Source organism: Ranitomeya imitator, chromosome 4, assembly GCF_032444005.1.
Source record: "Ranitomeya imitator isolate aRanImi1 chromosome 4, aRanImi1.pri, whole genome shotgun sequence".
Classification (NCBI taxonomy): Eukaryota; Metazoa; Chordata; class Amphibia; order Anura; family Dendrobatidae; genus Ranitomeya; species Ranitomeya imitator.
The window spans coordinates 430,928,081-431,072,259 of NC_091285.1; the positions used below are offsets into that span (position 1 = coordinate 430,928,081).

At 44.3% G+C, this 144,179-nt stretch overlaps 1 protein-coding gene across 2 annotated transcripts; it reads right to left on the reverse strand.

Moving 5' to 3' along the window:
• Positions 1-7,786: 7,786 nt before the first annotated feature.
• On the reverse strand, positions 7,787-100,192 carry KTI12 (KTI12 chromatin associated homolog). Of its 2 annotated transcripts, none has more exons than XM_069765546.1 (10): positions 100,116-100,192; positions 83,728-83,888; positions 62,503-62,554; positions 61,640-61,692; positions 24,503-24,558; positions 22,298-22,377; positions 20,552-20,711; positions 14,332-14,394; positions 13,417-13,487; positions 7,787-8,084 (listed from the first exon to the last, which is right to left on the reverse strand). In XM_069765546.1, the coding sequence occupies exons 2-10, from the start codon at positions 83,873-83,875 to the stop codon at positions 7,943-7,945; spliced, it is 825 nt and encodes a 274-aa protein (XP_069621647.1). In that variant the 5' UTR covers positions 83,876-83,888; positions 100,116-100,192; the 3' UTR covers positions 7,787-7,942. The 2 variants fall into 2 exon arrangements, with proteins under 2 accessions (XP_069621647.1, XP_069621646.1); XM_069765545.1 differs by having other exon boundaries at positions 83,728-83,891; positions 100,116-100,182.
• Positions 100,193-144,179: the final 43,987 nt, after the last annotated feature.

Consider the following 144,179-nt stretch of genomic DNA (forward strand, 5'->3'; position numbering starts at 1 on the left):
GTTCATATACGCTACAGTCACTTTGTTGTCCGAAAAAATTCGGACATGATGTTCCTGAATGTAGGTTAGGAAAGATAGAAGAGCATGATGTACCGCCCAAAGTTCTTTTTGGTTTGAGGATGCTGATAGTTTCTGAACTGACCAATTTCCCTGAGCCACTTTGTCCCCCATGTGGGGCCCCCACCCTCTGGCACTCGTATCGGTTGTTATTACCCGAGATATTTTTGGCATCCAAGGGACTCCCTTTGACAGGTTTTGGTCCTTTCCCCACCAAAGAAGGGAATGAATAACTGATGAATTTAGCATGACCCGGCTTTCCAAATTGTTTTTTAGTAATAACTGCCATTCTAATATGTGCAACTGAAGTTCCCTTGTGTGGAATTGTGCGAAGGGCATTGCTGGTAGGCATGAGGATAGAGAGCCTAGTAGCGACATTGCTCTCTTTAGATTCATGGAGGGATTGTGTAACGTTCTTGCTATCATGGTTAATATGTTGTCTTTTTTGGGACCTGGGAGTCGGCATTCTTGGACCCGGGAGTCTAACGTCAGTCCTAGGAACTCCTGTACTTGACAGGGTTCCATCTTTGATTTTTTGTATATTTATGAGCCACCCCAAGTCCGTCAGAATGGTCATTACTTGGTCTCTCTTTTCCCTGCAACTTTGAGCCGAGTTGCTTGCGATAAGAAAATCGTCCAGGTAAGGGACTATTAATATATTTTGTTCCCTTATGTGGGCCATCATTTCTGTTATTATTTTCGTAAATATTCGTGGAGCTATTGAGATCCCAAACGGGAGAGCCTTGTATTGGAAAAACCTTATTTATCCCTTTATGGAGACTGCCATTCTGAGAAATTTTTGAGATTGATCGTGGATGGGCACATGGTAGTATGCGTCGGTTAGGTCTATCACGACCATGTAGCAATTCGGGAAAAGGATTTTTATAGTGGACTTTATTGTTTCCATTTTGAATTTGTGATTTACTACGTATCTGTTTAAGTTTTTTAGATTTATAATTGTCCGAAAGGACCCGTCGGGTTTCGGTACTAAAAATAGAGGGGAGAAAAAACCTTCCCCCATTTCTTGAGGGGAGATTTCCCGAATTACAGATTTTTGCAGTAGGGAAATAATTTCTTTCTCTAATGCTGCTTGTTCTGCTGCCGAAGATCTTGTTTTTGTTACTATGTAATTCTGGGGGAGAAAAGAAACAAAATCTATTTTTAGACCGAACTGTATGATATTTAAAATCCAGATGTTGTTGGATATTTTCTTCCAGGCGGGAAGGAATGATGTGAGCCTTCCCCCCACCGTAGGGAAAATGTCATTTGGAAGGCTTTTTATCACGGGAGGTGTTGCCAAAGAGGTAACCCCTATCCCTTCATCTCCCGTCTTCCCACATATTCTGCTCCCTGGGGGGTCTACGACGGAAAAATCTGCGGTTCCGAAAGGACTGTCTAAATGGAGCTGGACCCAGATTTGGAAACCCCTTCTTTGCGTCTCCTGCTTTCTGGAGGATATCATCCAGGGTCTCTCCAAACAAAAAATTCCCTTCACATGGGATAGAACATAGTTTTAACTTTGTTTGGAGATCTCCTGGCCAGCTCTTGAGCCACAAGGTTCTTCTGGCTACGTTGGAGAGAGCGGCGGCCTTAGATGTTAGGCATACGGAGTCTGCTGAGGAGTCCGCCAGGAACGCTGCTGCTGCTCTAATTGCAGGGATTGAATCCAGCAACTTATTTCTGGGTAACCCGTCTTTAATTTGACTTTCCAGCTGGTCAATCCACACCATTAGAGATCTGGAGGTGCAGGCCGCTGCAACTGCAGGTCTCAAGCTACCTCCAGCCAATTCCCATGCCCCTTTAAGAAATGTGTCCGCTTTTTTATCTAAAGGGTCTTTGAGGGTACCCATAACCTCGAACGGGAGCGCGAATTTTTTCGAGGCTTTGGCCACCGCTACATCCAGTTTTGGTGCCTTGTCCCAGGAAGAGGAAGCCTCATCTTCGAAGGGATACTTTCTTTTAAGCGAGGGCACCGAGGAATTTCTCCTATCCGGTTTTTCCCACTCTTTTTTAATTAGTGTCTGGACATTGGGATTTAGAGGAAAAGTTCTCCGCTTTTTTTGTCCCAGACCTCCGAGCATTACATCTTGGGCCGTTTTATCGGGTCTGGGTTCCTCAACCCCCATAGTAGCCCTAACAGCTCTCACTAAAGTATCCACTTCTTCCAGTGGGAAGCAATGCCGGCCCGAATCTTCCTCAGAGGAGGACAAGGAGGAATCTGAATCGTCCGAATCTGCATCTTCAGATGAGGATCGGACTGAGTGATAATGTACCGACTCCTTCACTTTCTCTTTCCCTTTTTTGGTAGAAGGGCATTCTGAACCTCGGACCTGATTATATTTTTAAGTTCAGATGCAAAGTTGGGGTTCTCCTCACATAGCAAACGCTGGATGCATGATTTGCAAAGCTTTTGTCCCAGGTTACCGGTAAAGCTTTGTCACAGGTGGGGCAGGATTTATTATTCTTTTTCTCCAACCTCTTCTTTCCCTATTAAGGGAGAAGAGGGAGCCCCATTATAAAATATGTACATTCACGGAGATCACTCACCATTCGGATGTGGAGGCAGGTACCGATTCTGGAGGAGGGCCCAGGTCTGGTAGGGAAAGACCTTGAGGAGGAGTATTCGTCTTTGCAGATCTGCTGCGCTGTGTGGAACGGCTGCTAGACCCACTCCTGGTACTCTTTGGGTCTGATTTTCTGCAGCGCTGCTGCCCTGGCTGCAGCTCCTCTCCTGTGGATTGCTGTCTTCCATGATTACAGGGAGATAGTGCACACATGGTTGTCGCACTATCTCCCTATTTGAATCCGGCGCCACCCCCGGCGTTCACCGCACTTCCAGTTTTCTGCACACATCCCCCAGGGAGAAGCTACCGCGCATGCGCACAGCGATGACCCGGAAGTCCTGCCGCATTTCCGGAGCGGCGGCCATCTTTATACACCCGGAGCATGCGCTTGTCAGCACAGGACCTCCGGGAGATCCAGCGCCCCTTCCTCATGTCAGATTCGGCGGCGTTCTGCCTCCGCTCACCCTGAAGAACCCCTCAGTTCCAGCGGTGGCAGCTTCGGGAGCCGGACAAGCCGCGGCAGGAGCCTCCTCGCTGCCGGAACCCGACCGCCCAGTCCCGGTCCATCGGTCCTCATACAGGTACCACCGAAGAGAGGTTCCTTGTCAGGGACAGGAAACCAACTGAAGGGAGGGAGAGGTACCGCCCTTTTATCTGTAGGTTTCCGGTCCCTGAAGGGCGGATCCCCTCTCTCCGTAGTGCTGTCGTGGGAGACCGAGAAAAAGGTTAGATTATACTCACCCAGGGGCGGTCCCAGTTCTGTTCTGGTCCGATGGGCGTCGCGGTCCGGTTCGGGGCCTCCCATCTTCTTAAGATGACGTCCTCTTCTTGTCTTCACGCTGCGGCTCCGGGCAGAGCAAAGTACTGCAGTGCGCAGGCGCCGGGAAACGTCAGAGAGGCCCAGCGCCTGTGCACTGCAGTGCGCCGGAGCCTGAAGACAAGAGGACGTCATCGTAAGAAGATGGGAGGCCCTGGACCGGACCGCGATGCCCATCAGACCAGAACAGAATTGGGACCGCACCTGGGTGAGTATAATCTAACCTCCTTTTCTCATCTTTCAGGATACATCGGGGGCTTATCTACAGCATTACAGTCTGCTGTAGATAAGCCCCTGATGCTGGTGGGCTTAGCTCACCTTCGATTTTGGGGGTGACAGATTCCCTTTAAATTTTTCACTTTGTTTCATTGCAGCCATTTGATAAATTCAAAAAAAGTTCCTTTATTCTCATTAATGTACTCTGCACCCCATCTTGACTAAAAAAAACAAAAAACTAATGCAGTAATTTTTGCAACTTTATTAAAAGAGGAAAACTGAAATATCACATGGTCATAAGTATTCAGACCCTTTGCTCAGTATGGAGTAGAAGCACCCTTTTGAGCTAGTACAGCCATGAGCCTTCTTGGGAATGATGCAACAAGTTTTTCAAACCTGGATTTGGGGATCCTCTGCCATTCCTTGCAGATCATCTCCAGTTCCGTCAGGTTGAATGGTGAACCTTAGTGGACAGCCATTTTTTGGTCTCTCTAGAGAAGCTCAATTTAGTTTAGGACAGGGCTCTGGCTGGGCCAGTCAAGAATGGTCACAAAGTTGTTGTGAAGCCATTCCTTTGTTATTTTAGGCTGGTTTCACATTTGCGTTTTTTGGCGCTGCGTTTTAGTGCAAAAAAACGCATGTTTTTTCCCTATATTCAACATTAAAAACGCATGCGTTTTTTTTGTATGCGTTTTGCCGCGTTTGCCGACGCATGCGTCGTTTCTCTGCTTGCGTTTGGTTGCAGAAATGCAACATGTAGTAATTTCTAGAGGCTTTTTTTGCCGCAAAAAAACATATTGCTGTCTATGTAAACGCATGCGTTTATAGCATTTGTGTTTGGATGCGTTTTAAATGCATGCATTTCCATAGAAAAAAACAAGTCTACACACTGATAAGCCACCCCCCACCATCAATGTGATAAAGGGATCCAAACCCTAACCCTAGGGATCCAAACCCTAACCCCCCACCATCAAGGTGATAAAGGGATCCTAACGCTAACCCTAGGGATCCAAACCCAAACCCTAGTCCTAACCCCCCACCATCAAGGTGATAAAGGTATCCTAACCCTAACCCCCCACCATCAAGGTGATAAAGTGATCCTAACCCTAACCCCCCACCATCAAGGTGATAAAGGGATCCTAACCCTAGGGATCCAAACCCAAACCCCCCACCATCAAGGTGATAAAGGGATCCTAACCCTAACTCCCCACCATCAAGGTGATAAAGGGATCCTAACCCTGACCCTAACCCCCCACCATCAAGGTGATAAAGTGATCCTAACCCTAACCCTAGGGATCCAAACCCTAACTATTTCTAGTGGGTTTTCTAGTTGATTTTGATGATTGGCAGCTGTCACACACTTCTCATCATGCGTTTCAAAAACGCTAACGCAGGAAAAAACGCATGTAAACGTGTCAAAACGCCGCTTTTTTTACCGCATACGAAAACGCATGTGTCAAAAAAACGCATTTGCACGCGTTTCTTCACCACTTGCGATTGCGTTTTTAACGCTGCGTTTTTAAACGCAAATTTGAAACCAGCCTTAGCTGTGTGCTTAGGGTCATTGTTTTGTTGGAAGATGAGCCTTCGGCCAAGTCTGAGGTCCAGAGCACTCTGGAAGAGGTTTTCATCCAGGATATCTCTGTACTTGGCCACAATTCATGTTTCCTTCAATGGCAACCAGTCATCCTGGTCCCTGCAGCTGAAAAACACACCCATAGCATGATACTACCACCACGTTTCACTGTTGGGATTGTATTTGGCAGGTGATGAGCAGTGCCTGGTTTTCTCTACACATACTGCTTAGAATTATCACCAAAAAGGTCTATCTTCGTCTCATTAGACCACAGAATCTTTTTTCTCATAGTCTGGCAGTCCTTTGTGTGTTTTCTAGCAAACTCTATGCGGGCTTTCATATGTCTTGCACTGAGGAGAGGCTTCTGTTGGGCCACTCTGCCATACAGGCCTGACTGGTGGAGGGCTGCAGTGATAGTTGACTTTGTGGAACTTTCTCCCATCTCCCTACTGCATCTCTGGAACTCAGCCACAGTGATCTTGCAGTTCTTATTTACCTCTCGCACCAAGGCTCTTCTCCCACAATTGCTCAGTTTGGCTGGACGGCCAGGTCTAGGAAGACTTCTGGTGGTCACACACTTCTTCCATTTAAGGATTATGGAGGCCACTGTGCTCTTATTAACCTTGAGTACTGCAGAATTTCTGTTGTAACCTTGGCCAGATCTCTGAGCTCCTTGGCCAGTTCCTTTGACCTCATGATTTTCATTTGGTCTGACATGCACTGTGATGTCTCATATAGACAGGTGTGCCTTTACAAAACAGGTTTTTTTAAACACAGCTGGCCTCCAAAGAAGGAGAACCATCTCAAGGAGGATCACAAGGAAATGGAGAGCATGTGACTTAAAAATGAGTGACTGAGCAAAAAGTCTGAATACTTATGACCATGTGATATTTCACTTTTTCTTTTTTTATTAAATTTGCAAAAAATTCTACATTTCTGTTTTTTTCCCACTCTGGGGTGCAGAGTGTACATCAATATGAAAAAATGAACTTTTCTGAATTTACCAAATGGCTGCAATGAAACAAATATTGAAAAATTTAAAGGGGTATGAATACTTTCCTTACCCACTGTATACATACATACAGTACTTCATTTTTCAAAAAGTACTTCCCTTCCATGACGTACATATACACTTCAAATGTCAGGAAGGGGTAAGGGAGCTGCGGTGTTCCTGCAGTGTTCGTGAACTTCCGTTAACTGCTTATTAGTGGGAGTTCAGGATGTATGCTATGGATCTGGCTATCAATAAAAATGTAGTGTCCAACCTCTTTAGCAGATTTATGATTATCTCAGGGTTTTTCTACATATGTTCTTAAAGGGAACCTGTCACCCCCAAAATTGAAGGTTAGCTAAGCCCACCGGCATCAGGGGCTTATCTACAGCATTCTGTAATGCTGTAGATAAGCCCACGATGTATCCTGAAAGATGAGAAAAAGAGGTTAGATTATTCTCATCCAGGGTCGGTCCCGATGCGGTCCGGTCCGACGGGCGTCGCGGTCCGGGGCCTTCCATCTTCTTCCAATGACGTCCTCTTCTTGTATTCACCTTGCGTCTCCTGCGCAGGCGTATTTTGTCTGCCCTGTTGAGGGAAGAGCAAAGTACTGCAGTGCGCAGGCGCCGGGAAAGGTCAGAGAGGCCCGGCGCCTGTGCACTGCAGTACTTTGCTCTGTCTTCAACACGGCAGACAAAGTACTCCGGAGCCGCAGCGTGAAGACAAGAAGAGGACGTCATCATATGAAGATCGGAGGCCCCGGACCGGACCAACAGAGGGAACGCCCCTGGGTGAGTATAATCTAACCTCTTTTTCTCATCTTTCAGGATACATCAGGGGCTTATCTACAGCATTACAGAATGCTGTAGATAAGCTCCTGATGTCGGTGGGCTTAGCTCACCTTCGATTTTGGGGGTGGCAGGTTCCCTTTAAGTGAAAATGTTTGTACACTTCTCAATGCATTGCAGTAGACTATAAACCTCAGAGAAGAAAAATTGGCAATGGAAAGGCAGCAAAACTTTGTAATTCTTATTCGGGCTGGAATCTGGGTTTAGTCACAAAGTGTGTCTAAAATCAAACTACGCATCGAAGACACTTATTATGCCAAATTGTTCTTCAAAAATACATTCTTGTGTGCTGCAACATTTATCACAAGAACTAATTTATATTTACAGGTTTAAGGGTATGTGCACACGTATTCTTGTCCACTGCGGATTTCTCCGCAGCAGATTTGATAAATATGCAGGGCAAAAACGCTGCGTTTTTGCTGCAGATGTATTGCGGATTTACCGCGGTATTTCTGCGGTTTTCACTGCAGTTTTACAACTGCGGTTTTCCATAGGAGCAGCTGTAAAACCGCTGTGGAATCCGCAGAAAGAAGTGACATGCTGTGGAATGTAAACCGCTGCGTTTCCTCGCGTTTTTTTTCTGCAGCATGTGCACAGCGTTTTTGGTTTCCCATAGGTTTACATTGAACTGTAAACTCATGGGAAACTGCTGTGGAGCCGCAGCGTTTTCCGCATCGTGTGCACTTACCCTAAGAAACATTCAACCACACAGTTAAATAAAAGCTGGCTTTTATGTTGTGAAAACAGATTTATTGCTAAAATCATGAAAATAAGAAAACTCCTCTTTGCCAATTACACTGTCCTTTTAAAATCTTGAATAACTGAAAATAGCAGCAGATCCTGTAACACGAGCAGCTCCTGCAGGACGCCTCTTCAGCGGAGACTTTGGTTCAGGTATTGCACAAACATATTTGCAAGCTGTGATATGTTCTCATTGGGATGAAGTTTGGTGTAGCTGATGAATTGCTGGCGAAGCCTCCGCAGCTCTGACATATTTAGGATACGTGGCAGCTGAATGTGGGAGCATTAAAGAAAATACTGCAGAATATTACAACCGTAGTGGTATAGCATGGAAAAATCTACACAGATAAGGGAAAGTGAAATGATTCACATACTGCTATCATTGGGTCCATGATAATTATTTGCAGCAAATGTTAAAGGGAACCTGTCAGAATCTTTAACCCCTCCACCCTCAAATATAATTTATATGACTGTGTAGCCCTTTAAAAGATCACTCAGTTTTTGTATTTATGACTCCAAAGTGATGTTCCAGCAGAGAGAAATCACATTTTTAAGCTGTGTCTGAAAGTACATTTGGGTACAATACACTTCTAGCTTCTCAGGCTCAAGTCTCAGTGGACAAACCTGTCAATCAGCCAGGAGAGGGTGCTGCTAGGTAGGAAATACAGAGTGAGGCTGAGAAGCTAGAACTGCATCATCACAACTCAATGCAATTTCTACTGGAGCCTTGCTTTGGGAGTCATAAAGGGATTGTCTGGAATATATTTTTTAAGGGCTAGACAATCATATTAAATGTTTGAGAAGCTAAACATTTATGACATATTCCCTTTAAGAATTGTAGTCACTTCATTATTAGGGGAAATTAACTATATATGTGCTTACTTTTCAAGCACATATATAGTTAATTTCCCCTAATAACTGATAACACCATAACCATCAAACCTACATAGTTCACAATAGTTACAAATGCGTATGAATATCACTGGCTGGTAGTCACAACACTTAACCCCTCTCACACCAGCTGCAATATTGTCCCTGTTCCCACCTCTGCCTCACTAACAGCAACAATGTTCTCCTTTGCATCCCTCTCCTACTAGCAGCAGTACTGTCCCCTTCCTACTACTCCCCCAGTAACAGCAGCATTGTCCTTCTTCCCACCCCTCTCCTACTTGCAGAAATGTTGTCCCCTTCTTACCTCTCCCCCAGTAACAGCTGCCTTGCCCTCTCTCCCACCACTCTACTACTTGCAGTAATGTTGTCCCCTTCTTCCTCTCCCCCAGTAACAGCTGCCTTGTCCTTCTTCCCACCCTTCTCCTACTAGCAGCAATGTTGTCCACTTTTTACCTCTTCCCCAGTAATAGCTGCCTTGCTCTCTCTCCCACCCCTCTCCTACTTGCAGCAATGTTGTCCCCTTCTTACCTCTCCCCCAGTAACAGCTGCCTTGCCCTCTCACCCACCCCTCTCCTACTTGCAGCAATGTTGTCCCCTTCTTACCTCTCCCCCAGTAACAGCTGCCTTGTCCTCCTTCCCACCCTTCTCCTACTAGCAGCAATGCTGTCCACTTTACCACTCCCCAGTAAGAGCAGCTTTGTCCGTCTTCCCACTCCTGTCCTACTTGAAAGCAATACTTTCCACTTCTTACCTCTCGTTCAGTAACAGCTGACTTGTCCATCTTCCCATCATTCTTCTACTAGCAGCAATGTTGTCCCCTTCTTACCTCTCCCCAGTAATAGCTGACTTGTCCTCTCTCCCGTCACTCTCCTACTTGCAGCAATGTTGTCCCCTTTTTACCTCTCCCCCAGAAACAGCTGCCTTGTCCTTCTTCCCATCCTTCTCCTACTAGCAGCAATGCTGTCCACTTTTTTACCACTCCCCCAGTAACAGCAGCCTCGTCCTTCTTTTTCCCACTACTGTCCTACGTGCAGCAAAGCGGTCACCTTCCTACCCACTGCCCCAGCAACAGCAGCCTTGTTCTCCTTTCCACCCATCTCCTACTTGCAGCAATGTTGCCCCTTTTTACCTCTCCCCCAGTAACAGCTGCCTTGTCCTTCTTCCCACCCTTCTCCTTCTAGCCGCAACTTTGTCTCCTCCTTACCTCTCTTCCAGTAACAGCAGCCTTTGCCTTTCTTTCCAAGACTTCCCCACTACCATATGTTGCTTAAAGAATAACCATGGTTTTAATTTAATAAATTGTACACATGGAAAATAAGCAACTTTATATGTCTTATCAGAGAAATCTGCTTCTTTCTCCTCCTTGATTGATCTTTAATTCTCAATTCTGTCTCTAGTGAATACAGGTTCTCCCATAAGTGAAATAGGAGATGACAGTTGATGCTCATGAAGTTCTATGGATGGGGGGCTAGAGAAAGACACGCACATTCTGCTACAAGTTCTCCTAAAAACAACAGTTATACTAAAAAAAAAAATTCTAATTGTCGTTTCAGGAGAACTTGCAACGACTGCCATCTCCTTTCTTAAAAATGGGACAATCTGTCTGCACTGAATAAACAGATTTTGTTTTTTTTTTTACAGAACAACTGATCAGATATGGAAGAGAAAGCAGTGGATATCTCCTATAAGATATTTTTAAAAAAAGTTCTTATTTTCTCCTTTACTATTGATTTATGAAAGAAAATTTAAAACGACGGTTACTCTTTAAGGAACATAAGCAAAAGTGGTATTTACAAAGAAAAAACAACTGATCTTTTTGTAATGTTGATTTTTTTTGTTCACTTTCCAGTCAATGCTGTTGAAACTATGCAGTTTTCACTTTGGACACTAGATGTCAGAAAATAAAGATAATTTTCTAAAAAGGGGAAAAAAATATCCTAACATAAGTAGGTAGAAAGAAAGTTCATGGCAAAACATCTGGTGAATGAGGGAAGATTGCAGATAACTGCACACATCAGTGGCCAGTATATAATATCAATGATAATTATCTACCGTTAAAGCCTCCATACACATTAGAAAATGTCAATGGCTGTGTTCTCCCTCAAGGTAAACCGCTGTCAGGAGAAAGGCAGGGACTCAAAACTCTGAGCTGACAATTTCTATGTATGGGCAATTTTAGTGTTGTGGTGTAGAACCATTGATTGTCCTTTATTATTCACGGTGAAATTTGACTCTTATTCACATGAAGCTTTATTTTTAAATCAGAAAAGATAGCATTTGGCTGAACCATCGTTTTTCTTACAGCTATATAATTTGTATGGGACGTTTTCTAAACCTTTTCTACTCGGGCCTGGCCAATCAATTCATGAGGATATTGGGGTCTCATCAGCAAACAAATACTAGTGCGCAGCCCCTGTGTTACCTTTCCATATGATACCATGAGCAGCATCAAATACTTCACAGTGCAACAGATCACCCCCATGAAGCTACAAATACCCCACTGCAGTGTAAAATACCTCCCAGCACTTCCACAGCAACTCCAGTGTAGCATGAAATGCCGCTCCAATACCACCAAATAGCAGCGTTTAACAAATACCTCCCCTACAATCCTGAATACACAAAATAATGCCCCAAATAAATACAGCACTGCAGTATATACCTCCCCTACAATCCTGAATACACAAAATAATGCCCCAAATAAATACAGCACTGCAGTATATACCTCCCCTACAATCCTGAATACACAAAATAATGCCCCAAATAAATACAGCACTGCAGTATATACCTCCCCTACAATCCTGAATACACAAAATAATGCCCCAAATAAATACAGCACTGCAGTATATACCTCCCCTACAATCCTGAACACAAAAATAATGCCCTAGATGCCCCAAATAAATACAGCACTGCAGTATATACCTCCCCTACAATCCTGAACACAAAAATAATGACCTAGATCACCCCAAATAAATACAGCACTGCAGTATATACCTCCCAAGCACCGACAAACAGAAGTGTAGCAGAAATACCTGCTCAACAATGCCCAATACACAAAATATTGCGCAGATGTACCAAATACCACAGTGCTGCAAAAAATACCTCTTTAAACGAGCTAAACATACACCACAGCTTAGCACAGTTGCTGCATAATCCCTAACAGCAGCATTAGGCTATGTGCACACGTAGAATGGTCCACTGCGGAGTTTTCCGCAGGGCAATAACACCGCGTTTTTCCTGTGGATTTATAGCGGATTTACCGCAGTTTTTGTGCGAATTCCACTGCGGTTTTACACCTGCGGTTTTCTATTATGGAGCAGGTGTAAAACCGCTGTGGATTCCGCAAAAAGAATTGACATGCTGCGAAATGTAAACTGCTGCGTTTCCGCGTGTTTTTTCCGCAGCATGTGCACAGCGTTTTTGGTTTCCCATAGGTTTACATTGTACTGTAAACTCATGGGAAAATGCTGCAGACCCGCAGCGGCCAATCCGCTGCAAAATCCGCATCGTGTGCACAGAGCCTTACCCTTCCCACATCTCCCTCACGGATTGCAACATTTTTCCTATTTCCACTGACAACAAAATTGTCCTCCATCCCACCCCATCCCTACTAAGGCTACTTTCACACATCAGTTTTTTTGCATCAGGCACAATCCGGCGAATGTTGGAAAAAACGGATCTTGCGCAGATTGTGAAAAACTGATGCGACGGAGCTGTATTTTTGACGGATCCGGCTAGCATATCTAGATTATTGGATAAAAAATTTTTTTGGTGCATGCTCAGATTAAAAAAAAACAGAATCTGGCGACGGAATCCGTCATTTTTCGGATCCGGCACCTTCCGGCTCCCATTCTAGCATCCGGCGCTTCCAGCTTTTTCGCCGGAGACAAAAAACTGTGCTATGGACGTGTTTTTTTTCCAAAAACCGGAAACGGCAGATTTGCCACATCCGGCAAAAAACGGATGAAACGCAATGTCATCCGGCACTAATACAAGTCTATGGGAAAAAAACGGATCCGGCGGCAACATTTGCCGGATCCGTTGTTTTTAAATTTAGCCGGATTGAGCCTGACAGCGAAAACCTGATGTGTGAAAGTAGCCTAACAGCTGCACTATTCCCATTTCTATTCCTTCCCCACTGACAATAGCATTGTTTCTTTTCCCACCCCTCCCTTATACATTATCCCCCTTCCCATCCTTCACTCGCTGACAGCAGCATTGCCCTTCACAGCTCTGCCCCACTAACAGTAAAACGGTCCCTCTTCCCACCCCTTCCCTTTTGGCAGCAGAATGTCCTCTCTTCCTAACCCTGCCCCCACAAGCAGCAGCATCGTCCACCCTTCCCTGATCCCCACCAGCAGCATGAGCTTTCTATCCATGACTCCCCCTATGGTAGCAGCATTCTCCACACCAGAGGAGACTCGACCATAGAGGGACCTGCACCTCACCAGCCAACGAGTCACCCGTCCCCAGTGGACTCCACATCACTGTTAGAAAATGCTCTGCAATGAGGAGTGGAGCAGAATTAGGGAAAAAATAATATATTGTAATACTAAAATCACTTTAAAATTGATATCTTGTTCACATCATGATATTCCCCTCACCACACAGTTTTGATCTCTCCACTAGCTTGTGCAAAAAAAAAAAAAATTTACAAACTGCGCAGTGTGAACCGTGCTACAGCCTGTAAAAGTCATGTCCATTTTTTCCAAAAGGATATTTTCTCCGTGGCTCCTGGCACCATAATAATATCTCCAGGAACACTGGTTTTCTGAGCACTTAGAACAGCCTGCGAAAACACATAAAAAGGTTACAATAAAAGCAATGTGCATCAATCTGCAGAAAGGCAAGGCATTACTTTTTTCCCCATTACAAAATACTTTGTTTCTACATTGAAGCATTTTAAGACCCACAAACTTTTAAATGTTCCACTTTAGCTTCAGGAGGGTTTTTTTCTGGATGATAAATATGTTTTGCGTCGGGGCAAAATGTAGCATATTGAACTTTTTTCAGGTGTTTTTCTTTATAGACAAATAAAACACTTAAAAGAAAAAACAAAACAGAAATCTTGCAATCTTCACATTGGTCACTAAGCCTAACGCTAAACTCATAGTTCCGTAAGTCATGTGTGTGGATCTTGCTGCAGAATTCCCTTCCATGTTGGCAGCAGGAAAAAAAACCCCAAAACATTTGCTAGCGATTTCTGTGGTACCAGCAGGGCTACTATCCCAGTCCTAGTGCATGTCGTTTGATCATTACAGCCTCGGATTGCATCCATTGTCACCTGAGATGCGGCAGAACTGGCATAAAAACCGTGGCGGGACCACAGTAATCACCAACAGAGGTGAGTCATTATTTTTTTCCAAACTTTACTTGTGGGTTTCACTAGCAGCTTGTCCTGCAATAATTTTCGCAGTATTCTGTTGGCAAATTTGACATTCTAAAACACTGCAAAACAAGTCAATTTCCTTCTTGAAAATAAAAGCAAAGCTTGGATGATACTACCAAAATTTCATCCACTGCAGATTGTCAGAAAATCACAAATTATCCATAGGGTCTGAACAAACCCTGCAGTTGTGAACAAAGCCATTTTCATCTTTGCACAGATACTTTCAGTAGTAGACTTCACTTACAGTCACCACATCTTGTGTCACCTTGTCCAATTCATGCAGAAAATTTGTGGAGGACAAAGGTTGCTGTTTGGAGAAAAAAAACGACAATGGTTGTTAGAATGCAAAGCTTGTACAAATCGTAATCGCTGAAATAAAAGAACAAACAAAAGCCCAACACATGATGGTTTACAAATTAGAGATTATCATCTCTTCCCCACTGCACACACTTTATGTTTTTGACCTTTCATTTTCTTTTTCCCTTGGAAGACTTGGAGAAAGAAAAAGTCTTGTTTTCTGGCCGAGATGTAGCACTGAATGTCATCAATCACTTTCTCCCCAAAAAACCAACAGAAAGAAAGGAGAAGAAAAAAAGGAATTCAACTATAGCTGCTTTGGGGTCATTTTTACAGTATTTACTATACAGTACAAATGACCTTGTAACTTTATTCTGTAAGTCATTACAGTTAGGCTACATCCACAGATCTGTGTGACGTGTCCTAGTGCTGTCCGTTTCTTTTTTTCTCGGAAAGCAAATGGATCGATATCGATATACACATCAGTTTGAAAAACAGACAATGTTTCTGGTCCATAAGCATTTCCCATTCTCAAAAGTTCTGTGTTCAGACTTGGCCATTAAAGTCTATGAGGATTAATGGAAACACTGAAGCTATAAGGCCCGATTCATCAAGATTGGTGCTGTTCACACCGGCCTTGATATAGTAACATAATAACATAGTTAGTAAGGCCGAAAAAAGACATTTGTCCATCCAGTTCAGCCTATATTCCATCATAATAAATCCCCAGATCTACGTCCTTCTACAGAACCTAATAATTGATGAGGAGATGGGCTGAAGTCAGTCGGCTTATGCCTCTTCATGAATCAGGAGTGTCGGGATGAGTGGTGTGCACATGTGCTTACGCCTCACCACAAATCCTACTCCCATCAGTACCAATGTAAGGTTTGTGGCATAGCGAATGCTGCAACTCGTCATTAATTTGATGAGTGGTGGTCATCACCCCCACCCACTTTGTCGGAGCTGGGTGAAAATGACGTGAGAACACAAAAATGTTAGAGCAGCCTCGAGTTGGGCCAAACTTTTGAGACATTTCAAATTCTTTTTATACCACAATACTGGCATAATAGATTTGATGAATCGCGCCAATAATTTGTACTTTAGAATTCCATCCTAGCATCCTACATTTTTAACTGATACATCACAGTGTCAATGGATGAAAAAAAGCTCATAATGTCTACCTTCTACAAATATAAAAAAGAATGCAACAAGCATGATACTTAGGGGGAAAAAAAAATCATAGGGCAACTCACAGAGGTGTGAATGTAGCCTAATGGCAATACCAACTTTTTATTTAGAAAATCACCAGTCTGAGGCTGCCCACTTTTTTAATACATAAAGAGAGGAGCCCCAGACTGGTGATACGCGCTCCAAGAGAGTTCCCTCCCTCTACAAGAAGCATATACCAATACCCTACAACGGATCATGCCTTCACAGACCAGGCCAGCAGCTTTATCTCATCCTCACCATGTAAACTGACAGAACAACCAAATTTTATTCCAGGTTACCTAGTGGTTAACTTTTTTTTTTTTTTATATAATCCAAAATAACAGTCTAAAGAGAAATAACCAACACATAATAAAGTGTAATGAGTACAAAGTAGCAGAATTCCTAGGAAAATATGTAATAGCAGAGAATGTGAATATACAGCCAGTCTGCTCACAGGCACAAATGTGAATGACAGATGGATATAAAAGATAGGTCTCCAAGCACTGCTTGACCCAGAAACTGTTAGTACTTGATATCTATTTATATAATTGCCTTAAATTGTCTGTCATCCACTTCCGTCTGGACATCCTGGAATCCCACAATCCACCGCGCCGCAACGGAAGTTCTCCGACTGCCATATTGGAATACCCAAGTGATGGGTATTCCAATATGGCACCCAATGGTGGTACCAGGCCCTTTCACAGTACCACCAGCGGGTCATCACCGGACCCCCCGCTGCGGCAGGGCTGCAGAGGGAGAGAGCTGGATGGCGGGTGGAGAGCGGGGCTGTTAAGGGAGAGAGCAGGAGGTGGGTGGAGAGCTTGGCTGCTGAGGTAGAGAGAAGGATGGTCAGTGGACACAGGGGCTGCGGAGGGACAGAGCGAGATGGCGAGTGGAGAGCGCGACGGCAGGTAGAGAAAGGCTGCAGAGGGAGAGCACCGGACAGCCAGTGGAGAGCGGGGCTGCGGAGGGAAAGAGCGGGACGGCCAGTGGAGAGCAGGGCTGAGGGGGAAAACGAGGCTGTGGAGGGAGAATGCGGGACGGCGATTGTAGAGTGGGGCTGCAGAAGGAGAGAGCGAGATGGTGGATGGACAGCTGGGCAGCGGAGGAAGACAGCGGGCTGCTGATGTAGAAAGCAGGATGGCCAGTTGACACAAGGTATGTGAAAGAACACAGCGGGACTGTGGATGGACAGCGGGGCTGCTGAGAGAGAATGCGAGCCGGTGGGCGGAGAGCTGGGCTTTGGAGGGACAAAGCGGGACGGTGAGTGGAGAGTGGGGCTGCGCACATGGGAGCAGAGATTCTCAATGCTGCAAAGCCTGGCCCCATCGCAACATTACCGCCCTCCCGATGCGATAGCATCGGGCCTCCATCTAGTCTCATTAGATCCATGGCTTTGCAATCAGATGCCTCTTATAATGTGACTAGATGGAGGCCCGATGCTATCGCATCGGGAGGGCTGTAATGTTGCGATGGGGCAGGCTTTGCAGCGCTGAGAATCTCTGCTCCCATGTGCGCAGCCCCGCTCTCCACTCGCCGTCCCGCTTTGTCCCTCCAAAGCCCAGATCTCGCATTCTCTCTCAGCAGCCCCGCTGTCCATCCACCGTCCCGCTGTCTTCTTTCACATACGTTGTGTCCACTGGCCATCCTGCTTTCTCCCTAAGCAGCTCTGCAGCCCAACTGTCCATCGACCGTCACGCTCTCTCCTTCTGCAGCCCCACTCTACTGCGCAAGGGCCTGGTACCACCAGCGGGTACCATATTGGAATACCCATCACTTGGGTATTCCAATATGGTGGTCGTCGAACTTCCGAAGCGGCGCAGTGGATTGTGGGATTCGAAGATGTCCAGACGGAAGTGGATGACAGACTATTTAAGGCAATTATATAAATAGATACTGGAACTACTCGAGGACCATGTATACTGGCTGATAATTGGGAGAAAGAGATCCTAGAGGAAGAGCTTCTAGTTTTAAACTTGCTGGCATTCACCTGACAAATGAGCTAGATGCTCATTATTTGGATGAAATAATTTTTAAAGGTTGCTTAAAAATGATCGGTCACTGTGAAAAAAGGACAAGTGCTGGGAACAACAATGATATCCTACAAAACGATCATGTCACGGATCCCACCGTGCTGCCACCAATTGTCACGTATCCACTTCTCAGCACGCGACTTGGGGTTGCGCCTGTAAGGGTTAATCCATCTCCCCTCTCTCAGTCCAGCATTCAACCTCTGTTGTAATGGGAGCATAAATCACACACCGACCCAGGCCACACACCCGCTCATACACGCTGCCACCACTCACTGAACACACAGGCAATGAGTCCAGGAAATATTACTACTTCTGTCTGCCAATCATAAGGATCAAACACTTTAAGGCTATGGATTCTTTAGAACATACAAGGTTCAACTTGTTAAAATTTTATGCTTTAATACAAAAAGGTACAGTGCTTACAATAAAGAAAAAGGTATAAAAATATGGTAATAAAAAGACATGCAAATATGCAAAACAGTTATAAAATAAACAGGAGAAAACTTACAGAAATAGCTAACTTTGTAGTCTGCTTTCTGCTCCCTGAGGGGGTGAATATGGACTGGAACACATCAGCTCGGCTGCCCCTCAATCTGTGAACACGATTCTTTGTATACAGGCCAGATTTAAAGAGTCACCCTGGAGGTCAGATTTCTAGACCAGCCTCTCAGGTTGATATTATAATTGCTTGTTTTTTTCATTGGCCCATGGCCACTCCACCAATGAATATATTATTTTCCTCTGAACACTCCTTGTCTAAAGTTTCTCACAGATAGATAGTGTCAGGCTGTAATTGACATCTCTCTTCAAAAGAGCTAAAGGTGTGAAAGGTTTCCCCTTCTTCCTGGTTCCCACATGACCCCCTGCCGAGATTGGAGACAGTAGACTGCCATATCAAGATACATATGTTATGACCTTTGTGAGACCTGCAGTTTCAGGGCAGATGTTAAACTACTGCTAGTTACACATATAAACCTATACATATTTCACTACACACATATATACCTATATATATTCCACTACAGATCATATTAATAGTTGCTCTGTTTGCATTGGAGCTGCCGGCGGCTTGTCTACACAGGCTTCGAAACGACTGCTGTCAAACGATATTAATCTGCAGATATGGTGTTAACATGCAGGTTTAATAGCGATCCAATTCTGTCCTGCCACAATACTGAAAATTAGGTTATGGGGAGGAGATAAAATGTATTCCTCCCAGGAGCGGACAAAGAAAGAAACATAATGTAGCAATAGAGACCCTGATTCCCGTGATGTGACACTTACTGTAGTTTTGATAAAATCACTCTCAGGAGATTATTAAATTACTAGATGGCAGCCCGATTCTAAAGAATCGGGAGTCTAGAATCCATATATACTTTATTTATTCAAATGTAAGAATAATACAATTAATAAATAATAGTAAGAAAGAACAAAAATAATAGGCAGTATATGGAGAAAACACCAAACAAAAGTTCAAAATTGGTGTGAAAATGTCACTGAACCACTTCACAACTAAATATATATAGTTTTGGTAAATGGTATTATCATTTTTTTTGACGAAATTCGGCAGGAGCTTGAAGAGCAACGTCACTGGGCCCGCCTCCACGCAGTAGAAACTTGCTGTGAGGTAAAAATTCAAAAATCACACCAAAATGGCGGGCGGAGTGTGTCACAGTACGGCACGTTTCTGATTGGTCGCTCGCAGCAGGCGGCAACCAATCAGACACTGGACACTGTTGACGTCACTTATCTCCGGACATTAGCTCCGGACATTAGCTCCGGACATTAGCTCCGGACAGGAAGTTGGCACAAATTGCAGGAAGTAGTATTCTAGGCAATTATATATTAGACTAGAGGACTAGTAATCCAGCCATCATGTAGTCGTCATTCATGATCAATGTATTACCTGCACTGATTGGCAGCTTTCTGCCTATGCACAATGTACAACTTGGGGGAGATGTATCAAGCTATATTCAACAAAATGATGGCCTAAATTGTAAGAAAAAAAAACAGTCTCATTATGTGTAGTGTATTTATGCCTTCCAGACACTCCTGCCCCTTGTCCAACAAAAGTGGTGTGGTTTGCCAGGAAGAGACATATCCCAATGTACAGCATACAGAAAACTTGCCTAAATTTTGGCACAAATTTCTATCGCAAAGATTAACAATAGGTGGTGGAAACGTCGACAAACAGGCTAAACATGTGCCAAATTTATCGAATAGCATTGTCAATTATGATCAATCTGTCGGTAATCGCTTAATGGCCTCTTAATACGACTGTCCAGATTACTACGAACAAAGAACAACCATTATTCTAGAATCTGTTCATTCATAATATTGCTTTGATATAAACAGAGTAGCACAAGTTAATACACTTGTTCTGTAATGATAGAATATCAGCAGCAGATCTCCTGTTTAGATAGGACAATGTGCTGCTGAAAATGATGATTGTACTGCCGGCATAAGCAATCTATTCACCTGACAACAGAGTGTTTTGCACGCTTGCTGCATGAGTGGCAACATTTTTACACAAGCTGATCTTTTGAGAAGATGTTTTCTATCAGCTAGTCTAAATAAGCCTTTAGATGCAATGATTAGAAATTAGAGAGATAGGACTGAATGTTATTGATCCTGGGTTTATATATGTCGGCCTAATTATCAAACGACTGCTGATCATCTACATGAAAGCTAACCAGTGATCATTTAATGGCCTGTTTAGACTAGTATTCTATGTGCATTAATTACCAGCAGCAAGTCCCCTGCTTAACAGGACAATGTGCTGCCAACAAGGATTTTTAAGCTGGCTAAAAATAATTTTGCTTGTTCATTGATGATCAGCAGCCTATTTAGATGGACTGGAAGTCAGGAACAAGTGTTCCTAAGAATGTCTGTCCATGGTAAAGTAGACAATTGTGAATTACACACCGTTTGGGTAGACTGGTTAGGCGGAGGAGCTTTCCTGTGAAAAATTGCATCACTAATCTGATCCAGTGGCAGGACATCATCCTTATGAACAGTAAAGAGAGGACTGTCCCAGCGATTTCGAGAATCTGGAGCCTCAAACCTCTGTACCAAAGCATCAAACCTGTCATAAGAGAGAAATACGGCTTCACCATTTAAACTATGACATTTGTTATTGACAGCGTGACTGACATGACACAATGCAGGGCACAAACTAACAAATCAGGTTTTACAAACCCCAATATGTCATAAAACCTAAGATATGACTAATGCTTTATATGTGATAAAAATGATCAGCAAATGACTCAACAAGTAAAGGCAAGCAATATACATTTGTGAAAGAATGATCTATTATACAAGACGCAAGAGAGTACTAAGGATAAGCATGCAGAATCTAAACAAAGATGCTGGGAAGAAAATTAAGCTGGTGCCTAACACAAAAGCCTCAATGAGCAGACAAAATCAATTCTTGCTCAATGCTAGGGTATAATACATTTAATGAGTTTTCCTGTCATTATTTGGGACTTTGTACTTATTGGACGGACAGTCCCATAGGGTGAAGTTAATTACATTCATTTCTATCTGGAAGAGTTAGAAATATAATCAATCCCGCATTAAGTGAAGGCCGCTTGGACTACTACACATAACGTCTGGTTAGGCATTTTAAGACTTATTTGGGCCAGAAAATAAAATATTAAAAAATAACCCAAGGCTTGTAATAATACAAACCGCTGACTTTATTCCTCTGATCATGGAGTGGATGCTGAGTTTTCAGCCTTTTGTACTCGGTGCTGTCTGTAATCAAGCAGTTACCGCGACTGGATTATATATTAACAAGGAGCAAAAGAAAGATAATTGTTTGCAGAACAAACTGTTTTAAATTGAAAATGACTTAATATTCAGTACGTCTCAAACTAATCCCTGAACATCTGAAAATCTTTCTTGCTCATCTGCAATTCAAAGAGTTCCGTGTAGAAATAAAAGACGTACAAGAATTCCAGTAGCCGTTGATGGCAGCTTTGAACTAACCGATTCAGAAATCTGTACAACCCCCCTGAGAGCGGCTTATGGTACCACGCTTTCTAAACCCGCTTCTAATGAATTATTCTCTGTTTGTCTTCAAGGCTAAATTAGGATTTTTTTTTTTCTTCTATCAGTTTTGAAAAATAAACGGATAAAGCGGTGCAATGCAAAGAATGGAGATAGCTTTGAGCGTATTCTCTATTTGCAGTCAAAGTCTCTGCGGTAAAAGGCAATCTCATCCCTATAGAATATTAATAATGGTCCTTCTTTAGAGGTATGTTCATACCCAGCTTTTTTCCCCCCGTAAAGTCTCTGTGAAAACCGACCACAAAATGCCTTCCATTATTTTTAGATCAGAAATAAGTGTTGCCTTCCATATTTTATCTACCATTTCAATGCCATCTATGGAAGTGGCTTCTGCTTGGAAACTGGCGGGTCGTCACACTCACGGAATGCTGCTAATCTGCTCGCGCACTGATCGCACTCCAAACTATAAATCCATGGAGCATATCAGAGGGTCAGCCTCAGTTTTTTGCTACAAAGACACACTGGATTATTCAAATGTATGAACATACCCTAAAAGGAACGTTTTTAACCATATTATTGCTTGCGAGGGTGACGCAACGGTCCTACTAGATGACAGAACTGTTAAAAATTGGTGGTACAGCCAAGGCTTCAATTACTTACACTGCCTGTGTATACTGATCGTCCTGCGGTCTGTCCTGGTTCCAGCCAGAGCTTGTGTCAGGAGAGGTTAGACAATGAATCTGCAGTAACACAAGAGTAATAGTCTCAAACAGTATTTCATTATCATCCTTCATGGTTCCCCAAAATTGGATCCTTAGGTTAAAGGAAAGCCATCATCAGAAAATAACCTACCATTTAAATCAGGTTTTTGTTTTACATGTATTTAAAAAATAACTTTTTTTCCCCAATATCATAATCTTTAGAAAAAAAATATATAGAAATTTTTGCAATTTTTACGCTGGCCAATTTTGCGATTTTAGACTCCTATTTACTGTCCTTTCAGGAAGAATTTTCAGCAAGGATCCTTATGAGCAGAGGCAGGATTACAATGACTGGCAACAACTTGAATACACAGCTGATAACACATCAATTACAAGAGGCAATGTTGCTGCTGACCCTCCACAATGACCATTATTGGGCCATAATGAACTGTATGGAGCATTATATGTGGCACATTTTTATATGGAGCATCTTATGGGGCCATAATGAACTGTATGCAACATTATATGTGGCACATTTTAACACAACCTACGATGTTTCAATCAATTTTTACTTTTATTGGTATCTATTTTTATTTTTGACATTTACCAGTAGATGCTGCATTTCCCACCCTAGGCTTGTACTCGAGTCAATAAGTTTTCCCAGTTTTTTTGTGGCAAAATTAGGGGGGTCGGCTTATACTCGGGTCAACTTATACTCGAGTATATACGGTAATAGCTAGGGACACACCCTTAAAAGATAATTGACGGGGTTTTTACATGAACAAAAGTTAATTTTATTCACTAGATCTTGGAATAAAAAAATTCCACAATTGGATGTGAATAAAAAAATTATCTGTGCTGAGATAATCTTATAAATGGGCCCCTGCTGCGTACTGTGTAATGGCTGCTTCTGACCATGCAGGAACAAAATGTGCATCTTATATTTAATCCAAGATCTAGTAAATAAAATTAACTTTTGTTCGTGGGTAAACCCCTTTCAGGAGTAGTCTTCAACAGGTACAATTTCTATGCACTGCTTAATAACCATTGCATTATTTTTTAATTATACAGGCTGGTTCAAAAGGATTGTGAAAAATTATTGCCATGGTATTCAACATGAAAAGATAAGTAAGTTTTATCTATGCACTACAAATGCTCAAAGTGATTTTCATTGGTGACACGGCAGATGTGTTAGGCGGTAGTCCGGTTCTGTCCAGGCCACCATATCCTTTGGTCATTCAGACCCTATGGTTGATGACATACACAAAGACCTTGATGTAGCCCCACAAAAAGAATTTGCTGGGTGGTAGATCTGGCGATTGTGGAGGCTAGCACAACATCAGTGAATGGACATAAGAAAACACATCACTGAACAGTGGAGTCCAAATCCAAGGAAACTTGCATAGTGTGTCTTTTGACATTAAAGGGAATCTGTCACCTACTTTTTCGAATATCTAAGCTTCAGCCACCACCATCAGGGGCTTATCTACAACATTCTGTAATGCTGTAGATAAGCCCCCAATGTAACCTGAAAGATAAGAAAAACAAGTTAGATTATACTCACCCAGGGGCGGTCCCGGTTCGGTCCGGTCGGCGTCACGGTTCGGGTCCGGCGCCTCCCATCTTCATGCAATGACGTCATCTTCTTTCCATCCTACCCGGCTCTTCCGCAGACGTACTTTATCTGCTCTGTTGAGGGCAGAGCAAAGTACTGCAGTGCGCAGGTGTCGGGAAAGGTCCAAGAAGCTCAGCGCCTGCACACTGCAGTACTTTGTCTGCCCTCAACAGAGCAGATAAAGTACGCCTGTGCAGGAGCCGCAACAGGAAGCAAGGAAGAGGACGTCATCGCATGAAGATGGGAGGCGCCAGACCCGGGCCGCGACGACCATTGGACTGGACCGCCCCTGGGTGAGTATAATCGATCTTGTTTTTCTTATCTTTCAGGTTACAGGATTACAGAACATTACACATTACAGAATGCTGTAGATAAGCCCCTGATGCCGGGGGCCGCAGCTTATATATGAAAAAGTAGGTGACAGATTCCCTTTAATAAATTTGTGCTAAGTTCTCTAACTTATGAATACCGAGACTATAATTGTGCACTATCCTTTTTGAATCACTGTATTCTACTCATGCACAAGGAAACATTAGCAGTCTGTCATACCAGGCAGTGTGGGGTCTGGACATGTTTTATTAGACAAAACAGCTCATACCTATACCCTGCAAAAGAAGAAGAGATCAGTTGGTCACAAATTACAAAGTGAAAAAAGATCACGCATTTTTAATATTTATTTTTCCATATCCTTTTACTCTACTGTATTGGTGTCATATTGTAAACCTTATGTCCCAGGAGATCAGCAATTCTCCAAACCCCACACATCCACGTTTGCATCTGGTTATCAAGATAATGCCACAGACATTAGGCAAAATCAGGCAGCAATAGTAGACATCAGGAAAAAAATGAATTCCTATGTTCTCTGTAGGTTTTCTTTAACCCTTTAGTGACAGCCAATTTTGTACTTAATGACCCAGACAATTTTTACAATTCTGACCAGTGTCACTTTATGAGGTTATAACTCTGGAAAGCTTCAACAGATCCCACTGATTCGACGAATGTTTTTTAGTGACATATTGTACTTCATGTTAGTGGTAAAATTTCTTCAATATGACTTTCTTTTATTTACGAAAAAAAAAAGAAATTTGATGAAAATATTGATACAGGAAAGATACAGTATATATCTTGGTACCATGTTAGCCAGTAGATAGAAAAGTATTTAGAATTGAGAGTCCTCAGTGGTTGATACCTTTTAATGGCTAACTGAAAAGATGGTAACAAATTGCAAGCTTTCGAGACTACTCAAGCAAAAATATTGAACATATTCCCATTTCCAAACTTTTCATTTTTGTGCCCTTAAATCAGAGAGTCATATCGCACACCATAGTTAATAAATAACATTTTCCACATGTCTACGTTACATCAGCACAATTTTGGAAACATTTTTTTTGTTAGGAAGTTATAAGGTTAAAAGTTGACCAGCAATTTCTCATTTTTCCAACAAAATTTTCAAAACAATTTTGTTTTAGGGACAACCTCACATTTGAAGTGAGTTTGGGGGGGGGGGGGGGGGGGTCAATGTAACAGAAAATACCCAAAAGTGACACCATCAAATTTGTTGTGCAATTTCTCCTGAGTACACCGATAACCCGTATGTAGGGAATAGCCACTGTTTGGGTGCATGGCAGGGCTCAGAAGGGAAGGAGTACTGTTTGACTTTTTGAACGCAAAATTGGCCGGAATCAATGGCAGGCGCCATGTCGCATTTGGAGACCCCCGATGAACAATAAACAGTAGAAACCTCCCAATTCTAACTCCAACACAACCCTAACTCCAACACAACCCTAATGGATAAAAATACAATTTTTTTTTATTTTATTATTTTTACCTAACTAAAGGGGTGATAAAGGGGAGGTTGACTTACATTGTTTTTTATTTTGATCACTGTGATAGACCCTATCAAGGTGATCAAAATGAACCAACAGGAAAAATCTCCTATTGTTGCCAGGTGGCGGCTGGCAGATCTCGGCGGTCGCACTGCGCATGCGCCCACCATTTTCTTCCCGGAAGAAGTTACCAAGGGCCAGGGTACCCCATTTATCTCTCCTCTGGTATGCTAGAACATAAATTAATGGAAAATCGGCCTTTTTTTTTAACGGTCGCCGTAATTCGGTGAATGCTGAGGGGGGGGGGCGCTATAACCTTATTTCTCAGTGCTGTTAAAAAGCGGATCGCCGATAGATGCTTCTGCACAGGAGCGGCTTTTTTTCTTATAGCAAAATGGCGTTGGCACAGTAGTATATACTGCGTTCTGAATTATGCTACCGCGGCGCCATTTTGAGGGAAGAATTTTTTTTTCCCTCAACAAATTTATATCACTACATAAAAATGCGTATATGGATATTATAGATCCAATCATGCTACAGTGCAGGCGCCGCCTACGTGATGAATGTAAAAAATTTTTTTCAAAACAATAAGATATACAGTACAGGTGCATCTCACAAAATTGTAATATCATCAAAATGTTAATCTATTTCAGTTCTTCAATACAAAAAGTGAAACTCATTATATAGATCACTCTGTTTGTAAAGACTATTTCAGGTATTTATTTCTGTTAATGTTGATAATTATGGCTTGCAGCGAATAAAAACCCAAAAGTAATTATCTCAGTAAATTAGAATACTTTATAACACCAGCTTGAAAAATGATCTCAAAATCCTAAATGTTGGTCTACTGAAATGTATGTTCATTAATTGCACTCAATACTTGGTTGGGGCTCCTTTGGCATCAATTACTGCATCAATGTGGCGTGGCATAGAGGCGTTCAGTCTGTGGCACTGCTGAGGTGTTATGGAAGCCCAGGTTGCTTTAATAGCAGCCTTCAGTTCATCTGCATTGTTGGGTCTGGTGTCTCTCATCTTCTTCTTGACAATACCACATAGATTCTCTATTTGGTTAAGGTCTGACGAGTTTGCGCGCCAATCAAGCAAAGTGATACTTTGTTTTTAAACCAGGTATTGGTACTTTTGGCAGTGTGGACAGGTGCCAAGTCCTGCTGGAGAATGAAATTTCCATCTCCAATAAGCTTGTCGGCAGAGGGAAGCATGATCACATAGTATTACAAAACTTCTTATATTGGCATGTGCAATTGATTTATGCAAATATTGTTGAAAGTACAGTTCCTTTTTAACATGTTGAAAACCAATGTTTGTTTTACCATGCAGGATATCGATAGACAGAAAAATGGGGGCACCACGGTAAGTGGGACTCAAACCAGGCCTAAAAACTGTCACAAGTGTATAGAGAGAAGAAAAAGTAGGCTGTTATGAACAGGTGATTCAGAACCACAATGGACCTGGTGGTTACGAGCACAGAAAATGACCTGATAGTTGCTAATCACATAGGACGAGCTCTGAGACGTGGGAACTCTGCTGACCACAATTCCTAATCCTATCACACCACACTAGAGGTAGCCGTGGAGCGCTCCTGACCAGACCTAGGTGCCTCGGGCACAGCCTGAGAAACTAGCTAGCCCTGAAGATAGAAAAATAAGCCTACCTTGCCTCAGAGAAAATTCCCCAAAGGAAAAGGCAGCCCCCCACATATAATGACTGAGCAAAGATGAAAACACAAACACAGAGATGAAATAGATTTTAGCAAAGTGAGGCCCGACTTACTAAATAGACCGAGGATAGGAAAGATAGCTTTGCGGTCAGCACAAAAACCTACAAACAACCACGCAGAGGGCGCAAAAAGACCCTCCGCACCGACTAACGGTACGGAGGTGCTTCCTCTGCGTCCCAGAGCTTCCAGCAAGCAAGACAAACCAATATAGCAAGCTGGACAGAAAAAATAGCAAACAAAAGTAACACAATCAGAACTTAGCTTATGCAGGGCAGACAGGCCACAAGAACGATCCAGGAGAGAGCAAGACTAATACTGGAACATTGACTGGAGGCCAGGAACAAAGAACTAGGTGGAGTCAAATAGAGCAGCACCTAACGACCTAACCTCGTCACCTGAGGAAGGAAACTCAGAAGCCGCAGCCCCACTCACATCCACCAAAGGAAGCTCATGGACAGAACCAGCCGAAGTACCACTCATGACCACAGGAGGGAGCTTGACCACAGAATTCACAACAGTACCCCCCCTTGAGGAGGGGTCACCGAACCCTCACCAGAGCCCCCAGGCCGACCAGGATGAGCCAAATGAAAGGCACGAACCAGATCGGCAGCATGAACATCAGAGGCAAAGACCCAGGAATTATCTTCCTGACCATAACCCTTCCACTTAACCAGGTACTGGAGTTTCCGTCTTGAAATACGAGAATCCAAAATCTTCTCCATTATATACTCCAACTCCCCCTCAACCAAAACCGGGGCAGGAGGATCAACGGATGGAACCACAGGTGTCACGTATCTCCGCAACAATGACCTATGGAACACATTATGGATGGAAAAAGAAGCTGGAAGGGTCAAACGAAAAGACACAGGATTAAGAACTTCAGAAATCCTATACGGACCAATGAAACGAGGCTTAAACTTAGGAGAGGAAACCTTCATAGGAATATAACGAGACGACAACCAAACCAAATCCCCAACACGAAGTCGGGGACCCACACAGCGCCGGCGGTTAGCGAAACGTTGAGCCTTCTCCTGGGACAATGTCAAATTGTCCACTACATGAGTCCAAATCTGCTGCAACCTATCCACCACAGTATCCACACCAGGACAGTCCGAAGACTCAACCTGCCCTGAAGAGAAACGAGGATGGAAACCAGAATTGCAGAAAAACGGCGAAACCAAAGTAGCCGAGCTGGCCTGATTATTAAGGGCGAACTCAGCCAAAGGCAAAAAGGACACCCAATCATCCTGATCAGCAGAAAAAAAACATCTCAGATATGTTTCCAAGGTCTGATTGGTTCGTTCAGTCTGGCCATTTGTCTGAGGATGGAAAGCCGAGGAAAAAGACAAATCAATGCCCATCCTAGCACAAAAGGCTCGCCAAAACCTCGAAACAAACTGGGAACCTCTGTCAGAAACGATGTTCTCTGGAATGCCATGTAAACGAGCCACATGCTGGAAAAACAATGGCACCAAATCAGAGGAGGAAGGCAATTTAGACAAGGGCACCAAATGGACCATCTTAGAGAAGCGATCACAAACCACCCAAATGACCGACATCTTTTGAGAGATGGGGAGATCCGAAATAAAATCCATAGAGATATGTGTCCAGGGCCTCTTCGGGACCGGCAAGGGCAAAAGCAACCCACTGGCACGAGAACAGCAGGGCTTAGCCCGAGCACAAATCCCACAGGACTGCACAAACGAACGCACATCCCGCGACAGAGACGGCCACCAAAAGGATCTAGCCACCAAATCTCTGGTACCAAAGATTCCAGGATGACCAGCCAACACCGAACAATGAACCTCAGAGATAACTCTACTCGTCCATCTATCCGGGACAAACAATTTCTCCGTCGGGCAACGGTCAGGTCTATTAGCCTGAAATTTTTGCAGCACCCGCCGCAAATCAGGGGAGATGGCAGACAAAATTACCCCCTCTTTGAGAATACCCGCCGGCTCAGGCAAACCCGGAGAGTCGGGCACGAAACTCCTAGACAGGGCATCCGCCTTCACATTTTTAGAGCCCGGAAGGTACGAAACCACAAAGTCAAAACGGGAGAAAAACAGCGACCAACGAGCCTGTCTAGGATTCAACCGCTTGGCAGACTCGAGATAAGTCAAGTTCTTGTGATCAGTCAAGACCACCACGCGATGCTTAGCTCCTTCAAGCCAATGACGCCACTCCTCGAATACCCACCTCATGGCCAGCAACTCTCGATTGCCAACATCATAATTACGCTCAGCAGGCGAAAACTTCCTGGAAAAGAAGGCACATGGTTTCATCACCGAGCCATCAGAACCTCTTTGCGACAAAACAGCCCCTGCTCCAATCTCAGAAGCATCAACCTCGACCTGGAACGGGAGCGAAACATCTGGCTGGCACAACACAGGGGCAGAAGAAAAACGACGCTTCAACTCCTGAAAAGCTTCCACAGCAGCAGAAGACCAATTGACCACATCAGCACCCTTCTTGGTTAAATCAGTCAACGGTTTAGCAATACTAGAAAAATTATTGATGAAGCGACGATAAAAATTAGCAAAGCCCAGGAACTTTTGCAGACTCTTCAGAGATGTCGGCTGAGTCCAATCATAAATGGCCTGAACTTTGACAGGGTCCATCTCGATAGTAGAAGGGGAAAAAATGATACCCAAAAATGAAACCTTCTGAACACCAAAGAGACACTTTGACCCCTTCACAAACAAAGAATTCGCACGCAGGACCTGGAACACCATTCTAACCTGCTTCACGTGCGACTCCCAATCATCCGAGAAGACCAAAATGTCATCCAAGTACACAATCAGGAATTTATCCAGGTACTCTCGGAAGATGTCATGCATAAAGGACTGAAATACAGATGGAGCATTGGAAAGCCCGAATGGCATAACCAGGTACTCAAAATGGCCCTCGGGCGTATTAAATGCTGTTTTCCATTCATCGCCCTGTTTAATACGCACAAGATTATACGCACCACGAAGATCTATCTTGGTGAACCAACTAGCCCCCTTAATCCGAGCAAACAAATCAGACAGCAGCGGCAAGGGGTACTGAAATTTGACTGTGATTTTATTTAGAAGGTGGTAATCAATACAAGGTCTCAACGAACCATCCTTCTTGGCCACAAAAAAGAACCCTGCCCCCAATGGCGACGACGAGGGGCGAATATGACCCTTCTCTAAGGATTCCTTTACGTAACTCCGCATAGCGGCGTGCTCAGGTACAGACAAATTAAACAGTCGACCTTTAGGAAACTTACTACCAGGAATCAAATCGATAGCACAATCGCAATCCCTATGCGGAGGTAGGGCACTGGACTTGGGCTCATCAAATACATCCCGGTAATCTGACAAGAACTCTGGGACCTCAGAAGGGGTGGATGATGAAATAGACAGAAATGGAACATTACCATGTACCCCCTGACAACCCCAGCTGGACACAGACATTGATTTCCAATCCAATACTGGGTTATGGACTTGTAGCCATGGCAACCCCAACACGACCACATCATGCAGATTCTGCAACACCAAAAAGCGAATATCCTTCTGATGCGCAGGAGCCATGCACATGGTCAGTTGGGTCCAATACTGAGGCTTATTCTTGGCCAAAGGCGTAGCATCAATTCCACTCAATGGAATAGGATGCTGCAAGGGCTCCAAGAAAAACCCACAGCGCCTAGCAAACTCCAAGTCCATCAAATTCAGGGCAGCGCCTGAATCCACAAATGCCATGACAGAAAAGGATGACAAAGAGCAGATCAAAGTAACGGACAAAAGAAATTTCGACTGTACCGTACCAATGGTGGCAGACCTGGCGAAACGCTTAATGCGCTTAGGACAATCGGAGATAGCATGAGTGGAATCACCACAGTAAAAACACAGCCCATTCCGTCGTCTGTGTTCTATCTCTATCTCCAGAAAATAACTCAGGAATAGGAATTTTAGGTTCTAACATAGGATTCTGAACCACTAAATCTTGAATGTTCTGTACACTTATAGCGAGATTATCCATCAAAGAGGACAGACCTTGAATGTCCATGTCTACACCTGTATTCTGAACCACCCTGATGTAAAGGGGAAAAGAAAGACAAAACACAGTGCAAAGAAAAAAAAATGGTCTCAGAACTTCTCTTTTCCCTCTATTGAGAAGCATTAGTACTTTGGGCCTCCAGTACTGTTATGAACAGGTGATTCAGAACCACAATGGACCTGGTGGTTACGAGCACAGAAAATGACCTGATAGTTGCTAATCACATAGGACGAGCTCTGAGACGTGGGAACTCTGCTGACCGCAATTCCTAATCCTATCACACCACACTAGAGGTAGCCGTGGAGCGCTCCTGACCAGACCTAGGCGCCTCGGGCACAGCCTGAGAAACTAGCTAGCCCTGAAGATAGAAAAATAAGCCTACCTTGCCTCAGAGAAAATTCCCCAAAGGAAAAGGCAGCCCCCCACATATAATGACTGTGAGCAAAGATGAAAACACAAACACAGAGATGAAATAGATTTTAGCAAAGTGAGGCCCGACTTACTAAATAGACCGAGGATAGGAAAGATAGCTTTGCGGTCAGCACAAAAACCTACAAACAACCACGCAGAGGGCGCAAAAAGACCCTCCGCACCGACTAACGGTACAGAGGTGCTTCCTCTGCGTCCCAGAGTTTCCAGCAAGCAAGACAAACCAATATAGCAAGCTGGACAGAAAAAATAGCAAACAAAAGTAACACAAGCAGAACTAAGCTTATGCAGGGCAGACCGGCCACAAGAACGATCCAGGAGAGAGCAAGACCAATACTGGAACATTGACTGGAGGCCAGGAACAAAGAACTAGGTGGAGTCAAATAGAGTAGCACCTAACGACCTAACCTCGTCACCTGAGGAAGGAAACTCAGAAGCCGCAGCCCCACTCACATCCACCAAAGGAAGCTCATGGACAGAACCAGCCGAAGTACCACTCATGACCACAGGAGGGAGCTTGACCACAGAATTCACAACAGTAGGCCTTACAAATGGGAGTCACCACCAAATATATACAAAGAACACAGCTTTATTGAACAACAAAATATACAAAAGGCAAAACACACTAAAAACATTTAAAAAGGGATAAGAAATAACCCCATACTCACTGAAGCCCGAAATAGAGCAAAAAACTGCACACACCTGAACAGGGTAAAATACACATTCCCATGAAATAAAGTGGCCTGGATGACGACAGAATAACTCAGGCAAGCCGACCCAGCAAACCCCATAAGTACAAGCGCATAAATAAGCATTATACGAATATGAGGGGGCACAAAGACATGACCAGGTGACCATTATACACTGAGTGTGACATAGTAGACACTGATAAGCACTGATGAAATAGTGCTATAAAACAGGTGCCGGTCATGGAAATATGCCCAAATGAGGCTAGGACCAAAAATATAAGCCTGTGTAAGTTATCCACTACCCACCTATGATAAGGCCAGGCGCCCAAGATAAGAAAACTACATCAAACGCAAAGATACCAGCATTCCATAGGCACCGGTCGGCAATAGGATAAACAGAAGCTGTGTGCCCTGTAAAGGGGGCGGCATTCCATAGGCACCGGTAATAAGTGAAATAAAGAAGGGAAGTGTGCCCTGTACAGGATGCGTGCAGTCTGCAGACACCCAACGCGTGTCGCCACACTCAGGTGGCTTCGACAGTGTGGCGACACGCGTTGGGTGTCTGCAGTCTGCACGCATCCTCTACAGGGCACACTTCCCTTCTTTATTTCACTTCTTACTGGTGCCTATGGAATGCCGCCCCCTTTACAGGGCACACAGCTTCTGTTTATCCCATTGCCGACCGGTGCCTATGGAATGCTGGTATCTTTGCGTTTGATGTAGTTTTCTTATCTTGGGCGCCTGGCCTTATCATAGGTGGGTAGTGGATAACTTACACAGGCTTATATTTTTGGTCCTAGCCTCATTTGGGCATATTTCCATGACCGGCACCTGTTTTATAGCACTATTTCATCAGTGCTTATCAGTGTCTACTATGTCACACTCTGTGTATAATGGTCACCTGGTCATGTCTTTGTGCCCCCTCAGATTCGTATAATGCTTATTTATGCGCTTGTACTTATGGGGTTTGCTGGGTCGGCTTGACTGTGTTATTGTGTCGTCATCCAGGCCACTTTATTTCATGGGAATGTGTATTTTACCCTGTTCAGGTGTGTGCAGTTTTTTGCTCTATTTCGGGCTTCAGTGAGTATGGGGTTATTTCTTATCCCTTTTTAAATGTTTTTAGTGTGTTTTGCCTTTTGTATAATTTGTTGTTCAATAAAGCTGTGTTCTTTGTATATATTTGGTGGTGACTCCCATTTGTAAGGCCTACTTTTTCTTCTCTCTATACAACCATGCAGGATATATCAATTTACTTTATTAGTATGCCTTTCTTCATGCAAATTCCAATTGTGAGAATGACGGTCAAACTATAGGAAACTAGTGATCGGCACTAGTACTTGTTATTAGAGTTTGTGTAGGGTGCCCGAGTGACATGTTCGAGTCCCTACGGCTGCATGTTTAGCGGCTCTTGGACACAAAACATGCGGGGATTACTCATGTTTGTCAGCCAATCACCTCATGTTTGTGGCTAACAGCCAAGAAACATGGGGCTGCTGGGGCTCAAACATGTCACTCGAGCACCTGCGATACTCACTCAGTGCACACCCGAGCACCCTAGGTAAATTAGAGTAATGAGCATTTGCACTCATTACTAGAGGAAACTATTCATGCAATTTAATTTTTGATTACGTACATGGAAATCTATAGAGAAAAAAATATATCCTTTTTTAATTTTCAAAATCTTTCCCTGAATGAAGTGATATAACTTTCCATTTTATTGAGGAATTTGAAAATTTCTTCCAAAAATCACTTTAGTCTCGATTGCTTGCTTTTTAAGCGCCACTTTTAAGCGGATTTCAGAGTTTTTAAAAAGTGGTAGCAGAGTAGAATATAAATCGATTGAAAATCTCCTGAAGAATATCCTGAAGAAAAGTGGTATACAAGCTGGCTGCGGGTCTCCTGACCCAAACGAAGTAGCTTCTTAGGCAAACCACGCTGGAGAGTTCGAGTTGACACACTTGGGGCTAGTCTAAACATCGCGGTTCATGCACAGTCATCTATATTCAGCCTTAGGCTAGGTTCACATTGCGTTATGTGAACCCGTTAAACGGACTACATTACACCGCGGCATAAAGCAGGTGTAACGTAGTCCGTTAACGCCGCCATTGCTTGTAATGGCGAACGCATCGCTAGCGCACGCCCACATTGGGCGTGCGCTAGCGATGTGCCATCATTTGAGTGACGGACCTCGAACGCTGCATGCAGCGTTCGCGGTCCTTTCCACGCTAGCCCAGATCGGGCATCTACGCTAGCGGGATTGGCAAACGCGATCCCTTTTGGGACATTGCGTTAGCGCAGTCCGTAGCGCTATGCGCTAAACGGACCGCCCTAACGCAATGTGAACCTAGCCTTATTAGATGTCTGAGGCTATGTGCACACGCTGCGGATTACTCTACAGATTTTTCCGGACTGATTTTTGTAAATCCGCACTGCGGATTTCCTGCGGAATTACCGCGGGTTTATCAAGTTGTTTTTTGCACGGATTTCACCTACGGATTCCTATTATGGAGCAGGTGTAAACCACTGTGGAATCCACACAAAGAATTGACATGCTACGGAATAAACGCCGCTACGTTTCCGCGCTTTTTTTTCCACAGCATGTGCACTGCACATTTTGTTTTCCATAGGTTTACATGGTACTGTAAACGTATGGAAAACTGCTACGAATCCGCAGCAAAATCCGCAACGTGTGCACACACCCTGAGTACAGCCCGCTCCTCGGAGTCTAGGTAAGACACATAAAGTGCCTTACGTGTCTAGTTTGCTATCCTGCCATATATTCCATGTTCACAATGCATTAAATTTCTGTTACGGATTCAGTCATAAATTCGCAATGAATTTGTAAAAAAAAAATTAAAAATCTCCATGTGTTATCTGCAGATTTGATCATTGATTTGACTGCAGATTTCACCCTACCTTTTACAAAGCTTTGATATGGTGAAATCTGAAGTGAAAATCCGCACAAGAATGAGCATGCTGTGAATATGAAAAGCTGTATCATGGTCTTATTTTCATGTGGATTTTTTCTGCAGTGTGTCAATGGGGTTTTTAGAACCTCATTTGCGTGAATTGTAGTGTAAATTGCTGTGCAGAATCTGCCTATTTAATCGATAGGAAATCCTGAAAGTGTGAACATGCCCTAAAGGTCTCACGTAATAAAGCTGTCATTTACATTGCACGATCTCTTAAGAAAATGAAATGTCTCGGCTCATAGAGAAGCTGACAAGTGAGAAACTGTGCCCCAGGCTAAAAACTACATTATGCGATTAATTATATCAATAGTCTCATAGAGACTCACCTCCACTACTTTAGCGATCGTGACGTGACATTTATATTTGAAACGAAAACCTATAAAGAGATGAACTGGAACGTGTAGAAACATGTTCACACTAGCTACTAAACAGACAAAATCCAAGATAAAAACAAAATAAGCAAATACCCTGCAATAAATAAATAACAATAGTGCATGAAAATAATATAGGGTACCTAGTCAACAATTTTTATTTAAAAAAAAAAAAAAAAACATAAAAGTCATCACACCAGGTCACAGTGACCCTATTCGGGACTGTCCTATCCTCTAGTATTAAAACTTTACCATTTGTTAAGTGACGTAAAATAAGAATAAGGGCTGAGCAGGACTTAGGTTTTTGTTTCAGGTTTTTTGCACTCTGTGCAAATAAGAGTGTGGCCTCTCTTTCCTTGAACTGGACATTACATTCATGTAGTTCCCCATGGCTGGTTGTCCACTAACGGGTCTCAGTCCTTATTCATATTACATCACTTGCCATATGGGAACGTTTTAATACTAGAGGTTAGGACTGTCCTGAATAGAGTCACCTTGGCGTAGTGGGATGGCTTTTACATTTTTCTTATGAAAATCCTATGTTATTTTCATGCACTATTGCTATATATTTCCTGCAGGGTATTTGCTTATTTTGTTTTAATCTCAGGTATTATATATTTATATTTGTACAAACATCATTTATTCAGCAGGGAAACCTGTCTGGCTGATGTACTCTTAGGCTGTGTGCACACGATGCAGATTTGGTGCAGAATTTTCTGCATAAAATCTGCACTAAATCTGCATCTCCTGGCAGAATCCGCAGGTGCGTTTTTTATGCGGTTTTTATGCACAAATCTGCATAAAAAACGCATCAAAAACGCACAAAAAACGCATAAAAAACGCACCTGCGGATTTCTATTATGGAGGGGTGCAGAAACGCTGCAGAACTGCACAAAAGAAGTGACATGCACTTCTTTGAAATCTGCAGCGTTTCTGCGCAGATTTTTCTGCACCATGTGCACAGCTTTTTTTGTTTTCACATTGATTTACATTGTACTGTAATCACAGTGCAGTTCTGCAGCGTTTCTGCTGCAGAAAAATCTGCTGCAGTTCTGCACTAAATCTGCATCGTGTGGACATACCCTTATTGTGTAGCCTATGCAGATACAGCACTATATGAATAGACCAATGTTATTTACTACATCCTGATACAAGAGCAATAATGCACAGAAGTAAATAGGAAAAACATAGCGCACAGTGGCGGCATTCACAGCACAAATCAAGGCTTACACTCAAAGACAAATGCAGTTCATATGCCCCATTAGGTCGTGTGGACATTAGAGGAGCTTCCCCTTATGACACCCCCTTCTCAGTGAGAAAATAGCTGCCACAAAGATCCCACCCGGACAGTTCCAGGCTCTTCATGCATTGCATGGTTGGACATCCAAGTGAGGTCTGCTGGGATCCACTTCTGGCTTAGTTAAAAAGGGCTGTGTAAGGCTAGTTTCACATTTGCGTTCGAATCCGCAACGTTTAATCCGCATCCGCAAGTGCAGGAAAAAACACATAGAAACACGTACAAACGCGTTTTTTTTAGACGCATGCGGGAACGCATGTGGTTAATAAAACGCCACGTTTTCACGCTTTTCCATGCGTTCTGTCATGCGTTTGCGTTTTTTGCGCGCATGGTGGAAAATTTTACAGGAGAAAAATCTAGATAACCAGACACCGCCAATGGGACTACAGATGGCGTGTATTATGGGATATCTATATATAGACCTAGGACTGCTGAAATCTTAACAGTGTGCTACTGTATCCTGTGTCATGATGGATCTTCGCATGGAGAGATTTTATTTCAACCTGGATTTAAGCATCAAGCTGTTTCTTGCCTGTGCGTTTGCTTGGGAGCAACACAGAAATCACGAAAGATGGAGAAGGACACGGCGTAGGCGTTTTTGGCGACACCCCATTATCGAACTACGTGAGAGCCGTGGAGCATATCACACGCTATATGGCGAGCTTAATGCCAACCCGGACAAATTCCCGGAATATACAAGGATGTCGCAAGACTCGTTCCGGGATTTTCTTGCTCGTGTCCAAGGAGCCATCCAGAGACCGGACACCCAGCTCCGTAGAGCGATGCCACCAGAGGAACGTCTGCTGGTTACATTAAGGTACATAACAATTCTAAACAAATACCAGTCCTAATTTTGGTTGTTCTGACATGTATTCTTTGTATTTTCCTTTATGTCTTTAGCAAAACAACACCATAAATAGAATTGATTGTTAATTTTTTTTTCATTTATTTTATTCCAGATTTCTGGCAACTGGAGAGAGTTTATCATCCCTCCACTTCCAATACCGGCTTGGAATTTCCACCCTGTCCGGAATAGCTGTGGACACCTGCCGGGCTTTGAGGAATGTTCACCGGGATGAGTTTATACCCCTACCCACAGCGGACATGTGGATTGAAATTGCTGAAAAATTCTGGAGTGTGTGATTTCCCCAACTGTTTGGGAGCAGTGGATGGAAAGCACATCCGCATTATCAAACCAGCCAGAACAGGATCGGAGTACTTCAACTATAAATATTTTTCTGTTGTGCTCATGGCAATAGCAGATGCGGACTATCGCTTCATCGCCGTGGACATTGGAGCTTTTGGCCGTGGCAACGATTCCCAGAGTTTCAAGAACTCGGATATGGGGCACCCTGTGTATGGCAAAAATTTTAATTTTCCATGGCCACGAGCTCTCCCCAACACTCAAGGTCCACCGATGCCATTTGTTATGGTTGGGGATGAGGCCTTTCAGATGTGTGAAAACCTACTGAAGCAATATTCCAGTCGGGACTTGAACCACACTAAAAGGATCTTTAACTACAGACTGACCAGGGCCAGAAGAACAATAGAGTGTACCTTTGGGATTCTAGTCTCAAAATGTCGCATTCTTGCAACAGCCATTAATCTAAAAATGGAGACAGTCGATGAGGTGGTCAAAGCCTGTGTGGTTCTCCACAATTACATAATGGCTAAGGAGCAACCCAACATTGAACTGGATGAACCAGTTGCAAACCCATTGCCAGATTACCAGCATCACCCGCTGCGGTCAACTGCTGAAGTTGGCCACATGCGGGACCAATTTTCTGCCTTTTTTGATTCTGATATTGGACGTGTGTCATGGCAGGACAATGTTGTGTAAATGTCCTGTTGGGATTTCGTCTGTACCAGTTATTTTTTTAAATGTTCCTAATATTTGTTGTTAATATCTAAGTTTATTTTTTGGTATCTTGACCGTGTCTCCTATGTATTTCCTCTACAAACCAAGACTGCACTCACACTAGAAGTATTTGGTCAGTATTTTACATCAGTATTTGTAAGCTAAAACCAGGAGTGGGTGATAAATGCAAAAGTGGTAAATTTGTTTCTATTATACTTTTCCTCTAATTGTTCCACTCCTGGTTTTGGCTTACAAATACTGATGGAAAATACTGACCAAATATGCTAGTGTGATGGCAGCCTTAGGTTGTTAGTGGTAAGGTTGTTGACGTCATTGGGTCCTGATTCTTTTCTGCAGTATCTATTGGACGCAGACTGAAGAGGCAATGGCTGTTTAATACAAAACAGATCTATACTCATCAAGTCAGGTGTCAGAAATAGTGAATTCATGATGCACATATAACAGCCTCATGAATTCACTATTTCTGACACATGGCCAGGTGAGCATAGATATGCCTTGTATGACCGCCATCATCCCTTCACTTTGTGTGAAATAGATAACGTACACAGAAGAGAAAATGGAGGTTATACAAGGCAGTTCTCTACTCACCAGGTCAGGTGTCCTAACTAATGAGTTTTTGGACCCATGACCTGTTGAGTGTAGTTCTGCATTGTATAGCCTCCATTTTATTATTATTATTATTTATTATTATAGCGCCATTTATTCCATGACGCTTTACATGTGAGGAGGGGTATACATAATAAAACAAGTATAATAATCTTGAACAATACAAGTCACAACTGGTACAGGAGGAGAGAGGACCCTGCCCACGAGGGCTCACAATCTACAAGGGATGGGTGAGGATACAGTAGGTGAGGGTAGAGCTGGCCGTGCTGCGGTTTGGTCAATCGGTGGTTACTGCAGGTTGTAGGCTTGTCGGAAGAGGTGGGTCTTCAGGTTCTTTTTGAAGGTTTCGATGGTAGGCGAGAGTCTGATATGTTGTGGTAGAGAATTCCAGAGTAGGGGGGATGCACAAGAGAAATCTTGTATGCGATTGTGGGAAGAGGAGATAATAGGGGAGTAGAGAAGGAGATCTTGTGAGGATCGGAGGTTGCGTGCAGGAAAGTACCGGGAGACGAGGTCACAGATGTATGGAGGAGACAGGTTGTGGATGGCTTTGTATGTCATGGTTAGGCTTTTGTACTGGAGTCTCTGGGTGATGGGGAGCCAGTGCAGGGATTGACAGAGGGGAGAGGCCGGGGAATAGCGGGGGGACAGGTGGATTAGTCGGGCAGCAGAGTTTAGAATAGATTGGAGGGGTGCAAGAGTGTTAGAGGGGAGGCCACAGAGCAGGAGGTTACAGTAGTCAAGGCGGGAGATGATGAGGGCATGGACTAGGGTCTTTGCAGATTCTTGGTTTAGGAATGTGCGGATCCGTGAAATATTTTTGAGTTGGAGGCGGCAGGAAGTGGAAAGGGTTTGGATATGTGGTTTAAAGGAGAGATCAGTGTCAAGGATTACCCCAAGACAGCGGGCTTGTGGGACTGGGGAGAGTGGGCAGCCGTTTACTGTAATGGATAGGTTCGTTGGGGAGGTCGTGTGAGATGGGGGAAAGATGATGAATTCTGTTTTGTCCATGTTAAGTTTTAGAAATCTAGTGGAGAAGAAGGATGAAATAGCAGACAGACATTGAGGGATTCTGGTTAGTAGGGAGGTGATATCTGGTCCAGAGATGTAGATCTGTGTGTCGTCAGCATAGAGATGATACTGAAAGCCGTGAGATTCTATGAGCTGTCCCAGGCCAAAGGTGTAAATGGAGAAGAGCAGGGGTCCTAGAACTAAACCTTGCGGGACTCCGACAGATAGGGGGCGAGGTGAGGAGGTGGTGTGTGAGTGGGAGACGCTGAATGTACGGTCAGTTAGGTATGATGAGATCCAGGATAGGGCCAATTCTGTGATTCCAAGGGATGAGAGGGTCTGCAGCAGCAGGGAATGGTCCACTGTGTCAAAGGCAGAGGACAGGTCCAGGACGAGGAGGACAGAGTAGTGTCGCTTGCTCTTGGCGGTTAATAGGTCATTGGTGACCTTAGTTAGGGCAGTTTCAGTGGAGTGGTGTGACCGGAAGCCTGATTGAAAGCGGTCGAAGAAGGAGCAGGAAGATAGATGGGAGGACAGTTCAAGATGGACATGTTGTTCCAGTAGTTTTGAGGCAAAGGGGAGAAGTGATATAGGGCGATAGCTAGATACAGAGGATGGGTCAAGAGAGGGTTTTTTGAGGATAGGTGTGATTGAGGCATGTTTAAAGCTTGAGGGGAAAATGCCAGTTGTTAGTGATAGGTTGAAGAGATGGGTTAGGGTTGGGATGAAGACTGTGGTGAGGTTTGGGATGAAGTGGGATGGGAGTGGGTCAAGTGCACAGGTGGTGAGATGCGTTCTTGAGAGTAGAGTGGAGAGTCCGTCTTCTGTAATGGTGGAGAAGTTGGTTTTGGAGGTGGAGGGCTGGGTAGTTGGGAGGAAGGGTTCTGGGGGTTGTTTACTAAAACTGTCTCTGATGTTCTCAATTTTCTGCTTGAAAATGAGGCAAAGTCTTCAGCTGAGATGAGTGGGGAGGGAGGTGGTGCTGGGGGACGGAGGAGAGAGTTGAAGGTGTTGAATAACTGTTTGGGGTTGTGAGACAAGGAGGATATGAGAGATGAGAAGTAGGTTTGTTTTGCTGTGGCGAGCGTGGTTTTGAAAGTAGTGAGGGACTGTTTGAATGCGATGAAGTGCTCGATGGAGTGGGATCTTTTCCATCTGCGCTCAGCAGCTCTGGAAGCTCGCCTCAGTACTTTGGTCATGCTGGTGTGCCAGGGTTGTCTGTTGATTTTGCGAGCTTTGGTATGTGTGAGAGGGGCAAGAGATTCCAAAGCTGCAGCTATTGTGGTGTTATATAGAGCGGCAGCATCATCCGCATTGTGTAGGGAGCTTATGTCTGTGAGAGGGAGGAGGGATTCAGAGAGTGAGTGAAGATCAAGGTGTTTAAGATTTCTGCGAGGGTGTGAGAGTTTGTGGGGTGGGGGTTGTAGACAAGGAGTGGAAAGGGAAGAGAATGTAAGTAGGTTGTGGTCAGAAAGAGGAAGAGGTGAGTTTGAGAGGTTAGATAGGGAGCAGAGGCGGGTGAAAATGAGGTCCAGTGTGTGACCATCTTTGTGGGTGGCTGTAGAAGACCATTGAGTGAGGCCAAAGGAGGAAGTGAGGGATAGAAGTTTAGTGGCAGCTGAGAGGGAAGTGTCAATGGGGATGTTGAAGTCGCCCATGATGATAGTGGGGATGTCAGCGACGAGGAAATGGAGTAGCCAGGTGGTGAAGTGGTCAAAGAAGGTGGTGGCTGGCCCTGGGGGACGGTAGATGACAGCCAGTTGGAGGTTGGAGGGGGAGTAGATGCGCACACAGTGCACCTCAAAGGAAGGGAGGGTAACAGAGGGTGGCAGTGGGATTGGGGTGAAGGAGCAGTTATCTGACAGGAGAAAACCAACTCCTCCGCCATGCTTGCTGCTGGGGCGGGGTGTGTGAGAAAGGTGGAAGCCACCGTAAGAGAGTGCCGCAGGGGAGGCTGTGTCAGAAGGGGTGAGCCAGGTTTCAGTGATGCCGAGGAAGGAGAGTTTGTTATTGATAAAGAGGTCATGGATAAATGACAGTTTATTGCAGACAGAGCGTGCGTTCCATAGTGCTCCAGATAGGGAAATTGGGGGAGTGGGGGCAGGATGAATGGGTATGAGGTTACTGTGGTTGCGAGGACGTGTAGAGGATCGTGGCAGGGGATTAGAAATGAGTGTGGGGATGTGATGAGGAGGGCCAGGATTTGGGGATATGTCGCCAGCAATGAGGAGCAGCAGACTGAGCGTTAGAAGGTGTGAGCTGGATAGGTCATGATGTGGCCGTGTGTGCCTGGCGAGAAAGGATTGTATGTGGAGGAATAGTTCTGTGGAGGAGGTGAGATGACTGGGGAGGATGGAGGGAGAAATGACTAGTTCCTTACTGGGTGGAGGGACTACAGGAGATAGGAAGAAATAAAGTAGTATGGGGGTGAATGTGAATTTTCTCTTCAGTCTGCAACACTAGTCACAGACTAAGCAGAAGGAAGAGATTATGGAGAAAATACAAGTATAAATTTTTTGGCCTACCTCATATCTCTACTAAAAACACACGAAGCTGCAGTGCTGTACTTGCTAACTACTGGAGCTATGATGTGGCCAAAAAATAAAGTGTGCGGCGCAGTGTTTTATTTGGCGCACGGTGTGTTGCCGGTGGCGAAATACACAATTAATGTTTTTTTGCCCCCAAAAATGTTTGGTTATTATTTATTTTGTTAACAAACAAAAAAAAATTAACTGCGCCTGCTTGGGGTAGAGTGCTCGAAAAGGGGGGTATGTAGCTGTGAAGCTTGACTAACTGTGGATGACGCAGGAGTGGCAGGAGAAGGGGCAATTCAATTACTGGGGTCTGGCAGATCGGGGATGGGGATCAACGCATGAGAGGGCTGAGGCACACTGGAAGGGTGAGACAAACCTGACATTACAGAAACATTGGAAGGTGAGGGGGAGGAATAGAAATAGTCCGCCTTTTTATGTTCCCTTTTTGGGATCGGCGCTGCGGTCATGGGAGCCTCAGCAGGCTCATTTCTTGCGACCTGGTCATAGTGGCCGAACTGTCAGTGTCTTTGTCCCGCTGCTGCATGGTTGCGGTAGCAGGTTGGAAGGCCATGCCAGGGTCCTGCTGCATGGTGGTGGCGGGGCAGAAGGCCATGCCAAGGTCCGGCTGCATGGTGGTGGCGGAGTGGAAGGCCATGCCAGGGTCCTGCTGCATTGTGGTGGCGGAGCGGAAGGCCATGCCAGGGTCCTGCTGCATGGTGGTGGCGGAGCGGAAGGCCATGCCAGGGTCCTGCTGCATGGTGGTGGCGGAGCGGAAGGCCATGCCAGGGTCCTGCTGCTGCATGGTGGTGTCAGTGGAGGAGTTCCAAGCAGGAGCAGCAGTTATCATGGTGGTGGCGGTGGGCTGTCCTACAGCACTCGGTATGGTGTTAGTGCTGTAGTGGTGTCCGGCAGTGCTTGTAATGGAGGTGGCCGTACAGTGGTATGCAGCAGAAGTCGGCATTGAGGTCAAGCGTGACAGTGTAGGCAAAGGTGGATATGACGCCACTGTCTGCTGAAAATACTGACTCTGCTGCCTAGCCTGCATGTAAGCAGCATTGCAGGAATGCATGACACTAAGCTGGAGATCAGGATAATGTGTTCCGACTTGGTCAAGGCTTTTGGTGACCTCCTGGATACGTGTATTCATATGGCTAATTGCAGTATCAAGTCGGTCACCCAAAGCCTTGAGTCCATCGTGAAAAACCGAGCTCAAGTGCAAAAATTCGGGCATGAATGACCTGTCTGATGCCCTCTGCCGCTGCCGGGAGGAGCCCCCCAAAAAAGGGGCAGAGGACTGGGAAAGGGGAACACCTGATGGACCAGCTTCCTGGTCTCCAGTTAGTGTGGCAGGCCCACTTGCTGCAGCGCTGCTGGATGGCTGGGATGGGTCCGTGGCTGTCTGATGAAGGACCGCTCCAGAACCTGGGTCAACAGTGCTGCTCCATGTGCTGTAAAAAAGGAAAAAAAAATTAATACCAAAAACTTAAAAACGCCAACTCCTGTTGAATAGAAACATACAGATTATGGCAATACAACACAACCTAATACACCGGAAAAATACTTACGTTCTCTGGGCAAGGACCGGTCTTAAAAATGCCAGAATGCGGTGGTATTTATACTTTCGGATCCTTGCTCCAGAACCACTGGGAACACGGCTCTCTTGACACAGGTCCTTGTTGAAGCGATCCTTCATCGAACGCCAACGTGTTTTGACTTTGAGCACTGTTGAAAAACAACAAAAAATAATGGTTAGACAATGGACTTTTGGCCGTGCTTACACAACTGTGTGCGATGACAGAAACTCCTGAGAGTTTCTGTCATCACATACAGTTGTGTGAGCACGGCCAAGGTCTCTGCTGCTTCACACCGCATTGCAATACTTACAAAATGCATATCGGACCCGAGTCGGGGCATTGTCCCAGCCATCCCACATCGCTTTGGCCACCTCATTCCATAGCCGCTGGATCGTAACGTTGTCCGAGTGCTGTGGAACCCGGGTGTCCCACAATGGGACTCGCTCATGGACCAGGAAGATGAGGATATCTTTGTCAATGAGGTCCTCATCTCATTCTGGAACCTTAAAATTAAATACAGACATTAATGTTGGATACATTAACATAAGGAAAAGAAAGAAAACAGAGGCTGAGAAATGGCATGAATAATGAAAGTCAAGATAAAAATGGAGTCCAGAAGAAAAATGTAAAGAAAGAGGAAAGTAAAGAAAGGAAGATTCAAGAATACTAAAGTGAGGATACAGTAAACAGTCAGCCAGGTATACTTACACGCTGCCGCATTGCCACCCGCCCGTGACCCCACTGCTCCTGCCCACCCTCTGCCGCAGTGGAAAAAGTGCTCTAAAAAAAAGGGGAAAAAATTTGTCACATGTGTGGATGTGACAGTGAACACTTACCAATCTGAGGAGTTGAGTACTCACTTCACTGACATGTTCGGCTTGAGAAGGCCCATGACGTTGTTCCTCATCAGAAGAAGATGACATTCTGATGCATGCAGAAAGAAATGGCAGAAATTAGGACATGTAGAGACAGAAAATAGAAAATAAAGGCATTGGCTAGGATATACTCACATTGTTCAGTCTTGTTTACTCCAAGGTGCTTTTGGCGTTCTGGTCTGGTTCTCTGTCTGCTGAGTAGTGACCTGCAAATGTCCACTCCCTCCCTTTATCACCTTGTATGTGGGGGGTGGCTAATTAATGTCTAGACATGTTTTTCTCTGGTGCAACGCATGCGTTCACAAACACAAGCAAACGCATGTGCTTGCGGCCGCATGTGTTCGCGGCCGCATGTGTTCACATAGACAGCAATGCGGTTTTTTTGCCGCATTCCATCCGCTAACAACCGCATACATTTCTAGGCGGCAAATTGACGCCTCTAAAATTACTACATGTAGCGTTTACCGCGTCAAACCGCAGACGACGAAACGACGCATGCGTCGTCAAACGCGGCCAAACGCAACCGAAAGCAGACACATGCGTCCCTAATGTTAAATATAGGAATACACAACGCATGTGGATAATTGCGGAAGAAACGCTGCGGACACAACCGCAAATGTGAAACCGGCCTAAGTGACCAAATCACTTACATTTTGTGCTTTTTCACCATCTATATTCTTTATTAACTTTAGCCAGTCCTCGGTGACTTTAGAACTTCCAACTTTGTATTTTCCTTCATGTTACTTGCCGGTCATTGTGTCTCATTATGTACACGGGTGAGACATTCTATGACTGTGCGTCAATCCAGCACTAGACACTATAATTACTGCCATGCCTTATAAGAATCAATCACAGAAGCCGCTAGTCGATGCATAAATAATAAATGGCTTGGAAATTAAGTTGCAGATTGTGATTAAGCAAGACATTTATCTGCCTGTGCCGGCACACTGTGTTCAATGTCCACTAGTCCTGATGGGTCATGGTGCTGTAAATTAGACTAGTCTTTGCCATTTCCTTGTGATATTACGAACACTATGTAAAACCAATCACTAAACTTACTGATATGTAAACACAATATAAAATGGGAGTGCACGGAACACAGTGTTAATATACTTATATGCAGAAATCTCTGAATATCTAAATAGATCGACCTCCACATTTGCTCACATAGTCTGCGTAAGGATAGACAGCTGTATCAAGATTACAGCTAACTATAGCAATCCCAAATAGATCACTGGTGTGCAGAAATCTCACAATCCTCCCCTGAGAATCATCATGTATGACAGTGCAGCACTTTAATTATTTAGCTCTTGGCTTCAGGCTGGAATAGGAAACCAATGGGCCATGTATGATTTATACTGACATGTCTGTAGATGTATTGTTGAGACCCAATAGCCATTTTACGTAAGGAGACAGATTTTTAACTCAACATGCAGTTAACTCCAATGTCTCAATAACCCATTTCACACTTACATACAGTAGGTCTAAAAGCTGAAATGGCATTTGCTTGGGCCTGATGAGACTAGTCGGCACGTGATCGCACCAACAATAATCGGGAATCGTGACAGTGTGCACCATCAAGATTCAGGTCTGCTGTCACATAGAATGGATGTAGACTTTGCTCTCAATCTGTATAACTCTTAATTCCTTACCACCGAAGCCTGTTTTCACCTTCCTGACAAAGGCTTATTGTCAAATTGACATGTGCATTAATTTTTGAATACTTCTGAGACTGTTTTATCATGACACACACATGCATTGATTTATGAAAATGTCAGGAATTTGGCAAAAATTTAGAAAAGTTTGCAATTTCAATTTTTTTTCCCTTTCAACAGACAGATATAGTCATGCCACACAAATAGTTAATAGCTAATGTCCACTACTCGGATAACCCTATCTAATTTGCTATATTACTCATGTAAAATTAAAAAAGGCCTATATTCCCCTCCATTGTTGGGGCAGTGTCTATGGGGTGTGACGTTGTAATGCCACATGAGCCCTGCAGTTGCCCCTTCTCTTTTTTTGCGTGAAACCAACACCCGGAACAAGTGAGAGCTGCTGCTGCTCTCTGAATTCCTGTGAAAGTCACTTATGCCTGAAAGAAGCGGCCACTGATTGATTGGCTGCAGGGCTCACGTGTAATTAAGTCATAGTGGCCCGAGTGCCGACACTGTGGGGGGAGTATATGACTTCTTTTATTTTACAAGGTGGAATAGAGCAATTGAGATGGGGTTGTTCGAGTGGTGGACAACCCTTTTTAATGCAATTTTTCTTAGATTTTTTGAAAAGTTATGAGGCAAGCATTTTTTTTTTTACTAGAGGGGGCCTATAAGTCAGAAAATTCCCCAAAAAGTGATAACATTTTAAAAATGGCACCCCTCAAGGTATTTAAAACTACATTCAGAAAGTTTCTTAGAGACTTAGATGTGCCACGGGAATTAATGCAACGTTGAATGAAAAATTAAATTCTTTCAGCTAGAATTATGCTTCAGCCTCAAAATTTTAATTTTCACAAGCTGTATTGAGAGAGAATGTATTAAATAAGCGGTCAAGCAATTTCTACTGAACGCTCTGATAAACCATATGTGTTTAGAATCTACTGTTTGGGCGCAAGGCTTGGCACAATAGGGAAAGTGCGGTGGAATTGTTTGTGGAAAAGTCGCATTTGCAAAGCCATCAAGGTGCCAAGACAGCAAAAAAAATTCCACAAGTTACCTCATTTTGGAAACTACACCCCTCAAAGAATGAATCTAGAGTTGCAGCAACCATCTTGGACCCACATATGCTTCACAGAAGTTTACTGGATTTGGAAGTTAAACATTGTAAGTTTTTCACAACTTTTGTTTTAGGTACAAGTGTTTTATTTTTACAAGGGATATTTGTAAAAAGTGGAATCCGCAATTTAGAAAACAATAACTCCCGATTGTGACTAAAACCAAAGTGTGGTTGGAAACTTAGGCTACGTTCCTACAATGGCGTTTTGGACGCAGCGTGTTTTCGGAAAAAAAGGCATGTAACCCATCTTACTTAATGGGTGCAGAAATGCTGCAGAAAATCTGCAACATCAAAAGCTCACCAAAAGCTCATTGTGGGAACGTAGTCTAATTGCTCACATGGCAGTGCTTGGAAGTGAAGAATCGCCATTTGGCCACTTGCAGAGCCCCCAGGTACCAGAACAGCAAAAATCCCAAGCCACGCTTTTGGAAATTAGAACCTTCATGTTATTCACATAGATGTGCAATCAGCATTTTTTTTTTATTACACAGATGTTTCACCAGTTTCTTTAGGATTGGGCTGTGTATAAATGAAAAATTACTTTTGTTACAATAAAAAGTGGATGTACGGTATATTTTAGTGCGCAATAAATAGTGCCCAGTTTGTGTTTCTGAAGACATGCACTCCATATGGGTTGTCCAGGACGTAACAATTGATGACATTTCAATGTTAGATTGGTGGGATCCGATACTACAACAGATCAGCTGAAAATTGCTCTGGCAGCGACCAGAACTAAGCAATGTATGGACATGATGGAAAGTTTTGAGACCGACACAAAATTTGGTTTTCACAAAGTTTGCTGCTTCTGTGAATTTTAGAGAGTTGTAATGTACATATATGGCACCTTTACAGGTATGCCATATGTCTGATCCGTGCAATCCCAGTGATTGGACCAGTCTATCAGCCGAACAAGGGTCCCACAACCTTGCCCTGACTCACAAAAATGTCAAATGAGAGCCTAATCTCTGTTCATTCACTATACGAATGTGGTGGCTGTTAACTGCCTAACCATGTGGGAGTAGGGTAAGGGGTGAAGCCCACATCTATCAGACATGTATGGAATATTCTGTAAATATACCACAAGTACATATACTGGAAATATCCCATTAAATAACAAGAAAATAGCAATATTAAGCAGTAACAACACTAAGCAACATAAAGAAGACTTCATTAGATCATGGAGTCTTTTTTTTAAGCAGTGGCAAATGTCCTTAATCATGTTAGCATATTAAAAAAAAGGCTAGTACGGGCCTGCTAAATATCAGGTGAACTTCACCGGTCATGACACAACCCGCAGATGTTCATACACAGCATCAAGAAGGGGTGACATGACAGAATATCCAAAGCCTCATGTAATTATTATGTCTAACATTATCTTCATAGCAAGTCGCTAGAACAAAGGTCATTTCTACATACTTCAGACAGAAGGTTTTATGGTAATTGGTTATTTAATAAGCTGGACTCATTATCTACTCTCACCAGTCTTGAATATGTAGTAACCATCTGCTGTCTGTCATTATCTTTGGCTGTTCTCCATTTACTGATAGCAAATGCTGCTTAGACCAGTTTATTGTTTAGACTACAAATTATGGACATCCCATAGATTAAAAGGAAAAAGAGGCTGTGATCACTACAAGGGGACTGGATATACAATTTAAGATCACTTTTACCCTATAACTCATGGCAAACTCGGGCCCTCAGGGTGATTATATTTGGCCTGCGACAGACATCGCAATTTCAACTGTATCGGCATCCAGGGTGCACATACAGTTGAAAGCAATGATGAAGGAGGCAATGTCAGCTGACGCTCGCTCGCCATCGTTCTCCCTGTGCATCTAACGTCTCAGAGCAGAAGGAGAAACGACCTAACTATTCTGCACCCAGTGGGCAGAGCAGTGAAGCAGTGCTTGGTGCAGAGACCGGAGTAGTGGGTGACCAGGGAGAGGAGAGGGTTTTTTTTAATGTGGGGCTATTATACTTCATGTAGGACTAAGTGGGGTCCATTATACTGTATGTAGGACTATGAGGGACGCATTATACTCTATGGAGGGCTATGTGGGACCCATTATGCTGTGTAGGGATCACAGCTGGGGCGTAATACTGGGTTGGGATCACCATACTTTGCTGGGAGTGGGAGTACAGTAGGATCCTCACACCATGCGGGTAGACGAATTGACTGTGGGGGTATGATACAGTGTTAGGCTGGTTTCACATTTGCGTTTTTTGCCGCTGCGTTTGTAAGGCTACGTTCACATTAGCGTTTTGTGTGGTTGCGTCGGGCGCAGCAGCGGCGATGCATGCGTCAGGCGCCCCTATATTTAACATGGGGGGCGCATGGACATGTGTTGTGCTGCGTTTTTTTTGCCGCAAGCGTTGGGCGCAGAAAACGCAGCAAGTTGCATTTTTTTTGCATCCAAATTTCGGCAAAAAAAGGACGCATGCGTCGCAAAACGCTGCGTTTTAGCGTGCGTTTTGTTGAGTTTTTGTTTGCGTTGTGCGTTGCGTCTCCGACGCAACATCGCACAACGCAAATGTGAACGTAGCCTAACGCATATAAACGCATGTGTCGTGTTTTCCTATATTTAACATTAAAAACGTTTTGATGCTTGCATCTTGGCGCGGAAATGCAACATGTAGTAATTTCTAGAGGTGATTTTTTGCCGCAAAAAAACCGCATGTGTTCGATTGCGTAAAAAAAAACGTATTGCTGTCTATGTAAACGCATGCATTTTTTAACACATGCGTTTGGTTGCGTTTTTGAACGCATGCGTTTCCATAGAGAAAAACAAGTCTAGACACTGATAAGCCACCCCCCACCATCAAGGTGATAAAGGGATCCAAACTCTAACCCTAACCCTAAGCCACCATCAAGATGATAAAGGGATCCAAACCCTAACCCCAAAGGGATCCAAACCCTAACCCTAGCCCTAACCCCAAAGGGATCCAAACCCTAACCCTAATGGGAAAATGGAAATAAATACATTTTTTTAATTTTTCCCTAACTAAAGAGTTGATGAAGGGGGTTTGATTTCTATTTATAAGGGGTTTTCTAGTGGATTTTTATGATTGGCAGCTGTCACACACTGAAAGACGCTTTTTATTCCAAAAAATATTTTTTGCGTTGCCACATTTTGAGAGCTACAATTTTTCCATATTTTGGTCCACAGAGTCATGTAACATAGTAACATAACATAGTTAGTAAGGCCGAAAAAAGACATTTGTCCATCCAGTTCAGCCTATATTCCATCATAATAAATCCCCAGATCTACGTCCTTCTACAGAACCTAATTGTATGATACAATATTGTTCTGCTCCAGGAAGACATCCAGGCCTCTTTTGAACCCCTCGACTGAGTTCGCTATCACCACCTCCTCAGGCAAGCAATTCCAGATTCTCACTGCCCTAACAGTAAAGAATCCTCTTCTATGTTGGTGGAAAAACCTTCTCTCCTCCAGACGCAAAGAATGCCCCCTTGTGCCCGTCACCTTCCTTGGTATAAACAGATCCTCAGCGAGATATTTGTATTGTCCCCTTATATACTTATACATGGTTATTAGATCGCCCCTCAGTCGTCTTTTTTCTAGACTAAATAATCCTAATTTCGCTAATCTATCTGGGTATTGTAGTTCTCCCATCCCCTTTATTAATTTTGTTGCCCTCCTTTGTACTCTCTCTAGTTCCATTATATCCTTCCTGAGCACCGGTGCCCAAAACTGGACACAGTACTCCATGTGCGGTCTAACTAGGGATTTGTACAGAGGCAGTATAATGCTCTCATCATGTGTATCCAGACCTCTTTTAATGCACCCCATGATCCTGTTTGCCTTGGCAGCTGCTGCCTGGCACTGGCTGCTCCAGGTAAGTTTATCATTAACTAGGATCCCCAAGTCCTTCCCCCTGTCAGATTTACCCAGTGGTTTCCCATTCAGTGTGTAATGGTGACATTGATTCCTTCTTCCCATGTGTATAACCTTACATTTATCATTGTTAAACCTCATCTGCCACCTTTCAGCCCAAGTTTCCAACTTATCCAGATCCATCTGTAGCAGAATACTATCTTCTCTTGTATTAACTGCTTTACATAGTTTTGTATCATCTGCAAATATCGATATTTTACTGTGTAAACCTTCTACCAGATCATTAATGAATATGTTGAAGAGAACAGGTCCCAATACTGACCCCTGCGGTACCCCACTGGTCACAGCGACCCAGTTAGAGACTATACCATTTATAACCACCCTCTGCTTTCTATCACTAAGCCAGTTACTAACCCATTTACACACATTTTCCCCCAGACCAAGCATTCTCATTTTGTGTACCAACCTCTTGTGCGGCACGGTATCAAACGCTTTGGAAAAATCGAGATATACCACGTCCAATGACTCACCGTGGTCCAGCCTATAGCTTACCTCTTCATAAAACCTGATTAGATTGGTTTGACAGGAGCGATTTCTCATAAACCCATGCTGATATGGAGTTAAACAGTTATTCTCATTGAGATAATCCAGAATAACATCCCTCAGAAACCCTTCAAATATTTTACCAACAATAGAGGTTAGACTTACTGGCCTATAATTTCCAGGTTCACTTTTAGAGGTCTTGTTTTTTGCGGGACGAGTTGACATTTTTATTGGTAACAATTTCGGGCACGTGACATTTTTGATTCCTTTTTATTCCGATTTTTGTGAAGCAGAATGAACAAAAACCAGCTTGTGAAATTTCTCATCATGCATACCAAAAGCGCAAACGCAGGAAAAAACGCATGTAAACGCGTACAAACGCGGCGGTTTTCTTAACCGCATGCGACAATGCATGCGTCTAAAAAACGCAGCGTTTGTACGCGTTTACATGCGTTTTTTTCACCACTTGCGGATGCGTTTAAAACGCTGCGGATTTAAACACAAATGTGAAACCAGCCATAGGGCGGTCATTTTTATTGGCATTATACCTTCTAATCTGCATTTATTAATTCATATGCTTTTATCCATTATCACATATTCAAATGAGGCCATTGGTCCATATGCTTTTACAGTGCTTATATAACATATTATTCCAGTATGACCCATTTGTGATTACATGTTATTTTTTTTCAAAGATCCATTAATTAAAATGTATATAAATTTATATAATTTATACAATGTGATTTTTTGGATACTATTTTTGATATTCTATCTCTCAATGTTAAAATTAACCTACCCTTAAAATTATAGACTGTTCATATCTTTGTCAGTGGGCAAACTTACAAAATCAGCAAGGGATCAAATAATTACGGTATTTCCTTCACTGTACACCTTCTGTGTGTTGCACAAATGAGAAGGGATTTGGGGAGGAGGATTCACCTTTTAAATTGCACTGAGGATTTTATTTGCTGGACCATCTCGCAACTCTTTGGGACATATTTATTCAGAATGGCAATTTGGTTTTGCAATAAATTTATTAAAATGCCCATATCACATAATAAATTAGGGAGCATTTATAGACTGTCCTAAAGTCAAATTTACAACTACTATGCGCAGATTGGTGCAAAAGTTGCAACATTTTCTGGTTTAAAGCTGAATAAATCGGCCTATAAGTTTCTGCCACAATCTCCCCTGGTACAACACCACACTACCATTTTCCCGCAGTCCACCGCATAGTAAACAGTGCGGGGGCTATGGGCTTTCACAAAATGTCAGCAGAGCCCCCGCACCAACGAACATCGGCACACATCCAAACACCCTCTCATCCCAGCCTGCAGCATAGCTCCACTCCTGCCTCCTCCAGCAGCGATCCTGGGACCCTGCTCCACCGTAGCCACCACCCGGTAAGCAATAAGACGCATAGATTATTAAAAGCACAGCCATTTTTAAAAAAAAATTAATAAAGTTTTTTTTTTTCTATTTTTCTCCTCAAAATTCGGGGTGCGTCTTATAATCCGCAAAATACGGTAACTTTCTGATGATATTTTAATTTTGTGAGAAGCACCTTTACATCTATATCTATTGGTATATGACTGCAATCCTCAATAGGTAGGGAGAACAACATAATCCATTAGATGTAGAATTAATAAGCATAGATACAATATCAAAAATGGCATAATCATGGCTCATCAAGAAACTTTATAATGGAGCATAACTATGATTTATGTCTGAGCTTAACCCCTTCATGACCCAGCCTATTTTGACCTTAAAGACCTTGCCGTTTTTTGCAATTCTGACCAGTGTCCCTTTATGAGGTAATAACTCAGGAACGCTTCAACGGATCCTAGCGATTCTGACATTGTTTTTTCGTGACATATTGGGCTTCATGTTAGTGGTAAATTTAGGTCAATAAATTATGCGTTTATTTGTGATAAAAACGGAAATTTGACGAAAATTTTGAAAATTTCGCAATTTTCACATTTTGAATTTTTATTCTGTTAAACCAGAGAGTTATGTGACACAAAATAGTTAATAAATAACATTTCCCACATGTATACTTTACATCAGCACAATTTTGGAAACAAAATTTTTTTTTGCTAGGAAGTTATAAGGGTTAAAATTTGACCAGCGATTTCTCATTTTTACAACGAAATTTACAAAACCATTTTTTTTTAGGGACCACCTCACATTTGAAGTCAGTTTGAGGGGTCTATATGGCTGAAAATACCCAAAAGTGACACCATTCTAAAAACTGCACCCCTCAAGGTACTCAAAACCACATTCAAGAAGTTTATTAACCCTTCAGGTGCTTCACAGCAGCAGAAGCAACATGGAAGGAAAAAATGAACATTTAACTTTTTAGTCACAAAAATTATCTTTTAGCAACAATTTTTTTATTTTCCCAATGGTAAAAGGAGAAACTGAACCACGAAAGTTGTTGTCCAATTTGTCCTGAGTACGCTGATACCTCATATGTGGGGGTAAACCACTGTTTGGGCGCACGGCAGGGCTTGGAAGGGAAGGAGCGCCATTTGACTTTTTGAATCAAAAATTGGCTCCACTCTTTAGCGGACACCATGTCACGTTTGGAGAGCCCCCGTGTGCCTAAAAATTGGAGCTCCCCCACAAGTGACCCCATTTTGGAAACTAGACGCCCCAAGGAACTTATCTAGATGCATAGTGAGCACTTTGAACCCCCAGGTGCTTCACAAATTGATCCGTAAAAATGAAAAAGTACTTTTTTTTTTCACAAAAAAATTCTTTTAGCCTCAATTTTTTCATTTTCACGTGGGCAACAGGATGAAATGGATCCTAAAATTTGTTGGGCAATTTCTCCTGAGTACACTGATACCTCACATGTGGGGGTAAACCACTGTTTGGGCACATGGTAAGGCTCGGAAGGGAAGGAGCGCCATTTGACTTTTTGAATGAAAAATTATCTCCATCGTTAGCGGACACCATGTCGCGTTTGGAAAGCTCCTGTGTGCCTAAACATTGGCGCTCCCCCACAAGTGACCCCATTTTGGAAACTAGACCCCCCAAGGAACTTATTTAGATGCCTAGTGAGCACTTTAAACCCTCAGGTGCTTCACAAATTGATCTGTAAAAATGAAAAAGTACTTTTTTTCACAAAAAAATTATTTTCGCCTCAATTTTTTCATTTTCACATGGGCAATAGGATAAAATGGATCATAAAATTTGTTGGGCAATTTCTCCCGAGTACGCCGATACCTCATATGTGGGGGTAAACTACTGTTTGGGCACTCGGCAGGGCTTGGAAGGGAAGGCGCGCCATTTGACTTTTTGAATGGAAAATTAGCTCCAATTGTTAGCGGACACCATGTCGCGTTTGGAGAGCCCCTGTGTGCCTAAACATTGGAGCTCCCCCACAAGTGACCCCACTTTGGAAACTAGACCCCCCCAAGGAACTTATCTAGATGCATATTGAGCACTTTAAACCCCCAGGTGCTTCACAGAAGTTTATAACGCAGAGCCATGAAAATAAAAAATAATTTTTCTTTCCTCAAAAATGATATTTTTGCCTGGAATTTCCTATTTTGCCAAGGGTAATACGAGAAATTGGACCCCAAATGTTGTTGTCCAGTTTGTCCTGAGTACGCTGATACCCCATATGTGGGGGTAAACCACTGTTTGGGCGCACGGCAGGGCTCGGAAGGGCTTTTTAAATGGAAAATTAGCTCCAATCATTAGCGGACACCATGTCACGTTTGGAGAGCCCCTGTGTGCCTAAACATTGGAGATCCCCCAGAAACGACCCCATTTTGGAAACTAGTCCACCAAAGGAACTAATCTAGATGTGTGGTGAGGACTTTGAACCCCCAAGTGCTTCACAGAAGTTTATAACGCAGAGCCATGAAAATAAAAAAAAATAATTATTTTCTCAAAAATGATCTTTTAGCCTGCAATTTTTTATTTTCCCAAGGGTATCAGGAGAAATTTGACCCCAAAAGTTGTTGTCCAGTTTCTCCTGAGTACGCTGATACCCCATATGTGGGGGTAAACCACTGTTTAGGCACATGCTGGGGCTCGGAAGTGAAGTAGTGACGTTTTGAAATGCAGACTTTGATGGAATGCTCTGTGGGCGTCACGTTGCGTTTGCAGAGCCCCTGATGTGGCTTAACAGTAGAAACCCCCCACAAGTGACCCCATTTTGGAAACTAGACCCCGAAAGGAACTTATCTAGATGTGTGGTGAGCACTTTGAACCCCCAAGTGCTTCATAGAAGTTTAGAATCCAGAGCCGTGAAAATAATAAATACGTTTTCTTTCCTCAAAAATAATTATTTAGCCCAGAATTTTTTAATTTTCCCAAGGGTAACAGGAGAAATTTGACCCCAATATTTGTTGTCCAGTTTCTCCTGAGTACGGTGATACCCCATATGTGGGGGTAAACCACTGTTTAGGCACATGCTGGGGCTCGGAAGTGAAGTAGTGACGTTTTCAAATGCAGACTTTGATGGAATGCTCTGCGGGCGTCACGTTGCGTTTGCAGAGCCCCTGGTGTGCCTAAACAGTAGAAACCCCCCACAAGTGACCCCATTTTAGAAACTAGACCCCCCAAGGAACTTATCTAGATATGTGGTGAGCACTTTGAACCCCAAAGTGCTTCACAGACGTTTACAACGCAGAGCCGTGAAAATAAAAAATCATTTTTCTTTCCTCAAAAATGATGTTTTAGCAAGCATTTTTTTATTTTCACAAGGGTAACAGGAGAAATTGGACCCCAGTAATTGTTGCACAGTTTATTCTGAGTATGCTGGTACCCCATATGTGGGGGTAAACCACTGTTTGGGCACACGTCAGGGCTCGGAATTGAGGGAGCACCATTTGACTTTTTGAATACGAGATTGGCTGGAATCAATGGTGGCGCCATGTTGCGTTTGGAGACTCCTGATGTGCCTAAACAGTCTTAACCCCTCAATTCTACCTCCAACACTAACCCCCCCACACCCCTAACCCTAATCCCAACTGTAGCCATAACCCTAATCACAACCCTAATCCCAACACACCCCTAACCCTAACCACAACTTTAATTCCAACCCTAACCCTAAGGCTATGTGCCAACATTGCGGATTCGTGTGAGATTTTTCAGCATCATTTTTGAAAAATCCGCGGGTAAAAGGCACTGCGTTTTACCTGCGGATTTTCCGCGGATTTCCAGTGTTTTTTGTGCGGATTTCACCTGCGGATTCCTATTGAGGAACAGGTGTAAAACGCTGCGGAATCCGCACAAAGAATTGACATGCTGCGGAAAATACAATGCAGCGTTTCCGCGCGGTATTTTCCGCACCATGGGCACAGCGGATTTGGTTTCCATATGTTTACATGGTACTGTACACCTGATGGAACACTGCTGCGGATCCGCAGCCAAATCCGCACCATGTGCACATAGCCTAATTCTAAAGGTATGTGCACACGCTGCAGAAAACGCTGCGGAAAACGCTGCGGATCCGCAGCAGTTTCCCATGAGTTTACAGTTCAATGAAATATTACAAATCGCTCTGATTGGCAGTTTCACTTTCAACAGCCAATCAGAGCGATCGTAGCCACGGGGGGGTGGAGCCACCCCCCCTGGGCTAAACTACCACTCCCCCTGTCCCTGCAGATCGGGTGAAATGGGAGTTAACCCTTTCACCCAATCTGCAGGGACGCGATCTTTCCATGACGCCACATAGGCGTCATGGGTCGGATTGGCACCGACTTTCATGACGCCTACGTGGCGTCAAAGGTCGGGAAGGGGTTAATAGAGAAAAATCCATACCGCATACCAAATAGATTTCAGAAAATAGTTAGTTAATTGGGAATCATAAATCATATTGGATAGTCTTGTAACAGAGGGACTAAATGACATTGTTAAGAATACAAGGTAGCAAATTAATACACTAAATTAATTAATAATCAATATTACAATTATGTCTACACACCACTGTCTTAAAATTGCGACCCCTTGCTATATATATATATATATATATATATACACAGTGGGGCAAAAAAGTATTTAGTCAGTCAGCAATAGTGCAAGTTCCACCACTTAAAAAGATGAGAGGCGTCTGTAATTTACATCATAGGTAGACCTCAACTATGGGAGACAAACTGAGAAAAAAAAATCCAGAAAAATCACATTGTCTGTTTTTTTAACATTTTATTTGCATATGATGGTGGAAAATAAGTATTTGGTCAGAAACAAAATTTCATCTCAATACTTTGTAATATATTCTTTGTTGGCAAGGCAGGCATGCATGACACTAAGCTGGAGATCAGGAGTAAGGTGTTCCGACATGCCCTGTTCAATTTGATTAAAAAATGATGTGCTGGCCTCTGGAGGTCGGCTTTTACTTGGTCAAGGCTTTTGGTGACCTCCTGGATACGTGTATTCATATGGCTAATGGCAGTATCGAGCCGGTCATCCATCGCCTTGATTCCATCGTCAAAAACCGAGCTCAAGTGCAAAAACTCGGGCATGAGTGACCTGTCCGAGGCCCTCTGCCGCTGCCGGGAAGAGCCCCCCCAAAAAGGGGCAGAGTACTGGGAAAGGGGAACACCTGATGGACCAGCTTCCTGGTCTCCAGTTTGTGTGGCAGGCCCACTTGCTGCAGCGCTGCTGGATGGCTGGGATGGGTCCGTGGCTGTCTGATGAAGGACCGCTCCAGAACCAGGGTCAAGAGTGCAGCTCCATGTGCTGTGAAAAAAGAAAAAAAAAATACCAAACATTTACAAAATGCCAACTCCTGTGGAATAGAAACATACAGATTATGGCAATACAACACAACCTAATAGACCGAAAAAATACTCACGTTCTCTGGGCAAGGAGCGGTCTAAAAAATACCAGAATGCGGTGGCATTTATATTTTCGGATCCTTGCTCCAGAACCACTAGGAACACGAAGGTCCTTGTTGAAGCGATCCTTCATGAAACGCCAACGTGTTTTGACTTTGAGCACTGTTGAAAAAACAAAAAATAATGGTTAATGGACTTTTTGCCGTGCTCACACAACTGCGTGTGATGAGAGAAACTCCTGAGAGTTTCTCTCATCACACACAGTTGTGGGATCCCGGCCAAGGTCACTGCTGCAGCACACCATATTGCAATACTTACAAAATGCATTTCGGACCCGAGTAGGGGCATTGTCCCAGCCATCCAACATCGCTTTGGCCACCTCATTCCATAGCCGCCGGATCGTCACGTTGTCCGAGTGCTGCGGAACCCGGGTGTCCCACAACGGGACTCGCTCATGGACCAAGGAGATAAGGAGGTCATTTTCAATGAGGTCCTCATCCTGTTCTGGAACCTAAAAAATAAATAAAGACATTAATGTTGGAGACATAATATAAAAAAAAGAAAGAAAACAGAGTCAGAAAACTGGCATGAATATTGAAAGACAAGAAAAAAAAAAGTAGTCCAGAAGAAAAATGTAAAGAAATGAACATTCAAGAATAGTAAAGTGAGGATACAATAAACAGTCAGCCAGGTATACTTACACGCTGCCTCCTTGCCACCCGACCGTGAACCCGCTGCTCCTGCTCAGCCTCTGCCGCAGTGGAAGAAGTGCTCTAAAAAAAGGATAAAAAAAAAATGTCATATGTGTAGATGTGACAGTGAATACTTACCAATCTGAGGAGGTGAGTACTCACTTCACTGACATGTTCGGCTTGTGCAGGCCCAGGACATTGCTCCTCCTCAGAAGAAGACATTCTAATGCATGCAGAAAGAAAAAAATGGCAGAAATTAGGACATATAGAGACAGAACATAGAAAATAAAGGCATTGGCTTTGATATACTCACATTGTTCAGAGTCTTGTTTCCTCCAAGGATCTTTCCTCTGTCTGGTCTGCTTCTCAGTCTGCTGTATAGTGACCTGCAAATGTCCACTCCCTCCCTTTATCATTTTGTATGTGGGGGGTGGCTAATCAGTGTCTAGACATGTTTTCCCGTGATGCAACGCATGTGTTCACATAGACAGTGATGTGTTTTTTTGCCGCATTCCTTCCGCTAACAACCGCATACGTTTCTAGGCGGCAAATTGACACCTCTAAAATTACTACATGTAGCGTTTACCGCGCCAAACCGCAAACGACGAAACAACGTATGTATCGTCAAACGCGGCAAAACGCAACCGATCGCAGACACATGCATCCCTAATGTTAAATATAGGAATACACGACGCATGCGGATAATTGCGGAAGAAACGCTGCGGACACAACCGCAAATGTGAAACCAGCCTAAGACTAATGATTATGGTGGATTTTCAGAGAGACCATTAATTGTAGAGTGCCAGGAATCCTTTTAAATCTGCTGTTTCCATGTATCATACAACTAATGACTGTTCAACCTTATTAATAGAAAATTAATGCTTCTAGCACTGATCAAAATGCAAGCTATTGGCATCTTATGTCACCACCAGCCATATGTATAGTGTACCTGCACACATAACGAGCATTATACTGGCTTTACCTCTTTGGCTTATGCATTAGACATCTCACACATTGTCTTCATTATTCTTGGGAAGCTTTGATGATCACTTGTCTTGACAATACAAGATAATTAACATGTTTTAGGCAACAGTCTTATAGCTATGGGTTGATGGGTCAGAGACATCACACCTAGCTAAATTCATTTTACTATTCCTTAAGCAAAATACATTGGAAAAAGATAAGCAGTCACCTTTAATATAATTGAGAGAGTCCAGAACGACAACATCTTCTTTATTTAATTTCCTAAAATAGAAGAAAACAATAATATATTTTAGTACAGGAGTTTACAATTCTGCACAATCTAATCCGCCCCAATCCCCAGACACAAAACCACCCGCAAATTAGATTTGTACAGTAGTATTTTGACCTCCGCTTAAGGAAATGTAGAGAGTTAAGACATTAAAAAGGTATTGAATGATCGGCAACATTAAGAAGCGGCAAAGACATGAGAACATTTCCTGCCAGGTAAACGAGGATGTTCAATTATATTTATTGTATTTCTTTTCACAATACAGGAAAAACCACACAGGAATGACTGGCTTTAGCTCGAGGTTAAGCTCTGATTCATAGGTACACAGGATTTGTGTAGAAATTGGTATAAACCTTTAAAGGGGAATCTACCACCAGGTTTTTGCCACCTATTGACACATGTGACACATCGCTGGAATCATGGTCTCTGTCCCCACATCATGCTGGGTGGGGTAGCAAAAACCTTGTCATGGATTCCCGATAAGGTTGATTTAGATTTATATGAATTCAATGAAAAGTAAAAAGTTCTGATCACCAACATGTTCCACGTTAGCGAAGTTATGGTGGCTCAGTAGTTAGTATGGTCATCCTTGACATTCAGTTCAAACAAGGATAAAATCTGCATGGCGTTTGTATGCTCCTCTTGTGTTTTTGTGGGTTTACTCCCAGACTGCCCAAAAAACATACTAAGGGGTTAATTTGGAATTTAGATTGTGAGCCGCATTGTAGACAAGGACCCATAGGGGTGATGCCAAAAGTAAAGTGCTGCATAAATCAAGAGAAGAATGAGAAATTATTTTTAACCTTTCAACTTCTGCCCTTAAAGCTCCACGTAGATCTTTCTCTTTTCTGGAATCTGTAATAGAAAAATGTCCTCTCGTTATTTAACTATTACTAGTTTTACACATAAAAAAATGATGTTTTCAGTGCAAAGTCACTGTGTAGTGGATGTAACATCTGAAAGAACAAGACTGATGTAAATGGCATGGAGGCTTTCCGATTCAATATGGAAAGTACAATTACACCACTGCTACATAATGAGTGTGTCCGGGGAGCGGCAATTAGCAATGTACAGACACAGTCAGCGACAGGCTTTCACGCCAAGCTTCTCACCGGCATTAATAACATTTCACACTCACCAGATCTCCTAGCAACTCTAGCTGCCCAATGTGCGCCGTGACACCTATATAGCTGGCACAGGCTCCGTATATGGGGTACACTATCGAAAAAAACTGACTGAAGCACTAGTCTCTAGAGCTACGCTCCCACGGTCAGGAAGTAACAGCGTATTTTTATTTCGTCTAAAGCACTGTGTTCTAATCACACAGGTAAATCCACATGTGTTCAGATTTACTGCATCCAATACATTTATATTGTGGAAAAGGACATGCTGCGGCTTGTAGACCCGCAACGTGGTGAGTTTACGCTGTGTCAAATAGAATTTCTATCAATCCATCCACCGTGCTTGTACTGTACAACACAGCACATGTTATTTTATCAAAGCTACAGCATGCAGCCCAGTAAGTGACACATCGCTGTAATCAGGGTCTCTGCCATGTAATCTGAGAGCAGGGGCAGATGTAAGGGCACAGACTCTGGTGACAGGTTCCCTTCAAGCACAGGAATATCAATATGCAATATGTACCGTATATGCAAAAAAATGTATTTTGTACCGGTGTCTATCTAACATTAAATATCTCTATATCACACAAATATATGCTTGGCTACCTCTTTACTGAAATTAACAAATGGTAGGCCCAAACAGACCACATTAAATCTCTCACCAGGTTTGTTCTTCCCACTTTAGAAGCAGCATGATGTGGGGGCAGAGAGCCTGATACCCGTGCTTACAGGGCTGCTTGTTTCTTCATCTGCTGCAGCTCTGTCACCCACACCGTTCATTGCTAGCTTTCTGCCTACAATATGTACAGTCAGAAAGCCCCCAATCCATGTTGAGATTAGACAGCGTTCATAAATATAAATAACTAAATAGCACTGGCTTATTACTGAAAAGACTAGCAGAGCTGCAGTAGATAAGCAAATGCTTTATCAAAACTACAAGAAAAATGGGCAGCGTAAACCTGATGTCAGATTCTCTTTATTCCACATAAGGTCTAGTGTAAGACAATGTTTTAGTAAAAATAAAGTATATGTCAATCTGAAAATGACAATCCTCATCTCTTTACAAGCCAAAATGACAGTGACTGATACGGGGGCATTGTTAAAATATTGACTGGTGTACGGTAGACTTACCATATACTGGATGCCCCCTTGGAGAGGTTATTGATCTGTTCATTGCTATGTTATGGATCTCCATTCTTAGAATTAGCAGTAAGAGGGAAGAATTACCGTACCTGAATGACAATTTAATGCCAATGCTCCTATAGTTTACATCAGAAAGTACAATATCTCATCTACTATAACGTTTTTTTTGGGCTGAGTTTCATTCCTGTGAAATATATGACGGCTCTGATCAATCAACAATATTTTAGAAATAGCCCCAAGATTTACCAGTGCGGCGGAGCATTAACGAAAACTATACTTTCAAGTATCTTTACAAAATAAAGCATCACACCATTGCATGCCATGTATTTTGCATTGTTCATAAGGTTCCCCATGGCAGATACTCTCTTTAACTTGCAATTGACTCTGAGCTGGTGGTTGCAGGCTAGCGTACACTTTTCAGCATACACATTCCTCAGATGGCATACAGGAAGAAGCAGCAGATGCATGGCTGAAATTACCCAGCAATATTGAGCACTGTTGCTGTGAATCCAGCCTATACTATTCTATGCTTGTATCTACCTTCAATATTTTAATGTAATCCGACACCTCACTATGCTTGCTTGTGCAAGATGGATGTGCGCTTTTTTTTTTCTTGAGTAAATGGTGAGTTCAGGAAGAAAGCGTGTGGGGGGAGAAGCAGATTTCTCTGATAAAATATATTGCAAAGTTTATTATATTTACCTCTACTATTGATTTTTGCAATGTTTGAAAGTATATTTCCATTTAAGAACTCGACTCATCTAATAAATCTGAGCCCCTGGTGACATCATGGCCAGAACCATGAACAAATGAGCAGAGCGGTGAACCTGAATGGACTTGACAGCTCTATTCCTAAAATATATCTGGATCTGCCATTGGGGAGTGAAACTAGTACAGAATCCCGTCTCCAGCAAGAAGAGCACAAAACAACAACACAAAATAATACAAGCTTCAGTCCTGTATCCAAAATGTTACAGAATTACTTCAATACAATGAAAGGTAGTAGTAGATGAGGTCTGTAGGCTTCTATAGGAAAGCACATGGCATGTGATAACCATCTAGCTGAGTCTATTAGTCTGGACCCTTGGAAACAAAGTAGCAGAAATATTGAACACATCTATATGAGGTCAGAGTGTTTAACCCCTGTGTATGTGCATACTCGTGTATGTGCACACGATGCGGAAAACGCTGCGGATCCGCAGCAGTTTCCCATAAGTTTACATTACAATGTAAACCTATGGGAAACAAAAAAAACGCTGTGCACATGCTGCAAAAAAAAACAAACGCTCGGAAACGCAGGGGTTTACATTCCGCAGCATGTCACTTTCTGCGGATTCCACAGCGGTTTTACAGCTGCTCCGATAGAAAACCGCAGTTGTAAAATCGCAGTGAAATCCGCAGAAAAACCGCGGTAAATCTGCAGCAAAAACACGTTTTGCCCTGCAGATTTATCAAATCCGCGTTTATACGTGTGCACATAGCCTAAAAAGTACAGAGCAATTTTTTGTTTTAGAACTTTCATTTCTCTTCTTCCAAGAGCCATAACTTTAGTTTCCCGCTGACAAAGCCATATTAGGGCTTGTTTTTTGTGTGGGACTAGTTGTGAATGACACTCGTTTTATCATATGGTTTGCTGAAAAATGGCAAAAAACATTCCAAGTCATGTAAAATTATGGTGAAAAAAACACAATTCCACAGCAGATTTTGGGTTTAGTTTTTTCAGCGTTCATTCTGCAGTAAAAATAAACCTATATGTTTTGGACCATATACGGTACTACCAAGAACGGTGATCTTTTGTGCAGCACAAGAAATCGTTTCACCTGAAAGATTAAAGATTTGCTCTTTTATTGAGTGATCAGCAACTTGTTTTGGCTGCAAAATTATTTTGTAACGAGCATTCCTACAGTGTGTTGGTAAAGTCATGGTGCACTTTTGACTAGTCATTGGAAAGCAAAAAACGATAGAAATGTGAAAGCTGCTCCAAATAAAAGAAAAACTCTCCCAGTTTCATACCTATTCAGTGCAGTTTGACGTGGGCTCCATAAAACGATAGTGAAGTTCTTGCCACACACGGATAAGGACGTCTGGTGTGAATAACGTCTGTGATGTACACATGTTGCTTCACATAACCCCAAAAGTAAAAGTGTAAGGGCGTCAGATCCGGGGATCGTGGTGGCCATGGCTTGACAGAACCCCTGCCTATCCACCGCCGGGGAAATGTTCTATCCTGAATTCACAAACAATGGTGGTGTAGTGTGGAGGAGCGCCGTCCTGTTGAAAGATGACACCTTCTGGAAATTGTAACACTGCATACAATTCCAACATGTTAAGATACGTGTTTGCCGTCACAGACCGCTCCACGAAAAGAATAGGCCTCTCACCTTATCATGCATCAGGCCACACCACACTTTAGGGGTGTTACGTTCGTACTCAACGTAGGCATGAGGATGTTCAGCAGCTCTCTGTACCTTCCACATCTTGACTGGCATGGAAAACCACACAGCTGGCATAAGCTTGTGGTTGCATGATGTCACAGACTTTGCAGTGTATTAATTAGAGTTCAGTTTATCAGGGGTTAATCTGACTGGGGGCTCAGCAACAGCTTAAATGAATTTGTGTTTGATTGGTTCTTGTTATCTCTCCTCGGGAACAGGTCTGATATGATTGGGCCAGAGAAAGGGCACCAAAACGTAAACTATAAATAGATACTGTGACTGGTAAAAAGTGCACCATGACTTTACGGACACACTATATTTTGCAGAGTAAATGAACCATTAGTCCACCTACATGGAAGTCATGTTAGGTACAGCAGAACTGGGTTTTCACAGAATGTTCTTTTTTTAAGTCATGATTGTAAACCTTTTTGTGTGATTGTAAAAGTGGTTGTCAGGTCCAAATCGAAAGGCCTACAGCCACTCTGCATGTCTGCAGACTTATACATTTCCCCAGCGCACCCACTGTATGATGCGGGGATTCGCTGGTTTCAGCCCCAGGACCAGTGGGTATGTATGCATTACACATACTTCCGACCAGTGGGCACGGCATTGTTTCCATTCACTTGTACGGAGTGAGGCTGCGCCCTAGTCATCCACACTGGCTAGTCGGCTGCAGCGCTAGACGGGGCACTGCCTTGCTCAGTACAAGTGTATGTAGCAAGGCCATTCCCATTGGCTACTACTATGTGTAACTCCTACATACCCTCCGGTCCCGGGGATGAAACTGGCGAATCCCTGCAGAGCACAGTGCGTGTGTTTGGGGAATTCATAAGTCTGCAGTCACACAGAGTGACTGCCGACTTGTCAATTTGGACCGGACAAACCCTTTAAGTAAGCAAATGCATGCCAAAATCAAAAAAGGTTTTGTTAAAAACATCAAGCTGTCAAAAAAGTATATTTGAAAACCATTACAATTTTCCATAAAAATACATCTGGTTTTACACATGAATTTTAAGCACATAAAGCTGTGAAACATAGAAATCTTCACTACCTCATTTTCTCTGCGAAATCAGTTACGAGATCACGTGCTACAAAAGGAAGGTGAAGGGGTTACTTCAATTGGCTGTACCACAGCCTGGATCACAATCTTGGACCTGTTTTAAAGCCAGGAGTCTATTCTTCAACTGCAATCTAGCCTGAGATAGTACCCTTAGGCTATGTGCACATGTTGCAGATTAGGCTTCTTAATTTCTGGTGGATGCTTTCCTGAAACGGAAAGTACTTGCAAGCAGCATAATACAAAGAATAGCAGGTTTACCCAGAATCCTTTGCAGTAGGCAGAGCTATGCAAATCATCTCTTTCCACCCCTGTCTAATCCACAGCGCTTGGAACCGCCAAGCGTGCAATGCTGCGGATTAGTTTCTAAATTTACACAGCCAACCAATTCCTACCTGTGGACACGTGTTTCGGGCTTTAGGCCCTCATCAGCACAGGGCTGGAATTGGTTGGCTGTATGGAGTGGGGCTCGGTGAGCAAGCGATACATACATGCTAGCCACCTTAGGGAGAGCCTCTGCCTACTGCAAAGGATTCTGGGTAAACCTGCTATTCTTTGTATTATGCTGCTTGCAAGTACTTTCCGTTTCAGGAAAGCATCCACTATGTATTTCCTTTAAGTAGAGGGCTTTTCGGTCTCTTTCGTCCCGCTACATTTAGCCCAACTTGGGTCTCTCCCTAAGGTGGCTAGCATGTATGTATTAATTTCTGGTGCGGATTCTGCCTCTCCTGGCAGAAAATGCACCTGCGGTTTTTTGTGCGGTTCCGCAGCGTTTTTTTTGTGCGTTTTTGCTGCGGTTTTCTTGCAGATTTGATGCGGTTTTTACCCCTGTGGTTTTCTATAATGGAATGGGTACAAAAACACTGCAGATTCACAAAAAAGAAGTGACATGCTACTTCTCTTAAACCGCAGCGTTTCCACAGCGGATTTTCTGCAAAGTGTGCACAGCATTTTTTTTTTTTCTCATTGATTTACATTGTACTGTAAATCTATTGCGGATCTGCAGCGTTTCTGCACCTCAAAAAACGCTGCGGATCCGCAGAGAATCCGCAACGTGTGCACATGCCCTTAGGATATGTGCACACAGAGTCTTTTTGCTGAGTTTTTAAAGAAACTCCAACCTTTTGAGGAATTTTGCATTTTTGAGAATTTGGAGAGTTTCTGCTCCAAAAACTCCTTAAAAAACCCCTCAGTGTGCAGGTAGCCTTACTAGTCTAGTCGAAAGTGAGAGCTGTAAGCACTTCACTTTGCTGTATCTCAGGCTGGCCCATTCAGTCTTGTTTTAACCCCTTCATGACCCAGCCTATTTTGACCTTAAAGACCTTGCCGTTTTTTGCAATTCTGACCAGTGTCCCTTTATGAGGTAATAACTCCGGAACGCTTCAATGGATCCTAGCGGTTCTGAGATTGTTTTTTCGTGACATATTGGGCTTCATGTTAGTGGTAAATTTAGGTCAATAAATTCCGTGTTTATTTGTGATAAAAACGGAAATTTGGCGAAAATTTTGAAAATTTCGCAATTTTCACATTTTGAATTTTTATTCTGTTAAACCAGAGAGTTATGTGACACAAAATAGTTAATAAATAACATTTCCCACACGTCTACTTTACATCAGCACAATTTTGGAAACAAAATTTTTTTTTGCTAGGAAGTTATAAGGGTTAAAATTTGACCAGCGATTTCTCATTTTTACAACGAAATTTACAAAACCATTTTTTTAGGGACCACCTCCCATTTGAAGTCAGTTTGAGGGGTCTATATGGCTGAAAATACCCAAAAGTGACACCATTCTAAAAACTGCACCCCTCAAGGTGCACAAAACCACATTCAAGAAGTTTATTAACCCTTCAGGTGCTTCACAGCAGCAGAAGCAACATGGAAGGAAAAAATGAACATTTAACTTTTTAGTCACAAAAATGATTTTTCAGCAACAATTTTTTTATTTTCCCAATGGTAAAAGGAGAAACTGAACCACGAAAGTTGTTGTCCAATTTGTCCTGAGTACGCTGATAACTCATATGTGGGGGTAAACCACTGTTTGGGCGCACGGCAGGGCTTGGAAGGGAAGGAGCGCCATTTGACTTTTTGAATGAAAAATTGGCTGCACTCTTTAGCGGACACCATGTCACGTTTGGAGAGCCCCCGTGTGCCTAAAAATTGGAGCTCCCCCACAAGTGACCCCATTTTGGAAACTAGACGCCCCAAGGAACTTATCTACATGCATAGTGAGCCCTTTAAACCCCCAGGTGCTTCACAAATTGATCCGTAAAAATGAAAAAGTACTTTTTTTTTCACCAAAAAATTCTTTTAGCCTCAATTTTTTCATTTTCACATATACAACAGGATAAAATGGATCCTAAAATTTGTTGGGCAATTTCTCCTGAGTACACCGATACCTCATATGTGGGGGTAAACCACTGTTTGGGCACATGGTAAGGCTCGGAAGGGAAGGAGCGCCATTTGACTTTTTGAATGAAAACTTATCTCCATCGTTAGCGGACACCATGTCGCGTTTGGAGAGACCCTGTGTGCCTAAACATTGGAGCTCCCCCACAAGTGACCCCATTTTGGAAACTGGACCCCCCAAGGAACTTATCTAGATGCCTAGTGAGCACTTTAAACCCTCAGGTGCTTCACAAATTGATCCGTAAAAATGAAAAAGTACTTTTTTTTCACAAAAAATTTCTTTTCGCCTCAATTTTTTCATTTTCACATGGGCAATAGGATAAAATGGATCCTAAAGTTTGTTGAGCAATTTCTCCCGAGTACGCCGATACCTCATATGTGGGGGTAAACCACTGTTTGGGCACACGGCAGGGCTCGGAAGGGAAGGCGCACCTTTTGACTTTTTGAATGGAAAATTAGCTCCAATTGTTAGGACACCATGTCGCGTTTGGAGAGCCCCTGTGTGCCTATGCATTGGAGCTCCCCCACAAGTGACCCCATTTTGGAAACTAGACCCCCCAAGGAACTTATCTAGATGCATACTGAGCACTTTAAACCCCCAGGTGCTTCACAGAAGTTTATAATGCAGAGCCATGAAAATAAAAAATAATTTTTCTTTTCTCAAAAATGATTTTTTAGCCTGGAATTTCCTATTTTGCCAATGGTAATAGGAAAAATTGGACCACAAATGTTGTTGTCCAGTTTGTCCTGAGTACGCAGATCCTCCATATGTGGGGGTAAACCACTGTTTGGGCGCACGGCAGGGCTCAGAAGGGAAGGCACGCCATTTGGCTTTTTAAATGGAAAATTAGCTCCAATCATTAGCGGACACCATGTCGCGTTTGGAGAGCCCCTGTGTGCCTAAACATTGGAGATCCCCCACAAATGACCCCATTTTGGAAACTAGACCCCCAAAGGAACTAATCTAGATGTGTGGTGAGCACTTTGAACCCTCAAGTGCTTCACAGAAGTTTATAACGCAGAGCCATGAAAATTTAAAAAAAAATTTCTTTTCTCAAAAATGATTTTTTAGCCCGCAATTTTTTATTTTCCCAAGGGTAACAGGAGAAATTGGACCACAAAAGTTGTTGTCCAGTTTCTCCTGAGTAAGCGGATACTCCATGTGTGGGGGTAAACCACTGTTTGGGCACACGTCGGGGCTCAGAAGGGAAGTAGTGACTTTTGAAATGCAGACTTTGATGGAATGGTCTGCGGGCGTCACGTTGCGTTTGCAGAGCCCCTGGTGTGCCTAAACAGTAGAAACCCCCCACAAGTGACCCCATTTTGGAAACTAGACCCCCAAAGGAACTTATCTAGATATGTGGTGAGCACTTTCAACCCCCAAGTGCTTTACAGAAGTTTATAACACAGAGCCGTGAAAATAATAAATACGTTTTCTTTCCTCAAAAATAATTTTTTAGCCCAGAATTTTTTATTTTCCCAAGGGTTACAGGAGAAATTGGACCCCAAAAGTTGTTGTCCAGTTTCTCCTGAGTACGCTGATACCCCATGTGTGGGGGTAAACCACTGTTTGGGCACACGTCGGGGCTCAGAAGGGAAGTAGTGACTTTTGAAATGCAGACTAAAGGCCCCTTCACATTAAGCGACACAGCAGCGATACTGACAACGATCCGGATCGCTGCAGCGTCGCTGTTTGGTCGCTGGAGAGCTGTCACACAGACCGCTCTCCAGCGACCAACGATGCCGGTAACCAGGGTAAACATCGGGTAACTAAGCGCAGGGCCGCGCTTAGTAACCCGATGTTTACCCTGGTTACCATCCTAAAAGTAAAAAAAAGAAACAGTACATACTTACCTAACGCGGTCTGTCCCCGGCGCTTTGCTTCTCTGCACTCCTCCTGTACTGTCTGTGTGAGCACAGCGGCCGGAAAGCAGAGCGGTGACGTCACCGCTCTGCTTTCCGGCTGACCGACGCTCACAGCCAGTACAGGAGGAGTGCAGAGCACAGCGCCGGGGGACAGACAGCGGTAGATAAGTATGTACTGTTTGTTTTTTTACTTTTAGGATGGTAACCAGGGTAAACATCGGGTTACTAAGCGCGGCCCTGCGCTTAGTTACCCGATGTTTACCCTGGTTACCAGTGAAGACATCGCTGGATCGGTGTCACACAAGCCGATCCAGCTATGTCAGCGGGAGAGCCAGCGACGAAATAAAGTTCTGGACTTTGTTCAGCGACCAACGATCTCCCAGCAGGGGCCTGATCGTTGGTCGCTGTAACACATAACGATTTCATTAACGATGTCGTTGCTACATCACAAAATGCAACGATATCGTTAACAATATCGTTATGTGTGAAGGTACCTTTTGATGGAATGGTCTGCGGGCGTCACGTTGCGTTTGCAGAGCCCCTGGTGTGCCTAAACAGTAGCAACCCCCCACAAGTGACCCCATTTTGGAAACTAGACCCCCAAAGGAACTTATCTAGATATGTGGTGAGCACTTTCAACCCCCAAGTGCTTTACAGAAGTTTATAACACAGAGCCGTGAAAACTAGGAGTTAGTCATACCGGTAACGGTATTTCCAGGAGTCCATCATGACAGCACCACAGGAGGTTGCTCTTCATATCCTTGATAGGGACAGGAACACAGAAGAGGTTAAATAGCCCCTCCCCACCTCCACCCCTCAGTGATTTTACAAAGTACCACATCAGGATGGATACAACACAATTTTATTGAACTTCCGCTCTATACATGTTCATATCACACATTAGACAGTAGTTCAAGGGAGGGCAAATAATGGGTGCTGTCATGATGGACTCCTGGAAATACCGTTACCGGTATGACTAACTCCTAGTTTCCAGATCGTCCCTCATGACAGCCCCACAGGAGAAATACCAAATAACTCCTATTAGGGCGGGATTACAGCTTGGAGGACTTTTCTCCCAAAGCTAGTCTGTTGCTTTGAAAGAACGTCCAGCTTGTAGTGCTTGCAAAAGGTATTTGAGCTAGACCAAGTTGCCGACCGGCAAATTTGGTCCATGGGTGCACCCGCACTCTCTGCCCATGAAGCAGATACTGCTCTCAGTGAGTGGGCTTTTAGGTGATCTGGAGGAGATTCACCGGCTGAAATATACGCAGCGCAAATGGTAGATTTGATCCATCTGGCCAGAGTCGCTTTTGAGGCTTTTTTGCCTCGGTTTTTCCCAGACATCTGGATAAAGAGGTTAGAGTCAATTCTCCAGCTGTCTGTAAGCTTTAGATACTGCAATACTGTTCTCTTAACATCCAGGGAATGAAGAGAACGTTCTTTTTCATTATTGTAATTCTGACAGAACGTAGGTAAAACTATTTCCTGGTTTCTGTGAAAGTCCGTCACAACTTTTGGAAGAAATGAGGGATCCAACTTTAAAGCGATGCAATCTTCCTGTATCTTTAAGTATGGGTCTGTTATGGATAGGGCTTGAATTTCGCCTATTCGCCTTGCTGACGTTATTGCGACAAGGAAAACAGTCTTGAATGTCACAGACTTTAGGTCTGCCTGATCAAGTGGCTCGTATGGAGCTTTTCGTAGCTCATTTAGTACCAAAGTGAGGTTCCATGAGGGTACTGAGCTTCGTATTGTTGGTCTAAGACGTTGTGTAGCTTTGATGTATCTCATTATCCAGGGATGATTCGCTAGTGGATAATCATAAAAGACAGTTAAAGCTGAGATTTGTACCTTTAGCGTACTAGGTCTCAAGCCCATATCAAAACCTGTTTGGAGAAAATTTAGTATTTGAGGAATATCTGGTTGTTGGAGAACGGATATTGGAGTATTGGTCTGCACACAAAATTTCTTCCAAATTTTCTGGTATATAGCCGAGGTCACCGGCTTTCTACTTTTTTTCATGGTTGAGATAACTGACTCAGACAGTCCCTTTGATCTCAAGATCTCCCTTTCAAGATCCACGCTGAGAGTTGTAGCATCTTTAGATTTTGATGGACCAATGGTCCCTGTATTAGAAGATCCCGTCTCAATGGTAGTAACACTGGCTGGGTCTTCCACCGCCATCCACTTCAGCAGAGGAAACCAGCTCCTCTTGGGCCAATATGGCACTATTAGGATTACTACGGCTAGACTTTCCTGAATTTTCCTCAAAACTCTGGGAATGAGGGCTAGTGGAGGGAACGCGTATGCAAGTTCCATGTCCCAATGTTGAGCCAAGGCATCTATGCCAGTTGGCTTGTCTCTTGGATTTAACGAAAAGAATTCTTTCGTTTTTGTATTGCCCCTTGAGGCGAATAAATCTATTTGTGGGGTGCCCCACTGTTGAATTAACTGAGTAAAGATTTCTTCGTTTAGAGACCATTCTGACGGCTGTACCTTCTCTCTGCTGAGAAAGTCCGCTATTTGGTTCTGTGAACCTTTTAGATGTACTGCTGTGATGGACTTCACGGTATCTTCCGCCCAGGAGAATATTTTTTCTGCTATTGTTTGAAGTGGACGGTGCCTTGGTCCTCCCTGAGGTGGGAGGAAAGCTACCGTGGTCGAGTTGTCTGAGAAGATTCGGATGTGGTGTCCCTGAATCTCGTGTTGGCACCTCTTTAGTGCTTCCCAGACCGCCCTGAGCTCCCTGTAATTGGAGGAACTGTCGCATATCGATGGTGGCCAAGTTCCCTGAAGGTATCGACTTTCTATGTGGGCTCCCCAGCCCCTTGAGCTTGCATCGGTGGTTATGTTTATGCATGGGGATATTTTCCATGGTTTTCCTCTTTTGAGGTTTTTTATGTCGATCCACCATGAGAGGGACTGCTTTACCTCGCTGGGTAACCACATCCTGTTGTCTAATGAATCTTTTCTTCCGTTCCATACCGAAAGAACTTCCCTTTGAAGCGTTCTGGAGTGAAACTGGCTCCACTGTACACTGGGAATGCATGAGGTCATCAGACCTAGAATCCTCATAGCTTTCCTGATGGAAATGTATTTCCGTTTTTTTATTGATTGAAGTTCTTTTTTTATTGACCGTTGTTTTTGGTCTGGTAGGAAGGAGTATTCTAGTTCGGAATTTAGTAGTACCCCTAGAAATATCTTCTGCGTCTCTGGTTCGAGACTCGATTTTTTTGCATTTATTACCCACCCCAGACGTTTCAAGGAGTGACGTGGTAATTTCTAAGGATTCTTCCATCTGTTGGGCTGAATCTGCGATCAGCAACAGATCGTCCAGATATGGTGCGATGAGAACTTCCTTTTCTCTTAAGTAGGCCATGACCTCCGTCATGAGCTTCGTAAATATCCTTGGGGCAGAGGAGAGACCAAATGGTAGGCACTGAAACTGGAAATAAAGTATTTTCTTGTGGTTTCTTATTGCGAATCTGAGGAATTTTTGATCTGAGGGATGGATGGGAACATGATAGTAAGCATGTTTGAGATCTAGCGTGCACATTACAGAGTTCTTTTTTATTAACGGTGTAATTGATTTGAGAGATTCCATCTTGAAGCGTTTGTACGCCACCCATTTGTTTAATGGTTTTAAGTTTATTATTGTCCGGTAATCTCCGTTTGTTTTTTTTTTTATGGAGAACAGACTGGAGTAATGCCCCTGAAAATGTTGATGATGGGGTACCGGTATTATGACGTTTAATTCTAAGAGTTTCCATATGTCTGTTATCAGCCTTTGATGTACTGCTGATGACTCAGTCTGTGTTAAGCAGAATCTCTTGGGGGGTAGATGAGTAAACTCTATCTTGTAACCCTGTGCAACTGTCTGTAGAATCCACTGATTCTGAGTTATGTTCTGCCATCCTTCTTGGAAGTATTGTAGTCTCCCTCCTATATTGTTGGCGTCATTGTTTGCTGGGTCCTGTTGATTGGTCTCGAAAGGAACCTCTTCCTCTGCCCCCTTTAGGGTAGCTCCATGTACCGGACTTCCCTTTGCCTCTGTAGTCCTGTCTTGGGTGGGAGCGAGTTTTTCGGAAGAATTGTGGTTTCTTTGGCTTCTCCTCAGGAAGCCTTTTTTCTTATCAGACGCTTTTTCAAGTAGCTCGTCAAGGACTGGACCAAAGACGTGAGAACCTGAGAATGGAATCGAACACAGCTTGTTCTTGGATTGGGTATCCCCTGTCCACGATCTCAGCCATAAGGCCCTTCTTGCTGCGTTTGACAGCGCATTATTCCGGGCAGCAAAACGTATGGATTCCGCTGAAGCATCTGCCATGAAATCAGTCGCCATCTTTAAAACTGAAAAGGATTTAAGGATTTCTTCTCTTGGAGTTCTGTTTTTAATATGACTCTCCAGCTCGTCCACCCAAAGACTCATGGACCTTGCTACAGAGGTAGCCGCTATATTCGCCTTCATAATGGCGGCTGACGATTCCCAGGCTTTCTTAAGAAGATCTTCTGACCTCTTATCCATTGGGTCTTTTAACCCTGACGAGTCCTCAAAGGGAATAGCCGTTTTCCTTGTGACTTTGGCCACGGGAATGTCGATCTTTGGAACCGATTCCCAGACCTTAGTTTCTTCTGGGTCAAAGGGAAGACGGTATTTGAAGTCTCTCGGGACTACTAATTTTTTTCCCACGTCTTCCCATTCTCCCATTATCATTGCAGTTATGTGATTGTTGACCGGAAAAACTCTATTCCTGCGAGTTCTCAGGCCCCCAAACATCTCGTCTTGAACCGATAGAGGCTCAGACGAGTCTTCTATTTTCATAGTGCTTCTTACTGCTTTTAGCAGTATATCCGTATTTTCGGATGAGAACAAGTATTTCTTCCGTTCTTCTGGAAGCACAGTTAATGTATTATCCTCTTCATCCGAGCCCGGATCGGAATAACCTGAGACCTCTCCTTCCTCGGAACTCACATCCATATCCCATCTAGGCCTTTTAGGCCGCGGAGACTGGGGTGGGACCATTGTAGACACCGTAGCTTGGACTTCGTCTCTAATCATAGATTTGATATTATCTAACAACGAAGCCTGTTCGTCTTTAAGAAGTTTAGCGATGCATTTTTCACATAATTTCTTTTTATAGCCCTCTGGGAGTTTGGTGGTGCACAATGGGCATCTAATAGCCCTTTTTTTAGTAGTTGACCTCTCGGGAATGTCCTTATCCTGAAAATGTAAAGGAGATCCCTGTAGGTACGGAACTAACGTTTTGTAATGCATCCCATACCACATACTACTCACATGGTCCGTGTGCGGCTCTAAGGATTGGACGTCTGGGCGAGTAGCACCTTCCATGTTACTGGGTCAAGTGTGCTGTCAGATGTCAGTCATTAAGTAGTCAATCTTACCCAGCTTCAAGACATAATAATATAATAATAATCTTTATTTTTATATAGCGCTAACATATTCCGCAGCGCTTTACAGTTTTTGCACACATTATCATCACTGTCCCCGATTGGGCTCACAATCTAGAATTCCTATCAGTATGTCTTTTGAATGTGGGAGGAAACCGGAGTGCCCGGAGGAAACCCACGCAAACACGGAGAGAACATACAAACTCTTTGCAGATGTTGTCCAGGGTGGGATTAGAACCCAGGACCCCAGCGCTGCAAGGCTGTAGTGCTAACCACTGCGCCACCGTGCTGCCCACGGTGACATCTGATTCGTCCTCCTTCCGAGCTCAGCTGCTGGCCTCCACGGTGATTTCAGGTTCCCAGCTGTACTGCGCATGTGTCATCTGGAACGCACGCTGACCAGCCTGGGACCTAGATTCCGGCGCCAGACCTTGTTCCAGCTCTGATTTCCCCTTGCAGCTCCCAGGCGCACCCGGAAACGATCGGCGCCGCCGACCCCCGGAATCCGGCCACGCCTCCCGGAAGTCGTCACCTCCGACTGGAGCGCCGGACCGGAAGTCGGGGGAGCGACGCCAGCACCGGCCGCACGTGGAGCCTGAGGGAGCGCCGGACACCGCCGCCACAGCTGCTGCCCCAGCGCCCCTTTTGTGAGGGGATGGGGCAGCCCATGGGAGCACACAGCTCTACCTCGTCGCGGAGGGACCTCCCTCGGTATCCTGCGACTTCAGGAGTCGCCAGACTCTCGCGGCCAGAGCCCCCTCCAGGAGGATGGGACCGCGCTCAGGAGCTCCTGCTCTACCGAGACCTGACCTCGAATCAGGTAAAAAGAAACATCCAATCTTCTGGAGAACTCTCTCCTGCGTCTGTCCCTGATAGGGACAGGAAAAACACTGAGGGGTGGAGGTGGGGAGGGGCTATTTAACCTCTTCTGTGTTCCTGTCCCTATCAAGGATATGAAGAGCAACCGAAGAGCAACCTCCTGTGGTGCTGTCATGAGGGACGATCTGGAAATAATAAATACGTTTTCTTTCCTCAAAAATAATTTTTTAGCCCAGAATTTTTTATTTTCCCAAGGGTTACAGGAGAAATTGGACCACAAAAGTTGTTGTCCAGTTTCTCCTGAGTACGCTGATACCCCATGTGTGGGGGTAAACCACTGTTTGGGCAAACGTCAGGGCTCAGAAGGGAAGTAGTGACTTTTGAAATGCAGACTTTGATGGAATGGTCTGCGGACGTCACGTTGCGTTTGCAGAGCCCCTGGTGTGCCTAAACAGTAGAAACCCCCCACAAGTGACCCCATTTTAGAAACTAGACCCCCAAGGAACTTATCTAGATACAGTGCCTACAAGAAGTATTCAACCCCCTGCAGATTTAGCAGGTTTACACATTTGGAATTAACTTGGCATTGTGACATTTGGACTGTAGATCAGCCTGGAAGTGTGAAATGCACTGCAGCAAAAAAGAATGTTATTTCTTTGTTTATTTTTTTTTTTTAAATTGGGAAAAGTCTTTTCAGAGGGTCATTTATTATTCAACCCCTCAACCCACCAGAATTCTGTTTGGATCCCCTAAAGTATTAAGAAGTAGTTCAGACACAAAGAACAATGAGCTTCACATGTTTGGATTAATTATCCCTTTTTTACCAGCCTTTTCTGACTATTTAAGACCCTCCCCAAACTTGTGAACAGCATTCAAACATGGTCAACATGGGAAAGACAAAGGAGCATTCCAAGGCCATCAGAGACAAGATCGTGGAGGGTCACAAGGCTGGCAAGGGGTACAAAACCCTTTCCAAGGAATTGGGCCTACCTGTCTCCACTGTTGGGAGCATCATCCGGAAGTGGAAGGCTTATGGAACTACTGTTAGCCTTCCACGGCCTGGACAGCCTTTGAAAGTTTCCTCCCGTGCCGAGGCCAGGCTTCTCCGAAGAGTCAAGGCTAACCCAAGGACAACAAGGAAGGAGCTCCGGGAAGATCTCATGGCAGTGGGGACATTGGTTTCAGTCAATACCATAAGTAACGTACTCCACCGCAATGGTCTCCGTTCCAGACGAGCCCGTAAGGTACCTTTACCTTCAAAGCGTCATGTCAAGGCTTGTCTACAGTTTGCTCATGATCACTTGGAGGACTCTGAGACTGACTGGTTCAAGGTTCTCTGGTCTGATGAGACCAAGATCGAGATCTTTGGTGCCAACCACACACGTGACATTTGGAGACTGGATGGCACTGCATACGACCCCAAGAATACCATCCCTACAGTCAAGCATGGTGGTGGCAGCATCATGCTCTGGGGCTGTTTCTCAGCCAAGGGGCCTGGCCATCTGGTCCGCATCCATGGGAAGATGGATAGCACGGCCTACCTGGAGATTTTGGCCAAGAACTTCCGCTCCTCCATCAAGGATCTTAAGATGGGTCATCATTTCATCTTCCAACAAGACAACGACCCAAAGCACACAGTCAAGAAAACCAAGGCCTGGTTCAAGAGGCAAAAAATCAAGGTGTTGCAGTGGCCTAGTCAGTCTCCTGACCTTAACCCAATTGAAAACTTGTGGAAGGAGCTCAAGATTAAAGTCCACATGAGACACCCAAAGAACCTAGATAACTTGGAGAAGATCTGCATGGAGGAGTGGGCCAAGATAACTCCAGAGACCTGTGCCGGCCTGATCAGGTCTTATAAAAGACGATTATTAGCTGTAATTGCAAACAAAGGTTATTCCACAAAATATTAAACCTAGGGGTTGAATAATAATTGACCCACACTTTTATGTTTAAAATTTATAAAAATTTAACTGAGCAACAAAACTTTTTGGTTTGTAAGATTTATGCATCTGTTAATAAATCCTGCTCTTGTTTGAAGTTTGAAGGCTCTAACTTATTTGCATCTTATTAAACCTGCTAAATCTGCAGGGGGTTGAATACTACTTGTAGGCACTGTATGTGGTGAGCACTTTGAACCCCCAAGTGCTTCACAGACGTTTACAACGCAGAGCCGTGAAAATAAAAAATCATTTTTCTTTCCTCAAAAATGATGTTTTAGCAAGCATTTTTTTTATTTTCACAAGGGTAACAGGAGAAATTGGACCCCAGTAATTGTTGCGCAGTTTGTCCTGAGTATGCTGGTACCCCATATGTGGGGGTAAACCAATGTTTGGGCACACGTCGGGGCTCGGAAGTGAGGGAGCACCATTTCACTTTATGAATACAAGATTGGCTGGAATCAATGGTGGCGCCATGTTGCGTTTGGAGACCCCTGATGTGCCTAAACAGTGGAAACCCCTCAATTCTACCTCCAACACTAACCCCAACACACCCCTAACCCTAATCCCAACTGTAGCCATAACCCTAATTCCAACCCTAACCACAACCCTAATTCCAACCCTAACCCTAAGGCTATGTGCCCACGTTGCGGATTCGTGTGAGATTTTTCAGCACCATTTTTGAAAAATCCGCGGGTAAAGGGCACTGCGTTTTACCTGCGGATTTACCGTGGAATTCCAGTGTTTTTTGTTCGGATTTCACCTGCGGATTCCTATTGAGGAACAGGTGTAAAACGCTGCGGAATCCGCACAAAGAATTGACATGCTGCGGAAAATACAACGCAGCATTTCCGCGCGGTATTTTCCCCACCATGGGCACAGCGGATTTGGTTTTCCATATGTTTACTTGGTACTGTAAACCTGATGGAACACTGCTGCGAATCCGCAGCGGCCAATCCGCTGCGGATCCGCAGCCAAATCCGCACCATGTGCACATAGCCTAATTCTAAAGGTATGTGCACACGCTGTGGAAAACGCTGCGGATCCGCAGCAGTTTCCCATGAGCTTACAGTTCAATGTAAACCTATGGGAAACAAAAATCGCTGTACACATGCTGCAGAAAAACTGCACGGAAACGCAGCGGTTTACATTCCGCAGCATGTCACTTCTTTCTGCGGATTCCACAGCGGTTTTACAACTGCTCAAATAGAAAATCACAGTTGTAAAACCGCAGTGAAATGCGCAGAAAAACCGCGGTAAATCCGCGATAAATCCACAGCGGTTTAGCACTGCGGATTTATCAAATCCGCAGCGGAAAAATCCGCAGAGGAACAGAATACGTGTGCACATACCGAAACCCTAACCCTACCCCTAACCCTACCCCTAGTTCTTACCCCAACCTTAGTGGAAAAAATTTTTTTTTTTTTTTTTTATTGTCCCTACCTATGGGGGTGACAAGGGGGGGGCATTTACTATTTTTTTTATTTTGATCACTGAGATAGGTTATATCTCAGTGATCAAAACTCACTTTGGAACGAATCTGCCGGACGGCAGATTCGGCGGGCGCACTGCATATGCGCCCGCCATTTTGGAAGATGGCGGCGCCCAGGAAAGAAGACGGACGGATCCCGGGAGGCTAGGTAAGTATAAGGGGGGGAGATCAGGGCACGGGGGGGCGTCGGAGCACGGGGGGGTGGATCGGAGCATGGGGGTGGATCGGAACACGGGGGGGTGGATTGGAGCACGGGGTGGGGGATCGCTGTGCAGGGGGGTGGATCGGAGCACGGGGGGGGATCGCTGTGCGGAGGGGGTGATCGGAGTGCGGGGGGGTTTGATTGGAGCACGGGGGTGTGATTGGAGCACGGGGGGAGCGGACAGGAGGACGGGGGAGCGGAGCACAGGACGGAGGGAAGCGGACCACAGATCGGAGGGCTGGGGGGGCGATCGGTGGGGTGGGGTGGGTGCACATAAGTGTTTCCAGCCATGGCCGATGATATTGCAGCATCGGCCATGGCTGGATTGTAATATTTCACCAGTTTTTTAGGTGAAATATTACAAATCGCTCTGATTGGCAGTTTCACTTTCAACAGCCAATCAGAGCGATCGTAGCCACGGGGGGGGGGGGGGCTAAACTACCACTCCCCCTGTCCCTGCAGATCGAGTGAAATGGGAGTTAACCCTTTCACCGGATCTGCAGGGACGCGATCATTCTGTGACACAGCATATGCGTCACAGGTCGGATTGGCACCGACTTTCATGACGCATACGCTGTGTCACAGGTCGGGAAGGGGTTAAAGCCAAGATTCAAAACCTTTAAAACATCACATAGATCGAAGCTCTAGCTGTGAGCTAGTCAGAAAGTGATTAGTAGGAAGCATACACCTTGCACATCATTGGCTACTGATATGTCTTCCTGCATAAAAGTATGAAATATGTCCTTGGCAGCAGAGCTGTGGAGTCGGTAAGCTAAACCTCTGACTGCTCCATTTTACTGACTCCGACTCCACAGCACTGCCATAAAGTGCAGCACAGATTCATCTCCATTAGAAGCTGAGATCCTTAGATCAAGAGCAGAACAGACATTTATAGGACATTTCATAACTTTCCCAAATTATTAGGAAAACATTTACAGCACATCCTGCACTGTACTCAATGTATTATACATTTTAAGAGTCGGAAACGGTCCATTTAATACCGACTCCACCAAAATGGACAATGACTCCAACTCCACAGCCCTGCTTGGCAGAAAACAGGTTCAATGCCATCCAAAACAAGCACACACAACATAAGAAAACAGCTACACAGGATCCAGAAAATAAACATGGCAAACGCATCAAATATCATTAGCCAAGGCAATGCATCTTAATGCAATACAATGTGGTTGTAAAATTAAAGGGAACCTGTCACCCCGAAAATCGCGGGTGAGGTAAGCCCACCGGCATCAGAGGCTTATCTACAGCATTCTGTAATGCTGTAGATAAGCCCCCGATGTTACCTGAAAGAGGAGAAAAAGACGTTAGATTATACTCACCCAGGGGCGGTCCCGCTGCTGGTCCGGTCGGATGGGCGTCTCTGGTCCGCTGCGGCGCCTCCCATCTTCATTCCAAGACGTCCTCTTCTGATCTTCAGCCACGGCTCCAGCACAGGCGTACTTTGTCTGCCCTGTTGAGAGCACAACAAAGTACTGCAGTGCGCAGGCGCCGGAAAGGTCAGAGGCCCGGCGCCTGCGCACTGCAGTACTTTGTCTGCCCTCAACAGGGCAGACAAAGTACGCCGGAGCCGGAGCCGTGGCTGAAGATCAGAAGAGGACGTCTTCGAATGAAGATGGGAGGCGCCGCAGCGGACCAGAGACGCCAATCCGACCGGACCAGCAGCGGGACCGCCCCTGGGTGAGTATAATCTAACGTCTTTTTCTCCTCTTTCAGGTAACATCGGGGGCTTATCTACAGCATTACAGAATGCTGTAGATAAGCCCCTGACGCCGGTGGGCTTACCTCACCCACGATTTTCGGGGTGACAGGTTCCCTTCAAGTAGATCATGGGGATGGGGAATACTGAAAGTAACTAAGCATATTTGTGCAAAGCCCATTAGTTAGGAAGATCTGACAATGGCTATTGATCCAGAAAACAGCCATTTGGATAGGTAACTGTTGCATTTTGTGCTATAGTCAGCAATGTCCAGATGTCTAGATTCACCCTGATTGTCAGAGGAAATTATAATATTTATTGATATCTACATACACAAACAGCCAAATATTCACCTATCAAAAAGGGGTTCAAGGATAACACAATAATTCTAGAAGAATGCCAGTAGTGTTTAGAAATCCTGCTCACCTGCATACACAGAATTCCTATCTACTCCTAGAGCATGGTCCCCAACAATAAAGACTTTTTTTTCCTTCTGCTCCAAGTGTTCCTTCAGCTGTAATGCTCTACGACTTTTTCCGCTGCAAGGGAATCCGCACATCACAACAAGTGGCATTGTTGGAACCAGCCTGCTGGAATAAACACATCAAGCTATCAGAGCACAGGAAATACATAACAGTCGGGCTCTTTGTACATCACTTTTTGGCCAAATAGGTGAGGTGTATAAACTGTATACATCTTAAATGTTAACTTTTTATGATACCAATAAATGGATCCGTAAAATATTCTTAGTATTATTCACACACTCTTAAATGTTGCCCAAAAAAGCTGAAGAAGTGGATTAGATTGGAACAGCGATGTAGACTTTTAAATCCGTGAAATGTGAATTTATGTTGCAGAATGGTTGCTGATTGAGCACTTTAGGCAATCATAATGTACAATTGTTGTGGTGTTTGCAGAAATATCCAAAAATTCAGAAGCAACTAAAATATGTTAAAAGTTTAAAGGGAACCTGTCACCCCGTTTTTTGAGATTGAGCTATAAATACTGTTAAATAGGGCCTGCGCTGTGTGTTCCTATAGTGTATGTAGTGTACCCCGATTCCCCATGTATGCTGAGAAATAACTTACCAAAGTCGCCGTTTTCGCCTGTCAATCAGGCTGGTCAGGTCGGGAGGGCGTGGTGACATCGGTGGTTCTTCCTCAGCTTTACGTTGGTGGCGTAGTGGTGAACAAGCAGCGCGCGATCTGCGCTGTAATCCCTTGCATCGGTGGGGGCGGCCATCTTCCTGGGGCCGCGCGTGCGCAGATCGAGTGCTCTGCTGCACGGGGCTTCAGGAAAATGGCCGCGGGATGCCGCGCGTGCGCATTAGAGATCGCGGCGGCCATTTTCCCAAAGCCGAGATGCAAACTCGGCTTTGGGAAAATGGCCGCCGCGATCTCTAATGCGCACGCGCGGCATCCCGCGGCCATTTTCCTGAAGCTCCGTGCAGCAGAGCACTCGATCTGCGCACGCGCGGCCCCAGGAAGATGGCCGCCCCCACCGACGAAAGGGATGACAGCGCAGATCGCGCGCTGTGTCTTCACCACTACGCCACCAACGTAAAGCTGAGGAAGAACCAGCGATGTCACCACGCCCTCCCGACCTGACCAGCCTGATTGACAGGCGAAAACGGCGACTTTGGTAAGTTATTTCTCAGCATACATAGGGAATCGGGGTACACTACATACACTATAGGAACACACAGCGCAGGCCCTATTTAACAGTATTTATAGCTCAATCTCAAAAAACGGGGGTGACAGGTTCCCTTTATATAAAATAAAACTAACAGCAACAAAAAGGCAGTATAGGCAGTATTCTGACATCTCTATTGTAACGTAGCCTGGTTATCCCACTGGTCTCTGTACAGTGGCGTGTAAAAATTTGGGCACCCCTAGTAAAAACTACTGTTGCTGCAAATAGTTAAGCAAGTTGAAGATGAAATGATCTCTCAAAGGGCTAAAGTCAATTACACATTTCCTTTGTATTTTAGGCAAAAAAGAAAATATATATTTTCATCTTTTACATTTTAAAAATCACAAAAAAGGAAAATGGGTTGATGCAAAAGTTTGTACACCCTGCATGGTTAGTACCTAGTAGCATCACCTTTTGCCAGTATCACAGCTTATAAACACTTTTTGTAGCCAGCCAAGAGTCTTTCAATTCTTGTCTGAGGGATTTTCATCTATTCTTCCATGGAAAATTCTTCCAGTTCTGTGAAAGTCTTGGGTCATCTTGCATGCACTGCTATTTTAAGGTCTAGACCCAGATTTTCAATGATGTTCAGATCAGGGGACTGTCAGGGCCATTGTAAAACCTTCAGCCTGCGCCTTTTGAGGTAGTCTATTGTGGATTTTGACATGTGTTTAGAGTCATTATTCATTTGTAGAAGCCATCCTCTTTTCAACTCGAATCCATTCTTCCCTCTACCCGTGAAATGTCTCTGAACAGTAGAGCAATGTACCACAACTCCACAGTCTGTTAAATCTTTCTGAAGCTCTTTAGTAGTGAAGCGGGAGTTCTGATTTGCTGCTCTAGCAATCCTAAATCCAGCGGCCACTGAAATTTTGCTTGGTCTTCCAGACCTTATCTTGATCTCCACTGTTCCTGTTAATTGTTATTTCTTACATTTCGAACGGGTGCGGAATTGCTGCGATTGCGCAAAAATAATGAACATGCTGCGTTTTTTACTGCCATGGGTTTCCGCTGCGGAAAAAACCCAGCATGAGCACATCAATTGCGGAATGCATTAGAAATTAGTGGGATGCTGTTTGTAAGCGTTTTTTAAGCGTTTCCACCGCGGAAAATCGCAGCAAAAAAGCTTAAACGCACCGTGGGCACATAGCCTAACAGTAATTTTGACCAGGGGAGCCCAAACTTTTACATGGTACTATATGCCTCTCTGCAGAGTACTACATCAGGGTTTGTGTAAAAATCCCTGAAAAGCAGAATTCCAACACGATCCCCAGCAGGGCCAATCACGTAAATGAAGGTAACAGAATCACTGCGAACACTGTCTCACCTCTGTTCTGGCAGCAAGAGTCTTTTCCAACAAAAATGTAATCTGCCATGTCTGTGCAGATCTGAAAAATTTTAACCTCTTAATCCCATCGAGGTGACCTGGGACTTAATTCCCAGGGACTGGATAGTACGTCATAGGCGATTGGCCGTGCTCACGGGGGGAGGGAGGGGGGGTGAGGGGAAGATCACCGCCGGGTGTCAGCTGATTATTACAGCTGACATCCGGCACTATGTGCCAGGAGTGGTCACGGACAGCTCCCGGCACATTAACCCCCGAAACACTGCGATCAAACATCCGGAGAAGCATCGTGCAGGGAGGGGGCTTCCTGCGTGCTTCCCTGAGACCCCCGGAACATCGCGACGTGATCGCGTTGTTCAGAGGGTCTCCTACGTCCTCCTCCCTGCAGGCCTGGATCCAAAATGGCCGCGGGGCTCCTTCCAGGGCCTGCAGGGAGGTGGCTTGCAAGCGCTTGTTCAGAGCAGGCGCCAGCAAGCCTCCTGCACTGCCTGTCAGATCGCTGATCTGACACAGTGCACTGCAAAGTGTCAGATCAGCAATCTGACAATATAGCTTGATGTCCCACCCTGGGACAAAGTTAAAAAAAAATATCTACATGTGTAAAAAAAAAAAAATACTAAATAAAGAGAAAAAAAAAATATTGTTCCAATAAATACATTTCTTTAAATAAAAAAAAAGTACACATATTTAATATCGCCGCGTCCATAACGACCCAACCTATAAAACTGTTTCACTAGTTATCCCCTTCAGTGAACACCGTAAAAAAAAGGCAAAAAACAATGCTTTGTTATCATACCGCCGAACAAAAAGTGGAATAACACGCGATCAAAAAGAAGGCTATAAATAACCATGGTACCGCTGAAAACATCATCTTGTCCCGCAAAAAAAAACGAGCTGCCATACAGCATCATCAATGAAAAAATAAAAAAATAAAGTTACAGTCCGCAGAATAAAGCAATGCAAAAATAATTATTTTTTATATAAAATAGTTTTTATCGTATAAAAGCGCCAAAACATAAAAAGATATAAATGATGTATCGCTGTAATCGTACTGACCCCAACAATAAAACTGCTTTATCAATTTTACCAAACGTGATAAGGTATAAACGCCCCCTCAAAAGAAATTCATGAATTGCTGGTTTTTGGTCATTTGGTCACAAAAATCGGAATAAAAAGTGATCAAAAAGGTCACGTGCCCGGAAATGGTACCAGTACAAACGTTAACTCATCCCGCAAAAAATAAGATCTCACTTGACTCTGTGGACCAAAATATGGAAAAATTATAGCTCTCAAAATGTGGAGACGCAAAAACTATTTTTTGCAATAAAAAGCGTCTTTTAGTGTGTGACAGCTGCCAATCATAAAAATCCGATAAAGACCCGCTATAAATAGCAAATCAACCCCCCCTTCATCACCCCCTTAGTTAGGGAAAAATAAAATTAAAAAAAAGTATTTATTTCCATTTTCACATTAGGGCTAGGGCTGGGGCTACAGTTAGGGCTGGGGCTACAGTTAGGGCTGGGGCTACAGTTAGGGCTGGGGCTACAGTTAGGGCTGGGGCTACAGTTAGGGTTAGGATTACATTTACGGTTGGGATTAAGGTTAGGGATGTGTTGGAGTTAGGGGTGTGGTTAAGGTTGGGATTAGGGTTAGGAGTGTGTTGGGGCTAGGGGTGTGGTTAGGGTTAGGGGTGTGTTCGGGTTAGGGGTATGGTTACTGTTGGGATTAGGGTTAGGGGTGTGTTCGGGTTAAGGTTGGAGTTAGAATTGAGGGGGTTCCACTGTTTAGGCACATCAGGGGCTCTCCAAACGCGACATGGCGTCCGATCACAATTCCAGCCAATTCTGTGTTGAAAAAGGGTCATTCCACATCAAAGCTACAGTACACCCATTTGTAATTTACTTCAAGGAGTTAAATGGTGAAGCTGAGCAGAACATCAGCTTGTGCATAATCAGTGATTGCTCACGACATGACACAGTTGCAGTCCACACTTTCTTAACAGTAATTGTGGAGTATCTCAAGACTCATCTATGGGATTCGTCATATCCACTACTTCAGCGATGGATCTGCAGCCCAGTACAAAAATTTCAAAAATTCTCTCAACTTGTGCCACCACAATGCTGATTTCAATATCAGCGCTGAATGGAATTTTTTTGGTACCAGTCATGGAAAGTCGCCCTGTGATGGGATTGGAGGGACATCAAAGAGGTTGGCAGCTCGTGCCAGTCTTCAACGCCCAACTGAAAACCAAATACTGACCCCGGTGGATTTATTCAACTTTTGCAATGAGCAAATGCAAGGAATCAAGTTTTTTTTTTTGTTCCAAAAGAAAAAATTGACGAAATATGGGTAGTTCAAGAGGAAAGGTTCAAAGATGGACATACAATTGCTGGAACAAGAGAAAATCACCAGTTTGTGCCAATTGATGACAAAAAGATTCGCATTTCAAGGGTGTCAAACGACCCATCATCTTTCATTGCCCATGTAGATAGATCTGTCAGATCAGAAATGCCTTTTGTGCCAATTGCAAACCTCCAGCCAGGGCAATACATTGCCTGCATTTACGATAGGAACTGGTGGATTGGAAATATTTCTGAAATTTCAGTCGACGAGCATGATGCATTAATAAATTTTATGCATCCTCATGGACCAGCTAGCTTCTTTCACTGGCCTGTGAGAAATGATACATGCTGGATTCCCGAGCAGTCAATCATTGCAATAATTCCAGCACCAGCTGCAACAGCAATGGGCCGACAATACAGCTTCAGTGAACCGATTATGTTGCAAATTCAGCAACAATTCCAGACCACTTAGACTGAACATTATGGCTTGGGAACCAACAAAAGATACCCAATATTAGGCTTGGGATCCTAGGCAAAGACACCCACCCTCAGGCTTCGGAACCTGCGATAAAGAGACCGCCCGAGGCTCGCCTTGCACGGCTATCGGCCATGGCTCCTAGGCGATGGGGCTGCCAATTCTCGAAAGACAGCATTATTACAATTCTTAATAGGATTATAATACCAATTCTTAGGGAATTTGTTGTGGTATAACCACCATGGACCAATGCAAGGGTTTGAATAGTGCAGTTACCATTCATTGCGTATTAATAAATAACACCATGTTCAGTGGCATTTTTCATTTCTTAAACTGAGAGACTCCAAAAAAACAAACAATGATCCTTGTAGAGAAAAATGTGCTCTTTCTAATGATATCAGAATTAATATATTTTAGGGGTACCCTTTTTGAGAAATTTGACCTAAAAATAGGTAAAATTCGGGTTTTTTACATTTTTCATCATATGTGGGTGTGAATATTTCCACAAATACATATGCTTTGACCGTGATATTGCAGCAATGCAAAGTCATGTATATGTTTGGTGTACAGGGCAAAGCACCAGTTACTATTGGTTTTTGGTCTTGAGTTATATATGGGCAAAGTTCGGCATAAATTTTATGCGACGCGTTTTTCAAGCTACTTTGACACAAAATTGCGGCCGAAATATTGTTTTGTCATAGCCGGTAATAATTTTATCGTATTTAGCACCAAAAGTTGAGCTAGTATGCCAAATTTCAGCATCATAGCCAGTATAGAACTCTAATGGCTATGTGCCAAAGTTTGCAAAATCCACTTAGCTGAAGCCGCAGGCTTGGTGGAACCTCCAGTGAAAGGTCAACAGTGCCCAATTTGAGATCTGGCCCTAAAAATTTACAGAACCTCTTTTCAAACATACATGTACATCCTTATAAATTTTCAGCAAAATCGGAGAAGGTCGAGTGGGGACCACTGGTCCACTTGACATGGAATTACCCAAAAGAAAAACCGTGCTCCTTCCTTTCCGAGCTCTCCCATGTGCCCAAACAGGGGTTTACCCCAACATATAGGTTATCAGCGTACTAAGGACAAATTGGACAACAACTTTTGGGGTACAATTTCTCTTGGTACCCTTGGGAAAATAAAAAATTGGGGGCTAAAAAATCATTTTTGCGGCAAAAAAATGATTTTTATTTTCACTGCTCTGCGTTATAAACTGTAGTGAAACACTTGGGGGTTCAAAGTTCTGACAACACATCTAGATACATTTCTTGGGAGGGTCTGGTTTTCAATATGGGGTCACTTGTGGGGGTTTCTACTGTTTAGGTACATCAGGGCAGGGCTCTGCAAATGCAAAGTGACACCTGCAGACCAATTCATCTAAGCCTCATTCCAAACGCGCTCCTTCCCTTCCGAGCTCTACCATGCGCCCAAACGGTGGTTCCCGCCCACATATGGGTGTAACAACCCTGCCAGCATCACTGCATGGCCTTCCATTCCCCACCTGCCTGTTACATCTACTCACTCACCCAGTGCCATGCTGTGAGATCTGTCTGCTGCTGGTTCCATGCCATGTGCTTCATGGCGGCCTGCTCTGTGTACACTTCCTGGCTGTGTGCATAGGGGGGCGGCGCCAGCCACTCCGGATTCTTATTGAGACTGTGTGCACCTCCCTAAGGTGCTTCTGGCCAATAGCCTTGAGGCCTCTGATACTTAAGGCATCCTCACCCATTGGAGGATGCCTGAGCAAACTATTCCCCTCAGTTAGCATTTGCTACTGAGCTGCCAGGCCGTGTGTTTCCTGTCTCTGAGGGCTGCACTATTGCAGGCCTTCATCTGTGTTCTGTTTGTGTATCCGTGTCCGTTCCTGTCTGTACTCTGGTCTATGTCCGTCCCTGCTCCTTCTTTGTCATTAGTCATTTCCCACTCAGCTGTGTGTACCTCTGCCTTATCTTTCTGCTCTGTTCGCCACTGTCTGTGGCTCTGCTTCTCTCTGCTCAGTTTTACCACAACCTGTGGCTCTGTGTCTCTCAGCTTTTCTCTCAGCTCTGCTCTCTGACCTTGCTCCGCTCTCTGTGGCTTTGCTCTACGGCTCCGCTCCTTGCGTTTCCACCTGGCTCCGCTCCTTGTGGTTCTACGTCTTTAGCTCTTGGCTCCGCCTCCAGCGTCTTCACTCTTGGCTCCGCCTCCAGCATCTTGGCTCCGCCTCCAGCATCTCCGCTCTTGGCTCCGCCTCCAGCGCCTCCGCTCTTGGCTCCGCCTCCAGCGCCTCCGCCTCCAGCGTCTCCGCTCTTGGCTCCGTCTCCGCTCTTGGCTCCGCCTCCAGCGTCTCCGCTCTTGGCTCCGCCTCCAGCGTCTCCGCTTCCAGCGCCTGCGCCTCCAGCGTCTCCGCTCTTGACTCCGCCTCCAGCGTCTCCGCTCTTGGCTCCGCCTCCAGCGTCTCCGCTCTTGGATCTGCCTTCTCCATCTCTACTCTCTGCTCTTCCTTCTCTGCTCATAGCTCCACCTTCTACTCGTACTCCGCCTCCTGCGATTCAGCTTTTCTTCCACTCTTGCTCTATCTTAATTCTGCAACTTTCCCTACAGGTCTCTACCTGTTCCTTTATATTCTCCAGTCTGAACAGGTTCTTACCTGTTTCCACACATCCATCTGAATACCAGTTCCTACCAGAGTATCAGTCCTGTCTGCCAGTGCCAGCCGTGCCCGCCTGTCTGCCTGAGTGCCAGCCGCACCCGTCTGCCTGCCTGTATCTCCGTCAAGCCAGTCCGCCCGTCAGGGCCTCTGCCATACCCGTCTGTCAGCCAATGTCACAGCCGTGCCTGCCTGCCCGTGTCTTGTCCCCGGTGGGATCAGCATCCACAGTCCGACTCCACCCTGGAGTGGCACCTGGTAGCTTCCTATTGCACAAGTCTGACCTCACCATCAGAGGCTCCAGCGAACACCTAGGAAGCTACTTAGTTACGCCCCTTCCAGGGAAGTTCGGTCTGTGGTCCAGTGAGGCCACACCCCCAGGTGCCCGCGCCAACCAGTCTCGGCGCGAGCGTTACAATGGGGTATCAGCGTACTTAGGACAAATTGGACAACAACTTTTACGGTCCGAGTTCTCCTGTTACCCTTGGGAAAAAAACAAAACTGGGGGATAAAAAATAATTTGTGGGAAAGAAAAAAAGAATTTTTATTTTCACTGCTCTGCGTTATAAACTGTAGTGAAATACTAGGGGGTTCAAAGTTCTTACAACACATCTAGATAAGTTCCTTAGGGGGTCTACTTTCCAAAATGGTGTCACTTGTGGGAGGTTTCCACTGTTTAGGCACATCAGGGGCTCTCCAAACGCAACATGGCATCAACTCTCAATTCCAGTCAATTTTGCATTGAAAAGACAAACGGCGCTCCTTCCCTTCCGAGCTCTGCCATGCGCCCAAACAGTGGTTTATCCCCACATATGGGGCATCAGCGTACTCAGGACAAATTTTACAACAACTATTGAGGTTCAATTTCTTCTGTTACCTTTGGTAAAATAAAACAAATTGGAGCTGAAGTAAATTTTTTGTGAAAAAAAGTTAAATGTTCATTTTTTAAAAAAATATTCCAAAGATTCCTGTGAAACACCTGAAGGGTTAATAAAAGTCTTGAATGTGCTTTTGAGCACCTTGAGGGGTGCAGTTTTTAGCATGGTGTCAAACTTGGGTATTTTCTATCATATAGACCCCTCAACGTGACTTCAAATGTGATGTAGTCCCTAAAAAAAAAATGGTGTTGTAAAAATGAGAAATTGCTGGTCAACTTTTAACCCTTATAACTCCCTAACAAAAAAATTTTGGTTCCAAAATTGTGCTGATGTAAAGTAGACGTGTGGTAAATGTTACTTATTAAGTATTTTGTGTGACATATCTCTGTGATTGAAGGGCATACAAATTCAAAGTTGGAAAATTGCAAAATTTTCTAAATTTTAGCTAAATTTCCATTTTTTTCACAATTAAACGCAGGTAATATCAAAGAAATTTTACCACTATCATGAAGTACCATATGTCACGAGAAAACAATGTCAGAATCATTAGGATCCGTTGAAGCGTTCCAGAGTTATAACCTCAAAGGGACAGTGGTGAGAATTGTAAAAATTGGCCCGGTCATTAAAGGGAACCTGTCACCCCCAAAATCGAAGGTGAGCTAAGCCCACCGGCATCAGTGGCTTATCTACAGCATTCTGTAATGCCACAGATAAGCCCCCGATGTATCCTGAACGATGAGAAAAAGAGGCTAGATTATACTCACCTGGGCGGGCAGTCAGATCCAATGGGCGTCGCGGTCCGGTCCGGGGCCTCCCATCTTTATAGGATGGCGTCCTCTTCTTGTCTTCACACTGCAGCTCCTGCGCAGGCGTACTTTGTCTGCCCTGTTGAGGGCAGAGCAAAGTACTGCAGTGCGCAGGCGCCAGGAAAGGTCAGAGGCCCGGCGCCTGCGTACTGCAGTACTTTACACTGCCATCAACAGGGCAGAAAAAGTATGCCTGCTCCGGAGCCGCAGCGTGAAGACAAGAAGAGGACGTCATCCTATGAAGATGGGAGGCCCTGGACCGGACCGCGACGCCCATCGGATCGGACTGCCCGCCCAGGTGAGTATAATCTAACCTCTTTTTCTCATCTTTCAGGATACATCGGGGCTTATCTACAGCATTACAGAATGTTGTAGATAAGCCCCTGATGCCGGTGGGCTTAGCTCACCTTCGATTTTGGGGGTGGCAGGTTCCCTTTAACGTGCAAACCACCCTTGGGGGTTAAATACTACCAGACGGAAGCCAGACAATATCCCTGGTAACAAAGAAAATTAAGTTGCACTCTGTAGTGCTAAAGCATGTAAATATGTAATATATGAAGTATGAATAGCATAATTGCTATAAATAATAAGAAAAAATGGAGATACTTAGCACATTATTTGCCCATTTCACGATGATGTGGTACTCAACTGAAAAAGGGTGAACCTAGCCTTAGGAAATGCGGATATGGCATTATTTTTTTTTTTTAAGATTACGCCCGGAATCTGCCTGAAAAGGCGCCAGAAAACTGTCCCATAAAATGAACAGAATGCAAAGCAATGTCAAAACAAAGCTCTCTCTTGTCACTTCTTTAATGGCTTCAGGGTGTAGAACGTTGAAAGGGTTAAAAGTAATGACCTGCCCATTCTCGGGCAGGGTCAGCTAGGAAGTAGCCTGCTCTCTATAATTTAAAGTATGGCTACGTTCACATTAGCGTTTTGCGTGTTTGCGTCGGGCGACGCAGAGGCGACGCATGCGTCATGCGCCCCTATATTTAAAATGGGGGACGCATGCGTTTTTGTGTGATGCGTTGTGCGACGCATGCGTTTTTTTTGCCGCAAGCGTCGGGCCAAGAAAACGCAACAAGTTGCATTTTTCTTGCGTCCAAATTTCGGCAAAAAACGACGCATGCGTCGCAAAACGCAGCGTTTTTGCGTGCGTTTTGATGCGTTTTCATTTGCGTTGTGCGTTGCGTCGCCGACGCAGCGGCGCACAACGCAAATGTGAACGTAGCCTATAAGACACTGCTGGTGAAGCCACCACAAAAATACCTGAGAAGCTGCTCCAGGAAAATGACTGCTGGAGCTTTCCTGGAGCGGGTTCACCTTCAAAACCAGAGGCCCTTAACGCTTTTTTCCATAGTTCAAATACCACTGGAATAACATTTACAAAAAATAAATAAATATGCATGCGGGATATTTTTAACAAACGGAATATACACCACCAATCTCCAAACTGAATGCATTGCAGTCATTAAATAGAGCACTGATCATGTTCCCTCAAACTTCCCTTATGTATTATAGAGTATGGTACAAGTACACTCAGAATTAAGAAAAGCTTCATATTACGATTAGACAGAATTGTTCAGCTAATACAGGTTCCAGACTACAGCGATTGTCTGCAGCAGTCACATAACCCTGTGCTGGGACATTACTGTTGCAGCAAGAAGTACAGACCAGAGGAACATTGGATTTTGAGCTGCTTTAAGGGTACCGTCACACTATAACATTTCGATCGCTACGACGGTACGATTCGTGACGTTCCAGCGATATCGTTACGATATCGCTGTGTCTGACACGCAGCAGCGATCAGGGATCCTGCTGAGAATCGTACGTCGTAGCAGATCGTTTAGAACTTTCTTTCATCGCTGGATCTCCTGCTGTCATCGCTAGATCGGTGTGTGTGACACCGATCTAGCGATGCGATCCAGCGATGCGTTCGCTTGTAACCAGGGTAAACATCGGGTAACTAAGCGCAGGACCGCGCTTAGTTACCCGATGTTTATCCTGGTTACAAGCGTTAAACTAAAAAAAAAACAAACAGCACATACTTACATTCTGGTGTCCGTCAGGTCCCTTGCAGTCTGCTTCCAGCACTGTGACTGCCGGCCGTAAAGTGAAAGCAGAGCACAGCGGCTGTGCTTTCACTTTCACTTTATGGCCGGCAGTCACTGAGTGCGGGAAGCAGACTGCAAGGGACCTGACGGACACCAGAATGTAAGTATGTGCTGTTTGTTTTTTTTTAGTTTAACGCTTGTAACCAGGGTAAACATCGGGTAACTAAGCGCGGTCCTGCGCTTAGTTACCCGATGTTTACCCTGGTTACCCAGGGACCTCGGCATCTTGGTCGCTGGAGAGCTGTCTGTGTGACAGCTCCCAGCGACCACACTACGATTTACCTACGATCACGGCCAGGTCATATCGCTGGTCGTGATCGTAGGTAAATCGTATAGTGTGACGGTACCCTAACAGGGTATTCCATTGCGAAGATGTTATCACCTAGCCACGAAATAGGTGATAACATACAGATAGGTGCAGGTGGTTAGCTCCCCACCTATCGGCAGAATGGGGTCCTTTTATTTATGGCAGAATGGAGCAGCAGTGCACATATATGATCACCGCTCCATTCATGGCCTCCACTCTATTCAAAACGATAGTCTTCAGAGCAGTCAGAAACAACGTAATCAGAACATAATCCCCTATCCTCAGAATAATTTATGATTTGGGGAAAGCCCCTTAAATTAGCATAACTATTTATAGAGCGCCCATAGACTTTAAATGTCTAGGTGGTCTGCATTCCCCACTGCACACGATCATGCAACTGCGAGAGTCAGAAGCCAGCTGTAAGACACAGCTGGACTCTCCATAGAGAAGGCTTGTTACTGAACAAACTGTGTATACAGTATAGAAAGTGGTGTCTGTGCCTCCCCCTCCAAACCCAGAGATCACATCATGTGTAGGGAGAAAACAAGAGCCCCTAGGAGACCCAATCGGCACTGCTGACAGGACGCTTAACTATCCCTGGGTGGATCAGCCCTAGTTACAGGGGAAATTATTAATGCTACATTCCCACAATGAGCTTCTTGGTGAATTTTTGATGTTGCAGATTCTTTGCACCCATTACGTAAAATAGGTTAGGCTGGTTTCACATTTCCGTTTTTTTTTTTGCGTTTTTGCGCAAAAAAAAGCATGCGTTTTTTCCCCTATACTTAACATTAAAAACGCATGCTTTTTTCTCTGCATGCGTTGTGTTGCAGAAATGCAACATATACTAATTTTAGCTGCGTTTTTTTGCGGCAAAAAACCTATTGATGTCTATGTAAACGCATGTGTTTTTAAGCACATGCGTTTGCATGGGTTTTTATAGAAAAACACAAGAATACACACTGATAAGCCACCCCCTAACCCTAAGGGATCCTAACCCTAAGGCCGGGGTCACACTAGACCGTAATACAGACGAGTGCAATGCGATAAAAAAATCGCATAGCACTCGTCCCAATGTTAATCTATGGGGCAGCTCCCATCATCCGATATTTTCTCGGCCGTATTCAGGATCCGAGTGAAATCGCAGCATGCTGCGATTGTCAGCGTATCTCGGCCGAGAATCGCCAATGAAAGTCTATGGGGGTGAGAAAAAATAGCACAGAACACGGACCATCAGTGTGACTTGCGAGAAATTCTCAGGCATTAGGCAGGTGACAGGAAAGGCTCAGCCATTATTTGCTCATTTTGCAAGTGTGTAAGAAAATCTCACCATACGGATGCCATACGGATGTCACACGGATCATTTGATGCGAGAAAATCGCATTCTCGCACTGCACACGGATAACTGTTTTGGTAACATTTGAGCGATTCTCGTCCGTCAAAAACGGACCGTTTTTTAATACGCTGTGTGTGTCCCCGGCCTTAGGTTTAGAGTTTGTGTTAGGCCGGGGTCACACTAGACCGTAATACGGACGAGTGCAATGCGATAAAAAATCGCATAGCACTCGTCCCAATGTTAATCTATGGGGCAGCTCCCATCATCCGATATTTTCTCGGCCGTATTCAGGATCCGAGTGAAATCGCAGCATGCTGCGATTGTCAGCGTTTCTCGGCCGAGAATCGCCAATGAAAGTCTATGGGGGTGAGAAAAAAATAGCACAGCACACAGACCATCAGTGTGACTTGCGAGAAATTCTCAGGCATTGGGCAGGTGACAGGAAAGGTTCAGCCATTATTTGCTCATTTTGCAAGTGTGTGAGAAAATCTCACCATACGGATGCCATACGGATGTTACACGGATGTCACACGGATCATTTAATGCGAGAAAATCGCATCCTCGCACTGCACACGGATCACTGTTTTGGTAACATTTGTGCGATTCTCGTCCGTCAAAAACGGACCGGTTTTTTATACGTTGTGTGTGTCCCCGGCCTTAGGGTTTGTGTTTTAGGGTTAGGGTTTGGGTTAGAGTTTGTGTTTTAGGGTTAGGGTTAAAGTTTGGGTTAGGGTTAGAGTTTGTGTTTTAGGGTTAGGGTTAAAGTTTGGGTTAGGGTTAGAGTTTGTGTTTTAGGGTTAGGGTTAGAGTTTGTGTTAGGCCGGGGTCACACTAGACCGTAATACGGACGAGTGCAATGCGATAAAAAAATCGCATAGCACTCGTCCCAATGTTAATCTATGGGGCAGCTCCCATCATCCGATATTTTCTCGGCCGTATTCAGGATCCGAGTGAAATCGCAGCATGCTGCGATTGTCAGCGTTTCTCGGCCGAGAATCTCCAATGAAAGTCTATGGGGGTGAGAAAAAATAGCACAGCACACGGACCATCAGTGTGACTTGCGAGAAATTCTCAGGCATTGGGCAGGTGACAGGAATGGCTCAGCCATTATTTGCTCATTTTGCAAGTGTGTGAGAAAATCTCACCATACGGATGCCATACGGATGTCACATGGATGTCACACGGATCATTTGATGCGAGAAAATCGCATCATCGCACTGCACACGGATCACTGTTTTGGGAACATTTGTGCGATTCTCGTCCGTCAAAAACAGACCTTTTTTTATACGTTGTGTGTGTCCCCGGCCTTAGGGTTAGGGTTTGTGTTTTAGGGTTAGGATCCCTAGGGTTACTAGGGATCCTAACCCTAGGTATTTCTGTTTATAGTGAGTTTTCTAGTTGATTTGGATGATTGGCAGCTGTCACACACTTCTCATCATGCGTTTCAAAAACGCAAACGCAGGAAAAAACGCTTGTAAACGCATCAAAACGCCGCGTTTGCGTTAAAACATGCAAAAACGCATGCGCCTAAAAAAAATGCAGCGTTTAAACGCGTTTTTGCACCAAATGCGTTTGCGTTTAAAACGCTGCAGATCAAAACGCAAGTGTGAAACCAGCCTTACTTGCATTTTTTGGAAAAAAAACGTCAAAAACTCATTGAGCGAATGTAACCTAACAAGTAATGAAAATGGTGAAATGCTGGCCAGGGGTCTTTTATGAACTTATGTGTGGTGGAATTCGGCTACTTTCACACTAGCGACATGCAGACGCAACGACACTAGCGTTGTTAGCGCCGCACAACGGGTGCAGCGGATGCAGATTTTCATCGCATCCGCTGCCCCATTGTGAGGTGCGGGGAGGTGGGGGCGGAGTTCCGGCCACGCATGCGCTGTTGGAAAAAGCGGTCCGTCGGCAGCAAAAAACGTTACATGTAACGTTTTTTGCTCTCAGCGGTCCGCCACAACACGGCGCAACCGTCGCACGACGGTTGCAACGTATGTCAATGCGTCGCTAATGTTATTCTATGGGGCAAAAACACATCCTGCAAACAAACAACTTTGCAGGATGCGTTTTTCCCCCTAAACGACGCATTGCGACATATTGAAAACAACGCCAGTGTGAAAGTTGCCTTAGAAGAGAGGGCAAAATGTGTGAAATATAAAGAAAAAAAATTGATTTAAAAAAAAAAAGTGGCGATTCACAGTGCTGTTCCTATCCCACCCCGAATAAAACAAAACAAAAAAAAACCCCACACACAGAACCATGTCCAATATTTATCAGAATTGTTAGGGAAAGGCGAATACATTTTTTAATGTATTTTAGTGGCTCTTTGTGATCATTTAGAAAAAAAAAAAACTGTGAAATCAGACGTCTGCCCCCCAAAAAGAATGTATCACAAAAAAAGTGCAGAAATTTTATGACTATGGATGAAAAAAAACCCTTAATACCTGGTCAGGAACAGGGGCTCGTGAACTAGTTAAGGACAGATGTGGAGGAGAGGAGGCAGACGCCAAACACAGCTACTAATGGCTGCTGACAATACAGACACGAGCCGCCATACCGTGTGTGACACCAATCAAGATCCACTTTACATTTCTCCAAAGAGGTTTACAAAAGAAAGCTGAACTCTGATTGGTTGTGATGGACAACAATAGGAACGAAGTGCAGGGTAGACAATGAACTAATTGGTTACTGGAGGAGACAGGGCTATCTATAGGGACCAATGACACCACATTACATGAGAGGCCATAGCGCACCACATGGGGCTGACGGGTGCGAGCATTACGGTCAATGGGCACCGCCGCGGACACGGGTACAACCTGCTAGAAGACCGGCAGCGCACCCCGTTATTAGTAGCCGCTGTGAAACAGCAGCAGTGCGCGGTATTCACCTCCTCAGAGAGCCGGGCAGAATTGTAGAAGCACAACCATGGGCGGCGCCATGTTCACTTCCCGGCAAGCACCTGCTTCCGGTCACGTGGTGAGAAGTGGTCCGTCGCCATGGCAACAGTTACTGTCGGGGTTTGTCAGGTGAAATGTGGGAATAGACGCATGTAATATCGTGTAATAAAATGGCGGGCTTTCTGTACCTGACCTGTGGGGTGAGGAGCAGTGACAGGACAAGTGTGGCGCCTGGTTTATGGGCTTTAGTATCTATCATTATGGGATAGCTGCAGAAAGTGGGGGCTGGGCAAATACAGGGGCTTGGAGGGATTTCCACCAGATTCAAGTTAGTCTGCAGTTAGCTATTAGTTATTAGTTATTCGATTTTACATGCATGGTGAATTATACATAGAGTGGATATTGTTTGGGTAAAATTTTGATCAGGACTTTGAGACGTTTATTTTGACTACTTGTGGTCCTGGGTTAATCACATAAATCGCTTATGTCGCACATAAACGCACTCAATCGTACGTAAGTTAAATTTGAAAACAGGTACCCTTGACCACTACTACTCAAAATGAACATATCAATGTCCTGGACAATATTTACCAAAAAAAATATCAACTCTATGTGCAGTTCAGAAGTTATTCACGTAAATCGCTTACGTCGCGAATAAACTAAAGCACTTAATCGTACGTAAGTTCAATTTGAAAAGAGGTACCCTGGACTACTAGTACTCAAAATGAACACATCAATGTCCTGGACAATATTTACCAAAAAAAATATCAACTCTGTGTAGTTCAGAAGTTATTCACGTAAATCGCTTATGTCGCGAATAAACAAACGCACTTAATCGTACGTAAGTTCAATTTGAAAAGAGGTACCCTTGACCACTACTACTCAAAATGAACATATCAATGTCCTGGACAATATTTACCAAAAAAATATCAACTCTATGTGTAGTTCAGAAGTTATTCACGTAAATCGCATATGTCGCACATAATCAATCGTACTCAATCTAACAAATTTTGTCCCAAAAATTCAGAACTCTATGTATTTTTGAAGAATTATACAAAATATGCTAACTCCACATGTGAGACATTTTATAGGTACCTGACTGTTTGCTATCACAACTTACTTGAAGTTTCCATAAGGGCTTAACCCACTAATCTATGTTTAATTCAAGGGTTGTTGAACAGATGCTAAGTTTGTGTGTGAAATTACACTTAATAAAGTTTTATGTCATCAAATTATTTATATGTAATTGTATCGTCATTCTTAACCTTTTTTAACTTTACATAGTGGTTCTTCTGTAGACAAGGGGGTCAGTGGGTGCTCTCGTCCGCTGTCCCGACCGCCTTTACAAAGACAGCACGGACCATGGCTCATCCCAACTGAACGCCCGACCTCCTCAACAGTGGGTGGAACACTACTCAGACAACAGAGGGTGAGGGAATCACAATATTAGGTCTTTCTTGGATCTCCAAACAATTAATGGCATATATCACACAACCAGCAAAACACAAAATGTAACAGGCAACAGTTTCTCACCCTTCCACTGGCTCCCCAGGGATTATAATATCCGTTCATCAGAGCTTCCAGGGCTACTTACTCCAAGCCAGCAGCACCCTGCTTTCGGCGGGCACCCACCGAGAACGGAATAATGCCAGATTTAGGAAGCTGACTGAGTACCGCAAATTCTGTAGTCAGGTGACTGGATTATCCCAAGCTGTATACCATCCTTATGTAGTCTTTGATATCTCAGCCGAATCCTTGCATTTGGTGCTGAAGTCCATGTAGTCTTATAATCCATGTTCAGTTATGGCCTGCCAATCGGATCCGCAAATCAAAAATTGGTACCATGCAGCAAGAGAGACTTGGTCACTGGACAGTCCTTCTATACCCCTGAGCTCTCAATTCAGACTTGGGGCTTCATGATTGGTGGAATAAGAGTGTGCTAGATTGGCTAGATTCCAAGCCGCAAACATAATATCCTTAGTACTAATGGTGTCTAAAGGCCCCTTCACATTAAGCGACGCTGCAGCGATACCGACAACGATCAGGATCACTGCAGCGTCGCTTTTTGGTCGCTGGAGAGCTGTCACACAGACAGCTCTCCAGCGACCAACGATCCCGAAGTACTAATGGTGTCTAAGGCTACGTTCACATTAGCGTTACGCTAATGTGCGTCGCTGTTGCGTCGGCGACGCAGCGGCGACGCGCCCCTATGTTTAACATAGGGGACGCGTGCGTTTTTTTGTTAGCGTTTTTCGACATGTGCGTCGTTTTCAACGCTAGCGTCGGACGCACGAAAATGCAACAAGTAGCATTTTTCGTGCGTCCGATTTTCGTCAAAAAACGACGCACGCGTCGCAAAAGGCAGCGTTTTTGCGCGCGTTTTTGGTGCGTCGCGCGTTGCGTCGCCGTTGCGTCGCCGACGCACCGTCGCGCAACGCTAATGTGAACGTAGCCTAACAGAGATGAGAGAGAGTCAGCTAATTTACATAGAATCGAGCAATACAATGAAAGGTTAGCATAATTGATTTATCTGAGTCTGTGACCTTCCCTGGCAAAGGTAATTATATGAGTTAACAGGAACTGTAAAGGTACCTTCACACTAAGCGACGCTGCAGCGATCCAGACAACAATGGAAGCCATTGAAGTATGCCATAGAGCGGCCCTACTTGGAGGATTGTCTGTGAACGTCATCTGTCCATGGTAAGTGTTGAATTGGCATACTGGAGTTAACTTACACTGTAAAGGCCCCCTCACATTTAGCGATGCTGCAGCGATACCGACAACGATCCGAATCGCTGCAGCGTCGCTCTTTGGTCCCTGGAGAGCTGTCACACAGACCGCTCTCCAGCGACCAACGATGCCGGTAACCAGGGTAAACATCGGGTAACTAAGCGCAGGGCCGCGCTTAGTAACCCGATGTTTACCCTGGTTACCATGCTAAAAGTAAAAAAAAACAAACAGTACATACTTACCTACAGCCGTCTGTCCTCCAGCGCTGCGCTCTGCTTCTCTGCTCTCCTCCTGTACTGTCTGGGAGCCGGAAAGCAGAGCGGTGACGTCACCGCTCTGCTTTCCGGCTCACAGCCAGTACAGGAGGAGTGCAGAGCGCAGCGCTGGAGGACAGACAGCGTTAGGTAAGTATGTACTGTTTGTTTTTTTTTACTTTTAGCATGGTAACCAGGGTAAACATCGGGTTACTAAGCGCGGCCCTGCGCTTAGTTACCCGATGTTTACCCTGGTTACCAGTGAAGACATCGCTGGATCGGTGTCACACACGCCGATCCAGCGATGTCAGCGGGTGATCCAGCGACGAAATAAAGTTCTGGACTTTATTCAGCGACCAACGATCTCCCAGCAGGGGCCTGATCGTTGGTCGCTGTCACACATAACGATTTCATTAACGATATCGTTGCTACGTCACAAATAGCAACGATATCGTTAACAATATCGTTATGTGTGAAGGTACCTTATCCTCAAGTCTGAATTTCAGTGTTGTTGTGTTTGTCCTGTTTGAAAGTTAAATTTATATTTGGGTATATAAAATTTTTAATATGTTTAAGAATAAAAGTAAATGATGAGATCAGTCTCAACATTTTACTTAAAAATGTACTTGCTTAACCCCTTCCCGACCTTTGACGCACCTATGCGTCATGAAAACCTGTGCCAATCCGACCTGTGACGCAGCATATGCGTCATGGCCGGATTGGGCTCCTGCAGGCCGGGTGAAAGGGTTAACTGTAATTTCACCCGATCTGCAGGGACAGGAGGAGTTGTACTTTAGCTCAGGGGGGGTGGCTTCACCCCCCCCCCCGTGGCTACGATCGCTCTGAATGGCTGTTGAAAGTGAAACTGCCAATCAGAGCGATTTGTAATATTTCACCTAAAAAATTGGTGAAATATTACAATCCAGCCATGGCCGATGCTGCAATATCATCGGCCATGGCTGGAAACACTTATGTGCTCCCACCCCACCGATCGCCCCCCCAGCCCTCCGATCTGTGGTCCGCTCCCCTCCGTCCTGTGGTCCGATTCCCCGTCCTCCTGCTCGCTCCCCCCGTGCTCCAATCCCAACCCCCGCACATCGATCCACCCCCCCCGTGCTCCAATCCACTCCCCCGTGCTCCGATCCACCCCCCGTGTTACGATCCACCCCCACGTGCTCCGACGCCCCCCCGTGCCCTGATCTCCCCCCCCCTTATACTTACCGAGCCTCCCGGGGTCTGTCCGTCTTCTTTCCTGGGCGCCGCCATCTTCCAAAATGGCAGGCGCATGCGCAGTGCGCCCGCCGAATCTGCCGACCGGCAGATTCGTTCCAATGTGAATTTTGATCACTGTGATAAAACCTATCACAGTGATCAAAATAAAAAAAACAGTAAATGACCCCCCCCCCCCCTTTGTCACCCCCATAGGTAGGGACAATAATAAAATAAATATTTTTTTTTTTTTTCCACTAAGGCTCGAGTTAGGCCGGCTTCACACTTGCGAGTTTTACGGACGTAAGAGCGCAGAAACTACGTCCGTAAAACTCGCAAAAAATACGGCACAATTATTCTCTATGCCTCTGCTCCTATCTGCCGTATTTTACTGATCAGTATTATACGGCTTTGTACGGCCGTAGAAAATCGCAGCATGCTGCGTTTGTCACCGTACTGCGCAAGAAATACGCCAATGAAAGTCTATGGAAGCGTGAAAAATACGGATTACACACGGACAAGCAGTGTGACTTGCGAGAAATACGCAGCGCTGTTAGAGAGAAAAGCCGGCAATTCAGTGCGGTGTACAGTAAAATCACACTGACAGCTTACAGTAGAATAGGTAGAATAAATGTGTACACATAGAATAGGTATATATATATATATATATATATATATATATATATGTCAGTGAGACACATATATGTATATATATTAATATTTATTCCAGCGCTATACAGCTTGAAAGCCGGTAATTCAATTACCGGCTTTTTCTTTCTCCTTCCTAAAACCCGACATGATTTGAGACATGGTTTACATACAGTAAACCATGTCTTCTCTCCATTTTTTTTGCAGATTCCACACTACTAATGTCAGTAGAGTGTATCTGCAAAATTTGGCCGTTCTAGCTCTTAAAATAAAGGGTTAAATGGCGGAAAAAATTGGCGTGGGCTCCCGCGCAATTTTCTCCGCCAGAGTAGTAAAGCCAGTGACTGAGGGCAGATATTAATAGCCTGGAGAGGGTCCATGGTTATTGGCCCCCCCCTGGCTAAAAACATCTGCCCCCAGCCAGCCCAGAAAAGGCACATCTGGAAGATGCGCCTATTCTGGCACTTGGCCACTCTCTTCCCATTCCCGTGTAGCGGTGGGATATGGGGTAATGAAGGGTTAATGCCACCTTGCTATTGTAAGGTGACATTAAGCCTAATTAATAATGGAGAGGCGTCAATTATGACACCTATCCATTATTAATCCAATTGTAGTAAAGGGTTAAATAAAACACAAACACATTATTTAAAATTATTTTAATGAAATAAAAACAATGGTTGTTGGAGTATTTTATTCTACGCCCAATCCAGTCACTGAAGACCCTCGTTCTGTGAAAGAAAAAACATAATAAACCAACAATATACTTACCCTCCGCAGATCTGTAACGTCCAACGATGTAAATCCTTCTGAAGGGGTTAAAACATTTTGCAGCAAGGAGTTCCGCTAATGCAGGCTGTTCCTCGCTGCAAAACCCCGGGGAATGAGGCTAAAAATAGATCAATGAGCTATATTTAGCTTCATTTGCGGTGAGGCGCCCTCTGCTGGATGTTCATAGATCGTGGGAACTTACCTAGAAAGCTCCCAGGCTTTCTAGGTAAGTTCCCACGATCTATGAACATCCAGCAGAGGGCGCCTCACCCCAAATGAAGCTAAATATAGCTCATTGATCTATTTTTAGCCTCATTCCCGGGGGTTTTGCAGCGAGGAGCAGCCTGCATTAGCGGAACTCCTTGCTGCAAAATGTTTTAACCCCTTCAGAAGGATTTACATCGTTGGACGTTACAGATCTGCGGAGGGTAAGTATATTGTTGGTTTATTATGTTTTTTCTTTCACAGAACGAGGGTCTTCAGTGACTGGATTGGGCGTAGAATAAAATACTCCAACAACCATTGTTTTTATTTCATTAAAATAATTTTAAATAATGTGTTTGTGTTTTATTTAACCCTTTACTACAATTGGATTAATAATGGATAGGTGTCATAATTGACGCCTCTCCATTATTAATTAGGCTTAATGTCACCTTACAATAGCAAGGTGGCATTAACCCTTCATTACCCCATATCCCACCGCTACACGGGAATGGGAAGAGAGTGGCCAAGTGCCAGAATAGGCGCATCTTCCAGATGTGCCTTTTCTGGGGTGGCTGGGGGCAGATGTTTTTAGCCAGGGGGGGGCCAATAACCATGGACCCTCTCCAGGCTATTAATATCTGCCCTCAGTCACTGGCTTTACTACTCTGGCGGAGAAAATTGCGCGGGAGCCCACGCCAATTTTTTCCGCCATTTAATCCTTTATTTTAAGAGCTAGAACGGCCAAATTTTGCAGATACACTCTACTGACATTAGTAGTGTGGAATCTGCAAAAAAAATGGAGAGAAGACATGGTTTACTGTATGTAAACCATGTCTCAAATCATGTCAGGTTTTAGGAAGGAGAAAGAAAAAGCCGGTAATTGAATTACCGGCTTTCAAGCTGTATAGCGCTGGAAAAAATAGTAATATATATACATATATGTGTCTACTGACATATATATATATATATATATATATATATATATATATATATATATATATATATACAGTATATATATATTTTTTTTTCTTTTTGGGACACATGGATCATTTCTATAGCGGTATGTTGGTTTTGCAAGCCTGCGAGAAAACCACGCAGTACGGATGCCATACGGATTACATACGGAGGATGCCATGCGCAAAAAACGCTGACACACCCTGCCTACGGAGGAGCTACGGACCACTATTTTCGGGACATTTCAGCGTATTACGGCCGTAATATACGGACCGTATTTTCATACGCTGAGTGTGAAGCCGGCCTTAGGGTTAGGGTATGGTATGTGCACACGTATTCTGGTCCTCTGCGGATTTTTCCGCAGCGGATTTGATAAATCCGCAGTGCTAAACCGCTGTGGATTTATCGCAGATTTACCGCGGTTTTTCTGCGCATTTCACTGCAGTTTTACAACTGCGATTTTCTATTGAGCAGTTGTAAAACCACTGCGGAATCCGCAGAAAGAAGTGACATGCTGCGGAATGTAAACCGCTGCTTTTCCGTGCAGTTTTTCCGCAGCATGTGTACAGCGATTTTTGTTTCCCATAGGTTTACATTGAACTGTAAACTCATGGGAAACTGCTGCGGATCCGCAGCGTTTTCCGCAGCGTGTGCACATACCTTTAGAATTAGGCTATGTGCACACGGTGCGGATTTGGCTGCGGATCCGCAGCAGTGTTCCATCAGGTTTACAGTACCAAGTAAACCTATAGAAAACCAAATCCGCTGTGCCCATGGTGCGGAAAATACCACGCGGAAACGCTGCGTTGTATTTTCTGCAGCATGTCAATTCTTTGTGCGGATTCCGCAGCGTTTTACACCTGTTCCTCAATAGGAATCCGCAGGTGAAATCCGCACAAAAAACACTGGCAATCCACGGTAAATCCGCAGGTAAAACGCAGTGCCTTTTACCCGCGGATTTTTCAAAAATGGTGCTGAAAAATCTCACACGAATCCGCAACGTGGGCACATAGCCTTAGGGTTAGGGTTGGAATTAGGGTTGTGGTTAGGGGTGTGTTGGGGTTAGGGTTACGGCTACAGTTGGGATAAGGGTTAGGGGTGTGTTGGGGTTAGGGTTGTGATTAGGGTTATGGCTACAGTTGGGATTAGGGTTAGGGGTGTGTTGGGGTTAGTGTTGGAGGTAGAATTGAGGGGTTTCCACTGTTTAGGCACATCAGGGGGTCTCCAAACGCAACATGGCGCCACCATTGATTCCAGCCAATCTTTTATTCAAAAAGTCAAATGGTGCTCCCTCACTTCCGAGCCCCGACGTGTGCCCAAACAGTGGTTTACCCCCACATATGGGGTACCAGCATACTCAGGACAAACTGCACAACAATTACTGGGGTCCAATTTCTCCTGTTATCCTTGAGAAAAAAAAATTGCTTGCTAAAACATCATTTTTGAGGAAAGAAAAATGATTTTTTATTTTCACGGCTCTGCGTTGTAATCGTCTGTGAAGCACTTGGGGGTTCAAAGTGCTCACCACATATCTAGATAAGTTCCTTGGGGGGTCTAGTTTCCAAAATGGGGTCACTTGTGGGGGGTTTCTACTGTTTAGCCACATCAGGGGCTCTGCAAACGCAACGTGATGCCCGCAGAGCATTCCATCAAAGTCTGCATTTCAAAACGTCACTACTTTACTTCCGAGCCCCAGCATGTGCCCAAACAGTGGTTTACTTCCACATATGGGGTATCACCGTACTCAGGAGAAACTGGACAACAAATATTGGGGTCAAATTTCTCCTGTTACCCTTGGGAAAATAAAAAATTGCGGGCTAAAAAATCATTTTTGAGAAAAGAAATTTTTTTTTTTATTTTCATGGCTCTGAGTTATAAACTTCTGTGAAGCACTTGAGGGTTCAAAGTGCTCACCACACATCTAGATTAGTTCCTTTGGGGGTCTCGTTTCCAAAATGGGGTCATTTGTGGGGGATCTCCAATGTTTAGGCACACAGGGGCTCTCCAAACGTGACATGGTGTCCGCTAAAGAGTGCAGCCAATTTTTCATTCAAAAAGTCAAATGGCGCTCCTTCCCTTCCAAGCCCTGCCGTGCACCCAAACAGTGGTTTACCCCCACATATGAGGTATCAGCGTACTCAGGACAAATTAGACAACAACTTTCGTGGTTCAGTTTCTCCTTTTACCATTGGGAAAATAAAAAAATTGTTGCTGAAAAATCATTTTTGTGACTAAAAAGTTAAATGTTCATTTTTTCCTTCCATGTTGCTTCTGCTGCTGTGAAGCACCTGAAGGGTTAATAAACTTCTTGAATGTGGTTTTGTGCACCTTGAGGGGTGCAGTTTTTAGAATGGTGTCACTTTTGGGTATTTTCAGCCATATAGACCCCTCAAACTGACTTCAAATGTGAGGTGGTCCCTAAAAAAAATGGTTTTGTAAATTTCGTTGTAAAAATGAGAAATCGCTGGTCAAATTTTAACCCTTATAACTTCCTAGCAAAAAAAAATTTTGTTTCCAAAATTGTGCTGATGTAAAGTAGACGTGTGGGAAATCTTATTTATTAACTATTTTGTGTCACATAACTCTCTGTTTTAACAGAATAAAAATTCAAAATGTGAAAATTGCAAAATTTTCAAAATTTTCGCCAAATTTCCATTTTTATCACAAATAAACACAGAATTTATTGACCAAAATTTACCACTAACATGAAGCCCAATATGTCACGAAAAAACAATCTCAGAACCGCTAGGATCCATTGAAGCGTTCCTGAGTTATTACCTCATAAAGGGACACTGGTCAGAATTGCAAAAAACGGCAAGGTCTTTAAGGTCAAAATAGGCTGGGTCATGAAGGGGTTAATGTTAATTTTTTGAATAATTTTTGTTTTGATATCTCAAAAAGGTTAGATATTGGAGGTCTTGCTTTAAAATTTTTGTCTTAATACCAAACTGCTACAGTGTATGTATAAATATTGTTGACAAGTATCAGTGTATGTATAAATATTGTTGACAAGTATCATCTTGTCAATAGTGTGCAAGGAAGTAGTGCTTCAAATAGATATTCATAGTCTATGTATTTTATGCACAAATTATGTGAAATTAATTTATAATATTAGAAAGTATACATATTATAAATGTTTATTAAATTCATGTCACTGACAATAATTTCAAAATATGTGGATTATTAAGTTTTATGTACCTGATCAAGGTTGTTGATTTAGTAGTATGGTTTTAGTAAACTGATTATTAGACATACATTTTATTTGTTACCAATCCTTGTAATATCTATGAAATGCAACTAAAGTGAGTTGTGTCATTGAGAAAAGTGGAACATTCATGCATTTTAAACACAGTGGATAATTTTAATGCGCATAAAATTTTTAGGTTGTTGGCTTAGGAATGTTTTGATGTACGAAGAGCAGCCATAGGCACATTAAGATTTTTCAAAGGCAGATAAGAGTCTTTAGTTATGACTCAGTGGTTGAGTCTATACCCATCGTTGAACTAACAGGTTTGAGTTTACGAAACGTTACAATGTGCATGTTAGCTATTGCAGGGCGTAAATTTGTGTGGCTATCTTGCATCAGGGTTGTATGATTGGCGTTCTAGTTGGCTTAAGGTACCGTCACATTTAGCGACGCTGCAGCGATCCAGACAACGATCCCGATCGCTGCAGCGTCGCTGTTTGGTCGCTAGAGAGCTGTCACACAGACAGCTCTAGGCACAAAAGCTAGGAGAACCACTAATATATATGAATATCTAAAATATAACTTTTATTACATCATACTAAAATCTCCAATGGACAATAACATCGCTAGTGAACAGTGCAAAAAAGTGCTCGTAATACCAGTGCTCTATTAAAAAATGGTTTTGTCTCACCACATCATCCTTTCTCCGGGAGTATCCACTGCAATACCTCATGGGGGAGGGGGGAGAAAAATGTCTCTATACTACCCCAGTCGTGCCCCTGCGTGGCTCCCGCCCTGACAAGGGCAGTTCCCAAGTCAGTCTAATGTGTTGTACCCACCACGATGAAGTAACCTTCCCTACGCGTTTCCTCTCCCGTATGGGAGAATCCTCAGGGGAACTAGCTGAAATAAGTGTGTGGGGAATTTCTCTTTTTGAAATAAGGGGGTCCCTGCATCGGCAGGTAACACCCGTGTCCAATGCTCCCAGTATGGGCACAGACTTATGGTAGGGTGAGACACGGGACTAAATACTCACACTTAAATAACTTATCAGGGAACTCCAGCGTCCTACCTCATTTCCGCCCCTGCACGTGCTTCTACTGGATAGGTGTTCATCTACGCAGTGATGGCCACGTGATACTCCAATCACCTCCATACCGCGCTATGCATGTATGTCCCATAGCTCTGCAGATCTATTCCTGGCTTCAACAAAATGCCCGCTCGCTAAGGGCCATTGCACATGCGTGCCCCAAGCTCCGCCCACGTGTACCATGTTATCATTAACGGCGGAAGCCTAGGTGCACACCGTATACACCTCCCCCATGGTCCGTCTGGGGGAGCACCCTCGTGCTTATGCGTGCACTAACAAACAGGATCCTGACCGTGCCGTACCGCTCTTAATACGTGACCCTCAATGACGTCCTGACCACGCCGCTCTTTGCGTTTAATTTAGACATACCGGCGCAGCTCCGGAACCACCGGTGCTCACTTTATACATTTCATATAAGGGTTTTTGATGTTGCTTAATGTATTCAGTCCGAGTGGTTTTGGGTTTTGGGACAAGTCTTCTAGCCAATTAAAACAGGATATATTGGGTTTATTATAACCATGTACTTACGGCAGCCCCTGCTGCGTAAGTGTTATAATCTCTCTCTGACCTGTATTGTATAGGGTTTGAAATAGAGTGTTTAGGATTTTATACATATGGATAATAACAGAACGGGCGGATATTCCATTTATTTATTTTATCGGGTACTCTAGCGACATAAACATCTATATTCATAATAACAGTATTGAGAAAAATCCTTTCCTACCCTCGCAATAATTACGCAATAATTACCTAACAATTTTTGAGTCATAAACTAAGTGCTACAGTTGAACATCATGACTGGTTGTATAACATATGCTAAAATATATACGGGACAGATCATGCTTGGGTCATGTAATTGGTCTTGTATCCAAGGGGGGCAGAATGATAGTGGTACACTTTTCTTCCCTTTGAGTACATACATCAGCGAGTGTCCATAAATGTAGCATGGCATGTTTACCTCCGTGGTATATATAGGCATGTGCACTACAGGGTTACGGTGGCTAATGGCGCATGTTTGACCGTCGCTGCGGGATAGAACATATGTCCCATTGTGTTACTGGCAACGGGGACAACAGTGAATTTATATTTGGCGCTGATAGATCTATTCTATGTGTCATACACACGTGGGTAGCGCAGGAAACCACAGCAGGACGCTGGGAAGTTGCCTGGTTACAGCGCCTTGTCATATCCGGCCCCGCGGAAACTTTGCGGGGGTGGCATAGTTCCGTCTATTGGGAATGGTAGCCAGAGCACCGGTGGTTCCGGAGCCGCGCCGGTATGTCTAAATTAAACGCAAAGAGCGGCGTGGTCAGGACGTCATTGAGGGTCACGTATTAAGAGCGGTACGGCACGGTCAGGATCCTGTTTGTTAGTGCACGCATAAGCACGAGGGTGCTCCCCCAGGCGGACCATGGGGGAGGTGTATACGGTGTGCACCTAGGCTTCCGCCGTTAATGATAACATGGTACACGTGGGCGGAGCTTGGGGCACGCATGTGCAATGGCCCTTAGCGAGCGGGCATTTTGTTGAAGCCAGGAATAGATCTGCAGAGCTATGGGACATACATGCATAGCGCGGTATGGAGGTGATTGGAGTATCACGTGGCCATCACTGCGTAGATGAACACCTATCCAGTAGAAGCACGTGCAGGGGCGGAAATGAGGTAGGACGCTGGAGTTCCCTGATAAGTTATTTAAGTGTGAGTATTTAGTCCCGTGTCTCACCCTACCATAAGTCTGTGCCCATACTGGGAGCATTGGACACGGGTGTTACCTGCCGATGCAGGGACCCCCTTATTTCAAAAAGAGAAATTCCCCACACACTTATTTCAGCTAGTTCCCCTGAGGATTCTCCCATACGGGAGAGGAAACGCGTAGGGAAGGTTACTTCATCGTGGTGGGTACAACACATTAGACTGACTTGGGAACTGCCCTTGTCAGGGCGGGAGCCACGCAGGGGCACGACTGGGGTAGTATAGAGACATTTTTCTCCCCCATGAGGTATTGCAGTGGATACTCCCGGAGAAAGGATGATGTGGTGAGACAAAACCATTTTTTAATAGAGCACTGGTATTACGAGCACTTTTTTGCACTGTTCACTAGCGATGTTATTGTCCATTGGAGATTTTAGTATGATGTAATAAAAGTTATATTTTAGATATTCATATATATTAGTGGTTCTCCTAGCTTTTGTGCCTATTGTTGTATGAGGACTTTTAGGGGTAATTTATCGTCATACACCCTATACGTTGCTTATATTCACACAGACAGCTCTCCAGCGACGAACGATGCCGGTCCCCTGGTAACCAGGGTAAATATCGGGTTACTAAGCGCAGGACCGCGCTTAGTAACCCGATGTTTACCCTGGTTACCAGCGTAAAAGTAAAAAAAAAAAAAAACACTCCATACTTACCTTCCGCTGTCTGTCCTCCGGCACTGTGCTTTCCTACACTGACTGTGAACGCCAGCCGGAAAGCAGAGCGGTGATGTCACCGCTGTGCTTTCCGGCTGGCCGGTGCTCACAGTGCAGAGAAGCACAGCGCCGGAGGACAGACACTGGAATGTAAGTATGTAGTGTTTTTTTTTTTTTTACTTTTACGCTGGTAACCAGGGTAAACATCGGGTTACTAAGCGCGGCCCTGCGCTTAGTAACCCGATGTTTACCCTGGTTACCCGGGGACTTCGGGATCGTTGGTCGCTGGAGAGCTGTCTGTGTGACAGCTCTCCAGCGACCAAAAAGCGACGCTGCAGCGATCCTGATCGTTGTCGGTATCGCTGCAGCGTCGCTTAATGTGAAGGGGCCTTTAGACACCATTAGTACTAAGGATATTATGTTTGCGGCTTGGAATCTAGCCAATCTAGCACACTCTTATTCCACCAATCATGAAGCCCCAAGTCTGAATTGAGAGCTCAGGGGTATAGAAGGACTGTCCAGTGACCAAGTCTCTCTTGCTGCATGGTACCAATTTTTGATTTGCGGATCCGATTGGCAGGCCATAACTGAACATGGATTATAAGACTACATGGACTTCAGCACCAAATGCAAGGATTCGGCTGAGATATCAAAGACTACATAAGGATGGTATACAGCTTGGGATAATCCAGTCACCTGACTACAGAATTTGCGGTACTCAGTCAGCTTCCTAAATCTGGCATTATTCCGTTCTCGGTGGGTGCCCGCCGAAAGCAGGGTGCTGCTGGCTTGGAGTAAGTAGCCCTGGAAGCTCTGATGAACGGATATTATAATCCCTGGGGAGCCAGTGGAAGGGTGAGAAACTGTTGCCTGTTACATTTTGTGTTTTGCTGGTTGTGTGATATATGCCATTAATTGTTTGGAGATCCAAGAAAGACCTAATATTGTGATTCCCTCACCCTCTGTTGTCTGAGTAGTGTTCCACCCACTGTTGAGGAGGTCGGGCGTTCAGTTGGGATGAGCCATGGTCCGTGCTGTCTTTGTAAAGGCGGTCGGGACAGCGGACGAGAGCACCCACTGACCCCCTTGTCTACAGAAGAACCACTATGTAAAGTTAAAAAAGGTTAAGAATGACGATACAATTACATATAAATAATTTGATATAAAACTTTATTAAGTGTAATTTCACACACAAACTTAGCATCTGTTCAACAACCCTTGAATTAAACATAGATTAGTGGGTTAAGCCCTTATGGAAACTTCAAGTAAGTTATGATAGCAAACAGTCAGGTACCTATAAAATGTCTCACATGTGGAGTTAGCATATTTTGTATAATTCTTCAAAAATACATAGAGTTCTGAATTTTTGGGACAAAATTTGTTAGATTGAGTACGATTGATTATGTGCGACATATGCGATTTACGTGAATAACTTCTGAACTACACATAGAGTTGATATTTTTTTTTGGTAAATATTGTTCAGGACATTGATATGTTCATTTTGAGTACTAGTGGTGAAGGGTACCTGTTTTCAAATTGAACTTACGTACGATTAAGTGCGTTTATTCGCGACATAAGCGATTTACGTGAATAACTTCTGAACTACACATAGAGTTAATATTTTTTTTTGGTAAGTATTGTTCAGGACATTGATATGTTCATTTTGAGTACTAGTGTTCAAGGGTACCTCTTTTCAAATTGAATTTACGTACGATTGAGTGCGTTTGTTTATTCGCGACATAAGCGATTTACGTGAATAACTTCTGAACTACACATAGAGTTGATTTTTTTTTTTTGGTAAATATTGTTCAGGACATTGATATGTTCATTTTGAGTACTAGTGGTCAAGGGTACCTCTTTTCAAATTGAACTTACGTACGATTAAGTGCGTTTGTTTATTCGCGATTTACGTGAATAACTTCTGAACTACACATAGAGTTGATAATTTTTTTGGTAAATATTGTTCAGGACATTGATGTGTTCATTTTGAGTAGTAGTGGTCAAGGGTACCTTTTTTCAAATTGAATTTACATACGATTGAGTGCGTTTGTTTATTCGCGACATAAGCGATTTACATGATTAACTTCTGAACTACACATAGAGTTGATATTTTTTTTGGTAAATATTTTTTAAGACATTGATCTGGTCATTTTGAGTACTAGTGGTCCAGGGTACCTCTTTTCAAATTGAACTTACGTACGATTAAGTGCGTTTGTTTATTCGCGACATAAGCGATTTACGTGAATAACTTCAGAACTACACATAGAATTGATAATTTTTTGGGTAAATATTGTTCAGGACATTGATATGTTCATTTTGAGTACTAGTGGTCAAGGGTACCTCTTTTCAAATTGATCTTACGTACGATTGAGTGCGTTTGTTTATTCGCAACATAAGCGATTTACGTGAATAACTTCTGAACTACACATAGAGTTGATAATTTTTTTGGTAAATATTGTTCAGGACATTGATATGTTCATTTTGAGTACTAGTGGTCCAGGGTACCTCTTTTCAAATTGATCTTACGTACGATTGAGTGCGTTTGTTTATTTGCGACATAAGCGATTTACGTGAATAACTTCTGAACTACACATAGAGTTGATAATTTTTTTGGTAAATATTGTTCAGGACATTGATATGTTCATTTTGAGTACTAGTGGTCAAGGGTACCTCTTTTCAAATTGATCTTACGTACGATTGAGTGCGTTTGTTTATTTGCGACATAAGCGATTTACGTGAATAACTTCTGAACTACACATAGAGTTGATAATTTTTTTGGTAAATATTGTTCAGGACATTGATATGTTCATTTTGAGTACTAGTGGTCAAGGGTACCTGTTTTCAAATTGAACTTACGTACGATTGAGTGCGTTTGTTTATTTGCGACATAAGCGATTTATGTGATTAACCCAGGACCACAAATAGTCAATATAATCATCTCAAAGTCCTGATCAAAATTTTATTCAAACAATATCCACTCTATGTATAATTCACCATACATGAAAATCGAATAACTAACTAATATCTAATAGCTAACTGCAGACTAACTTGAATCCGGTGGATTTCCTTTGCAGACCCCTCTGTTTTCTTCTGAATTATTAGGAGCTGACTGCTTACTTTTGCCTCTTACCACATGATCAGAGAAATATTTCAAAGCTGGTGTGGAAAATCAGCATAAAGCACAGAAGCCATGATAGGAGATATGAGTAAGGGTGAAACAGAACAGTCTTTTAAGGCTGTGTGCACACGTTCAGGAATTTTTTTGTGTTTTTTTTTTTCGCTATAAAAATGCAATAAAGCCACGAAAAAAAGCGCATACATTAAGCATCCTATTATTAGAATGCAATCCGCATTTTTTGTGCCCATGCTGCGTTTTTTTCCACGGCGGAATCACAGTCTGGAAAAAACGCAGCATGCTCATTCTTTGTGCGGAATCGCGGGGATTCCACACACATAGGAATGCATTGATCCGCTTACTTCCCGCATGGGGCTATGCCCACCATGCGGGAAGTAAGCGGATCATGTGCGGTTGGTACCCAGGGTGGAGGAGAGGAGACTCTCCTCCAGGTCCTGGGAACCATATAATTGTTTTTTAAAAAAAAAATTAAAATAAAAAATAGTGATATTCTCATCTTCTGGCAGTTTTCCCGCTCCTCGCGATGCTTTGCGGCAATGACCTGTGATGACGTAGCGGTCTCACGAGACCACACGTCATCTGGCGTCATTGCTGCGAGTCATTACTGGGAACGTGAGGAGCGGGAAGGCTGCCAGGGACGCTGGAAGGTGAGAATATCACGATTTTTTTATTTTTTTTAATTATTTTTAGAGTTAAATCTTTTTACTATTGATGCTGCATAGGCAGCATCAACAGTAAAAAGTTGGTCACACTTATCAAACACTATGTTTGACAAGTGTGACCAACCTGTCGATCAGTTTTCCAAGCGATGCTACAGATCATTTGGAAAACACTAGCATTCTGCAAGATAATTACGCTTGTAAAACGCTAGTGCTTAGCGGGAAAATGCATGCCAATTCTGCATGCGTTTTTCCCGTGGCGGGGAGTTCCGGAATTGCCGCGGAAATTCCGGATGTGTGCACATAGCCTGAAAGAAGCATTCTGGTAAAAAAAAAAAACTAATTAAAAGGGCTGTACAGTCTATCTACAAGTCTGCAGTTGCTCTGTCTAGTCACATTCTGGCCAGGAGTATACATATCGCATTCTAGACGTCTAGTCGCCATGTGGCCAGGAGTACGCTTAGCTCCCAACCGTCCCTCATACTGCGGGACTGTCCTGATTTTGAGGCTGTGCCCTGCAGTCAGGGGGGCCCTTTCAAGGCCAGCGTTAGGGGCAGGAAGCTGCCTAGGGCCCCCACTCCCCCAGGGGCCCTCAGCTAGCGGCACATTACTGTTATGATCTGGTGGTTTAGGAACAACATGAGACAAGCTCTGAAAGAGGTGGTATCTGTACTGACCGCAAACCCTGAACCTAGCAGCGCAACTAAAAATAGCCGTGGGGGGTACCTGGCGCTCCCTAGACCCCTCGGCACAGCCTAAGATCTAACTTCCCCTAAAGATGGAAACAGGAAACCTATCTTGCCTCAGAGAAAATCCCCAAAGGAAAGATAGCCCCCCACAAATATTGATGGTGAGAGGAGGGGAAAATAACATACGCAGAAATGAAATCAGATTTTAGCATAGGAGGCCAGTCAAGCTTGATAGATAAGACAGGAAAGGATACTGTGCGGTCAGTATAAAAACTACAAAACAATCCACACAGAGTTTACAAAATCTCCACACCTGACTAAAGGTGTGGAGGGTAAATCTGCTTCCCAGAGCTTCCAGCTAACAGAAAAAATCCATACTGACAAGCTGGACAAATATAGAATGCACAGAACAATAAGTCCACAACATGTGGACTGAAAAGAGCAAAGCCAGAACTTATCTTTGCAGAACTGGTCAGGAAACCAGGAGAATCCAAGCAGAGATGTGAATCCAGCCAGGAAACAATGACAAGTGGCACAGGCTGAAGAAAGAGCCAGACTTAAATAGCGGACGATAAGTGGAGGCAGCTGATGACAGCTAACTCCAAGGAGCAGCCATACCACTAGAAACCACAAGAGGGAGCCCAAGAGCAGAACTCACAAAAGTGCCACTTACAACCACCGGAGGGAGCCCAAGAGCGGAATTCACAACACATTACGCAGCCGCTATGGGGCCTCTGTGAGGCAGGGGGGTCGCCAGCGCCAACTCCCCCGCCGCCGCATTGAACTATACCGGCGTCTGCCGGTAAAGTTCAAAGCAAATGATGGAGGAGAGAGCGTCACTCACCTGACGCTCCCTCTCCCATCGTTCCCTATTCTGCCTCTGACACTGCGGGTGCGCGATGACGTCATAGCGTACTCGCTGTGTGCCAGGCAGTGTAGCGGCAGCCGCCGAGACCGGAGCAGGGAGCAGCGTGGGTACGTTGAGAGGGGAGGAGTGGTTTGTTTGTTTTTGTAACCATAACAGTGAGTACTGGATTATGGGGCCATTCTTGGGGGGAGGGGGGCTGTGCTGTATACTACATGTCTGTGCTATATACTACATGGCTGTTCTATATACTACGTGGGCCGTGTTATATACTATGTGGCTGTGCTATATACTATATGGGCTGTTATATGCTACGTGGGCTGTGCTATATACTACATGGCTGTTCTATATACTACGTGGGCCATGTTATATACTATGTGGCTGTGCTATATACTATATGGGCTGTTATATGCTACGTGGGCTGTGCTATATACTACATGCCTGTTCTATATACTAAGTGGGCCGTGTTATATACTATGTGGCTGTGCTATATACTACGTGGACAGTGTTATATACTATGTGGCTGTGCTATATACTATATGGGCTGTTATATGCTACGTGGGCTGTGCTATATACTACATGGCTGTTCTATATACTACGTGGGCCATGTTATATACTATGTGGCTGTGCTATATACTATATGGGCTGTTATATGCTACGTGGGCTGTGCTATATACTACATGGCTGTTCTATATACTAAGTGGGCTGTGCTATATAATATGTGGCTGTGCTATATACTATATGGGCTGTTATATACTACATGGCTGTGTTATATGCTACGTGGCTGTGTTATATACTACGTGGGCTGTGTTATATACGATCATGAATCGTGGCATGTGTTAAAGGGGGGGGGCCCACTGAGACTCTTTCGCCCGGGGCCCTTAAAAACCTGGAGCCGGCCCTGCCTGCAGTCCCGCACGGGACTCTGCTTCTCCCGCACACAGCAGGAGAAGCAGCCGACACACCTCTTTGTATTAGGCCACGCCCCTTCCATATGTTAGAGGAGGAACAGCAGCAGCTGCAGCTCCCTGGGAGAGGGCAACGCTAATGTGGCTTGCTATTTTTCCCCACTGGCAACCTCAAGCAATTCCCATCCAATTGAGCCTCACTGGTGCTGCAGCGTTGTAAAGCCTGACATTAAAACTAAGCCTGACACTGTATAATCATGTGCTTTACAATGAGACCACAAATCATGGCACAATTCTGGTATGTACATACTACACAATGTAAATAGTTAAGTTCCTGTTCGTTACCTTACTTGCATAACTCCCAACGGTCTGGGATCCAGCGGGACAGTCCCGATTTTGAGACTCTGTCCCGCTGTCATGGCCGGGATCCTCCTTTTCCAGCATCGCCTCAGACTAAATGTACTGCCGCTTTAAAACCCCTTCCCGACCTTTGATGCCACGTAGGCATCATGAAAGTCAGTGCCAATTCGACCTGTGACGCCTATGTGGCGTCATGGCGGGATCGTGTTCCTGTGGGTCGGGTGACCGGGGTCACTGAAATAGATTTATAGATAAATTTGGCACACACAGAACGTAAATTCGGTGACAATTTAATGAGGTAAAGTACATAAAGTAGATGTTTCGGTCTATTTTAGACCTTCATCAGTGTACCTCACGCTAGTATTTGTATCAGGGACACTGGACGAGTGTGGGACACTGGACGAGCGGTCGATACTGTGTCCGATACCTCTTGACTTTGTGTCATTTTTAGCATAACCAGCTAGTCTATCACCATAGGGACCCCTAACCCCTAATATATGACCCTGATACTCACAAATACTAGAGTGAGGTACTTTGATGAAGGTCTAAAATAGACCGAAATGTCTACTGTATGTACTTTACCTCATTAAATTTTCACTGCGTTTACGTTCTGTGTGTGCCAAGTTTATCTACTACGGTTTGGGCACCTACTTGAACACCACTAATTAGTACTGCCTACGATATTTGATCGGGGTCACTGAAATGTCACCTGACCTGCAGGTACAGGAGGACCTCTAGTTTTGCCCCACCCCCCGTGGCTATGATCACACTGGGGACCTCTTTGTCACCACCCCCCAGATCTGATTGGAGCTAGCGTCCATGTGATGCTATCCCTCAAAATCAGATGTGGAGGGGCGAGGTGAAATATGGCTGCCCTCACTCTCCATCCTGATCCCGGGAGCTGCACAGCAAGTTCCCTTCTGCTGCACTGCTGCTGCCGCCTGACCACTATCTGCCATCCAGTACTCCCCTCTGCTGCCCTGCGCTCCCCCCTGCCCCAGTGATCACCCCCCCGCTGGTGCTGTCTCCATCTCCGCCTCCATCTGCTGCTGCATCTCCTCTGCCCCCACGCTCCTGACAGCCCCCTCCTGCCCCCGGTGATCACCATCCTGCCACGCGGCTCACTCCCCTGTCCCGCTGATCGCTCCCTTGCCCCAGTGATTGCCCCCTTGAGTTGGGCTAAAGTGAGTTGGGCTAAAGTGAGTTGGGCTAAAGTTAGGGTTGGGGTTAAAGTTAGGGTTAGGGCTAAAATTAGGGTTAGGTTTGGGGCTAAAGTTGGGGTTAGGGTTAGATTTGTGGTTAGGGTAAGGGTTGTACGCAGCATCATGTGGAGCCATTATACTGTACGAAGCATCATGTGAGGCCATTATACAGTACGGGTCACTATGTGAGGCCATTGTACAGTATGGAGCACTATGTGGGGCCATTATAAAGTACGGAGCACTGTGTGGCCATAATACAGTATTGAGCATAATGTGGGGCCATTATACAGTACTAGATGGTGGCCCGATTCTAACGCATCGGGTATTCTAGAATGCACAGTCACGTAGTACTGTATGTAACACAGCCCACGTAGTATATAACACAGCCCACTTAGTATATAGCAGCCACGTAGTATATAACACAGCCCACATAGTATATAACACAGCCACATAGTACGGTATATAACACAGCCCACGTAGTATATAGCATAGCCACGTAGTATATAACACAGCCCATGCAGTATATAACGCAGCCCACATAGTATATAACACAGCCCATGCAGTATACAGTGGGGCAAAAAAGTATTTAGTCAGTCAGCAATAGTGCAAGTTCCACCACTTAAAAAGATGAGAGGCGTCTGTAATTTACATCATAGGTAGACCTCAACTATGGGAGACAAACTGAGAAAAAAAAATCCAGAAAATCACATTGTCTGTTTTTTTTAACATTTTATTTGCATATTATGGTGGAAAATAAGTATTTGGTCAGAAACAAACAATCAAGATTTCTGGCTCTCACAGACCTGTAACTTCTTCTTTAAGAGTCTCCTCTTTCCTCCACTCATTACCTGTAGTAATGGCACCTGTTTAAACTTGTTATCAGTATAAAAAGACACCTGTGCACACCCTCAAACAGTCTGACTGCAAACTTCACTATGGTGAAGACCAAAGAGCTGTCAAAGGACACCAGAAACAAAATTGTAGCCCTGCACCAGGCTGGGAAGACTGAATCTGCAATAGCCAACCAGCTTGGAGTGAAGAAATCAACAGTGGGAGCAATAATTAGAAAATGGAAGACATACAAGACCACTGATAATCTCCCTCGATCTGGGGCTCCACGCAAAATCCCACCCCGTGGGGTCAGAATGATCACAAGAACGGTGAGCAAAAATCCCAGAACCACGCAGGGGGACCTAGTGAATAAACTGCAGAGAGCTGGGACCAATGTAACAAGGCCTACCATAAGTAACACACTACGCCACCATGGACTCAGATCCTGCAGTGCCAGACGTGTCCCACTGCTTAAGCCAGTACATGTCTGGGCCCGTCTGAAGTTTGCTAGAGAGCATTTGGATGATCCAGAGGAGTTTTGGGAGAATGTCCTATGTTCTGATGAAACAAAACTGGAACTGTTTGGTAGAAACACAACTTGTCGTGTTTGGAGGAAAAAGAATACTGAGTTGCATCCATCAAACACCATACCTACTGTAAAGCATGGTGGTGGAAACATCATGCTTTGGGGCTGTTTCTCTGCAAAGGGGCCAGGACGACTGATCCGGGTACATGAAAGAATGAATGGGGCCATGTATCGTGAGATTTTGAGTGCAAACCTCCTTCCATCAGCAAGGGCATTGAAGATGAAACGTGGCTGGGTCTTTCAACATGACAATGATCCAAAGCACACCGCCAGGGCAACGAAGGAGTGGCTTCGTAAGAAGAATTTCAAGGTCCTGGAGTGGCCTAGCCAGTCTCCAGATCTCAACCCTATAGAAAACCTTTGGAGGGAGTTGAAAGTCCGTGTTGCCAAGCGAAAAGCCAAAAACATCACTGCTCTAGAGGAGATCTGCATGGAGGAATGGGCCAACATACCAACAACAGTGTGTGGCAACCTTGTGAAGACTTACAGAAAACGTTTGACCTCTGTCATTGCCAACAAAGGATATATTGCAAAGTATTGAGATGAAATTTTGTTTCTGACCAAATACTTATTTTCCACCATAATATGCAAATAAAATGATAAAAAAAACAGACAATGTGATTTTCTGGATTTTTTTTTTTCTCAGTTTGTCTCCCATAGTTGAGGTCTACCTATGATGTAAATTACAGACGCCTCTCATCTTTTTAAGTGGTGGAACTTGCACTATTGCTGACTGACTAAATACTTTTTTGCCCCACTGTATAACACAGCACACATAGTATATAACACAGCCATGTAGTATATAACACAGCCCACGCAGTATATAACACAGCCACGTAGTATATAGCTTAGCCACGTAGTATATAGGTAGAGTAGGTATTGGTGTGCACTCAAGGTCACTGTAGAAGCGAGGTGCTGGTAGAACGGACCGTGGTGGTCCCTGAAATAAATAGCAAAAATTCACCGCGCACTCTAATGGAATGATTTGCAACCATCTGTGGAATTTTATTTTAGACAAAGAAAAAAAAAGTGCCAAGTTACAAAAATTGGTCCAAAACTCAGTAAAGTAGAGACACCCAACGTTCCTCCCGGATCTTAATCATGGGGTTTACTTGGGTTCAAAAGGAATGGGAGCCAGGGTTAGGGAATAACCGTATATAAGCTTCCATGCGGATAGTTGTAGGCTGTAAATAAATGGTAATCTTTGGAGAATATGAAATGTACCAGGTAATGATAGTAGGTCAGAGGTAACCTTAAAAGGCTTTGAATGGAGGCCCGGTAGAGTCCTGTGCAGTAGAAAGCGTTGCTTTTTGCATGTGATATATTTTCCGTGTCTGGTAAGATATACGTATTGTTTCGTACTTATAGTCAGAATAGTGCCAATCATTGGTGGCCAAGGTGGTAACGGTGTCCTGAGGCTGTAGAACCATCCTGGATATGCTTGCGCCCTGCTCTCCTTGGCCACCAATGATTGGCACTATTCTGGCACAGCGACGTAATATATAACACAGCCACGTAGTATATAGCACATCCCACGCAGTATATAACACAGCACATGTAGTATATAACAATGTGGGCACCATATCCCTGTTAAAAAAACTATTGAAATAAAAAATAGTTATATACTCACCTTCTGTCGGCCCCCGGATCCAGCCGAGGCCTTTACCGCCACGTGATCTCGGGGCATTGTCGCAATGCATTCTTGAGACCGGAGCAGGAAAGGCTGCGGTGGACTTCGGAAGGTGAGAATATAATGTTTTTTGTTTTGTTTTGTTTTTTTATTATTTTTAACATTATATCTTTTTACTATTGATGCTGCATAGGCAGCATCAATAGTAAAAAGTTGGTCCGGGATGGTCGCTGATTGGTCGTGGCTGGCCGAGTGCAACCAATCAGCGAAGCGGTGTTTAAATCCCGCGCCAATGGGTCGCGACGTGGGATTTCCGTTACAGACAGACAGAAAGACAGACAAACAGACGGAAGTACCCCTTAGACGATTATATAGAAGGTCTGGACAGGTTTTATAGAGAGAGAAAGCGAGCAGCTCAGGAGCAGCTGTGAGATGGAGCTGCATGTCTCTAACCAGCATAGAAAGTATCGTTAACCTTTTCAGCACCAAAGGAAACAGTCCATTTAATTTGTGGAGCAAACACACCGGCTAAATGGAAGATCTGCAACTCACAGCACGTAAAGATCCCCTATCCCCAGATCTCCAAGGAGAACGTGACACAATCATGACAGTATGCCCTTTTCTAGAAGATAATAGTACTAAAAGAGAACCTTGTGCACTACTAAGGCCAGTCTCACACGTCCAGATAATTCCGGTACCGGAAAAATCGGTACCGGAATTATCCGTGTCCGTGTGCTCACATGGCACACGTGTGGCATCCGTGTGCCGACTGGGTGCCACACGCACCGTGCAGGAGACAGCGCTACAGTTAAGCGCTGTCCCCTGCATCTGGTGCTGAAGCCGCCATTCATTTCTTCTCTCCAGCAGCGTTCCCTGGAGAGAAGATATGAAAAATCTTTTCCTTTTTTTTTTTTTTCTTTTTCTTTTTTTTGGTGTTTAACAAAAAGATACCTGCCTAAGGAAGGTGCCGTAGTAGGATCCCACACCATGAAGTAATAAAAATAAACTAGGCACTTAAAGATGAATTTTTTTACTTTGAATGTAGTCAAGGTAAAACTTTTCGGCCGAATTTAGCCTTTATCAATTACAAACTATACAGGAGTGTCAGGGATTCGTGGGAATCCTGTGGATTTTTATTGAGGCACTTCTCGGTATGGTCACTTTCATAAGGGTATGGGGCATTTAAAGAGGAAAAACCCCAATGATAAACAAGCCAGGGGATCTGAATGTGTGCACGTGCCTGGAGAAAGATGCAGCGTATGTCTCCAAACTCTGGTTTAGGCATTCAGTCTGAGTTTGACGTTGGAATGCCGAGGAAAAGGATAGATGCATCCCTAAACGGGAACAAAACGCCCTCCAAAATTACATACAAACTGAGTCCTCTGATCTGACACCACGGAGGGCACCCCGTGAAGCTTTACAATGTCAGTGACAAACACCTGAGCCAGTGTCTCATCATTAGGGAGAGCAGGTAAAGTAATAAAAGTAACATAACCGTTTTGCCAGAGGACAAAGGGATATCTGTTATCAAATCTATGGATAAATGAGTCCATGGTCGGTCAGGAATAGTTCATGTTAAAAGAACCCCATACGGATGAGTATGCGAGATCTTAGAATGCACACAGACAGTACATGAGGAAACAAAGTCAACTACATCCTTACACAACTTTGGCCACGAGAAACAATGGGAAAGGCGGTCCAATGTTGCCTTACTACCTGGGTGTCCAGCCAGAGTCGAGTTATGATGTGCCTCTAAAATTTTGAGACACAGATGTACAGGTACAAACAGTTTTCCTGAAGGACCAGCAGGGGCGTCCCCCTGAATCTTCAATACCTCACCCTCAAGTTCACAACGCACTGCGGAGGCGACTACCCCTTTTTGTAAAATAGGGTCATCATCAGTACTCCCATCCCGAGGGAAACTCAGAGATAAAGCATCTGCTTTGACGTTCTTAATCCCAGGATGGTAAGGGACACAAAATTGAACCTGGTGAGGACAAATACCTTATAGTCTGCCTGAAATTCAGAAGTTTAGCAGATTCTAGGTACATCAAGTTTTTATAATCAGTTATGACTGTGTTCAGGTGAACTGCCACCTTTCTAAAGAATGATGCCATTCCTCAAATGCCAACTTAATTGCCAAAAGTTCCCTATTACCTACTTCATAGTTTGTTTTGGCCAATGGCAACTTTTTAGAGAAGGCACATGGATGCCATTTACTAGGTAAAGACCCTTGAGACAATACAGCCCCAACCCCCACCTCCGAAGCATCAACCTTGACAATATATGGTTGAGAAGCATCAGGTTGTAGGTGTACAACACAGTGGAAAAACAGCTCTTCAAAGAAGAAAATGCCTGCCGAGCGCAGTTGGACCACCTCGGGAAGTCCGTACTAGTTTCCTAGTCATGTCATTAATTAAGGAGTTTGACAATGGACGAGAAGTTTCAGATGCATTTCGGATAATAGCTTGGAAACATTGTAATGGTTTCTGATTTTCTGGGATGTTCCATTCCCGGACTGCTTGGACCTTATCAGGATCCATGTGGAAACCTGCAGCTGACACTAGGCAACTTAAGAACTGAACCTTGTGTACGTTGAATACAAGCTTCTCCAATTCAGCATACAGTTTATTATCCTGTAGAACCTGTAACGCCTGCCTGACATGTACCTGATGAGGCTTGAGATTGGGTGAGAAGATCAAATTATTGTCAAGATACACTACTACAAATCTACCCACGAAGTGACGGAAGATGTCATCAACAAAACATTGGAACACGGCGGGAGCATTAATCAAACTAAAAGGCATGACAAGATTTTCATAATGATCTTCTGGAGTGTTAAAAGTCTTCTTCCACTCATCCCCCTCCTTAATCCTAATCAGATTATAGGTTCCAATTTGGAGAACCATTTTGCCCCAATAATCTGAACAAATCAGGAATGAGTGGGAGGGGGATATAGGTCCAGGATAGTAATCCAGTTTAACTCACGAAAGTCTAAACAGGGTCCCAGGCTCCCATCTTTCTTTTTAACTAAGAAAAACTCTGCTGCTACAGGTAAAGACGAGGGTCTAATGTGTCCCTTGGCAAGACTCTCAGAGATATAGTCTTTCATGGCCTGTCTCTCAGGACCTGACAGATTTTATAATCTGGTCTTGGGCAACCATGCACCTTGAAGCAACTTCACAGGATAGTCATACACACCTCTGCAAAATCAGAGAGAAAAGATTGCAATGTTTTTAATGGAGACATTAGATTTAAAAGTATGTAGGCAATTTTTCTAGCAAAAATCACTCCACTTATCTCTCTGGCCTGCCAGTTTATGACCGGATAAGGCTAAGTCAACCAGGGAAGACCGAACACAATAGGAGTAGGGTGGCCTTCCAGTAAGGCGCTTCCTGTGAAGAGCCCCTACCCGAAAGCTCACTTTATGCGCTACTTGCGTAAAGCTTCCCCAACCAAGAGGTGCAGACTCTATTGTAAATATGAGGATGGATTTATCCAGCTTACTACAGGCGAAACCATGGAGCTGAACGAACCGAGCATCCACCATATTGGCTCCTTCACCACTATCAAGTAGGAGAGATATTGTCTGTTTCCATACCTATAACCACTTCTGCAGGTAGGATAAACTGAGACACACCTATGGAGGAGATACATACGCCCAGGTTGTAATCCACACAACTTGGGGTCAAAATTTTCCCCACACTTTCTAGTGTTTAGGTATAAATGGACAAACCTCAATAAAAATGACCTTTTTTGCTACAGAAAAAGCACACCCCCATCTTGCAGCAAACCACAAGAGATCCATAACGGAGAAGCCCCCTCCCCAACTGCATAGGTTCTTCAGAGCACAAGGGGAGAACTTCAGTCCTAGGAAATACAACAGGGGGTGCTGTAATTACTGGTCTATCCCAATGGCATCTGTCTATACGTATGGCAAGAGCTGTGGTGGCCTACAATGACACTGGAGTTTCGTTCAGCACCATAGGTTCTTTTATCCATTCAGACAGGCCCTGACAAAACTGACTCTTAAGGGCGGGATCACGCCATCAGTGATCCATATATGGAATTCTGAACAAAATTCCTCTGCCAGTCGGTCTCCCGGCTGGATATTATGTAGTTTAAATTCCATAAGGGAGACCCGGACCAGGTCATTACAAATGAGGCTAAGAGCCCTGAAATATCCATTCACCGATAGGAGTGACAATTAGTCAGATGGGAGTGAGAAGGCCCAGGATTTAGGGTGTCTTTGAAGGAGGTCGACGAGAATCCTCACCCTCTATCTCACTCCCAGGTGACCGTGGACTAAGCCTGAAATAGAGCTTACAGGCTTCCCGGAACACAACAAATTTGTCCCAACCCCTGAAAACCTATCTGGGAGAGCCACTTTAGGTTCCAGTCTAGCTGTCTGGTATGAAGAAATCTTAGACCATAGGTCTGATAGCTCACAAGACAAACCCTGCAGCTGTCTCGCAAGGCTAGCGACGGGATCCATGTCAGGATCCAAAAATGTGGGGCCTGTGAAAATGTCGCTCTGTGATGGTCTTCGGTAAGGAAGGAGGGACCTGAAACTTCCTGGAACCCTAACTATTTCTGTCTCTGGGGTACTCATAAAGGTAGAGAGGCCCGAGTCTCCGACCTTTCTATACTCCTTTTAATCTCCTAAGCTGTCCCCTCCCCTAGGAGGCCTAGAACAGATATGTTAGTGTATACACACATAAGACAAACAGATAATAAAAAGTAATTTACATACAAAAATGCTCACCAAGATTAGAGAGGAATAAAGGTTATGATAGTAAGGTACAAACCAAATGCGAATAGGATAATGGAGAAAGCGTATACCCAAAAAAAAGCAGACAACAATCTCCAGCAGCAATTAAGAATTCCAACTTCAGCACACCAACTCCAGCAAACCAGGAAGCAAAACTTTGAAAGGCAGGGATGAGAAGGTCTGGACAGGTTTTATAGAGAGAGAAAACGAGCAGGGCAGGAGCAGCTGTGAGATAGAGCAGCATTTCTCTAACCAACATACAAAGAGTCATTAGCGTCTTCAGTGCCAAAGGAAACAAAGTCCATTTAATATGAGGATTAATATGAGGATAAATGGAAGATCTGCAATTCATAGTAGGTAAAGATCGCCTAACCCCAAATCTCCCAGGAGGATGTGACACACTCGTAACGTTTAGTCGGAATGTGGCCAGGAGTATGCATCTCCCATTCTAGACAATCTAGTTGGAATGTGGCCAAGAGTATACATATCTCATTTCAGATAGTCTAGTCCGTATGTGGCCAGGAGTATACATATCACATTTTAGATAGTCTATGCTGAATGTGACCAGGAGTATGCATATCACATTCTATACAGTCTAGTCACTTTCTGGCTGGGAATATACTGTACATATCACATTCTAGATAGTGTAGTCTGAATGAGGCCAGGAGTAGGCATATTGCATTCTAGACAGTCAAGTCAGATTCTGGAGGTATATATATCGCATTCTACACATATCGCATTTTAGATAGTCTAGTCGGAATGTGACTATCGCATATGCATATCGCATTCTAGACAGTCTAGTCACTTTCTGGCTGGGAATATACATATGACATTCTAGACAGTCTAATCGTAATGAGGCCATGAGTATGCATATCACATTCTTGATAGTTTTGTCAGAATGTGGCCAGGAGTATGCATTTCACTTTCTAGACAGTTTACTTGAAATGTGACCCAGAGTATGCATATCGCATTCCACACAGTCTAGCTGGAATGTGGCCAGGAGTATACATCTCGCATTCTAGACTGTCTGTCAGAATGTGGCCAGGAGTATGCACATCACATTCTATACAGTCTAGTAGGAATATGGCCAGGATTATGCTTATCTCATTCTAGACGGTCTAGTTGGAATGTGGCCAGGACTATGCTTATCGCATACTTGCGGTCACATGGCCTCTGTTCCCAGCGCTGACACCCGAGAGTCCTCGCAGTGTGCACAATGTGAGGATTCACAAGTCTGCAGTCACAAAGAGTGACTAGTTGTAGACCGCACACTTGGTCATATTTTTCAAGCACGCCGAAGACATTCGGTTATCACCCAAGCATGCTCGTATAACGTCTTATCCGAGCACATTCGCTTATCACTAGTATTGAAGTCTAATGAAAGTGTGTCTTGTGTCATTTGGAAACATTAGTGATTCTTTGGTCCCCATTCATCAAGACTGGCAGTGTTCCCGCTGGTCTTGATGAGGAGATATGCTGGAGACAGAGACTCCTGATTCATAGAATAGTATTGGATAAGTGGTCTTACACCTCTGTGTGCGGCTGACCACAAATCCTAGTCTGGTCCCTGCTGGAGTAAGATTGGTAGAGTAGTAAACGCGGCCGCTTGTCATGAATTGGATGAGTGGCTGTCACCAGACCCCCGTCCTGTCCATTTCCACACACTGTCAGAGCTAGGCGAAAGTGAAAGAATGCCAAAAGTCGCAAAATTTTAGCTCACCTTTATGTTTACGAGTTTTCGAAGCTTGTTCTGCCAGAATACTATCGTAAAAGCTTTAATGAATCCAGGCCCTATATTGCACCATAAGAAATCATTGCAATAAACCTAAATCTTCACCTATTATGAAAAAATGTTTCTACTTTGTTTCCCTTCTGCTGTTTGTTTGTTTGTATAATCCTCCTTTTTATCTCGTCCATTAGGTCACGTGACTCCCCGAATAAATGTTAATAACGTGATTAAAAAGTTGCATCTACTCCAATTTGGATCCAACAAGAAGTATAGCTTGTCCCACAAAGTGAAACAAGCCCTAAGGCCGGAGTCACACTACAGTGAGGTACAGCCGAGTCTCGCAGGTTAAAAACAAGCTCTGGCACCGATACTCCGGAGCGGAGCGTGCAGCTCCATGTATTGCTATTCGGCCGCACACTCCGCTCTGGAGTGCTGGTGCCAGAGCTTGGTTTTAACCTATGAGACTCGGCCGTATCTCGCTGTGTGTGATCCCGGCCTAATACAGGAGAATTGATGGAAACATTAAAAAAAGGCTTGAGTATCAGAAAATGGCAACACCAATCATGCTATCATTTATTCATATATTTATTGATTGTTGTTTTTTTTCTTAAAATTGTAAATTTGGTATCACCGTTATCATATTAATCTCCAGAATAAAGTTACCTGATCATTTTTACCGCACTGTGAATGCCGTGAAAAAACCTGAGCAGCAATGGCATAATTTTGTTTTTTATTACCAACATGGAAGTTTAACTTAGAAGCTATTACTTTGCTTCTAGGGGCAGATCGCTATAAATGCAGGAAAGTGTAGTGAAGCACATTTTACAACAGACATGAAAATGAAGTAGAAAGCACAGACGTAATCATAGGATACATAAGTGGGCTTGCTTACACACAACAGTCTTTTGAGACTACGTTCCTGCTATAAATCCCATCACTGTACTTGTACTGTACAACACAGCGTTTTGAATGCAGCGCAAGTATTCGGCATCCAAAAGTTGCTATTCCGGATCATGGGGACTTTTCCTAGCACTTTCTCCAGTTAATGAGTTAAGTAAATATTCATAAACCGCATGTAAAGTTCTGCTGGCCAAAGTACAGAATGTGAACACACCAGCAGCCTGAAGTCTCTGAGCACTTCCCGGTAGTTAATGAGTGAAACCAGGGATTGAAGCTTGTGGAGGACAATTTGCATATTCCAGGTGCCTTCTGGGAAAAGCGAAGAGTCTCCATCAGCAAGAAGATTGTTGGGTACAGCTGGGATCAGCTGCTTGGAAAGCATCTCCAAACCGCGCGCCTTACGGCACGCAAATATTTGCCTCTAGGACATTATTGCAAGAAAGCTTGGCTGATTGAGTAGATTACACAAGAAGGAAAAAACAGCAGATTACAAAAGAAGGTTTCACACAGTAGATTACACAAGAAGGTGGACACACAGCAAGTCAGCAGGAACTAGGAGTAACATGGCAGATGTGACAACCTACATGGTGAGCTGCAACATGTGCTACATGTTCACAGATCGACCAGAAGAAGAATCCAAATTCACCTGCCAGAAATGTAGACTACTGGCCCTTTTAGAACAAGGACAAAATATGGCACACCTAAGGATGAGGCAATAACAGCAAGCAAAGAAGGAAAGGGCACACAGCAACACCCAGAAGTGACAGCAAAAAGTACAGCCAAGATGCGAAGATGAGTGGTAGTGGTGGGAGACTCACTACTGAGAGGCACGAAGCAGACCGGACATAACCAGAGAAGTATGCTGCCTCCCAGGTGCGAAGATCAAGGATGTGAATGATAGGCTCATCAGTTCCAAGGACGTCCACCCATTTCATCTGATACATGTTGGCACCAATAACACGGCAAGAAAGGACCTACCAACAATCTGCAAGGACTTTGAAGATTTGGGGAAGAAAATAAAGGAACTGGATGCACAGGTAGTGTTTTTCTTCTGTCCTTCCAGTAGACGGGCATGGCACCAGGAGATGGAACAGGATACTTGATGCGAACAACTGGCTAAGACGATGGTGCAGACAGCAAGGATTCAGATTCCTGGACCATGGTGTGAATTACCTGTACGACTCTCGCCAGAGAGGGACTACACCTTAGCAAACCTGAGAAACACACATTCACCAGAAGACTCGGTACACTTTTTGGGAGGGCATTAAACTAGAAGAAGAGGGGATGGAAGGAAAATTGTTACACGAACATGAAGCCAGAAAATATACTGATGAAGAATATGAGGTGCGGCAAAGAAGACCCAAGACAACATACTCGCAAGGGAGGTAAGAACATTTCTAAAACAAACCACAGGGAGGAGATTGGCACAAAACAAAATCCTCTAAATTGCAAGCGCGCAAATGCCTGAAGCCTGACAAACAAGATGGAAGAACTAGAAGCAGAAATATCTACAGGTAACTACACTATGTTCCAAATTATTATGCAGATGACATTTTTTCTCGGATTTTCCTAAATGGTCAGTGCAAATGACAGTCAGTCTAATAAAAGTCATCACCCGTTAGAGTATACATCGAATTTTATTGAAGAAACCTCCCAATGGTAACAGTATAATCTCCAAAATGAATAAAAACTCAAAATGCACTGTTCCAAATTATCAAGCACAGTAGAATTTCTAAACATTTGATATGTTTTAAAGAACTGAAAATGCTCATTTGTTGAATTTGCAGCATTAGGAGGTCACGTTCATTGAACAAAAAAGCTATTTAACTCCAAAACCTCCTAACAGGCCAAGTTACATGGTAACATAGGAACCCTTCTTTGATATCACCTCCACAATTCTTGCATCCATTTAACTTGTGAGTTTTTGGAGAGTTCCTGCTTGTATTTCTTTGCATGAAGTCAGAATAGCTTCCCAGAGCTGCTGTTTTGATGTGAACTGCCTCCCACCCTCATAGATCTTTTGCTGGATGATAGTCCAAAGGTTCTCTATAGGGTTAAGGTCAGGGGAAGATGGTGGCCACACCATGAGTTTATCTCCTTTTATGCCCATAGCAGCCAATGACTCAGGTGAGGTATTATTTGCAGAATGAGATGGGGCATTGTAATGCATGAAAATGATTTTGCTCCTGAAGGCACGTTTCTGCTTTTTAGATCATGGAAGAAAGTTGTCAGTCAGAAACGCTATTTGCTTTACAGATGTCATTTTCACATCTTCAGGAACCTTAAACCCACCAGCTGTTTCCCCATGATTCCTGCCCAAAACATGATTTCTCCACCTCCTTGCTGACGTCGCAGCCTTGTTGTGACAGTGTGGCCATCCACCAAACATCCACTACTCCATCCATCTGGACCATCCAGGGTTGCTCGACACTCATCAGTAAACAAGACTGTTTGAAAATTAGTCTTCATGTATGTCTGGGCCCACTGCAACCGTTTCTGCTCATGAAAACTGTTTAGGGGTGGCCAAATAGTAGGTTTATGCACCACAGCAAGCCTTTGAAGGATCCTACACCTTGAGGTTTGAGGGACTCCAGAGGCACCAGAAGCTTCAAATAACTTTGCTGCTTTGTAATGGTATTTTGGCAGCTGCTCTCTTAATCCAATGAATTTGTCTGGCAGAAACCTTCCTCATTATGCCTTTAACTGCATGAACTCTGTCTGTGCTCTGTTTGTCACAAATCTCTTCACAGTATGATGATCACAAAGTTTTTGTGAAATATCTAATTTTTTCATACATTGTCCAAGGCATTGCACTATTTAACGCTTTTCAGCAGCAGAGAGATCCTTTTTATTTCTCATATTGCTTGACACCTTTGGCCTGCTAAATAATGTGGAACATAATTTTTAAGTAGTTTTCCTTTAATTAGAATCACCTGGAAAACTAATTATCACATGTGTTTAAGATTGATTTCAGTTATCTATTGAGCCCTGAGACACAATACCATCCACGAGTTTATTTGAAAAACAAAACAATTAAATCTTTATGACACTTAAATCCAATTTGCATAATAATTTGGAACACAGTGTATGGCATAGTGGAAATAATCGAGACATGGTTAGATGAAACCTATGACTGGGCAGTTAACTTACAGGGTTTCAATCTGTTTAGAAAGGATCATAAAAATCAGAGAGGAGGAGGGTTTTGTGTTGATGTAAAGTCTTGCCTAAAGTCCACTTTAACCCCTTAGTGACAGAGCCAATTTGGTACTTAATGACCAGGCCAATTTTTGCAATTCTGACCACTGTCACTTTATGAGGTTATAACTCTGGAACGCTTCAACGGATCCCGCTGATTCTGAGATTGTTTTTTCGTAACATATTGTACTTCATGTTAGTGGTAACATTTCTTCGATATTACTTGCGATTATTTATGAAAAAAACGGAAATATGGCAAAAAATTTTAAAATTTTGCAATTTTCAAACTTTGTATTTTTATGCCCTTAAATCAGAGAGATATGTCATGAAAAATAGTTAATAAATAACATTTCCCACATGTCTACTTTACATCAGCACAATTTTGGAAACAACATTTTTTTTTGTTAGGGAGTTATAAGGGTTAAAAGTTGACCAGCAATTTCTCATTTTTACAACACCATTTTTTTTTAGGGACCACATCACATTTAAAGTCATTTTGAGGGGTCTATATCAGAGGTCCCCAACCGCCGGTCCGCGGACCAGGACCGGGCCGTTGAGGTTTTTCAGCCGGTCCGCGGCGCCGCTGACAGCTAGCTTCGCGGCCCTGCGCCTGGTCAGAGCACGCTCTGTGACAGCTCGCAGCTCCCGGCAGAGATCATTATGCAGGACGGGGCGGGGCGTCAGGCGGGTCTTAGTGACGCAGCCCTCCTGCGCAGCATGGTGTGTTCCTGATGGGGTGGAGCGGCAGGCTCTCCTCACTGACCCGCCCAGTGGCGTATCTGGGGGGGGGGGCAGCCGGGGCATTTGCCCCGGGCGCAGCCGGCAGGGAGGGGCGCAGTCGGGCCGCCTCATTCGGCGGTCCGCAGTGTCTCCCCCGGCGGCTGCATTCTGCCGCCCCCGGTCAGGGAGTCAGCTGTTCTCTGTGCCGACTGTCAAGCTGACAGCCGGCACAGAGAAGCTGCAGAGCGCCGGCTCCCAACGTGTGCAGAGGTGGAGGGGAGCTCCTGCAGGGTGGCTGCGACGGGCAGGGAGAAATCCCCGCAGCTCCGCTGCCCAGCGATCTGTCTTCCTGCTTCCTCTCACACAGACGCGCCGCTAGATGACGTCATCATTCAGCGGCCGGCTGTGTCAGAGGAAGGCAATGAGATGCTGTGGTAGAGTGCGAGGAGAGGTGAGAGGGGTGTGTGAATGTGTGTGTGAGAATGTGTGTGCGAGAATGTGTGTGTGTGAGAATGTGTGTGTGTGTGAATGTGTGTGTGTGTGAGAATGTGAATGTGTGTGTGTGAGAGTGTGTGTGTGAATGTGTGTGTGAGAGTGTGTGTGTGTGAGAATGTGTGTGTGAATGTGTGTGTGAGAATGTGTGTGTGTGAATGTGTGAATCACATTCTCATTATAAATGTCATAATTACATGATAAGTATGCACTAAGCTCCACCCCTCCATAACCCCACCCCCATATGACCAGAGCCCCACTCCTGCCCCACCCCCACCCCACCGGGCCATGGAAAACTGGTCTTGCTTAAAGCCGGTCCCTGGTGCAAAAAAGGTTGGGGACCTCTGGTCTATATGATAGAAAATAATGAAGTGTGACACCATTCTAAAAACTACACCCCTCAAGGTTCTCAAAACCACATTCAAGAAGTTTATTAACCCTTTACGTGCTTCACAGGAACTGAAACAATGTGGAAGGAAAAAATGAACATTTAACTTTTTTTTGCAAACATCTTAATTCAGAACCATTTTTTTTATTTTCACAAGTGTAAAAACAGAAATGTAACCATAAATTTTGTTATGCAATTTCTCCTGAATACGCCAATACCCCATATGTGGGGGTAAACCACTGTTAGGGCGCACCGCAGAACTTAGAAGTGAAGGAGCGCCGTTTGACTTTTTCAATGCAGAATTGGCTGGAATTGAGATCGGACGCCATGTCACGTTTAGAGAGCCCCTGATGTGCCTAAACAGTGGAAACCCCTCAAGTGACACCATTTTGGAAACTAGACCCCTTAAGGAACTTATCTAGATGTGTGGTGAGCACTCTGAACCCCCAAGTGCTTCACAGAAGTTTATAACGTAGAGCCGTGAAAATAAAAAATCGCTTTTGTTTACACAAAAATGATCTTTTCGCCCACAAATTTTTATTTTCACAAGGGTAACAGGAGAAATTAGACCACAAAAGTTGTTGTCCAATTTCTCCTGAGTACGCTGATACCCAATATGTGGGGGTAAACCACTGTTAGGGCGCACCGCAGAGCTTGGAAGAGAAGGAGTGCCGTTTTACTTTTTCAATGTAGAATTGGCTGGAATTGAGATTGGACGCCATGTCGCGTTTGGAGAGCCCCTGATGTGCCTAAACAGTGGAAACCCCCCACAAGTGACCCCATTTTGGAAACTAGACCCCCCAAGGAACTTATCTAGATGTGTGGTGAGAACTTTGAATGCCCAAGTGCTTCACAGAAGTTTAGAATGCAGAGTCGTGAAAATAAAAAAATATTTTTTTTTTCCACAAAAAAGATATTGTAGCCCCCAAGTTTTTATTTTCACAAGGGTAACAGGAGAAATTGGACTGCAATAGTTGTTGTCCAATTTATCCCGAGTACGCTGATGCGCCATATGTGGGGGTAAACCACTGTTTGGGCGCACGGCAGAGCTCGGAAGGGAAGGAGCGCCTTTTTGGAATGCAGACTTTGATAGAATGGTCTGTGGTCATTATGTTGCGATTGCAGAGCCCCTGACAGGGCCGGCGTCAGCACCCGGCACAGCGGGCAAATGCCGGGGCCTTGGGAAGAAAGGGGGGCCCACTAGCAGCTGGGAGAGCAGAGCAGGAGATAACATGCTCTCTCCGCCCACAAAGTCACTGCTGGCTGCGTTCTCTTAACCCCTATGTGCCAGCTCTGACACAAGCATCTTCTCACTCAGTCAGTGCAGCCAGGCAGGCACACATAGGGGTTAAGAGAAGGCAGCCAGCATGACTGTTTGTGGGCGGAGAGAGCACTTCTCTGCTCTGGCCCCTGGCTGGCTGCAGACAGTGCTGCTGAGCTGAACTTATCAGGAAGATTCCGGAGGAGCTAGTCCTACCAGAGTGCAAAGGTATCCAGCAATAATTGCAGTTGGTCCTGTGGCTCAGTCTGCTGCTGTCTGTCTCTGCTGCCTAAAAATGTGGGTGATGTCTGGAGGAGCAGCTGGTGGGGTGCAGCCTGCAGCCACCCAGCTCTCCCAGAATACATGCATGCTGCACCAAACCTGCACCAGTGGGGTAGGAAGAAGCTTAACCCCTTCCCATCTGTATGAAGGTTATTGCTGAACCTTAAAGATAACAATCCGACCCGCATAAATGGGGTTAACCAGATGCCAGGAGGAAGGGGAGCTGCTGCCATGGATAAAACTGAGCTGTGGGCTGTACATTGGGGCCCCGTGGCCCCAGGCTGGAGGGACTCTGCCCAGTGCTGGCATGTGGGTGATTTCTGCTCCGGAGTCTCAGCTTCTCTCCTCCAGGTCACACTGTGCAGTCACAGCAACATTGGTTGTGTCTGTCCAGGTCCCAGCAGCTGCCACTGCTCCCACCACGGACATGGCATCACTTAACCCTTCCCCTGCAGCCACCGGCAACAAATCCACATTATTCCTTGATTAAATCAGGTTCCAACCCAATAGAGGAGCAGACATTTCCTGCTGCCATTAGGGTCCGGGAGGGGGTGACATTGGCTGCCCTGCTACTCTGTAGTGGGGGGTGACAAGTGTGACATGGGGTAACGATGACGGAGAAATGCACAGGATAATAGTGAGAGCGACAGAGGGCAGTGTATGGTATGGAGCAGTCAGGGGGTGGGCTGCAGGATCCCCTCATACTGTACATGATTGCTCGGGACAGGGAGGCGTTTAATGAGCTTCTAATGACGGGGCACTAATTGGGTCATTAGGGTTTGTGGAAAGGATTCAGCATCAGGTCCCTCATTAATGCCCGAGCGATGTTACTTTGTAGCACAGATCTGTTGGGGCCGCAAAACCAAACAACGTTGTTTATGTAGAAAAGTCTTTGTTTCATAGAAAAACTCAAAACAGAAAAGATTTTCTGATACAACAACGCCCTGCTCACGACACTGCACAGCACCTCTCCTGTATATATACACTGCACAGCACCTTTCCCCCTGTATATATACACTGCACAGCACCTTTCCTCCTGTATGTATACATTGCACAGCACCTCTCCTGTATATATACACTGCACAGCACCTTTCCTCCTGTATATATACACTGCACAGTACCACTCCTCCTGTCCTGTATATATACACTGCAGAATTTACAATAGCTGTCACTCATGTAAGAAGTGAAATCTGGCATTGTACTATACATTTCTCTGCCATATCTGTGCATCATAAATCGGGTATGTGTTAAAGGGGGGGGGCCCACTGAGACTCTTTCGCCCGGGGCCCTCAAAAACCTGGAGCCGGCCCTGGCCCCTGATGTACCTAAACTGTAGTAACCCCCCACAAGTGACCCCATTTTGGAAACTAGACCCCCCAAGGAACTTATCTAGATGTGTGGTGAGAACTTTGAATGCCCAAGTGCTTCACAGAAGTTTAGAATGCAGAGTCGTGAAAATAAAAAATATTTTTTTTTTCACAAAAAAGATATTGTAGCCCCCAAGTTTTTATTTTCACAAGGGTAACAGGAGAAATTGGACCACTAAAGTTGTTGTCCAATTTATCCTGAGTATGCTGATGCCCCATATGTGGGGGTAAACCACTGTTTGGGCGCACGGCAGAGCTCGGAAGGGAAGGAGCGCCATTTTGGAATGCAGACTTAGATAGAATGGTCTGTGGGCGTTATGTTGCGTTTGCAGAGCCCCTGATGTACCTAAACAGTAGTAACCCCCCACAAGTGACCCTGTTTTGGAAACTAGACCCCCCAAGGAACTTATCTAGATGTGTGGTGAGAACTTTGAATGCCCAAGTGCTTCACAGAAGTTTATAATGCAGAGTCATAAAAAAAAAAAATATATATATATATATATATATATATATATATATATTTCCACAAAAAAGATTTTGTAGCCCCCAAGTTTTTATTTTCACAAGGGTAACAAGAGAAATTGGACCCCAGAAGTTGTTGTCCAATTTATCCCTAGTACGCTGATGCCCCATATGTGGGGGTAACCCACTGTTTGGGCGCACGGCAAAGCTCAGAAGGGAGGGAGCACCATTTGACTTTTTGAGCGCAAAATTGGCTGTCGTGTTTGGAGACCCCCTGATGTACCTAAACAGTGGAAACCCCCCAATTCTAGCTCCAACCCTAACCCCAACACACCCCTAACCCTAATCCCAACCTGATCCATAATCCTAATCACTAACCCTAACCATAATCACAACCCTTACCCCAAAACAACCCTAATGTCAACCCTAACCATAACCCTAATCAAAACCCTAAATCCAACACACCCCTAATCCTAATCTCAACCCTAATCCCAAACCTAACCCTAATCCCAAGTGTAACCCTAATGCCAACCCTAACCTTAATACCAACCCTAATCCAAACCCTAACCCTAATCCCAACTCTAACCCTAACTTTAGCCCCAACCCTAGCCCTAACTTTAGCCCCAACCCTAACCCTAACCCTAAGGCTACTTTCACACTTGCGTCGTTTGGCATTCCGTCGCAATCCGTCGTTTTGGACAAGAAACGGATCCTGCAAATGTGCCCGCAGGATGCGTTTTTTGCCCATAGACTTGTATTGCCGACGGATCGTGACGGATGGCCACACGTCGCGTCCGTCGTGCACTGGATCAGTTGTGTTTTGGCGGACCGTCGGCACAAAAAACCGTTCAATGAAACGTTTTTTTGTACGTCGCATCCGCCATTTCTGACCGCGCATGCGTGGCCGTAACTCCGCCCCCTCCTCCCCAGGACATAGATTGGGCAGCGGATGCGTTGAAAAACTACAGCTGCTGCCCACGTTGTGCACAATTTTCACAACGTGCGTCGGTATGTTGGGCCGACGCGTTGCGACGGCCCCGTACCGACGTAAGTGTGAAAGAAGCCTAACCCTAAATTTAGCCCCAACCCTAACCCTAAATTTAGCCACAACCCTAACCCTAAATTTAACCCTACCCCTAACCCTAACCCTACCCCTAACCCTAGCCCTACCCCTAACCCTACCCCTAACCCTAACCCTACTTTTAGCCCCAACTGCTGTTCTCCTGCCGGCCGGCAGATGGAGACAGATGGCGGGCGCACTGCGCATGCACCCGCCATTTTCTTTTGCCGGCGGCCAGGAGGAGCAGCAAGAGGATCCAGGGACACAGGTGAGTATTGTAGGGTCCCCGAATCACCCTATTTCTCTGTGCTCTGATGTGCGATCACAGAGGACAGAGAATTACACTTTACTTTTTTTTTTTGCGGTCGCCGGTAAACAGTTAATTACCGGCGATCGCAAAACAGGGGTCGGTAAAACCGACCCCGATCATGCTCTTTGGGGTCTCGGCTACCCCCGGCAGCCGAGACCCCAAAGATTCTCGCGGGGCCGGCCGGCGGGCGCACTGCGTATGCGCCCGCCATTTTGAAGATGGCGGCGCCCACCGGGAGACACGAGGAGCACCAGGGGAGCTAGGTAAGTATTGGGGGGCCACCTGGGACCCCTTTTCTCTGTCATCCGATGTGCGATCACATCGGAGGACAGAGAAATTAAAAAGAGCTCGCGTTTTTTGTTTTTTTTTGCGATCACCGGTAAACGGTTAATTACCGGCGATCGCAAATGCGGGGAGGGTAAAAAACCCCCCGAATCATGTTCTCTGGGGTCTCGGCTACCCCCGGTAGCCGGGACCCCGGAGAAAATACGACTCTGGGGGGCGCTATTCACTTTTTCCACAGCGCCGTTAATTAACGGCGCTGTGGTTTAAGTACCCTTAGCGGCCGCCGTTAAAAGGCGTATCGGCGGTCGCTAAGGGGTTAAGGGAGGATATTAGCGAAAGGAATGAGGATGTCAAGTCCTTATGGGTCGAAATACATGGAGGGAAAAATAGTAACAAAATTCTCACTGAGGTCTGTTACAAACCCCCAAATATTATAGAAATCATGGAAAGTGTACCGCTAAGACAGATAGATGAAGCTGCAACCCATAATGAGATCCTTGTTATGGGGGACTTTAACTACTCGGATATTAACTGGGAAACAGAGACCTGCAAAACGCATAAAGGCAAGAAGTTTCTGCTAACCAAGAAAAATTATCTTTCACAGTTGGTGCAGATTCCAACCAGAGGAACAGCACTTTTAGACCTAATACTATCTAATAGACCTAACAGAATAGCGAATCTGCAGGTCATCGGGCATCTAGGAAATAGCAACCACAATATTGTACAGTTTCACTTGTCTTTCACTAGTGGGACTTGGCAGGGAGTCACAAAAATACTGAACTTTAGAAAGGCAAAGTTTGACCAGCTTAGATATGTCCTTAGGCTACGTTCACACTTGCGTACCGGGGCGGTGGAGGGCGGTTCAGGGAGGGAGTATGCAGCCATCCGCAAAGCCTTGGTACGCAAGTGTGAACATAGCCTTAATCTGAATTAAAGAGAAAAAATAGCATATGGACGGCACTGCCCCAACTAAATCCATAATCTTCAGGAAAGCCGGTACTAAAAAGCTATATCATGTCAGCAACAGCCATGGCGAAAAAGATATCTGGTGCAAAACCATGAAATAACATATGTGTCCCAGGTAGCAAAAGAAAAAAGCAGGATGCACTCACCAATCTTCAAAGTAGCAAATTTTATTGAGTCTTCACAATTAAAACTTCATGGCCGGGGGAGAAGAAAAGGAGCTCGTGCGAGCAGGGGAGACGACGGCCGTTTCACGCGGTCCTTGCGCAGATGCAGACCCGTTTATAAGGTTTATACCTTGTGGGAATAAAAGGACAAGAAATAGGAAAAACCCAATGTGGCTAAACAAAGAAGTACGAGGGGCAATTAACAGTAAAAAGAAAGCATTTAAACTACTAAAGCAGGATGGCACCGTTGAAGCTCTAAAAAACTATAGGGAGAAAAATACTTTATCTAAAAATCTAATTAAAGCTGCCCAAAAGAGTACAGAGAAGCACATTACTAAGGAGAGTAAAACTATATCAATAGTAAAAGAATAAAAAGTGAAAGTGTAGGCCCCTTAAAAAATTGTGAGGAAAGAATGATTGTAGATGGTGAGGAAAAAGCCAATATATTTAAGGGAATCTGTCACCTACTTTTTCGTATATAAGCTGCGGCCACCGCCATTAGGGGCTTATCTACAGCATTCTGTAATGCTGTAGATAAGCCCCCGATGTAACCTGAAAGATAAGAAAAACAAGTTAGATTATACTCACCTGGGGGGCGGTCCGGGTCCAGCGCCTCCCATCTTCATGCGATGATGTCCTCTTCCTTGCTTCCTGTCGCGGCTCCTGCGTAGGCGTACTTTATCTGCCCTGTGGAGGGCAGCGCAAAGTACTGCAGTGCGCAGGCGCTGGGCTTCTTAGAATAGAAGTGCAAAGATATACATAGATAGATAGATAAATAGATATCCAAAAGATATATTATTAGTGCCATGCATGTGTAGTTTACTGTAACTTGTTAACCTGATAAATAAATTGAAAAAACTAAGTGGGGTCCCCCCAATTTTTAATAGCTTGCAACTATTCACACTTAGGAGGTGATGGTCAGGTTTTTTGTATAGCTAATGTTGGAGGGTGTGGCTCCCTCTGCTCTGACACTGCACTCCTCCCATTGACCTGCAGTTGTTCTCAACCAATTCTACTTGCCCATTCAAATTGTAGGCTTGCAGCCCAGGAGAGACATGCTTGTCCATTATTGTAGGCTTTTTAGCCAGAACGTGGCAAGTACAGTAGGATAGGGAAGGGTTATGATAGGACCCATCAGAAAAGCGTAATCTTGCCGTGGTTGATGGGCACACATGAATTGGCCAACTTATGCGCTAAGAACCTTCGCTTTTTTTGTAAGTAAATCTTGCTGAGGGACAATGCGATTGGAAGTTGATATTTGCATTGACACTATTTGTCTTGGTATTCATAGAGTGCTGTTGTGCTTTTTATACATATTGTGCAATCACTACAGCTTTCACCTATTCACACTTAGGCTGTGCTGGTCAGGTTTTTTTGTAT

Bases quoted from the DNA above. Each gene is read 5' to 3' on its own strand.
- KTI12 (XM_069765546.1), bottom strand. From the start codon at position 83,875: ATGCCACTTGTTGTGATGTGCGGATTCCCTTGCAGCGGAAAAAGTCGT. The intron at 20,712-22,297 runs GTAAGTAATTGA...CTCTTATGACAG, and splicing joins GATCAGTATACACAGGCAGT to GTTTGATGCTTTGGTACAGA. The intron at 8,085-13,416 runs ATCCTTTTGGAA...ATGCTCCCACAT, and splicing joins CCAGGAGCCACGGAGAAAAT to TCAGCTGCCACGTATCCTAA.